This window comes from Mytilus galloprovincialis, chromosome 10, assembly GCF_965363235.1.
Source record: "Mytilus galloprovincialis chromosome 10, xbMytGall1.hap1.1, whole genome shotgun sequence".
Taxonomy (NCBI): Eukaryota; Metazoa; Mollusca; class Bivalvia; order Mytilida; family Mytilidae; genus Mytilus; species Mytilus galloprovincialis.
The window spans coordinates 70,339,762-70,466,110 of record NC_134847.1 but is presented as its reverse complement, the minus strand read 5'-3'; the positions used below and the strand labels follow the sequence as shown (position 1 = coordinate 70,466,110).

The 126,349-nt window shown below is 31.6% G+C and overlaps 3 protein-coding genes across 12 annotated transcripts; 2 read left to right on the top strand and 1 right to left on the bottom strand.

Annotated features, from left to right (window-relative positions):
• The first annotated feature begins 16,365 nt into the window (after positions 1-16,365).
• Positions 16,366-18,503, top strand: LOC143048263 (E3 ubiquitin-protein ligase TRIM45-like). Its single transcript, XM_076221831.1, has one exon. The coding sequence runs from the start codon at positions 16,366-16,368 to the stop codon at positions 18,280-18,282; it is 1,917 nt and encodes a 638-aa protein (XP_076077946.1). The 3' UTR covers positions 18,283-18,503.
• Positions 18,504-27,104: 8,601 nt separating this feature from the next.
• Positions 27,105-123,775, bottom strand: LOC143048264 (protein still life, isoform SIF type 1-like). Of its 10 annotated transcripts, XM_076221840.1 has the most exons (31): positions 117,755-117,855; positions 104,709-104,812; positions 91,378-91,559; positions 88,678-88,799; positions 85,752-85,817; positions 82,533-83,640; positions 63,938-64,071; positions 62,391-62,494; positions 60,144-60,259; positions 59,901-59,954; positions 58,272-58,369; positions 57,928-58,071; positions 57,360-57,542; positions 55,751-55,974; positions 54,889-55,030; positions 54,508-54,528; positions 46,497-46,664; positions 45,224-45,404; positions 43,440-43,688; positions 42,923-43,005; positions 41,825-41,971; positions 41,319-41,513; positions 41,017-41,031; positions 39,295-39,403; positions 38,406-38,588; positions 37,393-37,517; positions 36,232-36,405; positions 35,452-35,645; positions 32,598-33,049; positions 30,800-30,811; positions 27,105-28,671 (listed from the first exon to the last, which is right to left on the bottom strand). In XM_076221840.1, the coding sequence occupies exons 2-30, from the start codon at positions 104,798-104,800 to the stop codon at positions 30,807-30,809; spliced, it is 5,070 nt and encodes a 1,689-aa protein (XP_076077955.1). In that variant the 5' UTR covers positions 104,801-104,812; positions 117,755-117,855; the 3' UTR covers positions 27,105-28,671; positions 30,800-30,806. The 10 variants fall into 10 exon arrangements, 9 of the variants coding, with proteins under 9 accessions (XP_076077955.1, XP_076077949.1, XP_076077948.1 ...); XR_012969773.1 differs by having other exon boundaries at positions 30,800-33,049; XM_076221834.1 differs by lacking the exon at positions 27,105-28,671 and adding an exon at positions 123,759-123,775 and having other exon boundaries at positions 30,667-33,049.
• Positions 112,995-115,446, top strand: LOC143048262 (uncharacterized). Its single transcript, XM_076221830.1, has 3 exons — positions 112,995-113,306; positions 113,933-114,126; positions 114,682-115,446. The coding sequence occupies exons 1-3, from the start codon at positions 113,099-113,101 to the stop codon at positions 115,291-115,293; spliced, it is 1,014 nt and encodes a 337-aa protein (XP_076077945.1). The 5' UTR covers positions 112,995-113,098; the 3' UTR covers positions 115,294-115,446.
• Positions 123,776-126,349: the final 2,574 nt, after the last annotated feature.

The window sequence follows — 126,349 nt, the reverse complement described above, 5'->3', positions numbered from 1 at the left end:
AGAAAAGACATTTTAGCAATTCCCAATGCATAAACACTATTTTTATCTTATTTTCAAGATAATTTGGAAGGATAAGATAAAAATGTTTCTCTTAAAATGATGTTTTTGTATACAACTATCATTTGATAGTAGCTCATTATATTGATCGAAGTTTGATTGTTCTCTGCTTAACGTCAAGTGGCAAATATTTTATTTATATTCAGGACAAAACGAATACAAAAACGATAGTACATAGGATATAAACAAAGACAAACATGGATCGGACAACAACTATGCAATACTTAAAAAAACAAAAAACATGAATAGAATAGAAATTCTCCCTAATTTCTAACATTACTCAAAAGAGAAGGAGGAATTGAAATAACGCTAAAGTTTTAGCAAAAATAACTTCGTTCAGTAATGTCGACATCATAATACAGCTTAACAATAATCAGATTTACATGCAAATGTCTAGGACATTTTTGTTGCATAAAATAGAGGCAAACAAGAGCAAAACAAAATAGAGAACTTAATTGAACAGCCAAAATTGGCAATTATTTTTTGGTCATTTGTTTGGACTTTTTCGCAAGTCTACTGATGAATGGAGTATGGTATTTTTGTCAATACTTTTTTTTATCATTTGATTATTTGACCGCTTGCTTCCAGGTTTTATCGACAATATACCCCGACGTGAAATTGACAAAAACAGAACTAAAGAAATATCTCTCTTCTTTGTAAAGAACTGGGGCCTGTATAATTATGCATTTGACAATATCCTATCAAAATCTTCTGGCTCTTCTTTGGCAAAAGTAATTAAATCCTTGACAGAAGACAATGGCTCACTGATTTCAAGGTTCTCGTCAAATTAAATGCAGGCTAATCCAGACAAATTTCAAGCCATAGAAAATGGTATTGAAACACATAATAAATAATATCTGTGTCTTTAATTTAAAAGGAAGCACCATCAAATTCGACGATGAAATAAAGTTAATTGTAGTGAAAATTGATTTTAACCTTAAATTTAACCAACATATATCAAACATCTGCAAATGAGAGGCTACAATAGGGACAATCAAACTCTCAAGTAGAAAATAAACTGACAACGCTATTGCTAAATAAGAAAAATACAGACAGACAAACAAAACTATACAAAACACAACAAAGGAATTTGATGACTGAGAAACATGAATTCTACCAAAAATGATAGTTACCTTAGGTGCTCCTAAAGGGTACGCAGATTCTACTCCATATGCTGCACCCGTCGTGTTGGTTGTGTTAGTACAAAGCAGGTAATAAGTTTAAATCGGTAGGTCACTTTCTGGAAAAGGTGACTGGATTGTAGTTACGACATTAGGAACATATCCGTTACCATCATTTGAAACGGTCAACCAACTCATGATGACGTCCGTAACACTTACGTAGGGATTATTAGATGGATGAACTTTACTTTCCTCTGGTTAGATGATGTTTTCTCACTAAATTATTTTAAAAACGGTGATATCTTGAACGCATCTATCCAATCGAACTAGAGATAAAGGATACATCATATACAGTAAAGTTTTCCTCATATCTTGACTTGCATCTAAAAATTGACAATGAGGGTCGATTGAAAACAAAACTTTACGACATAAGAGATGATTTCAGCTTCTAATTGTGAGCTGTCCATTTCTATGTAGCATCATTCCAACAGCGGCTGCAGAAGGTAGTTTCACAATAACTTTGAAGCCCGGCTGTAATTGCTGATAAAATTGATGTTAATTATTTAGAAAAAGAGGTTTCTAGGAGCATATGGAAGACCAAACATATAAATTAAAGAACACGTATGTAGAAGAAAAAAGGGACGAAAGATACCAGAGGGAAAGTCAAACCCATAGATTGAAAATAAAGGCAAAAGTAGTATACCGCTGTTCAAAATTCATAAATCGATAGAGAAAAAACAAATCCGGGATACAAACTAAAACTGAGGAAAACGTATCAAATATAAGAGAACTACGACACAACAGAGACCGAAACGTAACACACACAGAAACGAACTATAATGTAACAATGGCCATTTTCCTGACTTGGAACAGGGCATTTTATGAAAAAATGGTGGGTTGAACCTGGTTTTGTGACATGCCAAACCTCCCGCTTTAATGGCAGTGTTAATTATAACATTATTAATAAAATGACAACATTACACGACAGGGTTACAATAAATAAACAGATAAATGGGAGAAAATATAGGACAGAGAAACAAACGAATAATAGCCATCAAAAGGTATCAGGTTAAAAAATATTTTTATACGCCAGTTGCGCGCTACGTCCACACAAAACTATGCTCAGATGAAAAAATTTGAAAGCCATAACAACTACAAAGTTGAAGATCGCCGAGGACCAAAATTTCCAAAATGTTGTGAGGCCAGGGTTATCCGCCTGGGACAAAAAACATCATTATTATCAAGAATAATACATAGTTTTGCAAACAGTAAATTTTATAAAATGACTATATAATAGATATACATGATTAAACTGAAGTGGTGACTAGCTATAGAATAAAAACGAATAAACTGACAACGCCATGGCTAAAATAAAAAGACAAACAGACAAATGATAGTACAAAAAACACAACATTGAAAACTAAAGATGTAGATTAGGTATCTCATACAGTGATTAAAGATCCAGTTCTTAACCTTTGCTGGAAATTCCAAAGAAACATAGAACCGACCTGTGCTTATCCAGGATTTCCTCTTTAGTAAGTGTCGTGGGGGTATATTATATGTAGAGTTTCCTAGTGAATTGTCAATATCTTAATTCATTTATCAAACAGTATATGTAACATGATTTACACACCAATACGATGTTGTTTGGGGATTCACTTGAGGAGACAACACCATATTTTCATGGAGGTAGGACTAGTGTTTGCAACATTTGGGTCATTAAAGGTTTATGTAACATGAGTATGAAATAATGGCAACAGTAATATACCGCTGTTAAAAAGTAATAAATCGATTGAGAGACAACAATCCGGGTTGCAAACTAAAACCGAGGGAAACACATCAGCTATTAGAACAAAGGAACAACAGGAACAACTGAAGTGCAACAAATCCTTTGTTTCCAAAGTCTGATTTGTAACAACGACCACACAGCCGTATTCCATTCAGAAAGAGTATCTACGTTTTCTTTCTCGTGTTTAACTTATTGCCTGACATAATTCTCGACCGAAGCCATCAGTATTTTGAAGTTGTGTTTCAAATTATCAGGATATTTCGAGAGAACTGATTTATTTTGTAGGATATTGCCCAATTTAATGGCATTGAAACCTTTGTTAAAAAGAAAAGTTTAAGAAATGATCTTTTCTCCTTTTTATCTTTTCCAATGCGAACTGTTTTGAAAAGTTTTAGGTGTTTTGTTTATTAATTGGTCTTTTTTACAAGTATTAATTAGTGATTTTTGTCTTTGACATCTATATTAAATTGTGTTTTGAGTTTTCTTGCGATTATTTTTGTATGTTGTTTATCATTGTACTTTCCTTACATGTGAGCTGTGTACTCTGTCTAATGTGCTTCACCATCTCATAAAACAGAGCTTTTTCTATAAAAATGGGAATCGTAGATACAAATTTCTTGTTTTGGGATACAATAATTCATATTTTGTGAAGAATCACACTGAATCTTCCAGAAAATATACTGAAGATGATATTATTAAAATGCTGGACTTTTTGATCGACAATGTATTTGTTGAGTTTGGAGGATTTATATTTCAACAGACAGTCGGTATTCCAATGAGTACTAATTGTGCACCCCTGCTGGCTGATTTGTTTTTGTATTCGTATGAAGCAGAATTTATTCAGAACCTTCTTAAAGACAAAAAGAAAAAGCACCTTGCGAAATTCTTTAATTTTACTTTCCGATATATTGATGATGTTTTATCATTGAACAAACCATACTTCAGCCAATACTTACATCTCATATATCCCAGTGAACTTGAAATTAAGGATACTACTGATACTAGAAGGACTGCTTCATACCTTGATCTTTTCCTCAATATTGACGTAGATGGACGAATTCACACGAAAATCTATGATAAACGGGACGATTTCAACTTCCCAATTATCAATTTCCCATTTCTCAGCAGTAACATACCCTCTGCCCCTTCGTATGGTGTTTACATATCACAATTGATACGTTATTCACGTGCTTGTTCACACTATACGGACTTCATATACAGGAGTGTGCTCCTTACGCAGAAACTGCTCCAACAAAGTTATGAGGAGGACAGATTAAAATTGACACTCCGTAAATTTTATGGACACCATCACGAATTGGTGGATCCATATGATGTCTCTTTAACCAAACTAGCTAAGGACATTTTTACCACATGGTAGATTGTGGTTTGTCATTATGTCGTCTAATCTTTTAATTACCAAACGTGACTTATTCCCGATTGTGACTGTTTTGCTGAATGTGAATTCGCATTACTATAAGACGTGTTTCTGTACTTGTTTATCCCAAATTCATGTATTTAGTTTACATGTTTAATGTTATATTTGTAATTCTCATAGAATTTTGTCAAATGTGTTGAGGTCTTTTTATTATATTTAGGTGTTACGGATAGAAAAATTAATCACCGCCTTTATTAATTATATTAAATTTTGTACGATTATTTACGTTTGAAGTTGGATTCATAACAAACTGGATATATATATATTACAGTTAATTGCTATTAATAAGTATTGCAATATGCATTTTGTTTAAATTAATTATCAGTATTTAGTTCTGATATAATCTTAAATCAATCCTAATTCTATCTCACTTTGATAGTTTTTCATATGTGACGTTATGCTGTTTCTAAATTTCATAAATTCAAATGTGGCATAACGTTTGTACCTTTTCGCCATCGTATGTGACGTCACATTTTTGTAATTACGTTGACGCCTGGACTGATTCTGGTGTGTCTATGTGTTAAACTTTAATAACATTATGTATTCGGGTTTAGTTTTCTGTAATTAGTTAACACTTCAGTTTCTTTATGTATATCTCTTTCATAGTCATTTGATAAAATTTACTGTTTGCAATAGCATGAATTGTTTTATATAATAAGAATGTTCTTATCCCGGGCATAAAAACAATGCCGTATTTGGCGAAACCTTTTCAACTTTTTATCTCCAGTGCTGTACAACTTTGTACTTTTTTCACTTTCGATCTTTTATATCTGGGCGTCACTTGTAAGTCCTGTGTGGACAAGGCGCGTTTTTGGCGTATTGAATTTTAAACCTGATGCTTTTTGTTATCTATTAATCATGTTTTTCTTTGTCTAATATGTTCTCCTATTTATTTGTATTGTAGTCCTGTAATATTATGTTGTCATTTCAATGTTATATTTAACTTTGCCATTAAAGTGCGAGGTTTGGCATGCCACAAAACCAGGTTCAACCCACCACTTTTATTCCCCTTTAAAAGTGTCCTGTACCAAGTCAGGAAGATGGCCATTGTTATATTGTTGTTCGTTTCTGTGTGTGTTGCATTTTAACGTTGAGTCGTTTGTGTTTCCTCTTATTTTTGAGATATTGAGATCAGACGTGGCACGGTACTTGTCTATCCCAAATTCATGTATTTGGTTTTCTTGTTATATTTGTTATTCTCGTGGTATTTTGTCTGATGCTTGGTCCGTTTCTGTGTGTGTTACGTTTCGGTGTTATGTCGTTGTTCTTCTCTTATATTTAATGCGTTTCCCTCGGTTTTAGTTTGTTACCCCGATTTTGTTTTTTGTCCCTGGATTTATGAGTTTTGAACAGCGGTATACTACTGTTGCCTTTATTTACAATAGTGTTTTTTTTTAAATATAAAGTCGGTTTAAGAGCTCACAAAGCGCAAGATTATTCTGTTAATTTGTGATAATCTTGTCCGACTCTCAATAAAGTTTACTAACTTACTATTCCATAAAGGTCAAATCATTATAGTACTAGAAGAGCACGAATCAGTGGAATACTCCTCGGTTATTATAACTAACTATCTGATAAAACAACTGTAACATAATCAAATACGAGAACAATTAAAAAAAATCAAGTAGAAGAACTTTAAATTCATAGAACACCAAGTAACTTCACTTATGTTGATTATTGGACTGTTGCTGAGGCACGTCCAACTTAGATTCACATTATTAACACTCATACAATGATTACTCTGAACCAAACAATTACTACCGATGCAACTATATATGGTTTGTATTTGAATCTACCGAATATATAACTGCACCATGCTTTGATTCTACTTTAATTTCAATAGAATTTGGTTGACAATTCTGACAAAACCGTTCATTTTGTATGTTGCGTCAATGAGTAAACATACACGTAAAGACATCAATCAATGTATTTCCCTGTGGTACTTTTTCACACAGAAGTGAATGATATTCGTCACGTATGACATTGACCTCGACGATAACATATATATCTTGCAGGGCAAGCTTCAGACGCAATCATACGCTCACCCCTATTGTGACCTAAAAATAATAATTCCTATTTCAATATTGTCTTTCCTTCAAAACCCTTTTACTAGGAAAGACTATTTCACAACAATAGCATCATATATTTTTTTTCATCATTGAGTAGATGCGTGAAAGTTTGATATGCCAAATTAAAACTAATGACGTTTTGAGAAAGTGAAGTAGAAAATGAAAGACATTCACGTCTTATTTTAAGTTATCTCTTTCATTCTTCATTTGCTATTTTCGAAAACGAAGGATTTCTATCCATGGAATAGATTACCCTAGCTGTATTTACAAAAACCCTTCGGATTTTGGGTCTTCTGTGCTCTTCACTTTGTACTTTATTTGTTTTTTAACGATTTGATTCGAGCGCAACTGCTCAGAGCGCCACTGGCATCCTTTGTAAACGACATGCACGTCTGGCGTACACAATTTTGATCCTGGTATATATAGTGTGTTAATTTATATAAAAATGGCATATACATTACCTGGAAATCATTTTGTCGTTTCGTTAATAGACAGGAGAGCATTAAAACAAGATGAAAAACAATGTGAAAGTAACTACAAATCGACAAAAGCCGTATCATGGTGTACTGTTTGCGAAGAGGCATATTGTGATGCATGCGAAGTAAGTCATAAGTCATTTAAAGCTACACGCGGACATAAACTTATTAAAATAAAGGACATAAGGGAAGACAATGATTCAACTTTATCGGGATTAGTAGAATGCAATGAACACCCACAGAAAACCATAGAGGTGTATTGCGTAGATCACAGTAAACCATGTTGTACCCTTTGTGCAACAGTTCACCATAGGAAATGTGAACAAGTTGTCACAATAGATAAAGCCTTGCGTGGTATAAAGAAATCTGAAAAAGTCAGAAAATTGGTCAAAAGATTAAGAGAAAGTAATGAAAACTTGGATGAAATACTTCAAAAACGTGAACAGAATATAAAATGTTTCGAAATGGACACCGATATTGTACTTTCAAAAATTGGGACGTTGAAAGAAAATCTTATTAAGCATGTGGATAGACTAGAGGAAAGCTTACGGGATGAAATAAACAATTCGAAGAAACAGGTTACAATTAAGATGAACGATGAAATGACTGAACTGTCTAGTTTGAAAAGTAATTTCATTAACTGGAAAAACATATTTGACGCATGTATCGCTGAAGGATCAGAACTGCATTGCTTAGTACGGATGGAAGAAATATTAGAAAACCTCCCGAATGTAGACAAACAAGTGTCAAAACTTACCACTGAAATAGAGGAAACAACTATATCGTTCGATCCAAATGATTTGATATCTGATATAACGTCCCTCGGTCGCGTTATTTTAAAGGGTTCCACAAGGAAACGTCCAATGGGCATGCGAAAGGTGAATTTCCATTCAGGAAAGGTCAAACTATTATTTACCATAGAATTAGCTGACCATGGACAACAAGTCAGTGGAGTATTCAACCACGATTGTATCTTACTTTCTAATTTCTACAATGGTAAAATTGTCAAATACGATAACAAAGGAGCCCAAATTGGAGTGCTTAAAATATCTAAAAAAACGAGTGACCTAACAAATTTGTATGATTGGACTGTTGCTGTGGCAACAAATTCAACTCAGATTTACTTGATAAACGCTCAAACACTTACTCTGCAAAAGACAATTACCGCCAATGTAACTATATATGGTATACATTTTATTGATAACGAATGTATAACTACCGATCCTGATAATTATAATATATCATGGTTGGATTCCACATTCAAAAGCATCCAAACTGAAAAATCCGAGACAGACGTTTATTTTGCATATTGTTACGGAAAAAATGATTACATATATATGGAAAGTAGTTATTCGGTCAAACATGTATCTCCCACTGACACATTTACGTATCGAACTGATTTAAACCCATATACTTATGGTGTCGACTTTGAAGCTAACATTTATGTCGCAGGGTATTCCTCTAACGCAATTCATCAGCTGACGCCCACATGTAAACTAATAAGAATGATTCCAATTTCAACGTTCGCTGCCAGACCGGGTGCTCAGTTATGGGTATTGCGGTTTGAGGAGAATAGTAACAGATTTTTATTAACTAGTCATAACAGCGGGAAAGTGTTGATATGTCAAATTGATTAGGCTTTTATGAAGCGAAATAACTGTACTACAATGATTATTTCATTGACTTTCATGTATAACAAGATGAATAACAAATTGTCAATAGTCATTCATATATACTATAAAAAAAACTCTTGATTTAGATTATCTTTATTTGATAACTGTTATATATCTGAAACTATTCTATCAGACACTGTGCTTTCATTTGCCTCCATGGAACATCCTATATGATTGTATATATGCATTTTAAAAACATCAGTGTAACTGATTATTGGTTATTTCGTGGATGGAAATAAGTCTGTTTTTCATCAGTCGAATTCTTATCAGAACTAACTTCATTTATTGCATATATCGGACGGTTTTGGACTATATCAACCTTTTTTAGTTTTGGTTTTTAAAAAACTTTTGGTTTAAACAGTTCCTTATTAGAAGTTATTACGGAAATGCATTAAAAATAACGTGTCTTCCTGATCTGTTTGTGATATCTACGGAACGCCACAGCTGTCTTATGTGGTACTCTGATATTATGTCATGTTGTTTTAATATTTATTTACTTGGTGATATTTTGTCTTTAAATAATATGATTTTGAAATAACTTAATGATGTTTTGGTATAACTCAAAATGGAATATTCCTAACTGAATGATATTCGATAGTACATGATATGGTTTCGTTTTGACTTTATATATTTTTGTCATTACTTAAGATGGTTAACTTTGATCATGACTTATCATGGTATGTCTTTATACGTTGCAGTTTCATCATAATTTAACGCGATTGTCTCATTAGGCAATCTAGCCTTAACATTACTTGATATGTATGTGGGTTTACGTAATGTAATGGTTTAAGAACATGATGTGGTTTTAAAATTTTGCCAATTCTCAAAATAGCTTTAACATCGCATCATGATGTTTCAAAAAAAATTAGTCGATTTTGACGAGTTCGATCCAGCTATTGATGTCGTTCTGCCATTCTTTGATGTGGTTGTCACATTACTTGATGAGTAAATACCAGTTGACAATTTTGGAAAAACTAGTTCTATTTAAAACCGATTTCTATGTTTTATGTGCCTCGAATGAGTATGGTCATCCATCGAGTAAGAATTCAAATCAAAGTTCGGGTTACTGTTGGAGTTATAGTTAACGTTATAATAGTTAGATTGAAAGTTTGAGATAGATTTAGCTTCGAGTTTGAGTTACAATTGAAGGAAAATTTCGAGTAATAAATCGACATTGGCTATAAATTCAAATCATCTTTTGCGGTAGAGTTCGAGTAAGAGTTCGAATTTGAGACTCATTTTGATAAAGATTTCGAGTTGAAATTTGAGTTATCATATATTAGTTTGTATTTAAATTTTCTATCGCGGATTAAGTGCTTTTGCTCTGGTAAGAGATCTTAGAGGTATGCGTACAAATGAAAAACAATGTTACAATCATCCACCAGAGTTTAAATTCTGACGATGTAAATCGATATTAGGCAACCGTACGGCTTTCTATACACCCTATAGTCGGATATAAAAGGCAGCCAAGTGACTAACGGTCTCATTTATAGCAAAAACATCTTTGACACATATAAACCAACGACAACCATTGAACTACAGGCTTCTGACTTGGGACAGGCACATTAAGAACGTAGCATAGTTAAACATGTCTGTGAGTGCTCAACCATAACGCTAACATGTGACAGTAGTGTAACAGCGTATCATAAGAAAAAAGGTAAAAATCAATTGCAATTGGAAGGTCTCAATAGATTCGTAAGATATGTTCCAAAGGAAAATATTAAGAAATTTTCTGAAACCAAAATGGAATGGATGGATAATGAAAATTCAAGAAATATTGAGAAAAAGAATAGTACATTCAGTTTTCGAGAAAGATCAGTATATATCAGAAACTTTTCTTTAAAAGAAAAAAAATGGTAAATAGTCAATCTTCAAAATTTAAAAAAATATCCAATATTATCATTTTAAGCAGGAAAATTAAGACATGGTTTCAAGCAGTATATAGAAAAAATATTCCTTTATTTCTTTGGATATTTTGGATGCATATATATTTTTGTCCTAATTAACAAATATTATAGGAGATATAAAAAAAAAATTGGCGAGGGAAGTGCACACATTTTGTGCTCTCCCTTCTGGAATTTCATCTTTACCTAGCATTTTTTTTTTCTCATGTTAGAAGTTATGGTAAATCATCTTTTTTTCTATATTGACATATCTTACAAATCCTGTCTTAAGAATACTCAAAGGATATATGAATTTATTGAATCTTAAGGTTTTTCTATCAGTGATGAAAAGTCTGTCATTTTCCCATTTCAACCAATTCTTTTGTGGGATATATTATAGATTCGGTGAAATTTTAAGTCTTCTTACATGAGGACAAGGAAAAAATGGTACCAGATCTATCTGAGTTCTGTTTAGGAAAAATGTGTTGACTATTAAAGTAATTGCACAAGTTGTTGGTATGTTCATGATGGAGATAAAATTTATCTTGCGACGGATGCCTCAGTTTAGGTTTGGATACGATATATGGAAAGTCTAATACACAAGGTCGCTGGTCTCCTCAGGAATATGTATAACATATCAATATCTTAGAATTGAAAGCAATACATTTTGATCTTAAATCATTCTGTAAAGATTTGCCATGACATTCCCATTACTATTCAGACAGATATTTCTACTAATGTGTCTTGTATCAACATGGGAGCTTCGGTAACAACTCTATTAAAAATTGTAAAAGATTTGTGGTTGTGTTGTTCATACAGAAACATAGTTTTGTTACTGCAGTTCATATACATTGAAAGGATAATATAGGTCCAGACAAATTATGCATACCCTTCCAGAGAACTATGTTGTGTCTTGTGTTCTTTTGCCCTTTCCTTTTTAGACATGGCGTTGTCTGTTTATTTTCGATCTATGAGTGTGAATGTCCCTCTGGTATCTTTCGCCCCTCTTTTAATGATTCATCAGAATGAAAATTGAAACAGACAGTAATTAAGAAGGTTTGTTCTCACTTTTACACACCATTTATGCATATGCCTCCATTGCCTGCTTTGTTATGTCTCTTTGTTTCCCAATCTTGAGGCTTTCGCAACAGATGCTTTTTCCTTTTCCTGGAATTTATTTGAACCACAATTTTTTCCGCCTTTCAATTTAGCGGGAAACTTTTTACAAATGTAGAAGGCGACAAGTTGTGGAAATTTTATTAATAGTACCCTTTTGGCCAACACAGAGTAGGTATCCAAAACTTTTGGTAATCCTGATCGATTTTCCAGTGGTTCTAACACTATGTAGAGATCTATTGTTTCGGCCTAACAGCAAAGAATTTCTTCCTATGAAAAAAAGGAAACTTTTCTTGACCACTTGTCTTGTATCAGGAAAAGACTTGTCTTCAATTATGAATGGTTTTCATATCTTGTTTCCCAGGTATGTCGTTAAGCAACATAAAATTTGTTCAGACGTGACATCGGAATTTATATCACAGAAACTATGTTTCAGCACTATAACATTTATTCCGGATTGTTTCTCCATAAATTTGTTCCAGTATTAAAACTTAAAAAAAAATGAATTAAGTTCCTGTGATATTAGTTTTGAACGAACATATATCATAGAAATCAAAGAAAAAGTTCGGCTCAAACCTATTTTCACAGAAAATAAGTACATTTGCTACATACTGCACAGCGAAACATCTTTTTGTTACACTTAAATAAGAATGCAAGCTGGATGCTGTACTATACTTGCCTGGGGTACATTTGTAATTGAAGGCATGACTGTAACTATAGGATGAAGATAAAAATTGATTATAATGTATCATAGTTTGAGAGGAACAACTCTCAACAATCTAGAACTTATTTCATCAGGTGAGGATCTAATCTCACAAACCAGGACCTTATTTCACTAGGTAAGGAACAAAAACCAAGAAGAACTTATCTCATCAGGTAAAGTGTGGAACTTATTTTACAGAGATGGAACAGTTTATACAGAAATTATCTGTAGACTATGATTTCGTTATGTTCAATTATTAATAAAATTAAAATTATGAAATAATAATTCCTTTTAAGAGTCATTTGGTACAATTTTGTCAAAATAAGCAAAGAATTATCGCTGATGAATTATTCTCCTGCAAGGGAACATTTCGACCTCGTTAAATCAGTATTCATGAGACCTCCAATTAAACCCATTAGCAACCGATTGGTTACGCATGTACAAGTCGTGTTCAGCCATGTAAAGGAAAGAATGTCACCATGGAAAGTGAAACAAAAGTGGACCATTTCGTTGACTGATTCCAACCACGAAAAATCATTCTTAAAGCATTAATTAACCATGTTTTGAAGAAAAAAAAAACCTCCTGAATTTTATAGTTCGTTCTTATGTTGTAGTGTTACACCTAGATTATGGGGGTCGAATCCCGCTAACATGTTTAATCCCACAACTTTCTGTATGAGTATGCTTGACTCAAGTCAGAAGCCTGTAATTCGGTGGTTGTCGTTTGTTACTGTGTTACATATTTATTTTTCATTCATAATTTGTACATACATTAGGATGTTAGTTTTCTTGTATACATTTGTTATATCGGTGCCCTTTAAAATGACTATGCGGTATGGGCTTTGCGTATTGTTGTGGGCCGTACGGCGACCTGAAATTTCGGTGTCATTTGGCCTCTCAAGAAGAGTTGTCTCATTGGAAATCATATCTTTTTTTTACATTAAATAATTATGTCCAAAAAGAATGAAAAAGATTGAGTCGGAAACAATGTTCAGGTTCATAAAATGATAATCTCGAGTTCTTTTAAGAACCTGCCGCATGTTTAGTTGTTTTTTTAACTTTCATTTGCCCTTTTTTATTGATGTTTTATCAAGTCATCAAGGAAATAATTGGTTGACTCATTCTTGCATAACGTTTACTATAAACTAGTTAATGAATGCATATTTATGACGAATCAGTTTGTTCAGAAAGATAAACGTTTTAATTGAAATTTTTAAAAATTCACAAGCTTACCATGAAAATAAAACTGTTATCTATATACAGGTTTTCCATGCATAAATTTTATTGTAAAAGAATGTTCAAGTAAATAAACTCATCATAGATACCAGGACTAAATTTTGCTATATACGTCAGACTTTGAAGAGCATTGAGGACCAATGTACGTCTATTTTTTTAAAGAAGTTTACAGAGTAAATGTGCAATAATTTATACACAAATAAAAGATCATATTAAAGGGACACTAGCGACAAGAAATATATAAAAGTCTAAAATATGATTATTACTAGTAATTAAAGTGAAATAATAATTCGCTTTTAGGAGCAAGTATTGTTCAATTTTGTCAAAATAAGCTAAGAAACATAATTGATGAATTATTCACATGCAAGTGAACAACTTGACCTCGTTGAATCCGTGTACATGTGAACTTCAATTTAACCCATTAACTAGAGATGGAAAACGCATGAACTACATTACTTAGTAAATTTTAGAAAACCTTCCCCTTAGCAGAGAAATGACAGACATATCAATATCGTTTGAACCAAATAACCCAATATTTAAAATTACATTCATCGGTCGTATAACCTTAGAAGTTTCCACCATGAAATGTCCAAAGGGAATGAGAAAGTTCAATTTCCATTCAGGAAAGGTAAAACTATTAATCACAATAGAAGTAGTTGGAGGAAGACGAATCAGTGGAATTTTCTTCAATGGTTATATCTTACTTTCTGATTACACTGGTAAAATTATCAAACACGATGATAAAGGAACTCAAATAAGAGAACATTCCCGGAGCACCAAGTGACATAACATCCATGGAACTAGAATTTTAGTGAGTTTTCCCTCAAAATAGACATTTTTATTAAAAATATTAATGTTACAGATTATTGTTTACTAAATGGGTGGAAACAAATGGATTTTTTTTTGTATCAGTCAAATGCTTTATAGAAATTCCTTCATAAAGATATGAACGGGAAGTGCTTATTACAATGTATTATTGGACTGTTGATTGGGTAAAAAATCAAACTTAGATTCACATTATTTAAAATCATATAAATTTACTCTTAACAAAAATATTTACTGATGCCACAATATGTTGTTTGTATAGTGAATTTACCGAATATATATCTGCTGATCCTGTTTATAAACATACAGCAGGTATGATTCTACTTTTCACAGAATTCGGAAGAAAGTTCTGACAAATCCGTACATTTTATATGTTGCGTCAATGTGTATATACACATGGAAAGAGATCATGCAATATACCCCCCTGTGGTAATTTTTTCACACAGAAGTAAATGATATTTGCTTACGTATGGTATTGACTTCAACGATAACATATATGTTGCAGGGCATGCGTAGGACGCTTACTCCTACTGTGACCTAAAAATAATAGTTCCTAGTTCAACATTGCCTTCGCTTCTAAACCCTGTAGCTGTAGGAAATACGATTTGACAACAATAGCAACCTATTATTTTTAACATTAATTCAATGCGTGAAAGTTTGATAGGCCAGATGTGTAGAAAATGAAAGATGATCACGTCTCATTATATATTATCTCCCATTATTCTTCATTTGCTATTCTTGAAATACTAAGGATGTTATACCCCTTGAATAGATCACCTTAGATTATTTTTTTAAAGCTTTCTAGATTTTGGCTCCTTCATGCTCTTAAATTCGCAATATATTTGGCCTTATTTTTCAAACATGTTTTAAAAAACACTTTTTGCATTCGAACGTCACTGGTGTTCTTTGTAAACGACACACACGTCTAACGTACAAACTATTGGTATCTATGGTGAGTTTATTTACACAAAGCTGGCACATCCATGTTCATATGATTCCCTCAATGCATTGTGTGTTACCTTTGAGTAGTTCAAAAATAAAAAAAAGTTCGACTGGGATTGTTGGAAAAGATATTCATTGGCATAAATGGACTGAAAAATGATGTAAAGAAAATAAGTTGACACCTTAAATGAAAAGTTGACAGAATAAATAAATACAATTGGATGAAGAAGAAAAAAACAGATACCAATGAGTAAAACCTATTACAAACAAAATATTTTCCTTTCTTTTCTCATTATAGATATATACAACTCGTCTAAACATCAACCCAACAATGTAAGATCTGTAAATTTGCTTTTGCAAATTTTTTGTTCTTTTCTCGCCGGGATTCGAACCCATGCTACTGAGATTTCGATCGTGACACCAAATCGCCTGCACTGTATCCGGCGCGCTAGACCACACGACCACCTGGGCTTCATAAAAATGAAGCTTTCGGTGGCCGGGTGTTACCTTTCCTCGTCAGTTTTAATTTAGCGTCGTCATACAGTACATGATATATAAGGCATGAAGATGTTATATATATATATATATATATATATATATATATATATATATATATATGTATGTATGTTTTTGTTCAAATGTCACTTCTCTTATAAAAGCTGTTTTCGTTTGTCTCAACAGTGATCGTAATATACAATTTGGAGTGTAAATGTATTTATAGATTGTCTACTATCTGTTTTGACGACGTCAACACCAATGCATAGATGGGCTATCTAACAGATTAATTGTTGCAATTTTGATGTTTTTTAAAGGTAAATAAAGATTTTATGCATTTCGGCATCGAAAAATAAACAAATAACTGCATCAAAACTGGACGAAACAAAAACTGAGAAAACTCAACCATTTTACTGGTCACAGAAAAATTGCGATATAAATGAAGCCAACCACATATGATAACGTTGTTATGTAAAGACTTTACTAAAGTTAAATATAGATACATATTGATCTATGAACCAGGAAGTTTTATACTGTTATACAAAATGGCGACGTCTGCTGACTTGGAAAACGCGAAGGTAAAGGAAAGTTATGGTGATTTGTTAACGTGTACCATTTGTCTTGAGACATTTAAAGTACCAAAGTATCTACCCTGTCTCCATACGTTCTGTGAAACATGTATACATACGTATGTAGTGTCGTCGGTGAAGGAGGATAAACCTGAAACTTTCAAATGTCCGATTTGTCGTCGACCAGTTCGGATTGAGGAGTGTCAAGGAAAAGCGAACACTTGGGCAAAACAATTACCTGGGAATCATTTTGTCGTTTCGCTGATTGATCAGAGAGAATTAAAACTAGCAGTGAAACAATGCAATGCTTGTGAACGTAAAAATAAATCTATAAAAGCAGTGTCCTGGTGTACCGTTTGTGAAGAGGCATACTGTGATAGTTGCGAAGAAAGTCACAAATACTTTAAAATGAGCATTGAGCATAAAGTAATTCAAATAAAAGATGTGAGCGAAAATAGTTCGTTGTCTCTTTCTGGTTTAGTAGCATGCAACGAACACCCACAGAAAACAATAGAGGTGTATTGTAAAGATCACAGTAAACCGTGTTGTACCCTTTGCGCAACAGTTCACCACAGGAAATGTGAACAAGTTGTTACAATAGACAAAGCCTTGTACAGAATTAAGGAGTCTGAAAAAGTCAAAGACCTGGTCAAAAGGTTACAAGAAAGTAATGAAAACTTGGAAGATGTACTTCAAAAACTTGAACAGAATATAAAAACTTTCGAAACGGACACAGATACTGTTCTTTCGAAAATTGAGACGTTGAGAGACAATCTTATTAGACACGTAAAATCACTTGAGGAAAATTTACGAGACGAACTGATGAATTCGAAGAAACAAGTAACCATTAAGATGAATGATGAAATAACTGAACTGTCTAGTTTGAAAAGTAATTTCATGAATTGGAAGAATATAATTGACGCTTGTATCGCTGACGGATCAGAGCTGCATTGCTTAGTAAAGATGGAAGAGATTTTAGAAAACCTTCCACAATTTGACAAAAGAGTGTCAAAACTGGCAAGAGAAATAAAGGACACATCAATATCGTTTGAACCAAATAACCCAATGTCTGAAATTACGTCCCTCGGTCGAATAACTTTAAAAGGTTCCACCATGAAATGGCCAAAGGGAATGAGGACGGTCAATTTTCATTCAGGCAAGGTCAAACTATTATTCACAATAGACGTAATTGGCGGAAAACAAATCAGTGGGATATTTCTCAATGGTTATGTTTTACTTTCTGATTACAACGGAAAGGTTATCAAATACGATGACAGAGGAACTCAAATAGGAGAACTTAGAATTCCAGGAACATCAAGTGACATAACAAAAGTTGTTGATTGGACTGTTGCAGTGGCAACAAATTCAACTCAGATTCATATAATTAACGCTCAGTCACTTACTCTGCAGAACACATTTAGTGCCGATGTAAATACATATGGTTTGAGCTTTGTTGATAACGAATATATAAGTTCTACTTATAATAACTCTGGCATATCATGGTTGGATTCTTCGTTCAAAAGAATTCGGATTGCAGAATCATCTGAATCGATTTATTTTGTATGTTGCACTAGTAAAAATGATTATATTTACTATGCAAATTCTCATTCAATCAAACGTGTGTCTCCAGAAGGTACCTTTTCGTACAAAACAGACCAACACCCGTTCACTTATGGTACTGACTTTGAAAACAACATTTATGTAGCAGGACATCATTCTAACGCTATTCATCAGTTAACTCCGACATGTGAACTGATTAGAGTAATTCCTATTTCATCATTTGCTTCCAAACCGGGTACGTGTTTGTGGGTTCTTCAATTTGAAGAGAATAGTAACAGATTTTTGTTAACAAGTTATGACACCGGAAAAGTGTTAATATGTCAAATTGATTAGGCTATTATTAAGTGATATAATTGTAGTTCAGGGATTATTTCAATAACTCTTATGTATAACCAGATGACTACAAATTTTTCAACATTTATTGCTATGAAACACTTTCTATAAGTAACGAAAGATACATACTTAATGATAGTTTTCTTTTGTATTTCATAAATGATTCTGACTATTTGATTGGTTGATGTAAATGACTGCCATGTACTTAAAACTATCCGTATCATCAGTGTTTTTTATTCAGTGACGAAACAAATGATTTTGCAGAACTAGAACTAGTCAATTTTTCCTAATTCTAACTAGTTCTTAGTATTTTGAATTTTTGCCCTAGAATTGTGAATTTTTAATCTCGTTCAAATTATTGTTAGAAATTTAAAAATATTTTATATACGTCTCAATAATACGTCACTGTGTTTGCCCTGTGTTGTCGTGAATGTGTTATTCTGCAGTATACACGTTGCAATGTACCATTATATTATTTATTTATGCATTTTCTGTGCTGAGTGGTCTTGCGTTTGTTTGTATTGTACTTCTGTCACGTAGTGTTGTCATTATAGCGATATATTTAACATTGCCAAAAAAAATAGCGGGAGGTTTTGGTAAGCGTTCAAACCAGGTTCAGCCAGTCATTTTTTTTATTTTATTTTTTTTTTATTAAAAATGACCTGTATCAAGTCGGGATTATGGAAGTTGGTATCAAATAGTCCGTTTCCATGTACGTTGTCGTTCGTTGTTTTTTTTTGGTTTGCAGTGCAGTTTTAAATGTTGTTCGTTGTTTTCTTCTTATAGCTGATGTGTCTGTTTCTCTCGATTTAAGTTAGTAATCCGGATTTGTTTCTCTTAATTGATTACTGACTTCTCAACAGCGGTATTAAAAGTAAAAGAAAAATTCAAAACGGAAAGTCCCTGTTACTAATGTTGCCTTTATTTCTAAACATGTATAGTGTTCCGTTATTTGTGAACTTTGAAAAAATGACGGTTCATTAGTCAATATATGGCTTTAAATAAATTAAGGCGAAATAATTCACCTTTCATATAAGTCAAATTATAAATCGTCTTTATTCATATATTGATGACACAAGACAGTTGACATCTACTAAGTGGGGCAATTTAATATTTTATATTGTTGGCTTTCCGACATCTGTATACGAGCGTTCCTGACGGATTGAAAAAAGAGCATCTTATTCTAGAAATATGTGTTGTGCGCATGGCGATCAGTTATCCTATTTCTTTTTTAGGTATACATTTTTAAACTTTGATTTCAGTATCGCTAAAAATCTTCTCTCGTGTATCTATATAATAACGATGTTTGATATATTTTTTGATGTGATGTAATCTTTATTAGAGTGAAGAACTGCATAATTTCTTATCGTCAGGTTGAATACTATGATCCTGCTTTAAGAATATTGATTTATTTGATATACAGTGTATATTTAAATTGTACTTGTGGCGTTTGTTAATTTTTAAACCGATTGTGATTTATATGGTTTTTTGTTGTTTTTTTAATTTTTGTCGAGCCTTTGACTTTAGTCGAAAAAGCGAGATATAGCGATCCTACATTCCGTCGGCGTCGGCGTCGGCGTCGTCCACAAATATTCACTCTGTGGTTAAAGTTTTTGAAATTTTAATAACTTTCTTAAACTATAGTGGATGTGTACCAAACTTTGACAGAAGCTTGTTTAGGATCATAAGATAGTATCCAGAACTAAATTGTGTAAAAATAAAATTCGATTTCTTTTCGTATTATACTATAAATGGACTTAGTTTTTCTGCCGGGAAACATTACATTCACTCTGTGGTTAGAGTTATTAAAATTTTAATAACTTTCTTAAACTATCCGGAGTTTGTACCAACCTTAGACAGAAGCTTGTTTATGATTATAAGAAAGTATCCAGAAGTAAATTTTGTAAAAATAAAATTCCATTTTTTCCGTATTATACTTATAAATAGACTTAGTTTTTCTGCCGGGAAACATTACATTCACTCTGTGGTTAAAAAGTTTTTAATATTTTGATTTCTTTCTTAAACTATCATGAGTTTGTACCAAACTTGGACAGAAGTTTGTTTATGATTATAAGAAAGTATGCAGAAGTAAATTTTGTATTAAAACATAAAACTACATTTTTCCGTATTTCAAAAGCTAGTATCTAGAAGGAAATTTTGTTAAAATTTTGTACCTGTATATCTGTATTTTACTTATAAATGAACTTAGTTTGTCTTCCAGTTAACATTAGATTCATAAGCTATCCTGGATTTTTTAACTTGGGCAGAAGCTTCTTACAATCAAAAGATAGTATCAAGAGGAATAATTCTATTGCATTATTTCCTTATTTTTGATGAGCCTGCAATTAACAGCAAAAGTAGGCGAGTCACTGGGTTCCACGGAACCCTTACTATTTTTTTTAAAGAGTAAAGTGTTTTCCTGTATTATGCTTTTATGTATGCTATTTTATAAATGTAAATATGTTTTGTCAACAGACTGTTTTTGTTATGATTATTTGCTATGATGGTGAAGCAAATCTTATATTGTATCTACTTATAACCTAAATAGAGTCGGAATGTTTAAAGTTTTTGAAAATGTTTTATACGTTAATAACTTTACAATTTTATGGAAACAGTTTTTTATATAGTTTTTACACTTCAGATAGAAATACGTCATCTCAATAATTTGGTAAGTTCCCTTTGTGGGATGGTGATTGGTTAAATAAATTATTCGTTATCGATGCGACTAGTGTCAGAATAAATAAAAATAATTTACTAAACAAATCCGAGTACTTGCATGCGTTTTTCTAGTACTCAATCGAACACTATCAAATAAGAAGATATGTGTATGATAGTACTTTTAGGTCACGATACGAGCTCCAACTATGAGCAACACCAAGACTACATAGTAAGTTATAAAGGCCCTGAAAGGAAAAAAATGAGTTAACAATTTTATTAAAAAAACCAAACTCACTGTATTTCCCAAAATATAAAATAAACGAAACAAAATATGATAGGTAACAACCTACTATAACCACTGAATTACTGGACTGTGGTACAACACCACAATATAGAACCAACGTTTAAAAATCAGTTTGGAAAGGGTTTCACTCCTTTGATGGACAAAAAGCCAACCCCAAACAAATAAATAATTAAGAAATAAACAAAAGACACAAATTGGCGATCTATGATTATTCACAGTAACTGAACAATAGTTAGAAGCCGATAGTTAACAACTACTGAATGAATCAAGTTTTTCCATACTCAATTATCAATCAGTACACATTCAACAGATTTTAAGTGTAAGAATGTCATAAACAGTCTGAGAAAATTATGGCCATATGCAATGCCAAATTATAATAAACGACAGAATGTTAAGGTTTTAATCTGTATACCAATATATATCCAGTTGTGATAAAAAAAAATCAATTACTGGTTTACTAGCTTCTTTGTTAGCAGCAGCCCTCCATCAAGGAAATCATGATAGGAATTGCATGCTCTGGAATATCGTTTCATCTGGTATATATACACTCCATATGTAGGCGTGGTTTGAATGTTGCTACACGGAAACGGAAAAAATGGAAACAATACTTTATAATTTTATGCCTTTTTTTTAATACTGTGTTTCCCTTGGTTGTAGTTTTTTTTCTCTCATCGATTTATGACTTTTGAACAGCGGTATACTACTGTTGCCTTTATTTTAATCGGATTTCGTAGGACAAGTCGGATATTGGTATTGGAATGTACGGTAGATGTGTTGGTGGGCATCCGGGCGGGCGACTGTCAAACAGTGTCCGTTCATTAAAATAGAAACGCTTTGACGAAATCAAAATTAAATATGTTGTTTCCTGTGACATAATGAAGGTCAAGTTTGATGTTTACGATTTTAGCTTTTATCTTTAAAATAAAATTGAGAATGGAAATGGGGAATGTGTAAAAGCGACAAAACCCCCGATCATAGAGCAGACAACAGCCGAAGGACACTAATGGGTCTTCAATGTAGCGAGAAACTCCTTGTTGAGTTGTAGACCTTTAAATAGCGAAAAGTGATACTTAAAGCGTGGTCCGTGTAATAACTTGATAATGATCTGACGACATCTTTTAACATTTGATTTTTTCGAAGAAAAACTCGGTTGTTAATTTTGAGATGTACGACATGATATCAATGATTGCATCTGTTCAATTGGTTTTAGTCAGGAGTTGTCAAAAAGTTCTGTTTTAACTTTTGTTTTCAAATGAAGAGTTATGTGGTATTTTATTTTTGTTGTGTGTGTTACTGTTTAATATTTACTTTATCCTGTTTCGAGTTCCAGATTTGCAAATATATCATTATTTTGAGCAATGACAACATTAGAACAAATTTGTGGATAACACTGTATGATGAGAACAATAATATTAAAGTTGGGTCGGACGAGTGCTAGGAATGATTGTTTATTTATTTGAGTTGTTTTTAATTTGCGTTTTAGAAAACCCAGTGATTTGTTACCTTAGGATATTATGACAGTTAGATGTTTGGTTACATTTGATGTTGTACTGTATTGTGATATCAAGTTACTATGATTATGTTAAAGATTCAAGTGTATTATTAATTTATTATCATTTAAAATGTAGCTGAGTTGTTTATGTTGTTTATTTTTAGTGACAGGTAGCACTGTACATGTATCAGGATGGAAAGCTTTGTATCTAGGTGTTCCATTTACTTGCAACATATGCAAGTTAATGCAATTGGTTTATTATGTATTACTTCTATATGTTTGTCTTCCTTTTCAAAAGCTTGAGCGACTTTTGTCTAATTTTGTGAGTTTGCATAGCGTCAAATGACTATTTTAAATAAGCTGTAATATCAATGTTATTTGTTCGTGTATTTCATTAAGAACTGAACCATTTATGTTGTATGGTCTTGTAGCTTTGTTATGGTTTAAATATTTTTTTTTGTTTTTTTTTTTTTTGGAGCACCCGAGTCTTGGGTTGGGTTCGTGTTGCTTAGTCTTAAATTTTTTAAGTTGTGTCTTCTGTACTATTATTTGTCTGTTTAACAATACAGGAACAAGTGTGCTATTAAAAGGACGTAATATGCCTACAACCCATTGATTAACTTTATTGGCGAAACAAAAAAATATTTTCAAGAGCAAATTTTCAGCTTTAATTATCGCATCACAGGTACAGACATTATATCTAGCTTATTAACCATTTTCTTTGCCAAAAAACTTAAAATGAGATGAATGAAAAACAATTAGCAAAATAAGCTATCAGAGTTTTCAAAGCACACATACGAATTTGCCGTTTAAGGAAGTAAACCAGTGAATATATTAATGTTGGTTATATTTTACTGCAAAAAAAACCGCTTAATTTACCTTTCTTTTAACGGGTTGGTCGATATAGACAATATCACCTGATATTAATTTTAAAGATACTAAGAGAGTAAAAAGTCATTTTCAAGGGAATGTATAAATGGAGGTGAAAGATACCAAAGGTGCATTCAAATTCATAAATCGAAAATAGACTGAAAACGACATGGCTAAAAAAGAAAAAGACAAACAGACAAACAATAGTGCACAAAACAAAATATAAAAAAAAATTAAAGACTGAGTCACGTACGCCACCAAAAACAGGATATGCTTCTGAAGGGTAAGCAGATCACCTGCTCCACATTTGGCATCCATCATGCTCGTGGTAGTACAAATCCGATAAGTATAATTCGAATGGTCACATTCTTGGAAAAGGGGACAGGATTGTAGTTACGACATATATCAGCTATCATCCATGAAATATTCTATTAAAGTTTTTTTCAAAGGCTATCGCCTTCGCTTTGTTAATGACTTAATGGTAAAAAATGCAAAACACTTCATGACAGCGTTAATGAAGGGAAAGAATCCAAACAATTATCCTGCACATAAACTCTTCCTGTTATCTCTACTTTTATTCGAATGTTTGTCTTCATATTTAAACTCGATTCTTTATTCAGGATAAAACAATCTGTTTTCATAGATTCTGATCTGTACCTTTTGGAAATTTGGATCCTCAATGCTCTAACTTTGTACTTTGTTTGGTTTTATAACTATTTTGATATGAGCGTCACTGATGAGTATTATGTAGACGAAACGCGAGTCTGGCATACAAAATTATAATCCTGGTACCTTTGATTACTGTACTGTCTCAATCCAAAGTATAAAATTGAGAATTGAAATGGTGATTGTGTCAAAGAGACAACAACTTGACCTAAGAGACATGAGAGCAAAAAACAGCCGAAAGCCACAAATGGGCACCAAAATGTAAGCACTTTTAAACTAGTTTGCTAAAGCTAGATATTATAAATGTCTTTAAATGAGTAAACCATGTTGTTTCCTTGATACAGACTGAATTTAAATACTAATGGGTCTATAAAAACCAAGGCTACATCCAAGTGTTGCTCAACGTAGACGCATCCATGTGACCATCCTTCTTTTACATTTCCTACTTTTCATGATGTCTCCATTAATGACAGTCTACTGATAATACAGAAGTCATTTGGAATTTTATGCCATACAATTGAGAGCTTTAGCTAGCTATATAACCAGGTTTAATCCACCATTTTCAACATAAGAAAATGCCTGTACCAAGTCGGGAATATTACAGTTGTCCATTCGTTTGATGTGTTTGAACTTTTGCCATTTGGTTAGGGACTTTCTGTTTTGAATTTTCCTAGGAGTATAGTATTTTTGTGATTTTACTTTCTGATATAAAACAGAACTTTCGAAGCTTCATTCTTTGTACAACTTATGTTTGAAGCAAAGTTCCGTTTTAAATCCCCAATTCTTATAAGCTATCGCCTTGGACTTTGCCAGTCACAACTTTACAGATCAGTTGGTATCGGGAAATACGTAACAGTGAAACAGTTCTTTCTCAAGTTTCTATTTGACAAAATAAAAATTGATGACACAGTAAAAGTCAAAGGTTAGTTAAGATGAGTCAACTAGAACACAATTTATTAACTATTTACAGAAAATAATTAACACATATTGATGTGTTATCCACAGAACACCTACCTTCTCAATACACATAAATATTTCAAATGTCGCCTAATTATCATTCAGGTAAGCTGAAAATAAGAGATACAAATGCCAACCAGACAGAAACTCAAATGAGAGCGGAATACAATCATCCAAATTACTATTAAAATACCATTGCCATACCTACAGTGTGAGACTACTATTACAAATGTGTTACAGGAGTCTCGGCTACAATGTAGCTCAAGTATGGAGATGAAAACTTATTGAAGAAATTAGAATGTAAATTCACTCAAAATTAAGTTGATTAGAAATCAACTGGAAGGAGACTGATATCTGATCTATAATACAATACAATCATACACCATAACGTATGTGCCAGTATCAGGTCAACACATGTGAAGTGGAATAAAATTTGTATACTGTTAAAACTGATGCCAAACGCAGTGATTACATGTAGTTAACATTCCACAGAAGGACAAATTATATATCTTTTACGTTTCAACTGTCTATTCTCTTTTCATTGAATTGTTTTATGAATGTATTATTTGATTCTCTTCTGTTGTAGGTACTTTGATATCTTCTGTTTGGCGCATTTGTATACATTGCAGATATCAAATGCAACTCTTGTGATCACTTTAATTCCATTCCTTTATGAGTTCGTTTTTCATCTTTTCTAATTGTAAGGCCAGTGAATGTGAAAACGGGTTTGATTTTTTTTTGTTAGTTTAACAATGTACTATTTGCTCCAAAATTAATCATCAAATAAACTCATCATAGATACCAGGATTAACTTTTGTACTTACGCAAGGCACGCATTGTCTACAAAAGACTCATCAGTGACACTTGAATCCATAAAAGTTAAGAAGGTCAAATAAAGTAAAAAGTTGAAAGCAATAAGGACCAAAATTCCTAAAAGTTTTGTCAAATACAGCTAACGTAATCTATTCCTGAGGTAGAAAAGCCTTAGGATTTCAAAAATTCAAAAGTTTTGTAAACAGTTAATTTATGAATATGACCATATCAATGATAATTCATGTTTCTGTGCTGACTACTGGGCTGGTGATACCATTGTAGAATTAAAACTCCACCAGCAGTGGCATCGACCCAGTGGTTGTAAATAAACTCAGATACTGGCTTGTATTTGTAATGCCAGACGTGTGTTTCATAAACATTAAACTAATACCGGGGCTGGAATCAGGTTCAACATAGTATCCATTATACAGCACTCAAGGTCCATGTTTTGCCAATGGTAAGTGTTCCTCAAGTTGATTTATTTTCTCATATTTATTTTTGCTGGATATTGTTGATTCAACTTGAAGTTATTATTGTCTAATAAAGCAGATAAGACCACAAGTGATACTGATCAATAGAATGAGTATGCATTAGAATGTGTGTGTCTATCAATTCCCGGATTTGTTTTCTCTCAATTGATTTATGACTCTTAAACAGCAGTATACTACTGTTGCCTTTATTTCATATTCATTCAACAGAAATGAGGAAGTTCATGTGTTTCTATGGAAAGTCTGTATTTTGGTCTGAGAAACAAACTAACTAGTCAGTCATGTACAAACATTTAAATCGTCCTAAACATGCATGAAATCATTGCCACTGGATTTTAGCAAACAGCAATCAAATAATCAAACATTAAAATAGCAGGAGCAAAACTTCAAGTCCTGCAAAGAAGAATCTTATGTTGAACTCTATCAACGTGTTTTCTTCAAGACGTGGATTAACAAACTGATATCAGAAGAAAGGCAAAGTAAAGTGTTTCAGTTTATCATTTAGTGTATGCCAGAAGTCATTTCTTTATCTTTGCTGTTATGGAACATAATACATAAATAATTAACACATATGTATAAATAAATTAACCATTTTAATGTTTACAATAATGAAAACAAATGACTGACAAATGATAGATTGCAATAAAAAGATTGTCAACAACATAATATCAAGATCTGCTATTTAAAACAAAAGAAAGAGAATTCTGTCAAATCTGATATGTAAATTTCGGAGATTCCCTGATCTATTTATAGTAACTAACACCTAGAGGGACACTGTACTAAAAATTCTAACAGTTTTAAATGTTGACATAAAAAATGAAAAAAAATGATTGTAAAACATTGATAGAAATATAAAACAAAACAAACAATATATTGCATCTCACAAATTTGTTCAATCATTTTTAAGAACAGCATTTTAGATTTAAAAAAAGTTCAATGTCTTTCCCATAAATTTTCTTCTTGTAAAACTTATTCGATACTTGTCAGAATAAAAAAAGTATTGTTTTTAAATTCTATTTTTGGTTTTTAAAATGCCTTTTTTTTTCATTTGTTGTGTGCACCATGTTCTCCTCTGCTATTTCAAGTTACAGCAAATTGTTAAAAAGAATTGAATTAAAATGAAATTTCTGTATTTTCTATCTCCTATGAAACAAAGAATGGCAAATTTTTTTCTAGCTTTCTTAAAATTCATATAGTCATTCCAAAAACATGTTTTTTCTCTCCATTCCTTTCCTCAAACTTTTTTACTGTATTAATGCAGGCCATTAAGTGTTCTCTTGTCCACACAAAGATGATAACCTACTACATGTAACCTGCCTAATCCAACACCTGAGTACTCCAACATCCTGCTTAAACCGACACATTTTCATGGTCCCAAAATATGCCTACCCTTGCAGAAAAAATCTGAGTGGACCGACACCCTGCTTAATCTGACATTTTTTTCTGGTCCTCCAGTGTGTCGGATAGCACAGGTTACACTGTAAATGTATAAATCTTTAAGAATATACAACAGGCCTTTTTGGAGACAATCTCTATGAAGATCTTAGATGTTCTGCCTACCTTTTAAATAGTATATTGTGTTCAAAGTTTTTTTTTTAGATATTTAATGGAAATAATTCTATTCCAAAAGGTGTGATAAAATGTACTACAGATTTTCAAACAAAACGAAATGAAATTTGTTATTCAAAAACTTGTTGAAAAAGTGCAGTCATATAACAATTTCAATGATGTTGGTCAAGTGTCTTGACTCTTACACTTGACTCTTGGGGAACAAAATTATTTAAAGGTAAGAAGAAATTATGAAAAAACAAAACATGGTAATAAAGATGTTATCTTTTAGAAAGAGAAAGAAAAAACTGCTGTAAAGTTATCAATGTGAAGGGAAAAGATGCACCAAAGCTATAAGACTAGCCTTTCTAAGATCTGGCTGTTAAATTTGTCACATAAATTTACATATTTTTATGTTGCTCCATCCTGAATATATATTCTGAATGAACATAAAATGCACTGTATTTGTATGAACACAACAGAATGATAATATATGCAATTCTTAAATATAAAAAAAACAATAACAAATGTCTTCCAATTATTTTCCAAACAAATACACAATCTGCACCAATTAATGATTCTTTTCTTCTTTCCTGTTACAAAAGTAAATAAACTGCTTGAGTATTGTGTTTCTAGGTTACTAGTTTATGATTCAAACCTGCCATTCCTGATCATTATTAAAGATGTCAATTTTCAAATTTTGTCTCAAAAATTTGAACCATTTTTAAATTGGTCTTTTCCCATGTAAGATGGGACTTTCTTAAACATGTTACATGAGCCAACATCCAACAAAGCATAAAGCTTTTAGCTACTCTACAGTTTTCTTCAGCAGTCTTCTTATTTTTCAACATAACAAAATATAATTTGAAACTGTTGCTGATACTTATTGAACACTATGGACTTCAAAAGTTAAATAAAAGTTTGTATTTGTGATGTTTTCCAAATTCAACAGATCAGGAACGACATGAGAATTTTATCTTCCTACAGCATACATGTTTGAAAGGTCTGTATACATATTTTCTCAACAGCAATGGAAAAATATGTGTATTACACAAATGCCTCACTATTAGAATATAAACAATGATAACATGTGTACTTTACACACATACCCAACTATCAAAATATGTTTTTCAATTCCAATTTAATGTTTTCTTTTAATAGTATCAATACATTTTTCACTGATATAAATTTTCCTTTTATATTCCTGAACTGACTAAATTTATCAATTAATAAATAGTACAATCAGATCTAATTATAAGTGGTATCACAAAGCTTATATAAAATTAACAAAAAGAAAATTACAATAATAAGTTACATGACCGATATGGAAAATTTGAATAATTAAATTCACCATATGGATGAAAATGACAAACATCTATTTTGCCATACAAGAAAAACTCTACTTCTAGGCGAGACAAAATTCCACAACTACAATTTAGTTTGTTTCTATATTACATACTTTATTTTAATGTACATGCTTTAAATATGTAAATAATGTTTAAATGCATATATTAAAATTTCCATAATTACATATATATGAAAATGATTAAGCACTATAAAAAGAGGATATAATAAAAAGACCAACATGCTTGTTAAATTAGTTCCCATTGCACGTTCCCATGGTAACAATATATACAGGTATATATACAGATGATAGATGTTTGTACAATGATTTATAATGCATGATATGGTGCTGACCAGCAACTCCAAAAGCAAAACAGGGCTTAATCAAATAAAACATTACAAAATTCCTGTTCCATGATAGGAGGTTCAAAAACTGTATAAGAACAGACCTGGTACATTTATTTATGAATCGAACACAGCATCATATTCACTTGGATCAACCAATATGCTCCAGGTTATTTAGTAAATAAACCTCACGACGTAATTCCAAATAAATAACAAAGTAATTTTTTTTAGCCTATAACATTTATATTAATAGAGATCTACTGTATTAATATTATATTCCTGTAGTCACTTAGGATATCTTTTTTCCCTATAGAACAAGTAACAATGATAGGTTTTAGCTTTAATGGAAGCACAATTTGAGAGCTAATATATGGAAATATAAAAGTTTATAGAGACTTTTAAAAAATAATATAACCACTGCATGTTGACAACAAAAAGTTGAGAATTAAATGAGAGTTTGGACAGTTACTTTGTATTTACTGGACACTATGATGAGGTTGACACAGTCCATTATGTCGAATTGGTATCTAGTGCAACTACTCCATTTCGGCATGGATAATACAAATTTGTGATCCGTTAAACCCCTGATTCACTTAAAGCTTGGAAACTATACAAGGCTTGCAATAGTAATGTTTAAAATCAATATGCAATTGGTGTGGAGTCTATATATGGCACCATCAACCAAAGTTAAAACATGCAAATACTGATAATTCCAGCACCTTAGGACATTTATGGCCTTTTATAAAATGGAGATCAATTGTACATTTAGCTTGAAAATAATGTCATTGATTAATAAAGTAGTGATTTTGAATGCTGATACTTCAGAAAAGGACTGAATGACTTTTAAATCTTTGAAAATAAAATCATTGTTTTTTCAAATATATTGATTTGTAACAAAATTTTACAGAAATAAAAAAATAGATCAAAAACAATATTTTCAAGCTGATGACGATACTAATAGTTAACCAAAGGCTGGGAATTGGTTGACATTTCCATCACAAATGCATCAAGTAGACTGAGATATATAATTACCTTAATATTAAACTGACTGAAAACATGAAAAAACAAACAAATAAGATTACTGAGGCATTGTAGGTTACATGAAGATAATGGCGTGTGGTGACACCTTATACGTGTTTGTTACGTTATATTTCAATGGACTGATTTCCTGTCTATCTGGATCAATAACCATACAACATACTGTAACAAGATGTCAATAGAAACAGTGGAAATTAGTCCACAATTCTGTCAAAACTTATATTGTTGTGTAAAATCGTAATTAGATTAGTTAATATGTTCCACGCAAAGATTTACATGTTATTTCCATATCTTAATATTCTTTTTAATGCATGATGATTTTATTACCATAAATATCTATTGATTTTTTTTTGTTTCTATAAAAATTCTATGTTCTTTCAAAATTACTTTGAGTAGTTATTTTTCTTGTATGTATGGAAACAACTGATAATAAATTTACAGCTTTTCTATGGCAATGCACTTGATACTAGGTCTTTTCTTGACGTAAAACTGAATTATTTTAGATTTTGTCTAAACTGTCAAACTGAAATATTACAATATTTTTCTGATTTGAATTGCTTTTCTTTCCATCAAAGCCCTTTTACATGACAGATCATAGCTGTTGTTTATGTATTAGAGTGAGTGAACACGGCAGTGAAAAAGGAAAATAATCTTTGTTACTTTTCTTGTATGTACGGAAATAACTGACAATAAAATCTTCAGCTTTTGTAGGGAAATGCACTTGGTATAAGGCATTTCCTTGATGAAGAACTGAATTATTTTAGCATGTCTTGAAAAGTATTTTAGTTTATGTTTTTCAAAGTAAAAGAAAATATTACAATTTACTTCTGATTTGAATAGCTTTTCTTTCCATCAAAGCCCCTTTAACATGACATGCTATGGCTGTTGTTACTTGATTAAAGTGAGCAAACAGGACAGTGAAAAAGTAAACAATCTTTGTGCTGAAACATTAAGGTGTCATTTCCAGACAAAGTTTTTAATACTGAACAAAAGTCAAATTTTAATACTGTTGATTGCCCATACAGTTAACTACTTCTGCAAGCTAGAATTCATGATACGATTTTAAAAAATGTTTCTAAATGAATATTATACACAAAAGTGAAAAGCAATGGTTTCTGATATACATCATATTAGATGTTGATAGAAACATGTATATGGCAACTTTTATATGTAGCTTGATATCCAATTCATGGGTAAAACAAAATATATGATTAACTTAGGTTCTTGAGTATTATATTGTTAATTCCCATATTATCCAACATAAATGCTGTTATTTCATATAAATATTCTATTCAATTATCTGAATAAATACTTCATACTATTTTTATTTCAGCAAAAGCATATGAGTATGTTATCTTAGAAACTTTGGAACAAAACTTTGTTATGAATAAAAATAAAACAAAATTTCTTTTCTTTTTCCTAGATTATATGTTTCTCTATTTCCTAATTTAAACTGTTATGCATCCTTGAAATAATTAAAATTATTCTGTCATTGGAAAAGTAGACTTTGTCTAATATTGAACACTACCAAATATACAATAAAATGAAACTTTATGAATTATAAATTTGACAACGGAAGGTCAACATTCAGTGTCTTTGATATCAGGAAACTTATTTGATAAATTATTATTTAACATGGCACTATTAACTAAACTACTACTTATAGCACTGCTGGGAACACATAAATGTGGCCCTTTGTGAACCATCACATTAGATTCATTTCGTGGTTTCCACACAGGGGAACCCTCTAACTGTGACAGATTACCTGATGAAAATGTTAACGGATTGCCACTTGCCTGTGTTAATTTAGCCGCTGATCCACTTGCTTTACTACTTGAACTAAGACTAGAATTAGATGAACACGAACTTTTTGTATCAATACAAATTTGAGGTTCTGATGAGCCAGGTTTATAAACATTATTGTCCTCATCATTTTCCATATCATTTAAATCCCCAACCGTTCGACTACGAATCCTGAATGCTGAAGAATCTTCACTTTCTAACACATTTATTTTCTCCTCAAATTCTGCTGAATGTCTGTCCACGTCAGTACTTTTTGCACTTCCTTTTCTCAATTTACTTAACGTCCGTATATTTGAAGGAAGTTTTTGTAATCTCTGACCACCAAAAGGGGCATAACTGCCTTTTGCAGGCTGGGAGCCTGGTGGTAAAGTCATTTTGCGAACACTTTCTCTGATTGTCTGTCTTATGATCTTCATAAAATCTGATTTGGCCTCTACAGAACTAAAAAAATAGATATATAGGTTACATTAGAAATCTCAAAAAGTATATAACAACAATGTACTGATTATTATGCTAGGTCAAGATAATAGTACAACATAGGTGTCAGAAAGAATTTTTTTTAAGTTCAGTCTGTATTCATATAAAAAAGATGTGGTATGATTGCCAATAAGACAACTCTCCACAAGAGACCAAAATGACCCAGAAATTAACAACTATAGGTCACTCTACAGCCTTCAACAATGAGCAATGTAAAACAATTCAAACGAGAAAACTAACGGCCTTATACATATATATATAAATCAAAGAGCAGATTGCTCTGAGGGATACGATACGATTTTCATTGTTTTCATTGACACATGTATACAAGTAGCTGGATAATGTCATTTTCAAAACTTATTCAACTGCACATGTAAAATGTAATTTCGTAATCTGAATAGTTACAAAATAGCCAATCCCGGATAAAAGTGTATGAACAATGTACTTAGGCCTATTGTGTTTTATTTTTGTACTATCAATTCCACAGCAGTCAATTAAACATTGACTCAGAGTGAGAAAAGGGATTTCACTTCATATTTTCCTATGTTAATTCTAGGAGGAACCTCATTCCTAATCTCCTTTGGGTCAGTGGTCATGACACCTTTCCGTACACATTCCTCTGTTTAAATTGCGATCGTTTTTAATATAATACGACGTTTATCGACAGAACAAGTTAATTTTTCTTGACGTGTTGTATGGTCAGAATTGACGGAAGTTACTTCCAGAAGGGAGACAACTCGAAACGATAATATGGAAGACTCAATTTTGCCTGAAGGGGTGTTGTAGTTACACCTTTACAATGTGGACTACATTTATTTCAATTTAAATGATGCACATGATTTTAAATTATGCAACAACAATAACCCTTAATAGCAGACATACATAGAAAGTATCCCATGAGTTTTAAATTAATCAATTGAGTTGGGAATCCAGAGCAACCATTCAATCTAATACCCCTTCAGTGAAGTCCAGAAAACTATACGCATGCGCATAATAACCTCAACAAACCCTGGAGCAAGAACGTATATTAATGTTAATTAAACGACCTAGATGGTTCTCTATTTCTTTATATTCTTCCTATGCATATAAGTCAAGGGAAATATCAAACATGAAGATGATGAGAAGAACATTAAAGGAAAGTTGTTTAAGTTCAATCCCTTTGTTTGTTTTTACCTTTTAAAGCAACACAATCATAAGAATCTGAGATGTTCCTTAATGTTTAGAATAAAACTGTTGACGTGAGGGCATGGCTCTGAGCCAATGGTATAAGTCTACAGATTGCTTGAAAGCAATCGTATCCCTAACTAGAGGCATTCAAGGGCCTGTGTCGCTCACCTTGGTCTATGTGCATATTAAACAATGGATACAGATAAATTCATGACAAATTGTGTTTTGGTGAGGGTGATGTGTTTGTAGACCTTACTTACTGAACATTCTTGTTGCTACAATTATCTCTATCTACAATGAACAGTTAATTACAGTGGAAAATATTTTCTAAAAATTTACAAAAATTTATGAAAATGGTTAAAAATTTACATAAAGGGCAATAACTCCTCAAGGATTCATTTGAAAATTTTGGTCATGTTTGACTTAATTGTAAATCTAACTTTGCTGAACATTATTGCTGTTTACAGTTTATCTCCATCCATAATAATATTCAAGATAATAACCAAAAACTGCAAAATTTTCCTTAAAATTACTAATTTGGTGGCAGCAACCCAACAACGGGTTGTCTGATTTGTCTGAAAATTTCAGGGAAGATAGGTCTTGACCTAATAGACAATTTTACCCTTTGACAGATTTGCTCTAAATGCTTTGGTTTCAAAGTTATAAGCCAAAATCTACATTTTACCCCCCTATGTTCTATTTTTAGCCATGGTGGCCATCTTGGTTAGTTGGCCGGGTCACGCCACTTATTTTTAAACTAGATACCCCAAGGGTGATTGTGGCAAAGTTTGGTTAAATTTGGCCCAGTAGTTTCAGAGGAGAAGATTTTTGTAAAAGTTGATGACAATGACGGACGCAAGGTGATGAAAAAAGCTCACTTGGCCTTTTGGGCCAGGTGAGCTAAAAATGAATTCATGCATTTATATCAATTTGAAAAAGCTTGTTTCAACATTAGAGGTAAGCTTGTGGCTCACTATTTGCAACCCTGTATTTATCTAGGTATAATTGCAAATAAATTTCTATAAATGTGCATGAAATTTCCAAAAAGATTTCAGCAAACAGAAAGACAAATGTCATAGGAACAGAAAGCACAAGGTATGATATTACCAGATGAAACTTGATGCCATATAATAAGAATCAATGACTCATATGTTTCCACACGAAATTCATTTCGCGTGAACCATTATGTAACCTTTTACCTGTTACAGAACTGGTACACTCTTTCTGGTCGTCCATCTTTATCTGATCTGCAGTGGATCAGGTCCCACCAGTAATGTCTGTCTATATCACTGACCCGACCTCCCTGCACTTGTACCTCTTGAACAGGGATCAGAGTCCGGAATCTTTCATGGAACTCAAATACTGGATCTGAACCACTAATCTTAGAATTACCCTATAATATTCAATATGTAGAAAAACAGATGAACCTTTTTAATTATACGTTAATAGAATAGAAGGTTCAGGTTTGTAACACTGTTGGCATATATAACAAACACAATTACTGAATTCTTCCCCTCACCCTCCCCCTCCCCATTTTTTATTTTAATATTTGTATTCAGGTTCTATGCATCAATCTGTCATTACTGGAATTTTTGCAAAAACTTCAAAGTTTTACATGATTTCACTTTCATTTAAATAAACTTTATATTAACTGGAAATCAATTATCTCACTGCTAATGTATTATGACTAGTGAAACCTTCTGTGATTGCATGATATTGTCTATTTGTCTTGAAGAAATACCTGAAGTTGATTAATTTACCTGATTGTAATTGAAGATTTAAAATTACATATATCACTAAGGTTAATTTAATGCAAACAATCCACAGTAACCATGGAGATGGCTATTAAGAAGATCAGAATTACAAGTTCCTTTAATTAGAAAATATACTTTAAGAAATTACCAACATAAAACATCCACTGCATCCTTGATTAATCAAAGGAACAAAACTAGTTAGCTTATAAAAATCAATGTACAAACCTTTGATTTTCTTCTCTTTATCCTTTCTCGACAAAGAAAGACAACTCCAGTCTTAAAGACAAACACAATGTTTTCTAGGTCCAAGTTCTTCTTGACTTTGCCAAGACTATCACATATATTGCACCATTCTACTGTACCGTACATCTGTAACTCCCCAACACTCAGATCTACTGGCTGTAATAACAAACAGTATATAGACAGTTATATATTTTTATTTTAAAGTACAACTTGGTACACACGGGTATACAATACAATATATTACCATTTTTAATACATATGCAGTCAATAAACATGTTTATCACATATTTGTTATGAATACCTTAGGTTTTGAATATGCAATAACCTAAAATTGCCCTTGGCAAAAAAGAGTATATTGATATTGTGCCCCGATTCCAAATGATGTGACGTCATTTCGTCCTTCACGACACGTTTGTGAAAATGTTTAAGATTTTACTTTTTTTTGTTTCATTAAATTGTTATAATTGACGACCCATATTGGCCTGGGTATCATCCCTCGACCCATATGAGCCCTCGGCTAAAGCCTCGAGGCCAATATGGGAGTCTCTGGATGATACCAGGGCCAATATGGAAAAGGGCATGTTATAATCTATACATATTTTTACTAACCAGCCTTTAGAGGCTTATGATGCACTGTCATTTATGTACGAAAAGTTATATGAATAAATTTAAAAATCCTATTAATTCTTATTATATCTGAGGCTTAATTCTTATTAGATACAATGTAGTTTTAATATTTCAGTTGTGTTTATATATTATGGAGTATCAAGTCAGATGTAAAACAATGATCTTTATCAGGCAATACCTTTAGATCTGAATAAATACAGCACAATTAAGATATTTCCACTGTTATCAATGTTCTTGTATAGCAATGTAATATAGTTAAACCTGAACATAAAGGTCACCCTCAGAACCAGAAAAATTGGAGATGACTTTTAAAATGAAGTTAAAAATGCCTAGGTATTCATAAAAAGCCCTAAGAACGCCCTTTTTAAAGAAAGCCCTAAGAATACCCTTTTTAAAGAAAGCCCTAAGAATACCCTTTTTATAGAAAGTAGTAAGACTCAAACAAAACCCATTCACTTTAAAACATTTGCTAGTAATTTCTTAATTCATAATCCCATATATTGAATTACTATTTACCTTTTTCTGAGGATGAATTTCTTTAAACATTTTAGATAATTCATCAAACACAGATCCATATTCTTCAAAGATTTTCTGCATTTCATTTATGTGTTCTGCCACTGCTTCCATACCTTTAAGTGCCTCTGAAATTATAATTTAGAAATGGCAATCAAACAATGGTAATGCCAGACATTGTCTAAATTTTATCTAGAGTTATATTCTTTCAGTAAATTTTTGACCCCCATAAAAGAGTTAAATATATTGTGTATAGAACATATGACAAAAAAAAAGAAGGTGAAACTAAATATAAATGAATAAGCCAACTAGTTCACTTTCTTTTCGGTAACAAAAATAAATGTGGAATGTGTCAATGTGACACAGATGATGCCCTTGCTTGCATATAACTTTATAAAGGGACATAACTCAAGAACCGTAAAAGAGACGCTACCCTAATTCATCCTATATCTGAGATTTGTTGTTATAAACATTGTGTACAAGTTTCATAACAATTGGTTTAGGCAATCTTAAGTTAAAGAATGGAAACGAAAAAAATCAGTGATTTTTCATTTTGTAAAGGGACATTACTCTAGAACAGGAAAAGAGATGCTCCACTTTCAAGAGTTTAGTGATTGGATAAACAAAATACCTACCTGACAAATGATAGTGTTCGTCTGTGTCATCGTCAGTCAGATTACACAATTGTTGTAGTAACAGTGGATATTTGAGTATTAGTTGTAGTGGGTTTGATCCCTATAAGCCATACACTATATATACCTACCTGACAAATGATAGTGTTCGTCTGTGTCATTGTCAGTCAGATTACACAATTGTTGTAGTAACAGTGGATTTAGTATTAGTTGTAGTGGGTTTGATACCTATAAGGCATACACTATATATACCTACCTGACAAATGATAGTGTTTGTCTGTGTCATCGTCAGTCAGATTACACAATTGTTGTAGTAACAGTAGATATTTGAGTATTAGTTGTAGTGGGTTTGATCCCTATAAGCCATACGCTATATATACCTACCTGACAAATGATAGTGTTCGTCTGTGTCATCGTCAGTCAGATTACACAGTTGTTGTAGTAACAGTGGATATTTGAGTATTCGTTGTATGGGTTTGATCAGGTATGACTCTAATGTTGCTGAATGTTGTTGTTTAGGATTACGAGCCTGCAGGAATTCCTTTAGTGACTGGTTTATTTCAGATACTGTAAAACAAATATATTTATGCTTATTGCCTATCTAGTCCTATAAGTATACTGTAAAGCTACTAATATTTAAGAGCAGTTTACTTTTTTTTCAAAAATGAATAGCTTGATAGGGCTTAACACTAAAAAAAAATCACCAAAAAATAAATTGGTTTATAGTATAAGGTTATGTTAACTTGTATTTTACAGCTATTGTTTTGCTTTTTCAACTATTTAATTACTACAATGTAATAAAATAAGGCTTGTTTAATTACACCACATCTCTTTGTTATATCCATCATCTGACAAAGAAGTAGTAAGTGTCAATGTTATGCAACTACTGCCTTTACTAGCCAACAGCAGTTTACAGATGTTTAAATATCACAATAGCATTTTGAATAACAATAAGTGAAGAAAAAAACAACTTTGGGACAACATGAACTCAAAAAGAAGCAAAACTGTGTACATAGACAGATTAGTTGCCTCCTGCTGTGAAAGCATTACCTACAATCTGAAATACAGGACCTAAACCAGGAAGTAGATTTCAATGAAACTTGTTTTTTCTTTCACAAAGGAACATTTCATGGTTTGATAGTATATACATGACAGTTATAAAAAGCTATGGATGTTGTTTAATAAATCAGCTTTTATTTCACATCACATTTGTTCCTTTTATATCGTGAATTGACATGGTTACTCTCTGAAAAGTATGTAAATAATTTCTTACCTGGATTAAGAATTTTCTGAGATCGAGTGTGACTAGCACAAAATGAACTGTAAACTTTGAAATGATTGGCGTAAAACAGAAAAGATCCACCAAGGGAAAATAATACTCTCTGCAATGAAATATGAAATCATGTTATAATGAATACATTCCCCATTTCCATTCTCATTTTTACAATATGTTGAAAATTTAGTCAGCAAATAGTGACCAAGCTATCTATCATCAGGTTTTATTAAATGATATTTTATGTCAAAGACGAATGTCAAGTTACAATAAGCTGTTTTAAAAAGTAAAAAAAAAGAAGAGGAGCTTTGAATCAAATTCAGAAACTGATCTCTACAACTCCTAAGTCGTAAAGATCTGAAAACTCTTGCATCATTTTGTTTATGAAAGCATTTCTTGATTCAAATCTTTTTGTTCCAAGTTTTGAAAGATAACAATTTATAGATGTTGCAAGTTTTGTCTCAATTTAAGCCTTTATATTGCTATAACCATATAAAATTCTCCTTTTGAGTGTTCAAATTTAGTTACATAAAATTCAACATTCCAATTGATTATTCATACCGTGTTAAGGCTTATACTGTAATAGTAGTTAAACAAAAATTTACGTTGTTTTAGCAATAAATTACTTGCTTCTGGAATCAAAATTATTTGACCTCTTCCATTTTTAAAAGAAATAATTCAATTATATGGTTTGCACGTGAAATGAATTTAAATTACTGACATAGGATATTCCTTTAGTTTGTGGAATTCAAAATGGCTAGAGTTATAATACTTATGTTATGTATTTTACACATACAAAAAACAGATATACATGTGAACACACATTGTACAGAAAGTATTTTCACATCACCCCTATCTATCCTTCCTAAGCAGAAAAGTCTAAACTCATTACATATTACCAAGTGTAAAAAAAGTCACTTAAGTTCACAGACAACATTGAATAAAGATATATTTTCTGTGTACACTTTATAAGGACTTGCAAGAACATACACCAATTTAAAACAATTCTGGGTTATACCATGATAAAACAGCTGTGTTCAGAGTTAAAATATCCATGACAACCAGAGAAACAATTCTTTTGTAATAGAAAGGCATAAACTGTTAATAGAGATTTGTTAAACATGTATAAGAAAAAAAAATTGAAAGTATGTGCAATCTCTCTAACATTGAGAAAAAAACACATACTATCAGGGGCATGTCTAATCAACAAAATATATTTAAATTTGAGGAATACACAGAAAGAAAATGAAAATCTAATTAGTTTGTCCTGAATTAAAGAAAATAAATTATGAGGTTTACATCTTGAATACAAAATACATTCTATTCTGAATGCATGCAGTGTCACCTCAGTCAAACTATCAAATTGTTTCCAAAAACATAGGTTATTTATTAAGAAACTGCTTTTGTTTTGAAAGTCTCAATTTCCAGTATAATTCTAATTAAAATCGATTGCCGAAAAAATTTATAATAAAATATCAGATTTTTTCTTTCAACATTTTTACAAAATTTATCTTGATCACTTTCTTTGATATCTGAAGCTAAAATAAATGTCTTAAATAAAGAAGTTTCACACTGCACACGTTCAGATGACACTCATAATTTTGCTAAGTACAAACATACATTTCTCATTCAACATAAATCATAAATATTTACAGAAAACAGAATATAATCTAAAAGTTATTATTTCTGATAATTACAACACTATACACAACAAACACATACCCGTAACTCCAAATCCTTCAAATAAACAGGGGAGATAATTTGATTATAAATTGGTGAAAACATGCTGTTATTAAAATAGCTGAAATATTTGGTTATATATAATCCAAAATGAAATTGTAAGTAAATCACTCACTGTTAATAGTGTTAAACCTTTTGCAAAATTATAATTTCAAATCACATAAAATAAATGAAATAAATAATGTATTTTTTTAGTTGCAGGATAGTGCTTTCGTAACTGGCAAAAAGATTTGATGAAGTTGTTTGTTCAAATATTCAATAACTGAAATCAAATGAATATTTACCCTGAATAGTTTGGGGTCCTCAATGGCAAGAAAATCTCCTTCAAGCTGCATAGCCTCCTCAAGACTTTGAAGGAATTGTTTTTGGAACTGAGATATTTCATGTATATTTCCAAACAAATGATCAACATCGTCTGTCGACATAAAAGTTTCTTCTTTTAATGGCTCCAGGTAACGGTCTATCAAAAATTCTAAATCCTAAAATAATCAAAATTTTTATGCTTTATTCGAACTCAAATATTGTTTTATTGTACATTTCCTAAAACAAACAAGTTCCAAATTTGTAATTGTAACTTTTACTCTTTAATTTTATTTTATAATGTCATCTTTTTTTATTTGTTATGAAATGCTAATGTCTTCTGTATTAAAAATTCTTAAACTTGCTTCGTTATTTACATGTTTTCCAATAACAATCATTCATTTTCTTCTCAATTAATAATAATATTGTGACAGAAGTTACTACTGAGCTTATCTAAAATATTCAACTAAACCAGAAACATTTTAAATACCTTAACATATGCTCTTTCAGTATCAATAAGTTCCATGATGACCTTCCGTAACTTTTGGGCTTCTGACAGTGGTTTGGTCCCTTGTAGACTTTCAGCCAGTTTTGGGTCCATGTCTGTCCGACAAATGGCTGTTACCTGATCTGCACTCTGAAAATAAAAAATAAACCATTCATTCTTATTCTCAGTAAAGAAAGATTACAACAGGTTTCTTTATTGAGCAAAATAAAAAATAATATATGTTAAACACTTGTAAGTCCTCACTCAATAAGATTATTACTAGGTCAAATTTTATTTCCATAACATCTAAAAGGCAGATCTTATTTGTCATTTGCAAAGAGCTTTTTCCAGTAAGTTGAAAATCTGAACAGAAATAGAGATACTGTGGGTTAATTAACACTGATTGGATACTAATTGTCAGGAATTTCAAGGGAACAGGGGAAGTTTGGATTTAAATGTTTAATGAATTACAAATTTTCAAAAGGGATGTATATGCAGACTTTTCTTGAACCACACAATTAGATATCCACAAATATGCAAGTTTTCCAATAACCATGAAAATTGGTACCCACAAAATTTAATAAATCCACAGTAACTACTTCACAAACTGTGTGAGAGTCATTTCTCATGGTCATAAGATGAATAGTGATTATCTAATGTTAACTTTAAATACTTTCACAATGGTTTCACATCCAAAACATTTGAACACTGGTGGATTGTAAACTCATTCGCAATCATACCATATCTAACTTGTTTTAATATTCATAGGGTAGCACTCTTAGTGCCCATTTCATTATCTTATATTCAATTTTTTTTTAAATTATAAAAGGTCATATAACACAATCACATTCTTGAATTCCCAGTACAAATAAAAAAACATAGAAGTGAGAACCAAAAAAGAAATTTAATCATCCCAAAATTGACATTGTATGTCCATCAGCATATCATTTAAATTTCTATCTAAAAATCTAATGCAATTTGATTCTAAAGTCTCAAAGCAATAGTAAGTATCACAATATGGAATAAAACACAATCAGTTAGAAATTCACAAAGATGGCTATTGCCATATTTATATAAAAAAAACATAAATAAATAACTTACTGATAGTAAAGCATCTATTTGGTTTGTAGGGACATCAGACTGTGAATTAGAATGTAAGCTTTTCAGGGAGGAACTGCCACTGTCTGAAAATATTAATATAATTCTTTTTGATATACAAGTTACTTTAAAGAAAATCAATAAATCGATACATCCTGTCAGTCTCAAAATTTTCATTTTATTCTTTCTTTCCTTTTTCTTCTTCTGTAATAATTGTTTTCCTTATAATATTCATGTGTAATACAGATCAGTTCTTTAAACTAAATATAAGGCTAGAATACATTATTCCAAAGAAAAAGTCCTATTTTTGTTTTCAAACTTCATCTTATGATAATTCTCTTTTATCAGAACACTTTTCACTCAGTTAGAATTCCATACAGTCAGTATGAGTTAAAGTTTTGAATAGTAAATATTTGATTAAAAGTTTTATTTCAGCACTTCCGTCCCAATGTGTTATTGTTACCTCTCTTTTTCCATGTAAAGAACTTTTATATAAATTCAATTTTAAACTCAACTTTACCTGCTGGAGATGGGACTATAAGGTGGCCAAGGGTATCTTCACTGATGCGTGACTGACTGGGAGGGGGCGGACACATCATGTTGTCTATTTCACCCGACTTCTGTGACGGTGCCGACTTCTGTGTGTGTATGGACCTTATAGTACAACAAAGGGACTGTGACGTGTGGAGTAGATTCTCTATATACACCATATCTAGTTCTGATACAACTTTACTGTTAATGACTAGAATTTCATCTCCTACCATCAAACCTATAATATACAGTAGGTAAAATTCTTAGAATATGGCATAGTAAATATTTTTCATGTTTAACATTTTCAGATTAATGTATCTTCCTGGATAACACATTTCATGGTATGATGACAATCTTATTTTCATTGAAATTTAATTTCCTTGTTTTCCAGTCTGCATATAAGCATATAGATTGATTGTACTTCATTGAAATACAAAAATAAAATTTAAAAACTGGCTCCCAAAGAAAAATGTTAAATCCAGTCAGAAACTGAAAAGGATGAAAGAAAGACTGTTAAACAAAATATAGTACCAGATTCTAATGATCATAATACTGCTATATATTTGAATACTTATTTATAAGCATTATTTCTAAAAAGTATTTTGATACATGTATCATATCTTTCATACTTCTGACAAGAGACTGAAAGTCCTGACAGATTTTACATAATGCACATTATATCTTTAACTCAGTATAAAGTTAGCAGGTACATTAATCTTTAAAAACAAATCATTTAATACAACCAATATCTGTCATTTTGATCAAAACATTGACACACTTCTATACATATTTGTCATGAATTGAGACTAATTAATGTGACCTTGTATCTTCAGCTGTAGGTACAACGTATATTGAACAAGTCAGGAAATGACTATAAATATTGGACCTAGTTAACTACAGACATACCCCAGGCCATGATGATATCACGACGAACAACATCTACATGGTAAACACTTTTGTGTATAGGTGAGGTCATAAAATCACTGACCACAAGATGGACATTTCCTAGTTTTGTGACCATAGGCTAAGTTGTAACATAAACAAGACAGTGTTTGTGGGAAGTATAGCAATTAATTAAAACATTCTCGCTTTGAAACATTTGCCATGATTTTATGGGCAGATATGTAACTCGGAGAATTATCAAAACATAACTAACTCCTAAATATCTGATTATTATTCTGTTTATATTCTACTGCATATTTAAATAACACATTCATATTATAAACATGAATTACAAAGAAATATGTATAGAAAAGTAAAGGATAAATACAAATATTGACTATACATGTATATGAACTGCAGTACTAGAAAATTAAATTTGTTAAAGAATTGATTTTCTGTTTACAAACTTATATGATATAAATGTATGACTGGTGAAATAAAATGCACTTCTTTATATAGATTTTATGGGTTTGTTGAATTATCTAGTACTGCAAACTGCACGTTGAGTCAAATTTCAAATTACTAGTATACAGTCAAACCTGTATATAAAAGTCAATTTCAGTTTTAGTTCAGAACCAAAATAATCTGACTTTATATGAGAGATGACCCATGAACTGAGGTTCATAATGCATAGGTTTCACTATAGAGGGACACCAAGTGGGTAGCTTAACATCTTTTTGTTTTAAAAAAGTGACCATAACAGCTGATTTTACTGTAGTTGACAAAACATTGGATATAAAACTTGTTAATTTGAGTGAATACATGAAAATAAAGACATGTGATATGACTGCAAATGAGACAACTATCTGCCAGAGACCAATCTATACACACCTGCTTGCATAGCCACACTTGATGGCAGAACATTGCTCACATACAGTCGTAATTCATCATCTCTCTCAAAACTCTGTGCTAACTCTGCTTCTACAGCGAAACCAAACTCAGTATCGTTCGGGGACTTTACCAGATCTATTTGGAACACATTCTTTTCACATACCTCTATTGATTCATATTTCTGGAATAAAACAAATTCATTGTTCAGTAGTTTAAAAAGGAGGAAAAAACATGTTGTAACAAATATATCACCAGGCAATAAAGCTATCAAATTACCATAACCCTAAAAATGAATGTTCTTACAACACATAAACCATATCAAGAATTGTTCATTTGTAAACCCATTTGAGTACTTATTTTTGTTGGTGTTTTTTTTGTGTGCAAAAATCTAATTTGCTCTCTTAAAAAGAAAAAGTTTGACAATTTTATTGACAATTCCTAACCGCCAGCACCTAGTGATGCTGATAGACATAATTAGGGAGGGATGTGGTAAGCAATTGTTCAGAATTATTTTTTGATAATGGAAAAATAAGGGATATTGGGTATTTATCAATGACAAAAAAATCAGTTCATGTACAACAACAACAAAAAAAAAACCACACACAAAGCACAGGAATAGGACTTTATTGCTTTTCTTCATCTCAAAGTGAGGCCTAGACACAGAGCAAAAATAAAACTGTGACCTCTCGAAGTCTTTTACGATTCTCTTCAAAAACTGCACCAAAGAAAAGAGGATTGTGTAAAAGAGAAGAATTGTCTTACCATTTTTCTGATGATTTCCTGTGGTTCTGGTATTGTATAAACTCCCTGTGGTGCACTAGGTAATTTTACTTACCATTTTTCTGATGATTTCCTGTGGTTCTGGTATAGTATAAACTCCCTGTGGTGCACTAGGTAATTTTACTTACCATTTTTCTGATGATTTCCTGTGGTTCTGGTATTGTATAAACTCCCTGTGGTGCACTAGGTAATTTTACTTACCATTTTTCTGATGATTTCTTGTGGTTCTGGTATTGTATAAACTCCCTGTGGTGCAATAGGTAATTTTACTTACCATTTTTCTGATGATTTCTTGTGGTTCTGGTATTGTATAAACTCCCTGTGGTGCACTAGGTAATTTTACTTACCATTTTTCTGATGATTTCTTGTGGTTCTGGTATTGTATAAACTCCCTGTGGTGCACTAGGTAATTTTACTTACCATTTTTCTGATGATTTCTTGTGGTTCTGGTATTGTATAAACTCCCTGTGGTGCACTAGGTAATTTTACTTACCATTTTTCTGATGATTTCTTGTGGTTCTGGTATTGTATAAACTCCCTGTGGTGCACTAGGTAATTTTACACGTACATAATGGTCCTCAATATTTAACTGACGCTTGCCACACACAGATTCTAATAGGTCCTGTATTATAGTGTGTTTGTTGACATTCACCAGAATTGTCTGAAACGAGAAAAAAAGAGATTATTAAGTTTATTTCATAATACAATACAGAAAGGAAAGGAAACATCCTTTAATGGACATTATATACAGTCAGATTAGATCCAACAAGGAAAACTTTAGCTTAGAGCAGATGTAAGGTTTTCTATGTAGTGTTTGTGGACTTGATGGTCTTCTGTTTTTTACCAATCCATGTCCTAATATGGGAACATATACTCATGTTTTGCTTTCTTTCTGATTATTGGAACTAACTAAATAATGAACAGATAGCTACTGTTTTTAAACTTCATTTAAAAGTATGAAGTTGTGTGGTGTCAAATAGTAACAATTTTCCAGTCCCATGTAGTATAGACCTACTTGTGATTATGTAATTAATGGTTGTTAAACAGCCAAACTTCCCTGCTATACAACTACACTATCATAAATCTTAAGTTATCTAACTCTTTAATAATTTTATTTAATATCAATTCATTTGATTTAATTTCCTTTTCACTTCCATATTGAAAACCAATACTATTTTATAAAGCATACATATTTTCCAGTACTTCAGAGCCCTTAAACCTACTTAATGTATAATAAATACTTGTTTACATCATATAAAAGCCTTGAAATATTACTTTGTTTAGTACCACCTTTCAGTTATACATTACTCATAATCTGTGAATAAATTATGAGTTGAACCAGGAATAAAAAGATTGCAACCATTGGTCTACATTACTTATAGAATAACAATTATATATTTCCAGGATTATTTAACCCTTAACAAGAATCCACAAAAAAGTGTCAAGCTTAGCATACCCCCACTCATTAATTAAAATATGGGAAAACAGGAAGTTGGCGTCTGACTGATTGGAAAAGCGCATACAAGTTACAACTTTTTCTCAGGAAAGTGTGGACACTAAAAAATAATCATGGTAAATACTAAGTCAATTTTGTTAAGGAGTTTCTCAGAAAGCTGTGATTAAAATATTTGTTGGACTAACAAACAGACAAGGTGAATGAAATATAGCCTCCACTTTTAGAGTGGGGTTATAATCATCATTTTAATTAGAGCATGCAATATCATTTCATACAGTCAACAATCATGAGATGTTATTTTTATGTTAAAATGAAAAAGACAACAAGCAGACCTGGTCTTTACATGGAAAATAAGAATTCCACCGCTAAGTGTATTTAATATCCTCAAATTAAAACTGTAATGTTTCCTCTATAGATCACTTTTAAAATCACACAGCAATTCTAGCAATATTTAAGTGGTGCTCATAAACCAGTCATCATTTTTTGAAGGTAAATAACACAGAATTCTTAAACTAATTTACAAGTGCTCTAGTCCTACAAAAGCAGTGATATTTCTTTTACTTTTTCCTTATCTACTCTTTACCGCACATAAATCAACATTTTTTACAACTTCAAATAAGTACAGCGGTACCTCTATCTTTTATTGAACTCAATAACTAGTTTTCACCACAAATTGCATAAAAAATGTGAAGTTATGGCCGAAGTGTCCATGAGGTCATCTTTTTATACATCCATCAAAATGTCATAATCTTTACAAATCTATAGGTTTTCATGTAAAATGGACAGATTCATACAAATTAAAAGAAGAGTAAACATTGATGAATTCATTCAGAGTTAATATATTGATCAATATAAAAATAAGATGATGTGGTATACTGCCAATGGTACAACTATCAAACAGAGACCAAATGATGTAGATTTAAGCAACTGTAGGTTATAGCAAGGCCTTTGACAATGAGCAAAACTTAAAACTGTAAAGTAAGCTATAAAAGGCCCTAACATGACAAAATGTAAAACTATTCAAACAAGAAAACCAAAGGTTAAGTTTTTTTTTCCCGACAAATTTTACTGAGGCTATTGGAACCTAATTGATGTTATAAATGTATAAACTATGCATGGTTCTACCTTTTTTAAAACTTAAAAGAGACTTTTTAAGTACAATTTGATGCAAAAAATTAAAATCTATCAGAATGACTGGCTTACTCACCTTCCAATAAATGTTCATACAAGCACAACAAAGTTTCAACATCTTGGGTTTTTTAATAACCAAATTTGTAATCAATTTAACACTATATATATCTTATAATTCTTTTTCTTCTCGTAGAAAAATCATTATTCCTAATTCATCACTCTATCTGACTGTAAGAATCCCGAAATTACAACTCTCATCAACACTGCTTCATAAAATATCCCAAATTATCTCGATTGCAATTGTCTTAATTCAGAATTTATTACTTTTCATTACCACAACTTCTACATCTACAGATTAGTTTTTACACTTATATTATTTCTTGTGGTCCTCAAATGAACCATAGCTTCCATCAAAACATATTTCCCACATGAGGTTATTGTGTTTAACAAGATTTTTACTTCATCCTTCCATTATAAGTTCTCGCGTAATAATGACTTTTCTATAAATCCTATTATACAAACTTATAATAATTCCATTCACAACACAAGTTACAAAATGTGACAAGAAAATTTTCTTGGCTATTCAACAAAGCAAAATAGGTTAGAAATCAATTGTTATAACACATGTAACATTCCTCTGCAACTATTTTTATCCTTATTTAAATAAAATTCCTCTGCAAAGATGTAAACACATATAGCATTAGTCCTGTATATGAGGAGCTATGGACTAGGACTGAAATCTCAGCTGAACATGAAGTTAAAATGCCCAAAATCTTTGTATAGACTTAAAAGAAAATGAGTCTGTACAACACTTGCAATAATTCCCTGAAACCAAACCTTGACAATAGACCATCAGTTAATCAACAGATTATGACAAGGACATATGTCATTATTATATCATAGATAATGCCCATAGGTCAGAGTACTTGTAACTTCTGTGTTAAATTGGCCTTTATAGCTTTATAATTGTCACAAATTAACTGCTAATTTGCTGAACAGAAACATTAAAATACACTAGGAGGTAAACAAGTATGTAACGATACTCTAAAAAGTATTCAAGAACTTTGTGAAGAGACTGGTCGAAATGTTTTGAAAAATGAATTTAAAATCTTCCATGCAATTGTTGCAAAAATAGTCCAGTTGACATGTTTACAAATATTAAGTTTTCTACAACAATTTTACCTCAATAAAATCATCTCCTTTTTATTTTATGTTTAAAAATATTGTTTGAAGTGACATCAGTTACATCAAAGTCAAAAGCTTGCCTTAAACTAGAGGAGATAAAAAACTTGCCTTAACTAGAAAGAGGTTAACAGCTTGCCTCATAGCAAGAAAGGAGGGGTCTACAGCTTGCCTTTAAACTAGAAAGGGATTAAAAAAACTTGCCATAACTTGAAAGAGATCAAAAACTAGTATCAAAACTAGAAAGAGGTAAAAGCTTGCCATAAACTCGAAAGAGAACGCAAGTTTGCCTTAAAACTAGAAAGGGGTAAAAACTTACCTCAAAACTAGAAAGGGGTCAAAAAATTGCCTTAAGCTAGGAAATGATCAAAAGCTTCCCTTAAAATCAGAAAGGGGTCAAAACTTGCCTTAAACTAGAAAGAAATCAATAGCTTGCCTTAATACTAGAAAGTGGTCATAAGTTATACCACAAAACTTTTTAAAAGTAAACTTACCTTAAAGCTAGGAAGAAGTAAACATCCTATTTTAGTAATTACATTTCGCCTACTAAATCCATCCCTTTTGAAATTAGAATTGATAAAATTTTCATTCGAATCCATGATTCTCATTTTTCTATGGTTAAAATAAACTGTACATGTACATCTAAAGTTTTTAACTGATAATATCTCTATCATAACTTGTCCTTTATAAACTATGTTTCAGGAAATTGAAACTTAAAAAATTGAAGTGTATTTAGGTAGCTAATTTAATCTGTAAATTATCAATCTAAATACACATATACTATGATATATATGGGTTAAGGGTGCACACCACAAATATGTGAGAGACATATCCTCATATTTATCAGTTATGTAATGTGTAGAAGAAAAATCAAGTACAAGTAAAGAAATTACTATCGTTGTATATACTTAATCTTAAGGACGATTTCAATTATTCTGCTATCTTAGCATACTTGGTTTACTGTATAAGACTGTAGTTATAAAAAAGTACAAGTCAAGAAATTACAAGTGTTGTAGATGCATTAGTTTTTTTGCACTTAATCTTAAGGACTATCTCTTCTTCATGTTACAAGGTATTAATTAGTTGTGTCATATGTGTTGTTAATAATTGAACCTACATTAAAGACCCTTTTTTTATGACAGGAACTTTGTCAACAGCAAAGTTATTTAAAGTATAATAAATATGCTGTCATTTTATTTTACATATCATTTTCAAGGTACAGTAAATTTTAAAATGTTGGCAATGTTTATATTTTTGCGAAAAATTACGGCAAGATAGATGTTGCAAAATTACACTTGCATTTAAAAAAGGTATTTTTTGTGATTTACATAATATTTATGATTTCTGATCCTTCCAATGTATAAATACACTTTAGCAAAACTGAGTCAACAAAATCAAATCTGTGATGTTTACAATCAACAATGTTTTTTTAAGAAACATATAAAAGCCCAAAACCCAAGTGCAACACACCTAAATTACCATCCAAAACAAAATAGTATAGTCAATCTGCAAAGTGCTATATTTACATAAAAGTGTTTAGCCTTGCATGTTTATCCCTTTAAAAATGACTGAATCTGTGTGAATTTTGTAATTTTTATATTATGGTCAATTTGATATTAAGTAGTTAGTGAATAGAGTTTACATCAATGACAACCTTGACTCATAAGAATTTGAATTTTTGACAGTATAACTACCCCAAAACAAATCATCACATAACGGATTACTAATCTTTTCATTTCAAAAACAAAATTTTAAATGTTTATTTTATTTTAACACACTGATCAATCACAGTCTATCGTAGTTTGACAAAAGTAATAATATTTTGTTGCTTGAAGGAAATTGAAAGTTATCAATATATCAAGGATGTTTTTTTATTATTGTTGATGATCTACAGGAAGTGATTTACTACTATTGAAAGTAAGGAAAAAAGGCTCAAAGCTATTTGGGTTCACAAAACATTTACACACTGATCTGATCTTTCTTATTTAATAAAATGTTTGAACTTTATGTAAGGTCATAACAATTTGAATTTTTTATTGGCTGAAATTTATCACATTCATTTTGAGAGTGGAGCAAAGTACAGAGTAATAATTTTCCAGCATGTAATAGCCAAAAAATATATTTCTATTTATTTTATTGACAGAAAAATATCAAATATACTAGCAGACTTTTGCAACTCATTGATTGGTCATGTCAGTCTTACACAAACTTTATTAAGATTTTTTGGTAAAAATTGGAGATATCCAAATGAGAGCAGTCTAACCAACAACAGGGAATTTTTAATTTCCAGATTTTCCTGTATGTAAAATTCTGTAATAATTTATGTTTCAACATTAATCTTTTTTCAAATTATTGAATATATATTAAATTAAATCTTTTTACTTACTGTACCTGAATAACCAGACTTATTCCAACAAAAAAATATCTAGTAAACACAAAAATGCAAAAAGATATACTGAAAGGTCCAATACACAACACACTAATGAGAAGAAATAAAATGACCCTGGCAGCTACAGTTATATGTCTCTGTCATAATTAACAAGTCACAAATAGTAAATCATCAGGACAAAAACAGGAAATATGAAGAAAACATCTAATTAATTACCATTAAATAGTGAGGTAAAAATGCCTATACACGTTTCAAAAGGTAGTCTTTGTTCGCTGGTGGTATTCAAAGAAATAACTTGGTTATGACTGCATATAAACATTTGCTAATATATATATCACTGGTTTTAGCCTAACAATTTTATGACTGCATTCAAATGTTTCCTAACATCTATCACCAGTTTTAGTGTTTCAAAAAGACTTTTAATGTTTATTTACCAGACAAGACAAGACAAGTTTATTAATACACTCAGGCACATTGTGTGCAACAAGAGCAACAAAATGTAGTATACAAAATAATACATTGGTCAATAAATGTTACAAATAAAAACTAGGAAGTTAAAATCTTAGACTGATGTTGACAGAATAGTATTATATTCGTTAATTCTCTGACATTTTCTAAATTTAAATGTTAAGAAATTTTGATAAAAGTCTTTAACTTAGTACAATGTATATATAAAATTTTGGAGATCTGTCTATAGAGCTGGTACAGACTTTAAATTTTAACCTCAAGATAACAAGCATGGAGAGTTGTCTTATTGGCAATCATACCACATCTTCTTTTATCTAATCACTACTTCATAATTTTGCATAAATGGCATATGATGGCTCCATTATAACCCAAGTTTCTATGGTGTGAAAGCAAACAATAGTGAGATTGATAGAATAGCACTAGTATGTAAATCATTATTTTAAAAAACACAAAAACATAGAATTTTAAGCACACATTTTAGTTACTTCACAAGTCATGTCTTGCAAGGATTTTGGTAACATTATTTATTCAGTGAAATGTATAAGTGATAATGCATAAATACATAACATTTACAAGAATCTCAAAAATAAGCACCTGAATATCTAGAGTAAATATTGTGCAAAATTTCATTTCTTGCTGCAAACAAGCTCAACTAATTCTTACTGGTTCAAAACTTTCAAACAATAACCAACCAAATATTAGCAGATGAAATCGATTGAATATATATTTGTTCATTTTCATCTCACTGAAAGCAAAAAAAGTGTGCAGAAAAATTGAAGCTTTTATTAATAAGATACAGCATGTTGATGTATGTATTCACATGCTATGCATAATCTACATCACACTTTAAATCTGTGAACAAATCTAGCATATATACAGACTGTTAGATGGTAGATGACTAACACTTTAAAATAGTTGGTGTATGTGTTGTGTAATGCTATACAGTGTAAAATTTCTGAAAATACATTATATACTACTATTGTGCCTAAAAACTGCCTAGTAGCAGAGAGAATTTAAAAGGTATTATACATTACTTAACTGCAATATATAACCATAAGACAAGGTGCACACCCTATCCCATGTCATTTTACCGTGAATTTGGGGTCAAAATCACAATTTGGTATATAATTTTTAAAGTTAGTATCATAAGAAAATGAGAACAACATTTTAAGTTTATGTCCATTCTTAAATTGCTTAACTGAAAACCTTAACCTGATCTGGGACATACAGACGAACAGACCAGAAAAAATAAAGCCATTTCACTATTGTAGGATGGGGGATAAAAATCAGCCTTCTACTTGGCCAATCTGTTAATTTCTTACAAAATCCATAAACCTATGACTGGTATTACTTTTACCCAATCAAACAATTATCTTGATTAAGCTTAATCATGAAACGTATCCCCTCTTGCTATAAACAAACAAACTTTTCAAGTAATAACAATGCTGTAACTCAAATACACTTTCATAAAATAAAACTAGAGTAAAATTGAAGAAGTATCTTAAAAGCTTATCTTTATTTTGAAAGAACTGTAGAGTTAAATCAAGAAGCAGGATAGATTCAATAAACTTGGAATTGTGTTTTAATCCCAAAGGTCAAACAAAATCCATAACTAGGTAAAGTATTCAGAAACAAGAATCAGGGTAAAATTCCCAAGGTCAAACATGCTACCATGGAGAAAGTTCCGATCAGATATTTTGTATTTCATACAGGGGTTTCAAAATAGAACTACAGACAATATAAGCTAACCTGGCAATCAAAGATGAGAAATAATGAAATGATGTGGGCTATGAAAGGTAAATATCAGACAAGACATGATACAGTTAGAAAGATACAGAGGCTGATACACAAGTCTAACAAACAGCAGACGGCACTCACCTCATCTGTTGGCTTAGCTTCCTGTAAATAGGCTTTCATTTAATTCATTTTCTTTTCACTCATGAAAACATTTTGCTATTGGAAGAGTTTTTCTTGTATAATCAGACAATACTTGAACAAAAAATCTGTTGTTAGATCTTTTATTGAATTTTGAAGGTTTTGTGTTATGAATTTGAAAAAAATAACAGAAAATTCTACTTTCAACAATTACATATTTTGTGACATTCTTTGGTAAACCTCCAGCATCTTGTTCACAACATTATGCAACAGCAGCAGCTACTACTTACTATAACCTCTGGATAAACTTGGATCATAGAGAATATACAGATTAAGATTGGTATTTTTTAAAATCATTTATCACAAAATCATAAAATAAATTACCTGTTGATTTGGTAGGGAGATTCTTGACAATGTTTCTGCTATGGCACTATCTTCTGACATGGAGTTGTCTGAGAGACCATCAGGTACATCTCTGTATATCTCTGCTACCACTCCATCTATATCTGTGGCTTTATATACTGATCTACAAACAACATCACCATATTGTCACCAAGACAGATAAACAAAGTTATTTGGATATAGACCCTCTTAGTCCTCAAGTGGGAGCATAATTTAGACATTGAATCGTAGTTTTCACAAAAAGTTAGCACTATACAGGCAAGTAAAAAACTAAGAATTTAACCCTAGGAATAGCTGTAATGGCTACATGCAGAAAAAACATGATTGAATCTTAATTTTTGAATTGACCTTTATTCATCCTTTGAAGTGACCGTTATTTATTCTTTGAAGCGACCTTTCTTTACTCTTTGAAGTGACCTTTCCCTGAATCTGTGAAATGACATTTCTATGATACATCTAAGTGACCATTCAATGTATCTTTAAGGTGACCTTTTCCAAACTCAATATGTCAATAAGTCAATAACTGTCTTTTAATTACTTAGAATACCATAGTTTTGTTTATCACACTTTCTTCATTTATTAAAGTAGTCTACTTAAATTTGGTAGTGGAAAAAAAAGTCTTTTCTAAGAATATATTTGAACAAATAACTTGCAACTTTTTAAAATATTAGGGTAACCTTTATTACTAATCTTTAGTAACTACTAAGCAGGTAATTATATTTTTCATCATTGCGTTATACAAATCTTACACTACCATTGAATACATACGAAGTGTCAAGGTTAGATGATAACCATTCAATACATATGATGTGTCAAGGTTAGATGATAACCATTAAATACATACGATGTGTCAAGGTTAGATGCAGGAGTGGTGACCTTGGTTGAGTATTTGAATGTCCCATCACCTCTAGGAGACAGCATGCCACCTTTGTGGCTTCCTTTGCCATAAATGTTTGGTACTATCAGTGGACGCCTTGCTGCTACCAATGCATGGAAAGAAGTTACAGTGAAAACACCAAGTTTTCCTAAAGTTGATTTTGTAGTCTTAGATGCATTTGCCAACAAAACCTAAAAGAAATCATATTCATATATTACAGTTCAGAAATTAAAACACTTTTTTATATATATATATATATATATATATTGAATTCAAGCACAACACAATTTATGAGTAAATTTTGTAAATGTCAGAATACAAGACCTTAAAAGAAGTAAGTTTAAAAAGAGATTCTAAATAACACAATGTATACTGGTTTTTTTTATAGAATCTACAATGATTCACACCAACTGCAATATATTTATTACTATAACCTGGAAAAAGTTTGAATTTTAATATACAAGTTATATAAATTAGTATTTCAAGTGGCACAAGTTTGTAGTTATTATTTACTATATTTTTGAAAACTTTCCCGGTCAATGTCCTGCATGGTAACACACCTGTCACAAGCAATGTCTGTATAAAAGGGTGCTAGCATGTTCAAATTGTTAAATTGCTCTATGATAAAAAGTGTCTGTCCCAATACTGAGCTCTTCCTATAAGGTTTCACTGCTTTTAGTCATATTGAATTATTCTCATAATGAAAGCCATGAAGTTGCTTCAAAATGCTCTAGGATTTTTTTAGGATGTATATCTTCTTGATCATTTATGTTTTGTTATGTTAAATAATGTCCTTGTCCACCTTGCTAAGATAATACCCCATACATCAAATTATTGCGTATTCAAATATCTACTACCAAAACATGGCATAAAATTTTATCACTAGTAAATGTTGACAAAGATAATACTGATAGGTGATACATTTTCTTTAAAGAATATTTACTGTTTTCTGTTACATGTAAAACAAACAGAATTTTTGACAAAATAAGAAAGGTTTCTTTAAAATCACCGTCTATTATAAAATATTGCATCACTGATATTAAAATGCATGTAATTCTCTATTAGATCAATGAATTAACAAGAATGTGTCCTCAGTACACGAATGCCCCACTCGCACTATCATTTTCTATGTTCAGTGGACCGTGAAATTGGGGTAAAATCTCTAATTTGGCATTAAAATTAGAAAGATCATATCATAGGGAACATGTGTACCAAGTTTGAAGTTGATTGGACTTCAACTTCATCAAAAACTACCTCGACCAAAAACTTTAACCTGAAGCGGGACAGACGGACGAACGAACGAACGGACGAACGGACGAACAGACGGACGGACGCACGGACGGACGAACGGACGCACAGACCAGAAAACATAATGCCCCTCTACTATCGTAGGTGGGGCATAAAAAAGAAGAAAATAGACACATATGAGTGACATTAATGACTTATTTATGCCAAATTTCTCTTTGTTTTGTGCATATGACCAATGTACGAGCATACTTGACTTATTTGAACAAAACAGTTTGAAAACAAGAGTTATCTATCTTTCCTAGCAATAAGGTTAACAATAGATACATGCCTTAGGATTGGGTAATTCTGATCCTTGTAAAGTTGAGATATAACATCTAAGTCTGTACTGCTCTATATATAACTTCTCTAAATTCTCCTCCCACTGAGCTATCTGTTTTATAATAGCCTGACGTGATCTTGGATCTGTCACTACTGTAAGCTGAAGCTCAGCCATTTTCTTCATTTTAACATCCTGAAATGTAAAACTCATTTTTTATCTGGAAAAAAAATGACAATAAAAATACATTATGTAAGGTATATGCAAAATTCATGAATCCAAGCATCATTTCATTCTCATTTTTTCTGCACTCATCCACTTTTCAAAACACACAATGATTCATTTTGATTGTTTCCTTTAAAATAAGGTCCTTCTTTGTTTGTCATTTAATTATTGCACACTTTTTGGAAACTACATTAGTTTCTCAACGGTACAAAACATTCTTATCCTGCAGTTTTGTTCTTATTTCATTTTTCTCTCACAGAAGCAGAAATAGCTGTACCTGAGGCCTTATTATTACCCCCAAAAATGGTAAGAAGGAGAATTCAACTTTAAAGAAGAAAAAATAATCATGTCTTACCACATCTATGTTATTTTCCAGTTTATGCTGTTCACTTTTGATTAGTTTGAGTGAGTTATCTTTCCCGTGTTGTCGTGCAAGGGAGGAAGCACATGCTGAATGTATGGCACATATCCAATTCTCCACCTCGGTCGATGACAATGCCTGTAAAATAGGATAATAATAAATATCTTTCCTTTGTGTCGTACATATAATCTGTGGAATAAGGGGAAAAATTGTAAACTGTTCAAAATGACAAATTGAAGATTTAGTCTTTTTAGCTTCTTTCAACTTTTTTCTTTAATTCTAGCACACATATTAGGAAGTAAGATAAAGGTTATTATACAAGTTATTGAGAAAGTTACCTGGAATAAGTATGCATCACCAAATGCCGTACTGAGTGAGAATATGTTGTCTCGTTTTGGATGTTCAGGAACAGCCTGGGCAATTCCTCCTTCTATCACTACAAATATACAATCAACATCTTAATAATGTTACTAGAAGCTTACTTCCAAAACCCTAGACAACACCCCCAGTTTATAGTGGGGTTCATGTTGCTCTTTATAATGTTACTTCGTTGTGTTTTGTAAACTGTTGTTTGTCTTATGTTCTTTTATTTTTGGCAATGACGTTGTCAGTTTATTTTCGACTTATGAGTTTGAACATCCCTTTGATATCTTTTGCCTCTCTTTATGTAATAAGTGAGCAATTTTAGAATACTGTTACATCTTATAAAAATAATCTTTTTCATTGAAAATTGGAAGAAAAACTAAGTCCATTTAGAAGTAAAATACAGATACACAGGTACAAAATATTAACAAAATTTCCTTCTAGACACTAGCTTTTGATCATAAACAAGCTTCTGCCCAAGTTTTGTACAAATTAAAAATAGTATAAGAAAGTTATTATTTTTTTTTTAAAATTTAACCACAGAGTGAATGTGTTGTTTCCTGGCAGAAAATCTATAAAATTGAGAAAGGAAATGGGGAATGTGTCAAAGCGACAACAACCCGACCATAGAGTCCATTTAAATGTAAAATATGGAAAAAATGGATTATTTTTTTACAAAATTTACTTCTGTATACTATCTTACTATGGATTCATTATCATTCATTGGCTATCAATTTTCGTGGATTTCGTGGGTAAAGGTGAACCACGAAATCAAATGTTCAACGAAGGACAAATTTTCTATAGGCTTGTATGCAAAAATTGGCATAACCACGAAATTAAATACCCAGGAAAATGTCAGTTTTCCTTAATCCGCGAAAATTGGTACCCACGAAAATAAGTGAATCCACAGTATGATCATAAACAAGCTTCTATCCAAGTTTGGTACAAACCCAGGATAGTTTAAGAAAGTTATTAAAATTTTAAAAACTTTAACCACAGAGTGAATGTAATGTTTCCCTGCAGAAAAACATTTATAAGTAAAATACGGAAAAAAATGGAATTTTATTTTTACAAAATTTACTTCTGGATACTATCTTATGATCATAAACAAGCTTCTGTCCAAGTTTGGTAGAAATCAATTATAGTTTAAGAATGTTATTAAAATTTCAAAAACTTTAACCACAGAGTGATTTTTTCTGGCCACGCAGCCGACGGAATGTAGGATGGCTTAGTCTTGCTTTTTCAACTGAAGTTGAAGGCTAAAAAAAATGTGGCTGACAGTCAAAACACATACACATATAACAAGAAAGAGTTTATAATTGTGTGTTTTTGCTTCTAGTAAGATCCTAGCAGGCACTATTATGTTTTGGCCAAAATACACGGATGGCCTTAGCTTTGAGTTTCAAGATTTGACATAATATTATGGTCATGAGCAACAATTGTTTGATGACTTGCTATCAAACAAACATTACAAACACATGGCCACAAATCCTTTAAATTTGTATCATCTATGACCTTGACTTTTAAGATACAACCCTGTTGCTTTCACTACCATGTCAAATATGACTTGGATCAAGACAGACATGTACTGATTTCCAACCTACCTAAGATATGTCTAGGAACACTTTCTTCTGTGATAGAGTTCTGTTCATTACAGTAAAACCTACCTAAGATATGTCTAGGAACACTTTCTTCTGTGATAGAGTTCTGTTCATTACAGTAAAACCTACCTAAGATATGTCTAGGAACACTTTCTTCTGTGATAGAGTTCTGTTCATTACAGTAAAACCTACCTAAGATATGTCTAGGAACACTTTCTTCTGTGATTGAATTTTGTTCGTTACAGTCATAAAACAGTAGAACTGTTCCCTTCAGACACACCCAATACCTCTTCCATTTTCTCTTAGGAGCATGTTCTAACCGCCTCTTTCTCTGTACTAACCAATTCTTTACAACAAGCCAACTGCAAGAAAACAAAATAATATGAAATGCAAGATTAACTTAATTTAAATAAATGGGGAATGTGTACATGCGACACAGACAATGCCCCCCAGGTTCATATAATGTTATAAAGGGACATTACTCAATAACGGTAAAGATGATCCAATCAAAATTTGAAATTGATCCGAGTTTTGTGGTAGTAATCGTTGTGTATAAGTCTTACTACATTTGGTTGAGGCAAACTAAAGTTAAGAGAACAAAAACTAAAATTCAGCAATTATTCCATTTATAAAGGGGCAATACTCTAGAAAGGGTAAAAGTGACGCCTCCCAATTTCAATCTTCATCTGTGTTTTCTGGTAATAAGCTATGTGTATAAGTTTCATATCATTTGATTAAGGCAAACTAAAGTTAAAGAAAGGAAAGCACTTTTGGGATGTACAAAAAACAAGACAGGGTCATCGAACACACTTTTTTAGCTAGATACCCTAGTGATGATTGTGGCCAAGTTGGTTAAATTTTACCAAGTAGTTTCAGAGGAGAATTTTTATTTGTTAAAGTTAATGGATGACAGACAACAAGTGATGAGAAAAGCTCACTCGGCCCTATGGGCCAGGTGAGCTAAAAATGTAATTGCATCCAGTTTTAGATCCTTAGTAAACCAACTAATTTTTGCAAGTGATTATTTTCAGACATAGATTAACACAGCTACATTGTGTAATCAATGGTTGCTCTTGATTGCTCTCTGTCATATCTTTTCGTTTTGTTGAGCATAAATCAGGTTGTTGTTTTTTTTCTTTTGAATTGTGTCATATTCTATTTGATATGGGTTTTGCTCATTGGTGAAGGCTGTACTGTAAGGTAACCAATAGATGTTTATATACTTGTCCTTTAGTCTTCGGTAGAATAGTTGTATTATTTGCAATCATACCACATCTCCTTATTTTGATTTCTTATAATCTATTCCTTTCTAATGTTGATACTGTTTATATCCATAAATTGTATTGATTTTACTGTACTATTTTCACAGCTCTAATAATTTTTGGTTTCTTACCTTACTTTATCATAATTGTCTGAGCCACGTCTTGCAATTGCAAAATGTTCTAAATCTTCCCTTATCAAATCACAACTTTCTGATCTTGTTCTTTTATTTTTTTCCGACTCTGACATTACAACCAGTCAATATTTGATAGTTTTTACATTTTACCCCAATAATACAAATATCCTGTTAATAATACCTTAATGTAAGTAGGATGTGTGTTAAAACCCAACTAATGATAAGTATCTCTTTAAAGAACATGATAGAAAGATTAAATTAAATTACTTTATCTATCTAATATATTTAAAAAAATAAAATAAAGTAAACATTTAAAAATAATTGTATTTTACTTGATGTATTTGTGTAATTAAATTTAAAAGTAAGTTAATCCCACCCTATACAGGAAATTACATTTATTCTTGCATATTACAAGATAGTTATAATTTTAATCCATAATTCACAAGTTTTGTGCTCAAATTAGTACACATGTACTAAATTCAATTGATCTTGTAGTTCATGGTAATACTATATAGCCATATTTTCCCATATGACCTACAGCTTGACATCCAATATACCCCTGCTTTGTCATATGTAGCAGAAAGTAACAAGTTTTGATCTCAAATACAAGATTAATTAACATCCCATCATCGCAATCAAATACAAGGATAAAGATGATAATCCAAAGTGTCTGAGATTTCCTTACTATTTGATGCTTATACTTTCCATTAGAACCATTGTTGTAAAACATCCAAAATTACTAGAATACAGAATATGCAAACTCTATTTAAGCCAAAGGTAAAGCATGTTTATACTGCAAGTATCAGTGTGGTTTTGCACAGATGCCCCTCAAAACAACATTTTCTATGTTCATTAAACCCTGAAAATGGGGTCAAAACTAATTTGGCATTAATATTAGAAAGACCATATCAAAGAAAACATGTGAACTGAGTTTCAAGTTGATTGGACTTCAATTTTATAAAAAACTAACTTGACCAAAAACTTAAACCTGAAGCGGGACAGACGGACAAACAAAAGAACACACAGAAAAAACATAATGCTCATAAATGGGGCATAAAAATAACATGTTCTTCTCATATACAGCATATAATCCTTACCCTGCTTTACGAATAGCACCAAACTGTTTGTACGAGATTTTAGACTCTGCCTCTGTCATTGTGTGAATACTGTCGTCACTTTCAGCGCCATCATCGTCTGATAGCTGTAATATAAAAGGACATTTTACTTTGTTTCCCCAAGTTTAATCAATTTCAGATCTTATATGCATTACAGGGCATCAAGACCATTAGCAAATATTAAAAAAATAATCAAAATCAAGTAAATCAAAACTTCAATTCAAATAAAGATTTTGAATTACAAGCAAACTTTTGTTATACTACCAGTGTAATCATATATCAAAGTAAAACCATCACATCTAAAACCTTTATAAAGTGATATAGAACAGGAAACAAATAATAATAAATAAATAAAACTCTACAAGGAACTTAAATCGGAAATTTTCATTCAATAGTCTACTTACATTAATGATTGGTATTCAAAATAATTGTCCATTTTTTATCGAATGAAAATTTATATTGTCAACTTTCATATCTCCTTATATGATCAACAAGTTGTCATGGTAAAAAAGTATTTCATCGCCCTTAATATAGCGTGCTATCAGTTTATAACAATTAACACTCTTTAATGACATAAAAGTCAACATTTTTAACACATTTCATCCGTAAATAACAAGCCAAATCTGGAGGGAAAAAATCAGCGCTAAAGGTTTATTCACAATCATATTTTGAGTAGATTGTTGATACAGGTAGATTAAGATAAAAGGGAGACAACTTGTTACTGGTATCATTTCCACATCAATCCTACAACTTAAAATGATATTTGTCTAAAATGTTTTATACCCATCCCAAATACAGAGACAAGTAAAAGCTTTAAAAATAAATCACAGATGGATAAACAATATTCATAATATTTGAATACTTTGTGTAAATTTTTACATAAGTAAGTTGTAAAAGTATGAATAGGAAATCTCTTAAAATTTATGTTAATCAAGTTCAGACTTAAAAGTACAATAATGAATATATTTAGTTCAAACTTAAAAACGAAAAGGATTATTTATCAATAAAATATATTCCCTTTTTTGATTTCTGCACTTTTTTTTGAAGTTATCTATCTTTGAGTAAATTGGATCAATTCAGGTTTTAATGTCAAGTTTGTGATTTAGGTGATAGTGGCCAAGTTTAAACACCAATAAACTCTAAAAACATGTATTTAATCCTTATTTTTCTCAACCAAAACATTTGTTTTTTTCTTCTTCCAATTTCAAATTTCTTGGAGCCCAAAGATTCCATACATGTGAATCAGGCATGAATATCTCACAGTGATATTGGCAAACTGTTGACATAAGAAATGACAGACATGCTTTATCACAGGAAGTGTAAGTGGAGGAACACAATTCTAACAGACCAATCACAATCAAGTATTTGTAGTATAAAGGAAATCATATAAGTGTATGGTTATATTATATGAAGACAGTCTGTTATTAGAAAAGAAGGGAGTAAATTCATTTTTTAACTTTTTTTATCATTGAAACATATTCATTCAACCCCATAACTATTTCCTACCATAAAGCTTCATACATACTAACCTCTGGTGAGAAGTACTGTTTTAGGTCAGATCCGTCACTAAGCTGGTTTACTAGATCACTATGACGACCACTACTACTGCTACCGTGACTACTATTGCCACAGGAACCACTCTTTGATGATCCAATCTCTAATCCTGAAGGGAAAAATTATAATATTTCAATATTCTAGAAATCCTATACAAGTTTGGCTGACAGGTATACTTTAACAATATCTAAGTACCAAGAGGAACATATAATTGTAGATATATCACATCATCATTTGCAGGTTTATTGCCATGAATTCCACCGTGGATAGACAAATCACAAGTTTAAATGTTCAACAATTCATATACACAAATGTATATGCTATAAGGTTGTTGGCAGTATATATATGTCAATCCAAGAAGTCTTAGTATCCACTTATGTACTTTTGATCTCATATTGCAGGAAACATAAATGATTTCAGTATGGTATAAATTCCATTTTTGTTTTATTTCTGGTTATAAAACACAACAATCCACACTTTATCCTTTGAAAAAGTGACGATTTTTTTTTGCAAACCTTTTCAATATGAAACTAATATAAAAATGATATTAAGTCTAGACTGACGACAAAGGTATACACAGTGTTAATACAGGTATATATTGGTTGTAGCATTGTACATGACATGCTATTTGTTGGTAGAACAAAGTAGTATCCCCACTGTCACGACAGACTTCCGTAATTAGTAATGTTTGTCAATACATATATCAGTTTTCCATTGTACTATACAGGTATTGATACATTTACTCTTTTGTTCTTTTTAGTACTTAAATAATAAGCAATTTCAGAAAACTATATCATAATCATTTGTTAAATTTAAATGTCTGCAATTATTTCAACAAATGCCAATTTCTTCTACATGTATAACCAATTACGTCAGGTAAACAAGCATAGGGAATTCCAGTACTTTTGGTTTTCCCTCAACCTATTGTTTTATAAATATCCACTTAACCTACAATACCACACTTAGCTAAGACATTTGATCATAGTTGGAATCCAAAGATTTGCATAAATGCAAATTTTGTTCACTAAATGACATTCTGTAACAACAGAAATCTTACACGTTAACCAGATATAGACCTGTCGCTCATATAACACATTAAAATAAGAAAAGGAAATTGGAGTCTTATTATTGCGATGATGCGAATGCCGATTTCAGAGCTAAAGTCAATTTTCGTGTCACTTACATGCAAGCAGGCTATTATGCAATATGATGCATTAGTTAATGAGAATTTCATTATTGTTAATGGTGTTGTGAAATGAAGCATTTTCCAATTAAAAATCTTTAATCACTTTTGTGATAAGGTGACACCTTATTGAGTGATACAATCCAAATTCATCAAAAAGTACCGTCAATGCTTAAGTGAAGGTTCAATACAAGTACATTGATCAAAAGTTTTCTTGACAAATCAGAAAGAAAGCCATTTGTATTATCCAGAGCTAAAGCATCTATTGTCAGCCATGTTTATCAATCATTGAGACTTGATATGAGATTGACACTATGTTATTATTTCTAGTTACATGGCGTCAATATCATTTCTAAATATAGTAACGTCAAGTCAATATGTCAAAATGTTAAAAAAATACAAAATGTATATTGGAAAATATGTGACCATATAAACCAAAGAAAAAAAAGAAAAAGCCAACCATGTGTAATAAGATACCATCTTTAAGATAGCATATGTGTGCTCAAGTCAAACCAAAGACTAAATTAAAACTCATATCTTTTAAAACATGCAGCATTAACTTGGTTAAGAAGAAAGAGTTAAAATTTGTCTGTTCCATAGCAATGTGTCAGAACAATGTGTCTTTGTAAAAGAGGGGTGAAAAATACCAGAGGGACATTCAAACTCATCGATCGGAAAATAAACTGACAATGCCATGGTTAAAACATAAAGATAAACAGACAAATAATAGTACACATGACAGGCCCGTAGCCAGGAATTTCCAAGGGGGGGTTCGTTCGTTGGACTCATGAACTCGACTTTAACAGTCACAATTTGAACAAGACGTTGACTTTAACAGTGCTTATTTGATTTCAAGGGGGGGGGGGTTCGTCCGAACCCCCCGAACCCCCCTGACTACGGGTATGCATGACACAACATAGAAAACAATTGACTAAGCAACACGAACCCCACCAAAAACTGGGAGTGATCTGAGGTGCTCCGGAAGGTGACATGTCTTTCTGTGGACTGTTATCTTGTGAAACTAGGACATTTAACAATTGGCACAGTGTGACACTCACTGCTGCCTAGTACAAAGCAGGTTTCACATACCTATGATTGTACTCGACTCAGATATGCTTAACCAGATTTTTCAAGAACATAAACTCAATTTGCCACTATATATTAAACAGCCATCCATTATAATCATCATCATAAATAAAGACTACATTTTCATGCTGCATTGAAGACCAATTGGTGGCCTTCGGCTGTTGTCTGCTCTTTTGTCGAAATGTTGTCTCTTTGAAATATTCCCAATTCATTCTCAAATTTATTTACAACAATTTAAGCAGTTGATCACACTTCTAATCATTTCAAAGTTACTTAGACTTTGATAAATAGAAATTTGTATGTCCAGGCACAGCAAAATACTAAAAATATATTAAAAGTTAAATTCCATCAATTCAAATAATTAACCTGAAAAAGATTAATCAACTGCATATTAATACAGTAACATAATAAGGTACAACTATCAAAACATGTGACTGTAAACAGACCAAGAAAAAATATCATTTGAAATTATTTTTTATTTTTTATTTTTGTATACATGTAACGTGACACATTGCTACATGTTCCCAAATTGCACCTATTTTGACAATTTTTTTTTTAACTATGTTTTTTAATGATCAAGACCTAAATTTCCATTTTGTGTTTATTTTGTAGCCGTGTCGTTCTTTATTATATAGGTACACACATTTCATTTTCAATCCATATGGAATCATAGAAAAGTTGGTCTGAACTGACCTCTAAACCATCAATGATTCTGTAATGATGAGTACCCTAATTGAATCTATGTTTATATTTGCATTGTCAAAAGTCCAATAACAGAGCTTTTGCTTAATCTCTTCAAATATTTTGAACAAATGGATATTTGTCCATGCTCAATACTCTGCATTTTTTAAGAAATGGATACTTGTAACATATTGTATTTGTTAATTTTAAAAAGATGACGTTTTGATGACTTTGCATGGCGATGTTTACACACATTTTGCTTTTTCAGTAAACACTTCATCTATTGATAAATACTGAGAACATTTGTAAATATCTAAATATTTTTACCTATGTTGAAGGACGTGCATAGTATTAAATCATTGAAATACAAATTGTTCAGCCTCTAGGAAACCTAATGTAAGATTTCCGCTGCTATTTTTGCTAAATAGGTGCAATCTGGGTACGTTAGATACTTTTAATTTGAAATTTCAAACTTGCCTCATAAATAATCAAAAATTGATGTTTTTAAATTGAATATATCAAATTCTCATTTAAAACAGGAATACGATATATTCCTTACATCATTAAAGTAAAAAAATTCTAGACATTTTAAAACAAGGTTACATGTTTAGAAATACAAAATGTAGCTGTCTTTGTCCAGAGAGGCATTAAATCCATATTTAATTTAAAATCTATCATGCTTTAAGTGTGTGGTTTCATGCAATTGAAAAACAAAACAATCAAGGATAGAATGAAAAGTTGCTAAATCAACTGAAATAGTTACATCAATATATTTTTATATAATGGTTACAGATTACAAAATCTGCATCGTAAAGTTCTCTTCAAAAGTTTAATAACATGTTTCACTTTACAAAACCTTACATAAAACAATTCAATCAAATACAATATTCTACAAGTGGTAATACAAATATCTAATTTAAGTTCTCAATTCAACAGAAGTAAAAAAATATATAAAAATGCAGAAAACATTTAATTTTGATCTGCTAAACAAAGCATTGGAATTAGAGAGCCAAGGTAACTGACAATCACTCAATGTATTTTCATTAGCATACCTGTATCATATACAATCAACTCAATGTATTTTCATTAGCATACCTGTATCATATACAATCAACTAATCTCTGAAAACAATAAATTAAAGTACAAATGAACATACCTTCATTTAATTTAAAATGATGCTCCTTCTTTAGTTTTCACAATTTTCATATCTTTTAAAATCTTGTATGAGGGAAAATCCTGAATTAATTGAATCTATTTCCAATCTTTGAACAGTAGAATCAATATTGTCTGAACCAGTCTCCGATGATTGATTGTTTGTAACGATTTTAGAAGTTTTAGATAACGATGATGCAATAAAATCCCCTTAAATGTCAACTACTTGTCTCAAAGAATATACTAACAATTAATAGGAAGGATTTGGAATCGATTGACCAATCTCTTATCTTCCAAAGACCTATTAGTGTAGGTGAAAATAACTCCAGATTACTAAAAGTCTGGCTGAAGATTTACAATATGTTAAGAATAGGAAAAACTTGCCAGTCGTAGGAAGAAAAGGCTTCGGGACAACTTTGAACTTTTATTCAGAGAAATCTATAATTCAAACTTCCTTTTTTCTACTGAAAATATACTTTTATGTTGATCACTCACAGAAATATACAATTAAAATGCTTTGCTGTGAAATCTTTATCTCTTGCTATTTATTTGGAAATACAGCTGACTTTAAACCATGTAAACTCAAAAACATCAAACTACTATTAGAAACCAATCAGAATTTTCAATCAGATTTTACTGTAGCTGACCAGCTATGACTGAGAACTCATCAAATAAGCTTCTGTTTATGATTCACTGTCAACTCCTATTTGACTGTAATTGACCACTATGAGGATGACCCTAAGTTCAGGTATTTGACTGTAATTGACCACTATGAGGATGACCCTAAGTTCAGGACAGTGGTGAGAACTGATTAAACACTATATTGATTCCCACTAATCTCATCTAATACATTGTATAGAAGATCAGATTATGGAGGGTTTGGTAAACATTTTATCTCTAAATAACCAATATCTTCATTAAACTTACACAAAGTACTAAAAATTACCAAATTAGTCTATAAAAAGATACTGATTTGTAATTTTCTACATTTGAAGCAATTTCAATGATTTGTCTCTTACTTTAAATACATGTTGACACCAAGAAAAGCAATCAAGAAACCGTGAATGATTATACATTGCAATTGTGGATAACCTTCTGTAAAGTTCATGTATTTTCCTGACATCTGACATCTTCAAATTCCTGACTTAATGAACAACTAAGATGAAACATTTTTTAACCAGGAAATTGTCTTGATTTTAGTATTTCGAACAAAATTAAAAGTTACAAATATTGATTTCTATATATCTCCTTTCCAAAAGGTCAGGGTCATAGATGAATGATTGATTAATTGTTGTTTGCTCAACGTCCGGTGGCAAATATTTCATATGCATTTACTAGATGACTTATTACTCATTACAACTGGAAATAGGATCAAAATTAAACCTGTTCACCTATTCCAGGAAATACAAAACATACTACATCAATAACTTAAGAAAACGTAAATGTTGTACAGATAAATATAAGAAGATGTGACTGAGTGAATGCCAATTGGTCAATTTATGTCCAAATGCAAAACTTTAACTAAATAAAATAAAATAAAACTTAAACATACGTACCTGTTAACTAGTATCCATATTTTTTTAAATTATAATTCATGTTAAAATGCCATATTTTGATTGGGTAATAGAAGGGTGTAAATTTACTCTATCCCATGGCTGAGTGGGTGACAATATTTTTTTTAATGTTACCCTCTCGTCCAGACCCATCAAAATTCAATAATTTTAAGGACAATGAATTGAATTTACATGAAGTAAGTAAATACAATGCTTAAGTTCTATGTTTTGACTCCGATTTCATTATTTGACTGTCAAAATAAAACATCTTGCCTCACTTTTGTTGTTTAGAAAATCTTTTAAAATAAAATTAATCTGTAAAGGACAATAATGATAGGACATTCAGTATAATGAATTAAATAACACATAGCTGAGAGGGCGATAGAGCAGATTCATACCCCTCGGAAAAACATTGTCATCCCTAAGCTTCGCCGCGGTTGACAATGTTTCCTCGGAGTTACAATCTGCTCAGGTATGTATTATTTATATATTGTCATATGTTTTTTTAGGTGTGAGACAAAAATAAAATAAAACTAGAGGCTCTAAAGAGCCTGTGTCGCTCACCTTGGTCTATGTGCATATTAAACAAAGGACACAAATGGATTCATGACAAAATTGTATTTTGGTGATGGTGATGTGTTTGAAGTTCTTACTTTACTGAACATTCTTGCTTCTTACAATTATATATATAATGAACTTTGCCCATTAGTAACAGAGAAAAATATTTGGTAAAAATTTACATAAATATACCAAATTAATGAAAATTGTTAAAAATTGACTATAAAGGGCAATAACTCCTTAAGGGGTCAATTGACCATTTAGGTCATGTGGACTTATTTGTAGATCTTACTTTGATGAACATTATTGCTGTTTACAGTTTATCGCTATCTATAATAGTATTCAAGATAATAACCAAAAACAGCAAAATTTCTTTAAAAATTACCAATTGGAGGGCAGCAACCCAACAACCGGTTGTCCAATTCATTTGAATATTTCAGGGCAGATATATATTGACTTGATTAACAATTTAACTCCTTGTCAGATTTCCTCTAAATGATTTGGTTTCAGAGTTATAAGCAAAAAACTACATTTTACCCCTGTTCTATTTTTAACCGTGGTGGCCATCTTGGTTGGATGGCCAGGTCATCGGACACATTTTTCAAACAAGGTACCTCAAAGATGATTGTGGCCAAGTTTGAATTAATTTGGCCCAGTAGTTTCAGAGGAGAAGATTTTTGTAAAAGATAACTAAGATTTACGAAAAATGGTTAAAAATTGACTATAAAGGGCAATAACTCCTAAAGGGGTCAACTGACCATTTCGGTCATGTTGACTTATTTGTAAATCTTACTTTGATGAACATTATTGCTGTTTACAGTTTATCTCTATCTATAATAATATTCAAGATAATAACCAAAAACAGCAAAATTTCCTCAAAATTACCAATTCAGGGGCAGCAACCCAACAACAGGTTGACCGATTCATCTGAAAATTTCAGGGCAGATAGATCTTGACCTGATAAAACATTTTTACTCCATGTCAGATTTCCTCTAAATGTTTTGGTTTTTGAGTTATAAGCCAAAAACTGCATTTTACCCCTATGTTCTATTTTTAGCCATGGCGGCCATCTTGGTTGGTTGACCGGGTCACGCCACACATTTTTTAAACTAGATACCCCAAAGATGATTGTGGCCAACTTTGGATTAATTTGGCCCAGTAGTTTCAGAGGAGAAGATTTTTGTAAAAGATTACTTAGATTTATGAAAAATGGTTAAAAATTGACTATAAAGGGCAATAACTCCTTAAGGGGTTGACTGACCATTTCGGTCATGTTGACTTATTTGTAAATCTAACTTTGCTAAACATTATTGCTGTTTACAGTTTATCTCTATCTATAATAATATTCAAGATAATAACCAAAAACGGCAAAATTTCCTCAAAATTACCAATTCAAGGGCAGCAACCCAACAACAGGTTGACCGATTCATCTGAAAATTTCAGGGCAGATAGATCTTGACCTGATAAACATTTTTACCCCACATCAGATTTCCTCTAAATGCTTTGGTTTTTGAGTTATAAGCCAAAAACTGCATTTTACCCCTATGTTCTATTTTTAGCCGTGGCGGCCATTTTGGTTGGTTGACCGGGTCACGCCACACATTTTTTAAACTAGATACCCCAAAGATGATTGTGGCCAAGTTTGGATTAATTTGGCCCAGTAGTTTCAGAGGAGAAGATTTTTGTAAAAGATTACTTAGATTTATGAAAAATGGTTAAAAATTGACTATAAAAGGCAATAACTCCTAAAGGGGTCAATTGACCATTTCGGTCATGTTGACTTATTTGTAAATCTAACTTTGCCGAACATTATTGCTGTTTACAGTTTATCTCTATCTATAATAATATTCAAGATAATAACCAAAAACAGCAAAATTTCCTCAAAATGACCAATTCAGGGGCAGCAACCCAACAACGGGTTGACCGATTCATCTGAAAATTTCAGGGCAGATAGATCTTGAACTGATAAACAATTTTACCCCCATGTCAGATTTGCTCTAAATGCTTTGGGTTTTGAGTTATAAGCCAAAAACTGCATTTTACCCCATGTTCTATTTTTAGCCATGGCGGCCATCTTGGTTTGATGGCCGGGTCACCGGACACATTTTTCAAACTACTAACCTAAAAGATGATTGTGGCCAAGTTTGGATTAATTTGGCCCAGTAGTTTCAGAGGAGAAGATTTTTGTAAAATATTACTAAGATTTACGAAAAATGGTTAAAAATTGACTATAAAGGGCAATAACTCCTAAAGGGGTCAACTGACCATATCAGTCATGTTGACTTATTTGTAAATCTTACTTTGCTGAACATTATTGCTGTTTACTGTTTATCTCTATCTATAATAATATTCAAGATAATAACCAAAAACAGCAAAATTTCCTTAAAATTACTAATTCAGGGGCAGCAACCCAACAACGGGTTATCCGATTCATCTGAAAATTTCAGGGCAGATAGATCTTCACCTGTTTAACAATTCTACCCCATGTCAGATTTGCTCTAAATGCTTTGGTTTTTGAGTTATAAGCCAAAAACTGCATTTTACCCCTATGTTCTATTTTTAGCCATGGCAGCCATCTTGGATGGTTGGCCGGGTCACCGGACACATTTTTTAAACTAGATACCCCAATGATGATTGTGGCCAAGTTTGGTTTAATTTGGCCCAGTAGTTTCAGAGGAGAAGATTTTTGTAAAAGTTAACGACGACGACGGACGACGGACGACGGACGACGACGGACGCCGGACGACGACGGACGCCGGACGCCAAGTGATGAGAAAAGCTCACTTGGCCTTTTAGGCCAGGTGAGCTAAAAAATATATCTACTATTGTTCTTTTTAGAAATGCGAGCTAACCAACAAAACTGTAAAGCATTTTAGATAACAGATATTGGACAAATTTACTATGTCACCTCTATCAACCAATAACCTTCTTGTTGTCCAGCTATAGTCTACACATTTTAATTCTCTATCCATTGGCGGATCCAGGGGGGTTCTGGGGGTTGGAACCGCCCCTTTTTTTTTTGGATGATAAATGCATTTGAATGGGGACATGTGGTTGGAACCCCCCCTTTTTTTAAATAGCTGGATCCGCCCCTGTTATCAAATGTCACTTTTCTATAAGGTCAGTATTTCTCTGTGTCAGAGGGTGACAGGTTTTACTGTCATTTTGCATAAGGTGCATTGGTATGGATTGAATTAGGTTTTACTGTCATTTCTCATAATATGCATTGGTATGGAGGGAATTTGAACAATTTCACTACCTTAGACATCATACAAAACACTAGTGACCAAGTCAGACTCAATCTATTAAGTAATTACAACTTTCAATTACATATTTTTCCCATGTTAACTGCAGTAATGCATGTTATGCATGACATGCAGAAAATTTGTCCTTGGTGTATTACTAAAGGGCCATTACTAAACATATCATTCTTTAAAAAATAAATTCCTTCCTACTATGAAATTCAACACTCATTAAACATGTATAAGGTCATGGCCCTATGGATCTTCATGATTTACCTGGAAGCTCAACCACAAATCAACAGTGAATGAATTGACATTCTTGTGAGGAAATATTTAGTATTTAAACTTAAAAAGACACATCCCTAATCATTTAATCTTCTTAGACATCAAAAGACAGGTGAAAAGTCATTACAGATAGTTTACACCTGGACATTATCAATCAATTATATGTAAGATCTTTCAAGGTACAAAAATGATTTACTAGGTTTTAAAAGGTATTCATTTCTACAGTTTAATTAGAGGAAAGTCATTATAATTTCACTTTACCAAATTAGGTGAAACTTTATACGAAGACAAAAATATTAAATCATTTTCTGAAACTCAACTATTTACTTCTGTTGAAAATTTCAAATTTAGTTATTACAAAAGAAAGGTAAACCTGTACAAACTGAAAGTAAAAATTGTGACTTTAAGATGAAGAACAGCAATAAATGCACTAATACTTTGATGAACTGTTTTTTTCTTATTATTTCAGGAGAATTCTGTCTCATGTACTTCCACCCTGCATCTTAATCTTCCAAAATCCCTCAACTATGTGTGAAAAAATGCTACAGAAATGAAATGTGTTATGCTGATACTTTTTCTAACTTTCTATCTTGACAATTAAATTGTTCCATTAGAAGTGTCAGCACTCAGCACTGGAATTATATTTTTTTTGTTTCGTCACATTATAAAAATATTCAACAACTGAGGTCATGGGAGGTCTTGTATGTAAAAAAAAATGACCATGTTCTTTTGTAGCAGAAAATTTAAAATAATTGTATTAACTTACCCCCAGATGAAGCAGACCTTCGCACGATCATTCCTATTATATCCATAGCGCTGTATAATTATAAATAAAAACTAATATCCATATATCCTTTTTCTTTGTAAGAAAAAAAGTCAAATTCCTTGCTCTACTTCACACATTTCATTTGAGATGTAAATCCTGATAAGTTACTGACAATATCTAAATGAAACAATAGTCAACCTGTTTCACGGGTATGATTGCAACAATTTAAATGTTATCAGATTTCGTTACATGGTTTTTTTTCTATCCCATTGAAAAGTTGTTACAATTAAGATGTAGAAACACTTTACTGCATGAATTAGATAATTTCCTCCTATTATTTTGCTATAACTAACACTTTTCTTTAATCAGCTCATTGCTCAGTCAAATCCCTTCCCAGTTTCATACTGTGTTTGTGGCGACACTTCAATTATTTCTCTTTCCCTGCTTTATAATTATGGAGGAAAAGTCAAAACTTTTAAAGCCTAGTCTGTATTTAAACTAAAGCTTTACAAAGTTGTTATAATCAATCATAAAATGTTCAATAAGAGTAATTGGATGAAAGATAATAACAGTCTTAGTACCAGTACAGTATCTGTTCCCTTTTATAAGTTACACCAAATTTTTATCACAATGCTCATTAAAGAATAAAAGGATATAAAGTCGATTTTCAAGTGGATATTTAAATGACCAGTGGGCAGAACTTTAAATAAAATTTAATCAGTGTTGATAACAAACTTTTCTACAATCCACAGCAAACTAAAGTTGTCCTTATAAATAGTACAAATATTATTCCTACATAAAGGTTTGATAGAAATACAATTGTATTTTGTTATCAACTTCACCACTTAAAAGTTAGACCTGACGTCTAATCCAATGTAAGGTCAAGCTAATTACATAAACAGGTCCACTGGCTTCTAGGGGAAGAACTATGCCAATTTGTTTGTGAAATTCATTCAACAACTTTGACATGGTAAATCAAAACAAACTTAAAGAATCCAAATCTCTAAACTCATCAGATGAATTGTCTCTGTTTTATATTTACAGCTGAAACACTTAGTAAAACATGGGAAATATTCACACCTGTCCTTTAGAAGGAAATCGTTGACATTTTTCTAAAGTTGTAATCCATTAAAAGTCCAATTGTTTGGTTGTTTGTAAAGTGAATTATGTTTTCCTGTCCACTATTAGGATTGCCATTGTCTTGAAAAGTCTTCCATTAATCTGTTGCTTAAGTTATGGTTTAAGGCTGGATTTATTTCTCAGGATGTCATATGAACACAAATATGAATATAAATATTTTCCATCCAAATGGTTCAAAAGTCATAGTACTGGCATAATGCTTCAAGGAAAGAAAAATCAAAGAAAAATCAGGAATCTTTCGATCAAGCCTTGTCCAGGCAGTTATTTTGTGTGTAATTCCAAACTGTCCAAGATTTCCTTCTTTGTACCAATGATAATTAACTCCAGAAGAGAGGAGGCTGACAGCTCCAAGCAATCAACAAATGGTAATAAAGTGGAAGAAATCCCTGTTAGCAGTGATTCATCAAGTGTGCATACACCATGAGGTGTAACTCAATTTGTCAGATTTAATTAAACTGACCAATGCCTAACCAAGCATCTGTCCCATAAGAGCTAATGTCTTATTAAATATCATAATGATCAGTAACTTCACTGACTTAAGCATTTAAAATTTGACTTCAATTTACACAACAGAGGGCACCTGCTAAACTGACAGAAGATAAACAATGTAAACAAAACCATTCAAGGGTTGTTCACTTTCTGTAAATAAGTTTGAAAGAAAAGTCAATAACTTGATTAAATACTGGTCATTTTTGTTAAGTGGCTAAAATTCTTTCCAATGTTGTTGTATATGCATATTAATTTCATAGATTTCCAATGGTTATGTATATACCAGCTTCTGATATTGGAACTTCTATTTCAGATCATATTTAGAATGGTTGAAAAACACAAATCATATCTCCAATAGTTTTAACAAGTTTTCCAATATTTAATTTTTAGTAAACTTCCTCAGACCAGGTATTTTGGACAGTGCTATTCTCCATTAAAGTAAACTGTTAACAGAATGGCACATAGATCTCTAATGGTCCAGTTAATGATCTTACTGTTCATAACATGGCTAAGTCAAATACCATGGCAGTAAGATTAGTTTATCTACAGACAAAATCTCTAAAAAGTTTGTTTGAACAAGCATTTATCTTTTAATCAGCATCTGGTAGATAAGAGATTACAATTATATCTTCCACCTGGCTGTCTGATAATACAGCTCATCCAGACCTGCTTAAAACATAACATTAAACAAAGCTAGTAATCCCTTAATCTTGCATGTGGACAACCATTTATTTTCTAATCCTTTCAAAGAAATGCTGTCAACAGATTTACAGAATAATGTTATCCCATTAAAAACATGAAAACTAGACAACACAAATCCATCAATGTACATACAACATATCAGTCTTAATTCACCAAAATGAGAAGTGAAATGCAGTCCAAATTTCTCGATAAAAATTAGCAGATATTGTTATATTCCCATTTATTTAATTATATTGACTCTCACCTCTATTTTCCAAAGTACACTGCATTCAAAATAACAATAAACAAAAGGAATTATTATCGAACAAAATCTCCAGCGTATAAAATTCTCTACAATGCCATACAATTTCAATACTTTTTTTGTTATCGTAATCAAATTGAAAGTAAATTAAACAAACTTTTAATAACAATCGGTCTTTATGCACCGATAGCACCATACATATAAAACGGAAAATTAACACTTTCCTGATTATTTCCTATTGTACAATATATATACCTAATCTGTAAAGATCCATTATCTCATTGGTAGGGCCTTTTAAATTCTGTGATTTGATCTACCTATATATATATATATATCTACGTTATGTAATTTTACAGGTATGATCTTACATTAATTACTTGAGCAGGTAGATAAGTCCTAATTACTGGATACCTGTGGATAAGAATAAGCCTACAATTTCATCTCTCATAAATGCTTAACACAATAGCCTTAGTTTTCATTGACTCTTTATAAAGGATATCTTATTTCTTAATAGTTATAGACTGCAGGCTTCATCTTACTTTTTTATTAGAACAATTTTGTTTAGTTGCATTGAGTTCAGTCAACAGCTGAAGCCAAACTTTAAAATTTAAGAAGAATATCTCATGTGAAACTGCAACTTAAAATTGTAAAGAAAAAAGGCAAAATCTTTTACAACTACATAATGATCCTTTGAAGTGTTATATTTCATATGAAATGAAATAAAATGATGAAACACGCAAAACCCAACTTTTCCTTATTAAGACTCTTAAAAAAAGAAGTGAATGGCATAATGCAGGAAACAAACCCATAGATCAACTGAACAACGCCCTTAAATATGTCATTTTTTTCTCTTTTGAACAATAGGCTTTAAATGCATATTTTTAACCTATATTTGTTTACTACAGGTTTCTGATTTCTTAAGGTCACTTTAATTTGAATATTTCCCTATGTCAAATGATATGTTCACCTGCTTGTGTATAACAGATAGAAAGCAGTAATACACTTCAGAATCAACTGTGTATTCAATACCCACTTTTAATTGTGCACCTGTATTTTCACCTGCTGTTAATTACCTGTCCTTCATCCAAATATAGAATCATTTTATTATCCAGATAATATTACTACAGATATTTATTACACCATTTATTGGTTTTTGTAGAACAAATTATTATTTTATTACAAGTTTTTTTAATATGACTTTCCAATGGGAATAAGAATGTCTTTGTTATGTTATAGAAACAAGCACCTGTTATTTTGATAGCTGATTATGCTTAATATTGCAAAAGAATTAATCAAGGTAAAATGCTCTCTGTAGACATTGATTAGTACCATATCAACATGAAAACAGATAAAAGAAGATGTGGTATGATTGCCAATCAGATAACTCTCCACAAGAGACCAAATGACACAAAAATTTAACAACTATAGGTCACTGTACGGCCTTCAACAATGAGCAAAGCCCATACTGCATAGTCAGCTATAAAAGGCCTCGAAATGACAATGTAAAACAATTCAAACGAGAAAACTAAAAGTCTACTTTCTAGTATTTACATGGCACTAACATAACATAAGAAAGCATATTAATGGAGTCTTATTTTGCCACCCTGTAGACATGAGAGCATTATAGCAGAGTATTTTAGATCAGGTTAAGCATGGAAGCCACTGCAAACTTACATATTTCCTTTTAATCATCAGTTGCCATCAAAATAATCAGTAGTTTTTTGTTGTTCAATTTTTACAAAGTTTGTATGCATTTGTAAAGGGTAAAATTAGAGGGTACACAGTAATGCAATATTGTAATTACCTCCCCTTAAACTCTATTCAGGGCTCACACTACTTCAGAATTATAGGGAGAAGTGACTTCTCTTTTTGAAACTGATAGGGAGAAGTGGTGAGATTTGAAAGAGAAGTGCTCATTCGCGCGGTGCGCTGCAATGTTTGGATTTTACAATAGTATAAAGGCCCATATGTAAATAATGTTCTTTTTATGTTGTTCAATTCATATGAGTAAAAAATTATAATTAAAGTAACATTTGAAATTAAAAGTTGTTTAAGTTTTACTTAGGTTCTTGTGAGAAACTAACCAACTAAATATCTAGCACTAAAAAAAAATTTATTTTAAAAAATGTAAAGAAATTATAATATATCAATTACAATTTAATTAAAAATTATCTTGTGTATGAAATTCAGTGTATCTCATAAAAAAATATAAAAGTTATTAAGCTGGGCCATAATATATTGATATTAGTAGAATAGTCTCAGAGTTAAGCAACTTTAATCAATAGTTTGAAACAATCCATAAAAAAATATAGGGAATTATATACACCAATCAATTAGATGTAACCAAAAGTCTTTTAATGTGTGTGGAATGCGTAATTTTCCCCTTTGGGATCAATATTCTTCTGTCAGCTGTTCCATCCGTGCGTCCGTAGTAATTATTGTAAAAGTACGGATTTCGGTCATAGCTGGTCCGGTTCAGATCCGTAGTTTAGAAATCGGTCAATGGCGGACGAATGCAAGAAAATTTACAAAAATAAACGATGTTTGACAAGTTATTTGGAAAGGAACATGACGGTTTTAATGCAATAAATGGATTAAACATTTACTGGAGTCAACTTTTATCACGTTTAAATGAAGTAACAAACTTATTTTGCCGCCGAAATTAAGGTTGATGTATGTTTTCGAGTAACAAGCACCGGGACTTCCGGAAATGCACGAAGTGATAATAAGTTGTATTTTTATCAAATAACCTGCTACACACTGCGGAGACAATGCTTCATCCTCTTTTCTAAAGATAATGAATCGTTTATGTCTGAATTTCTTTAATTATCAGTAAAAAATTGATGTTTCATCAACTTGGTAAAAATTGAAAATGTCCGATGACGGAAGCGACTGAAAGCGACTGTCGTCAAGAGCAGGGCGACTTGTTTTCGCTTTTGGGGGTCGGGGAAAGCGAAGTGAAGGTCGGGAAGGCGACTTCTTCGCCCAAGTCGCCTGGTAGCGTGAGCCCTGTCTATTTAGTACCAAGAATTTTCAAAACAAATTTCAAAGTATTCACAATGTCCTTTTGTAGTAAGAAAAACTAATCAATGGCTTTTGTAAATATTGACAATAAATGGTAATTTGTACAAGAAAAATCAATTTCTTTACACAAATTGATGCAAAAAATAATACTCTAAATAATACACCATGTTCTGATTTTATCAACTAAATGAGGCAGAAATGGATGTGCCACAATGAACTTTTGTGCCATTATTAGAAAAAAAATGTCTGTTCAAATACAAGAAAACCTTAATGTTCCACATTACATATTGCTTATTAGAAATTAATTAAATTTTATAAGTGATAATGTAAACCAAGATGACTCAATTTATATTTAATGACATTTTCTTTGCAATGGTCGTAATTTCATATTCAATGAAAAAATTTTATACAGTTACATAAAAAAAAATCATTAATTGTATTTAGAATTTAAATTAAAGAACCTTAGTGAGCACGCTCACATACCCCACGTCCCCACATTGTCATTGGAGAAATTAAATAAATGTAAGAAAAAAAATTGTATAAGAAAAAAAAATGAATTGTAATTTCCTGTCGATATGCACATCTACGTGAGTATGTCCTTATTATCTACAAAGTTTCATGAAACTCTGTTGTGTGGTCCAGAGGAGTTGAGATGACAAACTGTTGAAGTAGTACCTTAAAGAAAATAAGTTCAAAGTGGTGCAACTCCTAGAAAAAAAATTGAATCATAATTTCCTGTCGATATGCACATCTACATAGTATGTCCTTATTATCTAAAAGGTTTCATGAAATTCTGTTGTGTGGTTTCAAAGGAGTTGCAATGACAAACTGTTGCAGTAGCACATTGAAGCAAATAAGTTCAAAGGGGCATAACTCCTAGAAAAAAATTTGAATCTTAATTTCCTGTCGATATGCACAACTACATAATATGTCCTTTTCATCTAAAAAGGTTTCGTGAAATTCTGTTGTGTGGTTTGAGAGGAGTTGAAATGACAAACTGTTGCAGTAGTACATTGAAGCAAATAAGTTCAAAGGGGCATAACTCCTAGAAAAAAATTTGAATCTTTATTTCCTGTCGATATGCACAACTACATAATATGTCCTTTTCATCTAAAAAGGTTTCGTGAAATTCTGTTGTGTGGTTTGAGAGGAGTTGCAATGACAAACTGTTGCAGTAGTACATTGAAGTAAATAAGTTCAAAGGGGCATAACTCCTAGAAAAAAAATTGAATCATAATTTCCTGTCGATATGCACATCTACATAGTATGTCCTTATTATCTAAAAGGTTTCATGAAATTCTGTTGTGTGGTTTCAAAGGAGTTGTAATGACAAACTGTTGCAGTAGTACATTGAAGTAAATAAGTTCAAAGGGGCATAACTCCTAGAAAAAAATTTGAATCTTAATTTCCTGTCGATATGCACAACTACATAATATGTCCTTTTCATCTAAAAAGGTTTCGTGAAATTCTGTTGTGTGGTTTGAGAGGAGTTGCAATGACAAACTGTTGCAGTAGTACATTGAAGCAAATAAGTTCAAAGGGGCATAACTCCTAGAAAAAAATTTGAATCTTAATTTCCTGTCGATATGCACAACTACATAATATGTCCTTTTCATCTAAAAAGGTTTCGTGAAATTCTGTTGTGTGGTTTGAGAGGAGTTGCGATGACAAACTGTTGCTTTAGTACATTAAAGTAAATAAGTTTAAAGGGGCATAACTCCTAGAAAAAAAATTGAATCGCAATTTCCCGTCGATATGCACAACTACATAGTATGTCCTTATTATCTGAAAAGGTTTCGTGAAATTCTGTTGTGTGGTTTGAGAGCTAGGAGTTGTGATGACAAACTGTTGAAGTAGTACATTAAAGTAAATAAGTTCAAAGGGGAGTAACTCCTAGAAAAAAAATTGAATCGCAATTTCCCGTTGATATTCACAACTACATAGTATGTCCTTATTATCTGAAAAGGTTTCGTGAAATTCTGTTGTGTGGTTTGAGAGGAGTTGCGATGACAAGAAACAGGACTGACGGACGGACGGACGGACTGGTCAAAAACATTATACCCTCCGCAACCCGTTGCGTGGGGTATAATAAATGGGAATATACATTTAATATTGTACTTTTTAATAACTATTATCACAAATTATCCATCAAAGGCAAATGGTGCAGATGCATGTTATAATTGTTTTTTGTTTGCAAATTATTCATGTTCAAACCTGAAAAAGTGACAGAATTGTTAACCTGATGATGGTGGTACATAAAATAGAAATGGCCATCCATCAGATTCCCCCGTCTACATACATTGCAAAGTTCTGCATGACAGAAGCAACAAATACTGTAATATTTGTTCCAGTAGAAATCATATTTTAAGAATATTTATTCTATTTGAAACTTATAATATGTGGAATTTCTATTGTATGCCCCCCTCCCCCTTAGAAAACTCAGAATAAATTGACATATATTTTCTTACCTTGAGGTTGATCTTTAATACTAGCTTCAGATACTGTTGCATTATCACCAGCCATGCCCCCTATACCACTGTCAGGATAACTGTCCCTTGTGTAACTCTGTCGTGCACACTGATCACGTAATCGTAATTCATACTCTACCAACTGGGTCTGTTTTGATTTACTGGTCTCTGGAGCAACAAAAGCAGAACCAGTTCCATTTATTTTGTGAGATTCTGAACTGCTACTGCTACTTCCATTACGATGTCTTCTTTTTTCATTTATTTGATTGTTGCCAGCTCTGCGATTGTCGGATAATTTATTCTGACTATTTGAACGATTAACTCCCTTGACTTCTTCAGGAGACACAGGCAATGACTGTAACATTTTTCTTAAAACATCACTATCGAAATCCACATTAACTTCAGGATTAAGTGGTGTCAATGGTGTAAGGGGCTCTGGAGGAGAGGGCCATTCTGGTGAGGAGGAGGAAGATTTACGTTGTGGTGGACTCAATGCCTTGACAGGTTTTGGTGCTAGCACTCTTACTCTGTCAGTATGTTCTTTAGGTAAATCTTCCACAGATACATCTCCCACAAAAGCAGTTTCCATCTGTATATTTTCTACACTTTGATTTGCTCTCCTCCGATCTGTTTTAGTGTCAGAACTAAATGTCACTGAAGCAGATCTTGCCGAATTTTCTTCTAAATATTTCTGTGTAAAATGTATAGCTGAAGCAGGTCGAGTGTTATTCAATAAACGGTCCTCAACAAAAGACACATGAGAGGAAGCTGGGGCAGGCATGGATTTCCGATTGACAGCAAAACGTGAATCATTAGTAGAAGATTTTCTCAATTGCACAGTACCCGATGTGTTATCATAATTGTCATACACAGAAGAAGTTGATGAAGGTTTGAGAATTCCTGTTGGTTTGAACAACTGTGCGTCCTCCTCTGCCTCCATCTGACTTCGAGGTATGGTTGCTGACTTCTCTTTCTTTTCAGCAATGACATGATTGTCGACTAACGGATTATCTGAGTGAAGTTCGTGTGGAGAAGATATCGTTCTCCTGTGATGGTTGTGAACTGGTGAGTTTGGAGAGGAGATGGATCTATCTTTCCCTCGTATTCTCTGAAAAAAAAAAAAAATTTAACCTGTACTTAAGATAGTAATATGTTTTTGGAAGCAGCATTATTGAAAAATAACATCATTAAAATTTTTACAGCTAATTTAAATAGTTACTATACCGAAATCATTTTTAACAATGCTGGCGGTAGATTTTGACCAGAAGCCCTTCGTACTGTCTCATTCATATGCTTTATGATATTAATTAATTAAACAGAATAATAGGATGAGCAAGTCCAAATCAATTATTATAAAAAATAGGCAAATATGAACAAGAAACTAACATACTAAGGCATTTTGAATAAGATGGTAAGGTAAGACTGCTTCTAGAGATGAAAATCACCCTTACTAGTGTCATGCCTACATTATATATTACTGAGTTAACTTCTATCATATTGACCTGTGTGTTAAGGATCATTGTTTGAGTTAAGTTTTGAGTAAATAATTTTATTCAAACAAAAATATATATTTTAAATATTTTTTTTATTACTGAGTAGTTACATAAAGATCTAAAAGTCAACACTACATCAAACAGTTTTTTTATGTATATTTTAAATATTTTTTATAACTGAAAAGTTGCATGAAGATCTCAGTCAAACACTACAATTAACAGTTTCTTTACACTTTTTTTAATTCTCTTATACATGTTGTATATGCATTGAGCTACATATAGTAACACTAGTTATATGAATGAAGTCTCAACAAACACCAGTGTAATATAGATATTAGAATTGTTATTGACATTGATAAATCATCAATACAAGAGCTCTAGTACCCTTGACATGGTACATAATAGCCTGTATACTACATAGAAATCTTCATAACACATTACTTCCCCCCTCAAGCTATAACTCATTCAAAGAGATCAATGTTATCCAATTCGTTCCAATTATGAAAATTTTGTACCATTGGGACTGACTTCAATAACTTTTTCTGTCTATGTTCTTCGGACAAACACAAGAAAGATCTGACTATCAACATTTTAACCAGTAACAATTTTTCTTTTTATGTCTGACAACACTAACAAGATCTATATTGAATACTCAACCACTGGATAATTTTTATAGATTTTAAATGTTTATATACATCACAGTTATTGATTTAGATTGTGGTGTTTGAGAAATGTACTCTGTCAATATTTGTTCGTTTGGAAAACAGTCTCAGTAATGGAATGATACACATCAGATCAACCAATTATAACTTGCTTTCTTTTATGTAATAAGTTGGTCATAGTTTTATAGTACCCTTAAAAAATCATAAACCTACATTTACTAAATAAGTTATTCACACTTTAATATTCTAAAACAGATGCAAGCACACTTAAAACTACTTGTTTTTAAACAAACTCTTGATTAAACGAGTTTTGACAATTCAAAAATATATCAGCAAAATTTGATTTTAGAATTTTTTGTAATTAGAATCTAATAAATAATGCATAGACTTAAACTAAAAACTGGTCAATGAATGCAGTTACTAAATTGTAATGCATGTAGATTAATAATTTAGATGTTTTTTCATACTCGTTCAAATAAAAAATACTTATACAGATAAATGCATTGTACTGTCAACAATCTTTTTTGTCTAGATAGTATTTCAAAAATAAATTGACCAAGGAAATTAGGTTTCTGTACTTTAAGGCAATGGTTATCTCCCATTACAAATATTTATATCTGGTGTAGTGAAATTAGACATCAAAAGGCAAATGAATATTATTTCTGAAGGATAATTATCATTTTTTATTTTTCTTTCATTTCAAATCTACACATGTTTTTCTACATCTGCCATAGTTTTATAATTATTACTTTGAAGACATATTTACATCTTTTTAACAAATTATAAACAGCAGTGTGTTATCTATTACACAGATATTCTTATTTCACTTCTATCACATTTCATAGAAGTAAATGGGTTTTTAAATGGTTTAAAAGAAATATTATAGGCTATAATCTACTCAGATAATACATTGCACTAAACAGAAGAGAAAGGAACATTTATCATGATAAAACCTTTATCTCTTCTTCAATAATCATTTATATGCAATAAATAAATATTATATAAATATTCATTTTATAACGATTACTGCATTTCACCGTATAATTTTTATTGGATATACAAACCTTTGGTGGACTTAGTCTTAAAGAACTGGCTGAAGTAGCTTTTCTTGAAAATTTCTGTGATAAGTTCTGAAAAAAAAGGATTGCAATTTTATTTTATTCTGTAGAATTAAAAAAAATCTTGAACCTTGAGAACATAAAAGAGGGACGAAAGATACCAAAGGGACAGTCAAACTCATAAATCTAAAACAAACTGACAACGCCATGGCTAAAAATGAAAAAGACAAACAGAAAAACAATAGTACACATGAGAACATAAAAGAGGGACGAAAGATACCAAAGGGACAGTCAAACTCATAAATCTAAAACAAACTGACAACGCCATGGCTAAAAATGAAAAAGACAAACAGAAAAACAATAGTACACATGACACAACATAGAAAACTAAAGAATAAACAACACGAACCCCACCAAAAAGTAGGGGTGATCTCAGGTGCTCCGGAAGGGTAAGCAGATCCTGCTCCACATGTGGCACCCGTCGTGTTGCTTATGTGATTACAAATCCGGTAAATAGTCTAATTCGGTAGGTCACATTCATGAAAGGGAAGGGGATTGTAGTTACAACGTAAGGAACATATCCGATATCATTTGTGAAACGGTTATTCCATAACGGTCAACCAACTCGTGATGGTGTCCGTAAAATTTACGAAGGGATGATTTCAACTTCACCATTTGGAACTCTTGGTTTAGTAGCTTCCTTGTGAGCAGTAACCCTCTATTAAGAAAATCATGATAGGAAATGCAAGCACGGGAATATCGTATCAATTGAGAGATATATACCCCGTATGCAGGTGCTGCTAGAATGTTGCTACTTAGAGATGGAAAGTTCACAATTGGAAAGCTGAAATCATCTCTTTTGTCGTTAAGTTATGTTTTCAACCGACCCTCATTGTCAATTTCTAGATGTAAGTCAAGATATGAATCCGACTTAACAATAACTGTATCTGTAGTATCCTTTATCTCCAATTCGATGGGATAGATGCGTTCCACATACCGGTAGTCACCAAATTTTGAATTGTTTAGTGAAAGAACGTCATCTATATAGCGGAAAGTAGAGTTAAAGGATATTGCTAACTTCTTATCTTTCTTCCTAAGAAGTTCCTGCATGAAGTCAGCCTCATAATAATAATGAAACAAGTCGGCCAGTAGAGGGGCACAGTTTGTTCCCATTGGAATGCCGACAGTCTGTTGAAAAACACGTCCTCAGAACGTTACAAATATGTTGTCAATCAAGAAATCAAGCATCTTGATAATATCGGTTTCAGAGAATTTTTTGCTTGAATCAGAGTGATTCTTTACAAAGTATGATTTATCCCTCCCTAAGACAAGATACTTGTATCTACGTTGGCCATTCTTTTTTATGAAGCAAAGTAATACCAACTCTTTCAATTTGTCTTTTAGTTTAAAATGTGGAATACTTGTGTAAAGAGTAGAAAAGTCAAATGTTTTAATACTGTTGCAAGATGAAAGAGAGTAAGATTGTATGTACTCTAAAAGATCTTTGGAATTTTTAAGTATCCACATCTGATTCACGCCACCTCTAGAATAGGCAGTTTCACAATAACTTTGAAGCCCGTCTTTGATTGCTGATAAAATAGATGTTAATAATTTAGAAAGAGGTTTCGTGGAGCACTTGGAAGACCCAGCAATATACCATTGTTTGTAAGGACACTTATGTAGTTTAGGTATCCAATACAGTGATGGAAGATCCAGTTCTTCATCTTTGGTTGAAATACCAAAGGAACAAAGAACAGACCTATGATTATCCAGGATTTCCTCTTTGGTAAGTGTCGTGAGGGCATATGTTGAGTTTCCAAGTGAATTGTCTATACCTAATTTGTTTATCAAGCAATTAATGTAGTGACTTTTACAGACAAAAACGATACTAATACTATGCACCAATCTTGTATGACTATTTCTTAGCCCAAAACAAGGATTGATTTTTCGATTAGTGTTTATGCCACTTTCCACATTATTGTGTTATTTAGTGGCGATCATTTTTATTTGGGGAGGAAGCCAAGAGTACCCAGAGAAAACCACTGACCTTAGTTATGAAACGGACAATCCTAGTCTGGAATAAGTCAATAAAGATTGGACTCAAGTGCATCTGCCCTGTCAGCGACCCCACAACTTCAGTGTGACTGCAGATAAAGTAGTTTGACAACTTTAACTACTTACCCACCTTGGTCCACCAAAATAAGGAAATATATAGAAATTATGCAACAGAAAAGATCAAAAAGATCTAATACTTTTTGTCTAAAACTAGAGTTCTCTGAGAGAGTTCTACTGTGGCATACTTCAAATCATCGTGTACACACCTGTGATAAAATATAACTATATTGTATGTCAGATGAATGGAATTTCATGATTTGTTTGGGCTGTTCCAGCAATAATCCAAAGTCTGAAGTCAGTATTAATGAGTTACTTGAGTTCATTCAGTGTATATGAAGTCATTAACAATCCACTATAGCTGTGGTGTAAGAACATCATCATTGTACACAAATAGGGTTGATGTTTTTGTTAAAGTGTAAAATGTGCTTATTGCAACCATGTCTTTTGATATATGAACTAAACACCACCAGTCATTTGTTTTTATACATATGTTTAATCTGTAGAGATTATCAAACTTAACATCCTTTTACTATTAGGTATAATGATTTTGTGATGTTTCATTACAAAGAAAATGGATGAAAAGTTACCTCCAAATCTTACTATTTCTTTTTATATCAGTTTTGAAATATAGAAATAAGATGAAGTTTAATTGCAAATGAGACATTACTCTCCACTAGAGACCACATGACATAGAACTTAATACCTATAAGTCACTGTACAGCCTTCAACAAATTTTTCTTGGCATCAGGTTTCAGTGCTTATGTAAATAACATGGTTCTAAGAATGAATACCATTGTTGAACCTTATAACTACTCACACTACAACAATCTCTAAATCTTTTGGCATCAGCTGGAGTAGTAAAATTAAGTCCCCATTCATATTTAGTCAGACCATCTCTCCAATGTACAAAACTTTCTGTTGCTGGACAAATTATCGTCCCTAGAAAATAAATCCTAAAATTTTAATCTGACATAACACAAACTATAAAAAAAAACATTGTTTATTTTTGTAATTATAACGGAATCTTTTCCAGCTGTGTTTTTTTTCCTTTTTAGGAGGAATACACAAGTGTAAAAACTCCTTGATGAATTATCCCTTGGTTTTCATATCTGTTTCCAGATATAACTTTATTTCAAGACAGAGTGATCATTTTTTATTTGTCTAACTGAACATATTTTGAAGGACATTACGACAGACTGAATGATTTTACCTGCAAAATCTAATTAAGTTCATGATGTATTTCTTGTACTCTATATAAGATAAAACTTAAAATTACTGTGGATTCATTTTATTTTTACAGGGTTACATTTTTCGTGGATGTTTAGCAAAAGTCTGCATACAGGCTGATAGGAAGTCTTGCTTCTAAGGTCTCACAAAATAAAGAAATATGTTGAAATTATGTAACAGAAAAGATCACAAAGATCTAATACTTTTTGCCTAAAACTAGAGTTCTGCTGTGGCATACTGACATTTAAATTTGTGGTTTACCTTTCTTTACCCACAAAATGCACGCACATTCTATTCAACAAACAATAATGGATCTAAAAGTTCTTTGATCTAGGTCAATGAAATTATCCGTATAATTCTAAATCCGAAATATGCATTTTAATGTAATTAATAGTTACAATGAAGTCATATATAATTTTAGATTATACCCTTCTGATATGTATTGATCTAAATTAAGATTTATCATACAGTTAAATATAGTTTAGCTCGTCCTGTTTCTGTCCTTAACAATACATCAATAATGCAATGTAAATTAAGTCACAGTTTTATTTTTTCACTTAAAGCTTAAATTCACAAAAGATTTCTAATTTAAAGCAATTATTTGGTAATATATTCCACTAAAAGTCTTCCCTTTCATTGATGTATGGTGACAATTGATGCAAGTTTTATATGTAAAAGGGACATAACTCTAAGTAGAATATCGTGATATCAGTGTAAAGATATTGACACAAGTCAGGACAATCTAAACCCACCTACTATTATGGGATATTGATGTATTGCAATGAAATAGATGTCTGTGTATCAATTAGAGTTGTCCCGCCATTTCTGGCTGAAGATGGATGAAAAATAATCATATGATGTTAAAAACTGGTCCCATGGGGTATTCTTTCAACATATCTGTGGAGAATTTAGGTATAATTTTTTAAACTAGAAATTCAACGAGCTTTTTGTATGGCTCACTTGACATTTTAAAATAAAATGGATGCAATGCAAAATGAATATTACTGATAAAAACTTTTCGTGAAGCAAATACGTGAGATTTGGTCAAAATTGAAAAGATCAAAGAGAAAAAAACAATAGATCAAAGGAAAATGCAACAAAAAAAAGCATGAACATGCTTAAGTCTCACGTGAAATGTGTGAGACTTGGCAGCCCTGTTTTGGTCAAAACCAATTATCTCTTAGATCTTGTCCTACTGATAATTGTTACGCCCTTTGGGGCAGTTAAGTAATAAACTCAGGACACTAATAGAGAAAACTTACAGTACCCACCCATCATTACTTAAAAATAATTGGTCCCCCATTGAACATTTTCTAATTTTCAATCTCATCCAAGGTTTTAAGAGTAGAAATCTTCATTCAAAGAAAAGGATTCAACAAAAAAATGATAAAAAAAAAATAGATGTTTCCTGGTACAACAAAGTGATGACATATGAACAGACTGAGAAACAGAAAAAAAAATCTTTAAAAAACATAAATCTGATTTGGTATACTGAGTCTTGTCCTCTATGATTATGTTTAACTGATGTCTACAAAAGCAGTATAAAAGTATCTAAATGTTTAAAGAATTAGAAGAAAAAAATCCACAGATGTATTATTGTATGAATAACTGTACTTGATATCAAAGGCAATCCTTGCCACATCAAAGAAAGAAATAAACAAACAAATCAATTTCACTTTACTTTGACAAAAGTTTTTATTTGTATTCTAGTGCATATCTAACTGTACTTAATTTAACTGATTAATATCAATAGGCATTTCTTAAATTTTCTGCCCTTCAAGCAATCTTATTTACTTCCCATTCTGTTGTTGGTTGGCTGGAAGTCTGTATGTAGACACAATTAATCTTTTTTACAGCCTAAACATTTTTTTTCATTTTTAAAGGAAACAATTTTGTCACTTTAAAGGAAATACTAAGTAAAATCTACTTATATTACACAATTATTTGAGGGTATCCAGAAATTTCCAAGGAGGAAATACCATAAATAGGACTCCTTCCCTAACATTTGATATCTATCAGTAATTTAACTTATATGTACCAGATAGTAAGCAATAAGTAGTAATATGCATAAACAGGATATTTAGAAACTGTTCTCAAGGCATTGATACTATAGAGAATGTGGAATGTGTTATGCTAGAACAATAAATTAAAGTCACCTGCAATTTTCAATTTGTTTTTTTTTTAGCATGTTATACATCTGTAATACACTAAAACTGATGAAAGTAATCTAAGCTCTATCTGTATCACAACTTCAAGACATGCAAAACAATTGAGCCCTGTTTTTAACTACCTGGCTGTATTATCTTTACATCAAATATTTTCTCTACATGTCTGTTATAAGCTGTGATTTGAAAGACCGTGGTTGGTGTGTCCTCTATACACGAGATATTGATAGGAACTACATCTTCTGAGATCCTCTCCCAACTCATATACTCTCCGTCCCCATGTACTCGAAATATCTCGGCCCATAATCTGAAAAATCAAAAACAGGTTCCAATTATTTGCAATTGTTGTAATAGAATAAATAATATGTATGAAGATACCAAAAGGGAAAAAAAACAGCAAGTCGAAGAACAAGTAACAAGTATCTGCAACAAAAAAAAAACTACAAGCACTACGGCTATGCTTACTAAATGTTTAATCCTTTAGCTCCTTGGTGGAGCAAAGGTCACTGAAGACAAACACTTTACAGAAAGCTAAATATTGAGCAATATAAATCTAACCAAAAACTATAATCCATGTTACTAAATCTAAAACATGGAAACTGCAGTGAAGCAGTTACAATTGAAAGTTGTGTTTGTAGAGAACATATAAACTTACATCTCTACTTAAATACAACTTAATGTCAACAATTAAATTTGTAATGTTTATATCATTTAATATATCATTATAAGTCTTTTTGCATCTTATGTTTACAAACAACATAAGGCTTAAGGTTTATGTAAACTCATCATGAACCTATTAATGTGATGAAGAAATGATATGTTTTTCTGCTTGTAGCCATCTGCACTCAAGTCAACATCCTGGATATTAATAAGTCATATAAAGATACAAATCTCTTTATTGTTACATATTGTTTATATGCACCTTATGCCAAAGGTGCATTAGGATCTACTATTAAACTTCAGGCTATGAAAAAAATCATTCAACTTGAGTAAATCTATATTTTCAATATGTTTTTTTTCAATTATATAATAATAAATATTTATTTCTTAAACATCATAGAATGTAGATTCAAACTAAAGATGTCCGCTCAGCATTAAACTTATTGTCTTGTTAATACATTTTTAAAAAGTTGTTATATATATAATTGTATTGACCTGGAACAGGGTCTGAGTCTTAGGTTCTAAAATTGAAATTTAGAAATTAAAGGTCAAGGTGTCAAGGTCAGTATAATGCTTCTCCATACAAAATTAGATAAGCTTAACACATATTGGATAATTAATATAAGGTTTTACTATCAGAGGGGTCAAATGTCCAAGTTTAGCAACCACATAACATTTTAGCAGACTTTTGCAAACCACTTTATGTTTACAAAATGTAGTTTGTAGGATAGAACTATGAATTACAAAAACAAAATTTCTCCTCTATTATTAATGATGTACATTATATAATAAAGATTACCAGTGAAACCAAAGGAACATTAACCTGCTAACATGAAAAGCAAAACAGTTACGCTACCTACTCAAGTGGTTTATGTCTGTATATTTGATAAAGATTTTCATAAATTGAAATGATGGGGAAAAAAAGAAAAGAAATATAACAGTAACATAAATGTAACAACACTATCAAGACACAAACATTACATAAAATGTCTAAAGATTTCATTTTACGATCAATATTCCAGAGTGAAATGTAGTAAAAAACAAGAGAATATCTTGGAAGCATGCCTACAACCCTTCTGTGGAATTTTAATCATCAAAATCTGTAGGTGATGTCAAATGCTACACAAAATTAAATTGTTCTTCCAGATACAAATGTAAAAAAGGTTTTGTTTCTTTTTACTTAACATTTGTTTACCATGGATACCAGTAATAACAAAGACTACAAAAAAGATCAGCTGAAGATTATGTGCTACAAATTAAGACAAAAACAATATATATATGAACAAAGAAGAAATGGAGAAAACAAGAAAACAGGATGAGAACAAGTTCTTGTTATTTTGATACAAATCCTATGGCATTATTTGAAATGATAATAACATCACAATTAGCAATATGTCAATGAGACAGCAACCCAACCTTACAAATAAGCAAGAGACATAAAAATGTATTCTAGAATTCAGTCTATACATATATTTCTATAACTCAGACAGAATTGTTCCTGTCACTTATCATACCATTTAATTCTATGCACTTCTAAGTGCATTCAGACAGGATTGTTCTACCAATATGCACATTTCTGACCATACACTCAATCGAATCATTATCTTTCAAAAACCATAACAACATTTACTTGTCAAGAAAAAGGCATTCCTCATCAATTTCCATTAAAGCACTGAGATCAATCGGCAATGCACTAGATAAGTATCTTGTTGGTTATGGATTCAAGTGATCAATGTGGAAAATACATTTCAACCAATTACCATATAAGTTAACCTATTTTATTTCCCATAGATGTAAGTAGAGCTAAAATAGTTGTTTAAAACATTGGTGTAGGTCAAGGCAGGATAATTGCACTGAAGATCGCACAAAATAATTAATCTTTGAAAACAACAAGATCCACGTTCAGCAAGCTTATACACTTCTAAACTACACCACATCCATGTAAAATAAGACTTCCCCCTCTATTCCCATCACATCCATGTAAAATAAGACTTCCCCCTCTATTCCCATCACATCCATGTAAAATAAGACTTCCCCCTCTATTCCCATATTTATGCACATATACCTTGTAAGAAAAAATTCTTCACTAAATATGGTTCTGATAATTGAACACACCCTATTTCTGATTAGGGAAGAGTACAATAAAGTTGGTCAATTACAGGAAATAAAACAGCACTTTCCAATCAAAATGATTAATAATATGGTAATTGTACAAGACATCATTCAAACAAATGTTTCCTTAAGTTCCAATTTTTCTGACAACTAAAGTCCATAAAGATGATGTCATGATAAGAGTAAACCTTACAGTTTGTAGGCTGATCTTAAGAAAGATATAATTTGGATGAACCATGCTAAGTATTGGTTTTTTTCTCTATCGCAGTAGTTTCAGGGGTGAATATTTTTTATAAAAGCATCTTGTTTTGTAAAATAAACCTTATTGGTATCCATGAAAGTGACAATTTTTAACATTCTATGTATAGAGCAAATGTAGTATTAACAGCATTGTCAGTTTGATGGCAACAGTAATCTGATCAGATTTTGAAAGGACTACATCTCAACCATATATAATTGGTCCTCAAATATTGCATAACTACACAGAGAAATGCATGTTTGTTTTAAAACTTTCCTTTTGACTTTTTCATGAGATATGATCATGAAATTGAGCACTCTTATGATGGCTTGAACCTTCAGCAAAGTTTGGTTTCAATAAGCCTGGTGGTTTTAGAGAATTTGTCAACAAATCAACAGATAAACATTAGTAACAAAGTATTGGTCTATATCAGACAACATCTACCAGTGATTACTTCACTAAACTTCTTGTCCATATATGGTTGCACCTTATTTTCCAGAAGAACTGATAAGCAGTTTCTCAAAAACTGCAATGATTATTTTCATGGGACAGAATGACAGATGAACAAGAGCAAACCAGCAAAGCCCTCACCATTGAGCCAAAGTATAAAAACAAATCATTTCTTACATATTAATCAAGCTTCTGCCATATCATTTGACCTATCTAGCTTTAACCAGATTCTATATATAGATGCTATAAGAGATCAAGATACAAATTGATGTTTGAATATTCTGGGTCACTAACAGAGTGTAAAGACCTAAATGTCCGTGATACAATAGTACCATACATGTAACGTTTGTCTGTGATACAATTATCTTGGTCAACTAGCCATAATATTCCATGATCATCATATAATTTGTCCTTTTTGTTGGATAAGCACTATTTGGTCTCAATCAAAACCAATAAAATGTCAGTATAAATCATTAAGCAACATTCCCTGTCAAATGAGGTGACTTGTGATTTAAGATTGTAAAATTATACAGACATGGAAAAAACTTACATCCATTGTCTGAAGGGGAGGTAATCAATGTCAATGTAAATAAGCATCACTGTTCCATTCTCTCTCTTGGACTTGTATTTATCAAATTAATAAATCTACCTTTACCAGTTTCTTCCTTTTTCGAATTTTTGATTCCATAGGGAATATTAACACTTTTTGATATCTAAATCTCTTGTTGTCTTAGAGTAATATATTAAGTCTGTATAACTCAAAGTCTTCCTCTGGTATTTATTTCGGAGGCCTTTAATAGTACATCTTCAATGGTTTCAATGAAGAAAATTCAGACTATCCCTAGGTTAGGAAGACACTCTAGATAGAGCTAATATAATAACACTTGCTAGAAATTGAAAAATTAATGATTTTAGTTGGAACTTAATTTTTTTCATGAAGCTTTCAACATATATCCAACTATCCCTCACACTCATTTTTTTAAATAATGTCTATTTTCAAGTTTTTCAAAGAAAAAAATCCTGTCGAGTGTTATATTGGACCAAATCAGAAACCTGAATTCTCAATTTTGTAAATCAAAATGAAGTTTTGTATAAAGAACTTTCCATACATTACTCCTGTCAAGTTTGGATTTAGTTTGAGGAATGTTTTCCTCATGTATCAAAAATGTAATAAGAACTTTATGTAGAGAACATTGAGTGTTACAGTTGGCTTTATTTTGGCCCACAACATTCATACATGATAATGTAAATAAGAAAACTTAATGGACAGGAATGATTTGCACAGACACCAAGGAGTTTGAAACATTTACTCTGACACACTGTGTATCATTCATCACCACTGGATAAAGGTACATTTGGCCTGGTCTTAATCTCTGTTCATTATCTAAGAAAAAACAACATTACTGTACATATACCAATATATATGTAGGACTTTAAAGTGCGATGGGGACGCTAAAGTGTGATGGACTACGCTAAAGTGCGATGCTTCCCTACGCTAAAGTCTGATGGACCGCAAAAATATAGACGTTAGAAACATAGTATGATTATGACGTTTAACAGTTGTTTATACAAACCAAAAATGAAAGTCAGAAAATAGATTAGGAATATTTGATTAACAATTCTTACATCAAATGTCCATGACTTACTAGTAATTGATTTAAACTTAACCGTTTTTTGTCGGCTGAAGCACACTATTTATTTTTTTCGAGTGCTGGAAGAAGGACTTTTATCTTACAGTTGACCATTTTACTATATGAATACAAGATAGTATATGCATACTTATCCTGCTTCTATTTGATGGAAGGGATACATTTGAATCATTGTTTATGTGGCAGTTTACTTTGCGATCCCTGTTAAATTGCTGTCGATTTTAATGAAAAGTAACGTCTGTAGATTAGAGATACATGTTTTCATGCGTGAATTACAAATTGTCTGCTAAAACATTGGTTGTACTGTACTGTATGAAAATAAAACATGTATTTGTACTCGCTACGAAGAAAGGAGAAGATCTGCGAACATTGTCTTTCAGTCACATTTAAATAAAAGCTTGTACAAATAAATGTTGCATATTCTGACAATGAACGCATTTGGATTTGTTATTTACATATAATATGTACATTGTAGGAAAATAAAACATGGATTTGTTTAGCTACGAGAAAGCTTGGCGAACATTGCCTTTCTCTGGCATTTGAATTAAAGCTTAAACTAAATAATCCGACAATGAACAAATTTTTTATTTTAATTTGGCAATGAAAGGAGTATGACTTTGGGCCGATAATCGGCCCTGTGGCACAGAACTCGTTAAAGGGAGGTTGTAACATAAGTGTGAACGGCAATATACACCAATTATCCAAACATTAAATGCGCTCTGAATTGTTAAAAATTCATTTTACATGAAATATAATATTTGAAAAACATAAATTACCTTTATAGCAATTATTACTTGGTCGGACTTTTTAATTCAGAAACAATCACTTCAGCCGACCAGTAAATTATAAAGTCTATCACATATGTTATACATTAGTATACTTTCTTTTGCAAAAAAAATATTTTGAAACCTCAATGTTTTAATCCCTCGAATCTTACCCTTTGGACCATCGCATTTTAGCGTGATTTTAATTGTACTTTAGCATACAAACAACCATTGCACTTTAGCGTGTGACACCAATGTACTTTGGCGTAGACCATCGCACTTTAGCGTGGCCATCGCACTTAAGGAGTACCATCACACTTTAGAGTTCTACAAATATGTACCTAGGACCACTGATATTTGTACAGTAATGTTGTTTTTCATAGACAATGAACAGAGAACCAGGCCAATTTATCAAGCAGTGCATGATGAAACACAGGGATATAGAAAGAGGGTAAAATAAATCCTTTATTTCTCAAACAAATAACCAACCCTGTTATAATGAGGCTTACAATTTAGGTTTTCTCAATACTTCTGGTTGCTCGTGAGTAATACTTTTGATTTCAGAAAATTCTTTCTGTTAAATTCCTATTTAATTAGTTTTATCCTTAGTTTTTGTTATGTAATATTCTAAAAATTCTAACAAAGTTAACGGTTTTTGCAGTTTGAAAACAAATTAACCACAAACAAACATGTTAAAACCACAAAAGAATTGTTCAAATTGGTGAAATTAAAGTAGCTAAAGGGTGTTTAAAGCTTCAACTTGTGCAAATTAACAACAATGTCACAATTAAATCTATCAAAATGTTACTTTTTGCATCACTGAAATCACTGAAATATCAACATCAGCGTAGGCGTTAAAATGTAATTGGCAGATTTCTATACTTAGCAAAACACAAATTGGTTTTCTTAACAATTGAACATTAATCTAATCATATAATGGCTTTAATTTTGAAAGACGGGAATATGTTCGTATGGTAGTAGTTGCCACTCTGTTAAACTCAACTTTCAATCATAAGATTTGTAAATAGCTATGTTAGCTCCACAGCTAATGTCAGGAAAAGTAAGCATATTTCTTGAATATCTTCACTCAGGACACAATTATTACTGGTAGTATCATTCATTTATTGCTATAAAGTGAAAACTATCTAAAATGCTAAATTCTTCAGTATGTTTAGAGTAAAAGATATGTCTCTCAAAAGAGAAGACTGTAGAAGTCTGTTCAAGTGAAGAGGGCTAAATGGTTTTTTCATGTTATTGAATTGCTGCCTTATTAACCTCCCCTACCATTAGATCAATGGTACATACCAAAAAGTGAAAGGTTTGAAAAGTCAAGTCATTCAAATAAAAAAAAAATCGATTACAATGTATCATAATTGATGTTTTGGGAGGTGGCTTTCCTGGTATGGAACTTGCGCCCTTACTATTTTCAAAGCTTTGTTCTTTTGTACCCCTGCATGCAACAAGGAGGTGGAATAGAAGTTTACTATTGTGCATCAGTCTTTCTTTCACTGTCAGTCTGGCAATTCATTCTAATATTGGCTTATATAAAACAAAGACAAACTTGTAGAACGCACATCTTTGGCATTAAAATTAGAAAGATAATATCAAAGGGAACATGTGTACTAAGTTTCAAGTTGACTGGACTTCTACTTCATCAAAAACTTTAACCTGAAGCGGGACAGACAAACCAATGGACGAAGGAATGGACAGAAAAACAAACGTAAACAGACTGAAATCCTAGATGGGGCACCAAAAAAAACACAAATAGTAGTCCTTAAAAGAGTACCAAAGATATTATCATCAGCATAAGATTTTACTCTTTCTTTAATGACTCTTAACTTCTCTTCCATCTTGCTCCTAGAATCTGACAGCTTTTTGTGGGTGTTTCCAATGTTTGAAGATAATGAGTAAACAGCTCATTACATCTAACATGTGTAAGTGAAAGAAGATTTATATCTTCATTATAACTTTTTTATCTTTACTGTCCAGAGTTCTCGGATAAACTTTCAAAACAAATTATCATCATTGAAAAATCTAATAATTTATTCACTGCTGCAATAAAAAGTCAGCTTTGCAACTTAACAATGTATTCATCACTGTTTGACAACTGCCAGACTAATTATGTTCATTATTTACGAATTCTTCACGCTTTTTTCAATTTTTATCAGGGGAAATTACTCAAAGAGCTAGATTTCCATCAAATCCAAAGACTTTACACCCTATAACAGTCATATATTAACAATGTGAGAAGTTTGAAGGACTTCATGAATATTATTGGTTAAACAACAATAAAATATGTTCAATTACATATGTACTTTGTCAATCAAACATACATCTGTATACTGTACTGGGCTACATTCTTAGGAATATTTTAGGAGGTATTTTTATCAATGAAAACTTACTTTATCGTAATGCCCTTATGGATGGCAAGAGTGTTTTTTGTTTGCCTAATGTCCAGTGGCAAATAGTTCAGACATACCTGTATATATAATTTATAATATTTGGATATGAAAATGTCATTCTAAGTTGGATTTAAAAGGGACAAAGCAAATTACATTTGAGAAATTTCCTCCAATTTAATACATTGTATACTAAATTTGTCTTCAACCATTCAATTTGCTAGAAAATTTCAAACATCAAAGACCTACCTAAGATGCTAATCTGGACAATTAAATAATGAAGAATTGCAGTGGCAGTTCAAAGGAGGTTCTGCGGATCCCACTCATCCTTTTTTTTTTGACGATTATTGCTTTTGAATGAGGAAATACAGTTTGACCCCCATTCCCCCTCCCCCACTTTTTATCCTGGGTTAGAACTCCTGTTTTAATAATAACTGGATCCACCCCTGTAACAGATGGAATAAATATGTTCACCCTACTTATAACTTTAAATAATACCTTGTCAACAGTATGTGTATTTACTGAATGTGTTTAATACCATCAATTTATTACTTTCTTGTCTAACTTACTGTAACCCCTCATAATTTGATTTATAAAAATCATTATGAATGAATTATGGAGAGTTTAAAAGCAGTCTATTTTGAAATACTTGTAACATTGTTTTCCTGTATAATAACATTAGTCTGTAGACTGTCACTTAGTATGGTTGTCATTTCAGGACAGAGATACAATTGAAGATCTTATATGAGCCCATTTAAAACCAAACAGATATCAATTTTATTATATTTTTCAACCATATTTTATTCCCCTAAGAGAATATTTCCACATGTGGCTAATATCATGCTTCATATATCCATATTCAAAATACACTTGTTTAATTAGCTGAATAACTGCAGGGCTTTGGAGAAGACAAATTTCATTTGAACAAATTACTGTATAATAATAAATATTATATCTTGTATATACTTGTAAGAAAAGTACATTGTTAAGTTTTTTGGAAGAAATTACTGTATAATAATAAATATTATATCTTGTAAATGTTTGTGAGCAAAATAAAATTGAGAATGGAAATGGGGAATATGTCAAAGAGTCAGCAACCTGACCAAAGAGTAGATAATAGCTGTAGGACACCCAATGGGTCTTCAACACAGAGAGAAAATCACGCACTCTGAAGGTGGTCCTCAGCCGGCCCCTAAATAAATGTGCACTTTAAGTTCAGTGAAAATGGACATCATACTAAACTCCAAAAGTATACTTTTTTTGTTTTTTTCCACCATATCAATGAGGACTACTTGTCACTTGAACTATTCTAGTGATCAAGATTTTGTCTATATATAACAGCTTGATATTGTATTAAACAATATCAGTATAAAGCTGCATTTTATTATATGCTATGAAACATTACATTGACATTTCTTAAACAATGATCATCTTGGGATCACAGGAGAGAATTTCTCAGATATATGAACGTTGCATCAAGAAAAAATTATCTATAATGTATATGTATCTCCACTTACTACAGACATTTCTCAAAACCATATCATAATAATATTTAATCATATTTAAAGAGTAAAAAGTCTTTTTATATGGTAAGGTCTGAATGAAATCTATTTTATAAAGCATAGTCCAGGATTGTCTTATCTGTCTACTGATGTATACAAACACTTTCGTTTGCATGTTTCATGGACTCTGCTCTTGCTTATTTAGTCTGAGTATATATGCAAGACCATTTTTGCCATTTGACAGGCTTTGTATATCAGAAGAACTACCTGTATAAATAAGTGGGTTTGCAAAATTCATTCATTCATAATATCTTTTTCTTTCTGATTAATTTTCCTTTATATGCTATGAAATTTATTATCATTACTCTGTTTTGTGGGTCTATAAGCATGGACAGCTTTCTTCAAAAAGATGGAGTTTTTACTGAAGCTATTTTTGTGTGGATACTTACAATCTATTATCTTTTTTCTGTGCATCCTTTCTCATTTTTCAAGAAAACACTCAATACTAAGTCCACATCCTTCCAATTTGAAGAGAATATTTTCTTGTCAAACTATTAAAGTCACAGACAAAATTCCATAGTCCCTTTCTAAATCTCAAACTTCTAAAGTTGAAGAATAAAATTCATAGTTCCCTTTTTCAAATCACATTATTTTAAATCCAATCTAAAACATTCAGTTGACATAAACACATGTATGTTTATTTCAAACAAAAAATACCATGCTTCAAAACAGATAACACATGTTTAATTAATGTCCACATTTGACTAATATGACAAGGTATTACAATAACGATCAGGACTTCTTCAATGTATCCTAATCTTACACCACATACCACCATCCAACCAAGGAAAGTAAAAAACAAAGAGCCTCTGGCCATAACATGACAAGTCAACTATCACAGGATCGAAAAGGTGTTCACAAATGACCACAATAAAATAAAACACATCGTTACTTTTTAATTAGTGATGAGGTACAGATCAAAGATGTCAAATAAAATATGTATGTATGTACCAGTCTTAGTTATACACTGTCACAATGCCCTCTCAGTTTTATACATACAGGTAATAAGATGTTAGACCAGATCTAGAAGTTCGTCCAGTCATAAAAACGTTAAAAGTCAAATCATATGTATAAGCTGTCAATATAACCTGTATACTGATTTTAAACTGTTCACATAAATAGTTTGAGTGTTGTATTTAAAACAACATTTTTACAAAAAGGATGAAAAACTTTATTTGCTTATTCTAGCATTTACAATTTTAAACTCCTATTGTTGAAAAAAGACTATATAAATATCTCTACCATTTAAAACTTTAGTCAAAATATTTCCTTTTAAATGTTTAAATGTTATCTGTAAAATTATGGTAATCTTTAAAAGTTACCAAAACATCGTCAAGAAGTTAGTTTCCTTCAATTGTTATAGTTGAAATCACTTGTTAAAATAAATATATATTTCTTCTGAAGCTGTTGAAATATTTACATTACATGGCTATATAAAAGATATGTTTTCTGATTATGTAATCTACAAGGTGTGAATACCATTTTTTACCTTACAATTACGGGCTTCCGATATATTTTGTCCGAATTAAGAACCTTTTCCTTTAAGACCAATATTTTGTTCATTCTAACAGCATATTTGATAATATCCACATTTTTACAAAAATTCTGTAAGAATATTTCACTTGAAGTCTCCTACAATTATTAATCATAAAATTGATAAAAGAAGAAATGTATAACATAAGAGTGATTCAGTGGCTGACAGCTGTTGACATTACCGTACATACTTGTTCAGTGTAACATGTTTACAGAATTAAAAATGAATCTAAAGGAAATATCATGGTCATTTTCTATATTTATATTGTATCATTGAAAATAAATTAGCCTTAAACAATAGTCATCACAACCCTCCCCCTCAAAACTGTAAAGCAGCTTGTAGTGTACATACAAGTTACCTCCCCGTGTTATTATTTATGTTTTTTATTTATTTTCATTTTTGGGTTATGGAGATATGGTTACCTGGGCTCTTGATCAAAAAACTTTCCTTTAGTACAAGTAATACATATTGTATGCTTGGAACACAAAATCCAGTACTTTGATCTTTGATTTCTAAGGGGATCTTATTTGGGGGTATGATCCCTTATCCTGCTTATTGTTTTGTCAGAATCCTGTATTCCTAATAGAGCATTGTAATTTCCAGTGTCCCCTCCCCGCTTTTTTTTCCATTTTTACACAAATAATTTGACTATCACATGTCACCATTAAAAGAAATTGGCCAATCTTGTGTCAATTTAGACCCAAACAAGACCAAATTGTGATGCTTCTGAATGCCTGGACTTCATTCGTCTGATAGTAAACCGTTTACCTGAGGTTTCCATTGAACTATGAGGAGTGTAAAGGCAATGATGATCAGCAATGAATGGTTTAAATTGGAACTGTAAATTCAGAAATTATTGAAATGTTTTAATTCATGTAGAAAATTGGACAGTAAAAATATTTATAAGATGACCCCTGTGACAAAATAATTGATTGCTTGACTGACTTTTGGTGTTTTAATGCCACTTTTAGGCTGTTTCGTGGTGGAAGACAGAGTGCTATCGACCTTCAATTGGAAACTGACAATTCTAGTCAATTAAGATTGGACTCTGATGCACCTGCACAGGCGGGATTTAAAACTCACAATCTCAGTGTTGAATGGCTAGTGATTACAGTAGTAGAACTACTTATACAACTGGCACCTGTGACAAAATGAACCCTTACAACAACTCTTTGATGAGTCTATATGTAAAGTAAATTTTCTGCCCCTAATGGAAAGTCCTTTTCTAAAGTCGCAGAATATACTGAATATGCAGTGTATATGAAATATTGACTACTGGACAGGAAGCCAACATAAGTTAACTTGATAAATCCATTTTATATCTGATAATTTTGTTGTCAAGTATTTTGTTCTTTCTTGTAGTATCAAGTATAAAGTATAAACAAACCTAGATATCCATAAAACCCAGCTGTTCCCACTAATTGGTCATAATATAATAAATTACTTAATTTGAATATTTTCTAGATAACCAAAGAACTTAGAACTAAAATATATCAATATCTTACTTAGTCTGATATGTTAATAGATCAATTATAACATCTAAAAGTCAGAATATAAATTTATCAGATCAAAGTCAACGTACAGTATGCTTATTTCACGTCAGTTTTATTTTTTAATCATAGGATTTGATTGAAGTTGGATATGGACTGACCAGGCAAAGCAGTTTTTAACTGTTTCTGGATATTGCTCAAATAAGAATAAGCTGTCAATGATTCTTCAATGAAATAAACTCAATAGTTGCATGTGTAAAGGACCACACAAGTCTATACCTTCTATCTTAGAAATGAACCAAAAGTTGATATAGTGCAGTTTTGAGTTATTGTCCGACATGTTGACTACGGACAGTTGGACTGACAATGGTATTCTATAATACTTCCCCTTAAATGGTCGTATAAAAACAGTCAAGATTAATTTAGGAGCTGTGAATCAATCAGTCTGTAAAAAAAGTCAAAATTACCTGAGGAAGTTTATGTCTTTTAATCTGTTAAAAAAAACAGTAAGAAATACAGGCACAAAGTTTCGAGTGTTTTTACCTGAGGTGTGAATCTTACCTAAGGCTGAGGAGTCACAAGGTTTTGAGTGTTTTACCTGAGGAGGTGTGAATCTTTCCTGATGTGCCATGGATACTCTTCATTTCTGTATGTCTTCTTTAGTAATGGAGCACAAAGCTTGTTTCCCATCACTCATGTTTTCTGAAAATATAAATCATAAGCTTAGTTAAAGAAATAAATATTTGAGCTTGGATGTGGAGAACAGCCCTCATTCTATGTTTTTTCTTTATACCCCACTTAAAAGATTGTTTGTATGTCTGCTTGTCTTTTCCCTTTTTTAGCCATCATGATGGTTCATCAGTTCATGAATTTCATCTAGCAGGGGTGGCGTTGTCAGTTTATTATTTGACTTCTGAGTTCGACTGTTCCTCTAGTATCTTTTGCCCCTGTTTTAAATGAGTAATGGCCATAGTGGAATCACCTTGTCTGTCTGTTCATCTATTTGCAAAAGAAATATTTTAATCCTTTTCTCAGAATTACTGTCAAAGGATAAATACATTCATCAGAAGCTTCAAGTTGATGAATCGTAACCTGTGAACACTTTCAAATTTGTCAGACACTTACTTCCTGGTTGTCAATTGAATTTTTCAATATGTTGAATGAAAGTAAGTATTTTTGTCACACTTTTCTCTACACAACAGACTGTTTTCATAATTGTTCAGCAGGTAGCTTGACAGTGATGAGATGTAACATGTATACCCTTTACAGATCTATTTCATTTGCCAATATATGTGTACTTTGAATTTTTCAAGGTCTTGAATAAAAAAAATCTTCACACTTTTCTCAAAAACTAGTTTAAACTCCTTGACAGAATTCCTTTTATATTTTTATATTAAGCTTGACAATATTAGTGGGTTTTTTTAAAACATATATATGCAAGCTTTCCATAGTTGTCAGACACCAATTTTTTGTTCCAGATGCTTAAAAACATGCTTGAGAATGTTGGGTGTATACTAAGCACAACAACACATGCAATTCCGTGTTGCTTTCTTAAAAACTGTAAATTCTAAAGTAACACTTTCCTGTAATCTATATTTGTTTTCTTCAAACTAATTTTAGTTGTTATACTGAAAAGTTATAAAGTTCTCCAAAGTAATCAAAAAACCCATTCATTTTGATCAAATTACAAAAATCAAGTGCCATGACTTGGGACTGGTAATTGCAGCAAATTTTCAAAATGAATAACTGACTTGCCGTTGCAAGTCCTTAAATGTTGCAAATCTAAGGTTCTTTTCCAAAGTCAGCTTATTTTATAATAAAAACCATTTGTTTTGGGTGAACCAGGAACTATTTGATACACAGAGCAATAATCAAGGGAGCATAAGATGTGAAGTGCAGACCGGTTTTGCAATCTTAAGCTGATCTTCTGTTTAAAGTGATATATTGTTGACAGTGTTTTGCAGTTCATAATCTTATAATGATAAATTTTCACTTTCAGATTGTATCATCAATCTCTTTTCAGACAAAATTCACAAATTACAGCTATAACCTAATGTTTATGAAATGTCTCAGTGAACTCATGAAATGTTACATGTTATATGTTTTTGAAAACCAGATGTTTAGTAGCAGGTAGTTTGTTTAAGCAGACATAAATCTAAGAAAATATAAACTGTCTATTTATAAAGCTATATTGATTAATTCTGTACCATTGTACAGTGAACTTTTTTTTGAACCATCAATTTAGCTTACTTTGCTTATTCCGAAACTCTGTGATTGTTTTAAAAACCAATAGGTTAATAGTTACAGAAATAAGGAGATGATTTCCAATGAGACCACTATACAATACAGTCAAAACAATGCAGTATGTAAGCAATTGTTTAACTTGTCTATAAACAAACGTCAGTATCTCCAACATATCTTGATTTTCAATATCTAGAAAACAAGGAACTATCTTTTAATTTTATTTATATTATTCAAATTTAAAATATTATTCAAATTTAAAATGTAAAATTCAGTGACCAGCCACTGTACTCCACTGGATTGCATTTCTTATTTTTCCATTAAAAATGATAAAGGACATTGATTTCTACTGATTTGAGCTGAGAAAAGCTCCTAAATTAACAAGTTCGATATCTTTTTTCCCTAAGATATAATTATCAAGTATATAACATATATGATCTTTACTGACCATTACATTGATCAAACTGGACATTAGATTATCTTTTATGATTTATTCCCGCCAATATCGGACAGCGACCAGTTTTCTATGTTTCTATGTTTACAAATATTGGATGATTCTATAAGAAATTGGGAGGAAAATGATTTCTCATGTTTACTAATATAAGATGGAGCTATGTAATGAAAATGGTAGAAAACTGACCGGTCAGTTACAGTAATGTAATTGATTTTCTTTCAATTAATACCAAAACAGATATTTGATGTTCAGTAGTTGTTGTTTGTTGATGTGGTTCATAAGTGTTTCATATATAATATCTGGTTTTTTATATAGATAAAAGACCATTGGTTTTCCTGTTTGAATGGGTTTACAGACTAGTCATTTTCGGGGCCCTATAAAGCTTGCTGTTCGGAGTGAGCCGAAGCTCTGTGTTAAAGATCGTAATATGACCTAGAATGGTTTTTCTTTTACAAATGACTTGGATGGAGATTTGTCTCATTGGCACTCATACCACACCATAACTTCTTATATCTATCTATGCCAATAACCTCACAAATTCATTAAATCTTACTTTCTTTTTACAGTGCAAATGTATATTCTCAGACAGGAAAAAAGAAAGAGGTTGTAAAAATTCGTTTAATAGTTTGACCTTTATGAATAAAGAATGAAACACATGAAAAAGAAATTAGACTTTCCATTTTCTAATTTAACAAATTAGAAATATATAAATTTGTCTATTTTAAGTCAGTGATTGACACTATCATTATGTTGAACTGGCTTGCACCTTCATAAAAGTTAAACATCTACTTCTCAGACTATTTTACTTCCTCTTTATAGCAAAAATTACCACCCCCATGTCTTGCATTATGTATACTAAAGTACTGTGAATTCTTTATTATTTCTAGGGTACTAAAGTTTATAAATTTAATGGTTGTTTTATGGAGAATCATGAATTTCAATGTTCACCAAAATTTAATTTTTCTACAAGCAAGTATCTTGTGAATAAAAAAGTAATGGTAACAAATGTCTTTGAACAATCGATATCAACTGAAAAAATAACGTCATTTTTTTATCTTGTAAAAATATTTTTGTTCATTAACCAACAAAATTAATGAATCCATAGTTAGACTCTTGGTTTCGATGTTCCCCTTCCAATTAAAGAATTAATTCATATTTTTTTTAAAACAATTATAGTATAACTAATCGCCGTATTTGAATATCAAAAAATAAGACAACGCGTGACCGAACGACGCATGGATTAAACGAGTGCGCAGCACGAGTTTAATCCATAGCGGCATTTGGTCACAAGTTGTCTAATTATTGATATTCAAATACGGCGATTAGTTATACTTTTTATTGCATTGTCAAATGGCTTTTTTTATGAAATTAATGTAGAAAATGTAAGGGACTATATGTTTTTCCTACGCATTTACAATTTGTTTTGATCCGACGTTATCGACGTCTTGACAACGCCTATTGATGTATGACGTCAGAGAGTGAAATAACCACGTTTATTTCACATGTGAAATTATCGGTTTTAATTGAACTGGGAAATCAATGTAATTTATTGCAACCAATGTAATAACTGATTTTATCGTGTTTCACCAGGTCTGAAACTACATATACTGTACACCAACTTATTTTCACAAATACTTGTACTAGCTGGGTTTAGCCCTTTCTAACCCATTTCTCTGCCGTTTAATTATTTTTTCACCTTGCAAAAGTCACGATAACAAATCGTTTGCCATACAAATTGGTTAGCTTACAGAACGTTCTGAAAATTATATCCCCCTCAGTTCCCCTTTAATTAAGATCTGATAGAATGAAATCTCATTGTACCTTTCCTATGATCTCTAAAGTTACATATAGGCTGTGCAGTTATCTTATTCAGCGATCATAAATATTTCAATCCATGCAGTTCTAAAATGCAAGATCAAATATTCGATTACCTACAGAAAATTAACAAATTATATCTTTATCCATAGCTTTGTTATTCATCATTTCAAGTGAGAGCAAAATATTTATCAGTTTTATGTTATAGATCATAAAACTCAATTCATTAATATCATATTTCCCGTTCTCCCTTGTGGCTGTATGAACACAACACCTAAGCTAGAATTTTTCTCTAAAATAAGCATCAAGCCTTTTAATCTAACATATTCACAAATTTCAAAAGTGAGAGGGTGGATGGTGGGAGGAAGATTAAGTGAGACCACTGACTTTTAACTTTTAAATTCAAATCTTTAATACAAAAGTCATCACATTGAAATACTTCAACAGAACTGAGACCACAATTATTTCGTAGTGCATTTCTTTTAGAACATAAATGAAAATAAAAAAAATCCCACCTGCGCTTTCTCAAAGAAATTTTTAAAGTGTGTTGTACTACTTTTGGGACAAATTATATCAAAATTATAGAAAACTTCATCGGCTCTAACTCAAAATATGGACAATTTTATGTTAAGGGCTGAAATCTTTTGACAGCTTCCGAAGTGCTAATTTTTAACCTTTTTCAGCTGGACCAAATCACTACTTTACTTTAAAATTCTGGACCCATAATTTTTTTACAGTGTAATTTCACCCCCCTACTTGCAATTTGAGGCATTAAACATAGAGAAATAAATTTGGAAGGGGTATCAAAATTAATGGCAAGTAACCCACTGTCAACACTAGGGACTATATTTGTGAACAACGAAAATCAAGGGACGACAATTGTGGTCTCGGACCAACACCTTTATTAGTTTCAGACATGAGAGTATTGAGATTTTAGTTTAGTATTGTATGTTCAGCCATTTACTCCAGAATACATGCATATGTGTTAACCAATTACTATCATGTGGTCAAATCTAAAAAAAAATTATAGATAGATATTGAAAACAAAAATTCTCCAACATAAAAACTTCAACAGGATGACTAATAATATGACTTGATATCAGGCTGCTTTTAAAACATTAGTATTACATCATCATGAACTTAGGGTGAGAAAATGTATACTGTGGATTCAATATTATTCGTGGGATACCAATTTACTGTGGATTCATTATTATTCGTGGGATACCAGTATACTGTGGATTCATTATTATTCGTGGGATACCAATTTTCGAGGATTTCATTGGTATAGGTAAACCACAAAATTAAATGTTCAACTAATGACAAATTTTCTGATAGCTTGTATGAACGTTTCAGCAAAACTATGAAATTAAATGTCCATGAACAAGTTTTCCTCAAACCACGAAAATTAGTACCCATGAAAATAAATGAATCCACAGTATATTACCACAGGAAAAACAAAGTCTCACATGATAAGATATAGATGAATCAAAGTACTTTTCAAATCATTTTTAGTTTTGTTTTTCTTGTGTAGTGACTGACATATACTGTCCAAGGTAAAGACGATGGTTTAGTAATCACAAAAATTAAAAACCTTGCCATATATGGGGTTGTCTGAAGTTCTACCTCCCCCTTTGTTTTGGATAACTGTGTTTTAATGGGGACATGTGGTTGGAACCCCCCCCCCCCCCCTTTTTTTTCCCCTTTCTTCTGAGTTGGGAACACCCCATTTTAAAATGGCTTAATCCACCCCTGAATACAGTCCAAATTTAAAGAACATCATCATGATATCTTTAAATTAAAATCGATAAGGAAACTTTCAAATATCATTAGATGTATACAAATTATAAAATTCACTTAGGGGATTGGTTGGGGGAGTGATAAGACTTATAAGTCAAGATTTTTAAGTTATTGAATAAACTAAAACTCCCTTGTCCAGTTTGTAGTTTTACTTTAGCAGTGGTGCCTAATGAATATTTAATTTGGAAACTGCACTGGATGAATAAGGACAGAGCAAAAGTAAAATAGACAAAAGTATAACCTAGATGAAGTACCAGTGAGACACTTACGGTGTTTGAAACACTTCGGTACTTTTTCAAAACCTTATTATCTTTACTGAGATTTTTGATAATTAAACATTTTATTCCAAGCAGTATTATAAATAGAAGTTGTAGCAATCAAGAAAAACTTGATAAAGACTGTGATCTTTCACGAAACAAACAATTATAGAAATGAATCTTACCTTACACACAGGCTATAGTTAAACAATATCAATCAAAATTAGTTAATAATACCCAGGAAGAAACAATAGATAACTTCTTCACAGGAGTAGTAAGATGATTGAGAAAACAGAGTTAGAGGTGTTATTTATACCAAACCAATCATTTAAGTAGAACATCTTTAACTGAAATGGAGCCAAACGTAAAGGTGCTTCAGTGGAAATTGACTGTTACAATCCAGATCAAATGTTTGGCAAAAATCAGTGTTTTTATTTAAAGTTAGGTGAAGGTAAAGGTTGTTTATAGTGTTTGGTGCTAATGAGGAAGATAGTTTCTTCATTTTCTTATAAAAACATGTGGAAGACATATGTGAATCCTGAATAAACTCAAAGAAATGGAGGTAGACAGGGGAGACAATTCATGATTTTAGGGTGAAAGAATGTTGAAGGTAACAGAATTTGTTAAAGGATACCTGGATGTTTAATGCTAATGAGAGAGAAAGTTTCTTCACTTCACTTCCAAAAACATGTGGAAGACATGTGAATCCTGAATAAACTCAAAGAAGAGGAGGTAGACAGGGGAGACAATTCATGATTTAAGGGTGAAAGATAATTATGGATAATGAAAGACATGAAAAGCCAAATACCAATTAATATTCCCTTTATATATTATATCTATAACTGCTGATATAAACCATATTTTTTTACACGTTTTGTTGTTAAGTTTGTATAATGGACTAAGATTCTGGATTTTAAAACCATTTTTCAAATGATACACTTTAGATTGTGAGAGGTCAAGCAAACATGAAAAAATCATTAGAGTGTATTTCACATTATTTTAAAAAAAGATGAGAATTTGCGATATTCATCAATATGTATAACAATTCACTGATTGGTTCTGTTTCCACACAGATAAATTTTGGGTTAATCTGATTTCTACCTCACAGTTATCCAATTTACAGTCAATCTGTATTAATATATCTGTCACTGAAATTTAATTAATTAGTGAAGATTCCTCCAAGTTTTAACCAATACATCATTATTTATGTAAATACCACCGGTTAATCGTCTGAAAGTTTCACAAAATCGTTTTACAATCACAAAAAAGTACCTTCAATTACAAATTTGGTCCACCAATAAATTTAATTTGCTAAGGAAGAATAGTTCAGTTACATCTCAATTCAGAAGCTGAACTTGAAATATTATTCAAATAGTTATTTCAAAAATAAAATAATTTAAATTTAAATGTAGTAAACCAGCTTTTTTTTTAGACAAAAATAATTTAGTTCATTTCAAACCATCATTCAGGGAACAGTAAAATATTCTTGTTTGGAAATTCCTAACAGGAGGGAAAATACATTTTAAATACACAATAAAAAAACAGTGCATTGTAAGGTAAAAGTACACAAACTTTTGTTGCGGTAGCTGGAGCATTTCCATTGTGTCAGAGTGGACATGAAAACATTTTTTTCCCCCAGTAGACCACTTAAGCTGAATCAAGCAGCGAAAAGTCATAGTCAGTCAAATTGTTTTTTAAGGCAGTTTTAAATAAATATTTGAAAACATTGTGATTTTGACAGATGTGGAATGTTATTTGGCGGCAATAGGTTAACAAATCTATTTCATACTGATCAACCGTCTATTTCAAATATGTAATTTAAAATGTAAAATAGTAATAAAATTACAAAATTCTTTTTCTTAAAATTCAGTTGAAATAATATTGAAACTAAAAACTTTACAATTATAAAAGAATTTTAATCTTTTATTTTTTTTTAATATACAATGATAGACATTCCAATTTTAAAGCCCTTTTTGCTCCCTCAATAACTTTAAAATCTTCCCCTAATTTGTTAACTCTGACTCATAAAATTATCATAAACCTTCCTCTGTAATTATATAAGGATGTTGATTCTCTAATTTACATTATATCTGTGCATGTCTAACAGTCGCATGCATATCATATGAATTATATTTTTTCTACATTCGTTCAAAGCCTTGAGAAGTCAATAAAAGGGTCATTAAATAGATCAATAAGAAACATGTGGCATTAAGTATGTAAACAACATATCAAACTTTAACATGACACAAATGACAAAGCATGTCATTTAAATTGATCCTGGAGCTATCTGTCTGTAACAACCAATCAAATTAATAGGTCAGAGAACCAATAAATCATGTGTGTGTACACAGTTACACAGATAATACATTAAATGTCTGACTAGTCAGATGTGTTTTTTAATATTTTTATTGTACAAGAAACAAAATGTATGCAAGGAAAAGTGGTCGTGATTGTAATGAAGGGTTGTTTTTAACCAGAGCACAGACAGACAGACTTATAGAGCTGTATAAAGGTGATATAGGACTATGGGATATGTCTTCTCCTGTCTATCATAACAAAGACAGAAGAAGGAAAGCATTACTATCTATTCTTGATACACTGAGAGAGGAATATCCAGGCTTTGATGCTACAGGTAAATGATCTGCTAGGATATATATAAACCATATTCTATATATAACTTCTGACATGTAAATTATTAACTAATCTATATATAACGTCTGATATGTACTCATTGTTGGACATGACTGTAACATATGTAAAAGGCTATACTGTAAATCTTACCTGGGTTCTAATCAATTTTTATTTTAATACATTGAAGAACTTATAATCTATTTAAAGGTACAAAGTTAATTTCACATGAGGCTTAGTTTTTCAAACATAAATAATATGCAATGAGTAATTGTATTCTTTCAGAAAATTCTTTAATATATGTAACAAATAAGATTGGCAATCCAGTTATTACACCTGAGCAGTCTTTTTACACTAATACATTCATAGATATAGGAAGATGTGGTATGAGTGCCAATGAGAAAACTCTTTCATCTAAGTCACAATTTATAAAAGTAAACCATTATATGCTCATTATGGATCAAAGAACCGGCATTGTTTTAATGCATATAAAAAAAAAACTGTAAAGAATTAGTTATACCTTCTATGTTAATTTGAAGAGAATAATTCATGAACTCATTTCTATTGCAAAAATACCATCCTCAAATTGTCATATATTTATGTCTGGTTTTTTTCTTCATTCTTTAACAGTTGACCAGCTACAATACAAGTTATCTAACTTGAGAGGATATTATTCAAGGGAGTTAAGTAAGATAAGAAAGTCCCAGAGAATGGGGACAGATGATGTCTACATCAGTTCCTGGAGATTATTTGAACCTCTGGATAGCTTCCTAAGACAACATATAATACCCAGGAAAGCCCCAACATGTGATGTAGTAGACCTGGTAAATAGTCCATTTTTAAAGAGCAGTCCTGTCACATCAAAACTTAAGCAAACAGAAAAATCATGTTTCGTTTACCACAGTTTCTTCAATGTATAGTATATATCAGATTTTCACATATAGGTGGTTGCAAAATGTGTAAAACAGATGAAAACATGTACATAATTACAACAGTGTTTTGGGAATGAACTTTTGTACAAATGCTGTAAATAAGATTCACAAATGAAAAAAAAAAATTATGTTCTTGGCAAAAATACAAATGTCTGTGTCCTGTCTTTCAATCTACTTTAATCACTAACCCCAAGACATTTTATTAATTTTGCATCAAAGTTGTTGTGTTTTGCAACATACAGTAAGTAGACTTCAAAATGGCAAAAGTTCAAGATGATGCACAAGTTATTGGATGTGTTTGGAAAATCCAGTCAGGAAATTTTGACAAAACTTGTTATTTTTGTTTTGATTTTTGTTGCCCTTAATTTATGCCATAGTTTTCAATTTAAAAATAATTCCATACAAAATGATTATCAAATTTAAACCCCAATGTCTTTTAATCAACAGGAAACCAGTTGTAAGACAGAACCAGAAGATTATGATACTGATGAAGAATTGTATCTAGTTTCTGATGAAACTGAAGAGCAATCCTCCAATTCAAGCCTTCCTAACCATGCTTATCATATACAGCAAGCCCAGGAGCATCATCACATGTCGATGCATTCTGAGGATCAATCAAATGACCCTGCAATATATCATGGTACTAATACAATGTCAATGGTACCAGTCATATCAGGGACCAGATCTATAGTACCAGAAATTGAACATAGACCAGAGAGTAGTACCCGAATGAAAAGACCAAGACATTCTGGTCCAGAAACAGTTATATCAGAAACTGATTCCCTGGAATATGATACCAGAATAAAAGCAAAGGGTACCAGATTACTGACATCACAGTCAAGTGACAGAGATTCCATGAACTTAAATACTGAAAATAAACTAGAAGAACAGAAGTTAGCTTGTACAGATGAAGATGACGATGGTCTATTTGCACGATACATTGCTATGGAAATGAGAAAAATAAAAGACCCACGTACAAAAGCATATGTCAAATTTAAAATTCATTCAATCATATATGAATCTCAATTCGGTGCTATCCCATCCAATATCAATATGTAATACAGAAAGAAAAAAATAATACTGAAAACAGATTGCCAATAGTTTCCAGTTTCTGTGAAGTGTATACTTGAAAGTAACTGGAAGAAAGTTGTATAAAGTTCTGTTATTTTTAGATTAACTGTGGACTTAATTCTGATATATCAGATGAAATAATTTGTTACATCTAAAATTAAACATGAGATTTTTTTCATTTACTACAAATGATACTACACTTGTTTTATATAAATAGATGATAGGAGTTAATTATACCATACCTTTGATTATATTACTATTATATAATCTAATTAAATAGCTGCATGTTATATCAACAGACTTACAGTGGCAGTGCCTTTATTTAAATGTTATTATTCATGTATACAGAACAGGAGAGAATGTTCTAAGAAGATGGCACTTTGAGTGTCAGTTGAAAAGACCCCAAATAAAAAGGACAGCTGTCATTTAAAAACCATTCAATATAACTATGTATACTGAGATCAACAGAACTAAAACTACATTTTTGGCTCTTTAATCTTCATGTCGTATTTAGAGTAACAGCTGTCTTGTTGAATAATTATTGATTGACACCACTTTCAACACTTTTGGGCTATTTCATGGGGGTCAATTTCTATTGGTGGAGGAAGCCTGAGTGCCTAGAGAGAACCACAACCCTTGGTAAATTAAAGAACCTTAGTGAGCACGCTCACATACCCCACGTCCCCACATTGTCATTGGAGAAATTAAATAAGTATAAGAAAAAATATTGAATAATAATTTCCTGTCAATATACATAGTATGTCCTTATTATCTACAAAATTTCATGAAATTCTGTTGTGTGGTTTGAGAGGAGTTGCGATGACAAACTGTTGCAGAAGTACATTAAAGCAAATAAGTTCAAAGGGGCATAACTCCTAGAAAAAAAATTGAATCGCAATTTCCCGTCAATATGCACAACTACATAGTATGTCCTTATTATCTGAAAAGGTTTCGTGAAATTCTGTTGTGTGGTTTGAGAGGAGTTGCGATGACAAACTGTTGCAGTAATACATTAAAGTAAATAAGTTCAAAGGGGCGTAACTCCTAGAAAAAAAATTGTATCGCAATTTCCCGTCGATATGCACAACTACATAGTATGTCCTTATTATCTGAAAAGGTTTCGTGAAATTCTGTTGTGTGGTTTGAGAGGAGTTGCGATGACAAACTGTTGCAGTAGTACATTAAAGTAAATAAGTTCAAAGGAGCGTAACTCCTAGAAAAAAAATTGAATCGCAATTTCCCGTCGATATGCACAACTGCATAGTATGTCCTTATTATCTGAAAAGGTTTCGTGAAATTCTGTTGTGTGGTTTGAGAGGAGTTGCGATGACAAGAAACAGGACTGACGGACGGACGGACGGACGGACGGTTGGATGGATGGACGGACGGGTCAAAAACATTATACCCTCCGCAACTTCGTTGCGTGGGGTATAAGCAACTTCGTTGCGTGGGGATAAAAACTGACAATCCTAGTCTTAAGATTGCTCTGTTCAGGATTCAAACTCACAACCTCAGTGTTGATAGGTTAGTGATACAGTAGTTCAACTACTTAGACCACTTGGCCACTGAGGCCCCTTGTTAATTAATCAACATCATTGGATATATCATATGAATCAATATACCTTAGTAATGTATTCTGGCCTATTTTGGTTGAAAGTCTGGAAAGTTCAGCAAAGATAATTGACAAAGTTTACAACATCAGATGAATGCTAAATTTAAGGACACAGGGCGTAATGAGAATAATTCTAATTGACTCTTTGGACCAGGGGAACTAAAAGTTTTATATATGCTGTACTTGCCTTACATATAAAAAATATATCATTTTGTGAAAAGTAAAATATCAAAAATACAGAACACCTGGGAAAATTCTAAATTATTCAATAGCAAAATCAAAAGCTCAAATATATCAAACAAATGGATAATAACTGTCATATTCCTGACTTGTTACAGGCATTTTCTTACTTAGAAAATTGTGCATAAAACATGGTTTTCTAGCTAGCTAAATCTCTCAGTCATGTTTTGCATGTCTAAATGCCCCATTCCTAATGTGCTTGTCCAAAGTAAGGAATCTGTAATTCTGTGATTATCATTGGTTGCTGTCTCTTGTAACTGGTTTTTGTTCATCCTTTTGTCATAATCTGATTGTTGGTTAAATCGTTTGAAACATTTGAAATTTGTAATGTTGGGTCCCTATATTGCTGACTATATGGTATACGTTTTTCTAATTGTTGAAGGCTGTATGGTGACCTATAACTCTGAAGTCCTAGTAATATTGATGCTGTTAGATAAGTCTCATTGGCAATCTCACATTTTTATAACCTTCGGAGCAGGTAAGCTAAAAAAAGTAACTTAAATATCAGTGAAAATATATATGTACCATATAAATACCTATGACTTCTCATAACATTTTTTTTAAATTAACAGGATTCATGGTTGTATGTGTACTCACCTGTTATCTTGTTATGTACTTTAGAGACAAGTTACTTCCCAATCAATATCTACATTACATCAAGCTTCCTAAGTTCAGATGTGATTGACACAAACAGAAAACTGAAAACAATAAAGAGATGTTTTTAGAATAAAGATCTTGTTTATTACTAAGTTGTTGCCTCTTAATTTAGATGCTCTTATATAAATAACATGGAAATGACTTTTGAATGGGTGCTTTGAGGTTTGGTAACATTTTCACTTTAATGAGAAACAAGTTCAGTTTTAATACAGTAGTTGATGATGCCAAACTGTTTTCACATTAAACATTGGCACATAATAATGGTAGTCTTTGTTCTGCTTGCCTTTATACCTATTAATGTGTCTGATTGTCTACTGATTTCTAAGACTGCAGGTCATCAATGAAGAACAAGCTTCTACTTGTCTTTATACCTATAAATGTGTCTGGTTGCCTACTGTCTGTGATTTTCTTAAACTACAGGACTCATTAATGCAAGAACAAACTTTTCCTTGTTTCTACATTTATAACTACAGTTGAACCAGAAGCATAGAAAAATAAAAGAAGAATGTGTCTGAGGACAGGAATGTCCTGCTCAAACTTTGCAACTTTCTAAGTTGAAAAGGTGTATGAACTTTATAAAAATAAGGAGATGTGGTATGATTGCCAATGAAACAACTACCTACCAAAATTCAAATGAAGTGGATATAAGCAATCATAGGCAAGCATATGGCCTTCAACAATGAGAAAACCAATACAGTATAATTAGGCCAGACTTTTTTTATTATCTGTTTAACGAGATCCGCCGACTCCACCTTTCCCGATTTTAGAATAAAAATAAAAGTAGTGCTTCTTACTTTTATTATTATTTTTCCCGCCGACTGTTACGAAATCCCCAGAAAAAAATAAAATGTGTTGTTCACGATACTCGCTTTCAGTCAATTTCGTTATCGGTAATATTTAACTTTTACCAAGTCAATGAAACAGCAATTTTCATTTAAAAGTAAAGAAATTCAAGGCATAAACGATATATTTTCTTCTAAAAGATTTTTAAGCTGGTGGCATGCTTTTCATACTTGTTACACGAGAGCGTACATCAAATCATTTCAGCAAAATCAGTTATTACTTCATCAGAACTTGATGAAATTAGCCTCAAGTAAACTTGTCATCCATGTATTGCATTAGAAACGTCATATTTCTTTCCAAATAGCGTATCAAACATCGTTTATTTTTGTAAATTTTTCTTCGTCCGACATTTAAATTTGTAGAACTACGGATTGGAATCGGGATTTCATCGGAAACGGACCCGCTATGACCGAAATCCGGATTCTTGTGCTAATGACTACAGACGCATGAATGGCACTGCTGACAGACAAAAATTGATCCCAAAAGGGAAAATTACGCATTCCACACACATTAACATACTTTTGGTTAGATCTTCTTGATTAATGTATATATTTCCATGTATAAGCATTGTTTCAATTTATAGGTTAAAGTTGCTCAACTCTGGGACTATTACACCAGAGACATATATACACATGTGTATAAACATATATACACATGTGTATATATATGTCTCTGCATACACTAAGAGGTTCCTGACTGGGTGTCTGGTATATACATATATAGTGTTTATGCAGCCAGGTTGATATATTTGAGTGGTGCCATGGATCTATATTAGTGGAAATACAGAATCAAAACATAGTTTTTATGTTTATATTAATAGAAGGGTTAACCAGAGACATGTATAAACTAAATGTATTTATATTTCTCTGGGTTAATATACTGGTCTGTTCTCATTTCATTGTTCTTGTATTTTGATAAATTCTAAAAAAAAAAAAAAAAAAAAGTCACTTATAATGGTTTTATTTTTATTTTTAGTGTCGACTGGACCAATTTTGCACTTTTATTTTTTTTTTTATTTCGCCCCCTCGACCCTAATTTTTTACAAATTTTCTCGTTAAACAGATAAAATAAAAAGTCTGGCCTTAGCCTAAAATAAAATATTGTTTGTTTTCCCATTCCCAACCGACCCTGCAAAAAAGGTGCTACTCGTAAAATTTTATTGTCAAAACTATTAGTCAAATATTATTTTATTCATTTCTAATTTCCAGGCTTGCAGGATCGTCTGATAATGTTAAAGCTATTTAAAAGAAAAAAAAATTATTTCCCTACCTACCTACCCACACCTGGCTTGGCAGTGTCGGGATTGGGGAAACAAACAATATATTAATTTAGGCCTGACATTGTACATTATTATTGGCATATCTATATGTCAGAGAAGTAATTCAAATAATATTCCATTTTAAGGTATATATCTATTTTGTGTAAGCATTGCATGTAAGATACTATTGACCTTTTGATATATATATAAAATGGAAAGTGGGAATATTTTCAAGGCTCAAAAACAGATTCTTTGTTTCAAGATTAAATATTACAAATTTGCCTGCAGACTCTGTGGAATAAAGCTGGTATTGACATCATGTCATTTTGTAGTTAAAAAGAGTAAACTTAATCTTATACTCTCTGTAAAGAATCATTTACCAATTCATTATTTTGTTGATGTTTTGATAAGAGTATGATTTAAAAAGAATTGTATTTGAGGCCAGTTTCTTGATTATGAATTGAATACATGTGCAAGTACAGAGACTTGAAAGAAACTTATTCTGAAGAAATTAAACAATATAACTAAAGATTATAATAATTAAGAATACACATTAATAGTTATAGCATAAGATGTTTTGACATAAGTTTTGAATTTTTTACAATTTATTATAACAAAAAACTCAAAATAACCAAATATAAGTTTTTATAATATATGATACAGATACCAGAAATTAGTATTGCCAAACATTTGTTCTTGATGGTCTGACATATTTGTATTTGTGTTGGTTACTTAAAAACATAAACCAATTAACACCTACAAAATATTAAGCTTGATGAAAAAATGGCAATTATGACATTTTTCCTCAATTGTTTACAAGAAAATTTTATCTAAAGAAAATTCTTTGAAATTACACCAAAACTTATAACAAACATACCATTCTCTAAAGTTCATTGCCATAAAACCTTATTTAATACTTCCAATTACATAATATGAGAATAATCTACCTAATTTACTGTAAAAAAGACAATGTCGTATGTAGACAAGAGTTTTCTAGTTTGATAAGGTCTCCATGGATTTCTTAAAAACTTTCTTCTCCTTAATATGTCTGCAAGATTCACTGTCTAATATTGAAAATGTCACGGTACCTATTATAAGTTCAGGTGGTACTAAGTTTATTGCGTCTCATTCTCGACATTCATATGTAGAACTCAGTGTTTCAGAACTTAAATGCAGCATAATAAAATAAAGTTTTTTCTTGTATAAAATGGTAAATATAAGGGTAATTTGATTTTTTTTTCAAATATACAAGGGCTTTAAGGACAGAACCTACTATTGGTTTAAAAAGTTATAATATAAAAATGTCTTAGCATGGTCTTAGAGCTTTGAGATATATCACACAACATGCATTTATTTGTAAAATCAGGGTATTATTTTGTTTTCCTTATTATAAAAAGGTTTCACAAACAACATTCATTGAAATAAGGTTGTCATTTTACTATTGTAATATCGATATGAATGTTTGACTTATGTATCATCCTGAACATTAATGAAATATTTGTCCTTGAATGTTTAGAAAACAACAATTGATTGATTGGTGTTAAACACCACTTTCAGTGCTATTGTGCTATTCCAAGGCTTTTATTGGCGGATGAAGCTGGAGTGTCTGTTTAAAAACCACTGACCTTGGGTAAGAAAACTGACAATCCTAAGTCAAATAAGATAGGAGCACAGTGTACCTACCTCAGTGTTGATAGACTTAACTGATACATACAACTACTTTGAACATAAATTTCTTTCACCCTCAATAAGAAGTGCAAAAAAAATGAAATTGCTTTTTATCTAATTGTTAAAATCCATAGTTATTTCAATTAAGGGCATTATAAATTGTTTGTCTGAGAATGAATGTTTTCTAAAGTCTTCTCTGAAGAAAATTCAGACAGCCTCGATAAAAAAATCACCTAACAAAAAACTTAAATACATGTATGTAAGCAGCATGTACTGTGAGAATAATAATGGCTAATCTATCAATACTTGTTGGTAAGACTTAAATCAAATTATATTTTTGATAAAAAAACTAGAGGCTCTCAAGAGCCTGTGTCGCTCACCTGTTAATGTGTTTACTGATGTCGGCCATCTTCGTTGGTAGGCGGGGTCATTAGACACTTTTTTTAAAAATAGATACCCTAGTATTATGATTGTAGCCAAGTTTGGTTAAATTTGGCCAAGTCGTTTTAGAAAAGATTTTTATACAAGTTACAAAAATGACGAAAAGTTGTTCAATATTGACTATAAAGGGCAATAACTCCTTAAGGGGTCCTCTAACAATTTTGATCATGCTGACTTATTTGTAGATCTTACTTTGCTGAACATTATTGCTGTTTACGGTTTATCTCTATCTATAATAGTATTCAAGATAATATCCAAAAACTGCAAAATTTCCTTAAAATCACCAATTTTAGGGCAGCAACCCAACAACAGATTGTCCGATTCAACTCAAAATTTGTGAGGGGATATATCTTAATTTGATGGACATTTAAATCTTGAAAGATATGCCCTGAATGTCTTAGTTTCAAAGATATAAAGCAAAAACTGCATTTTACCACTATGTTCTAATTTTAGCCATGTCGGCCATTTTGTTTGGTAGGCTGGGTCATCGGACACATTTTTTAAACTATAAACCACAATGATAATTGTGGCCAAGTTTGGTTAAATCTGGCAAAGTAGTTTTGGAGAAGAAGATTTTTAGAAAAGTTACAAAAAATGACGAAAAGTTGTTAAAAATTGACTATAAAGGGCAATAACTCCTTAAGGGGTCAACTGACAATTTTGGTCATGTTGACTTATTTGTAGGTCTTACTTTGCTGAACATTATTGCTGTTTACAGTTTATCTCTATCTATAATAGTATTCAAGATAATAACCAAAAACTGCAAAATTTCCTTAAAATAACCATTTCACAGGCAGCAACCCAACAACAGGTTGTCCTATTCGTCTGAAAATTTCAGGGCAGATAGATCTTCACCTGATCAACCATTTTACCCCTGTCAGATTTGCTCTAAATGCTTTGGTTTTTGAGTTATAAGCCAAAAACTGCATTTTACCCCTATGTTCTATTTTTAGCCATGGCGGCCATCTTGGTTGGTTTGACGGGTCACGCCACACATTTTTTAAACTAGATACCCCAAGGATGATTGTGGCTAAGTTTGGTAGAATTTGGCCCAGTAGTTTCAGAGGAGAAGATTTTTGTAAAAGTTTACAGACGACGGACGACGGACGACGGACGACGGACGCCAAGTGATGAGAAAAGCTCACTTGACCTTTCAGGTCAGGTGAGCTAAAAAAGAGAGACTTAAATCAAATTATATTTTTGATAAAAAAAATTATCTATGTATTCCCAATAGAATATGACATCAACAGACATTTTTTTTTTCTCAAGAAAACATTGAGACTGTGAAATGATGGGTTTCTTACTGACATTTCTCTACATCAGAAGTACTGCCACAAATCCAACAAAATAGCGTAAAATTTCAATGATTATTCAAGAGACTCATCTAATTCTATCTATGCTAGCTACAAAATCTCTCTTTTATTCTTTATACAATCTATCAACAAAACAGTTAAATGTTCATGTCAGAAAATATTAACAAACTGATCAATTTGTATTGCAATCTAATAAAACAGGAATCAACATCAGATTGATAGCATTGACGTATTTGGTAAGTTTTATAGACATTTACTGATTCCCATTGTATCCTCATTATACTCATCATAGCTTTGGAAAACTGGCGAACAACATGAGAATTGATAGCTTTAATTTCCCTATACTCAAGGGAAAAAATTAGGAAAGAAAAAAAAACACAATATACCATATTTTTCTTACAAAGGAAACCTGGACACATACTTTTTTAAGAGTACCAAGATGTCATTAATCTACTGGTCAATTCTTTAAATCCCATCCACTTGTCCCTCAGGGAAGATTTCAATCAAATTGGTTGCCCTGAAAATGTTAAACAAACAGTTTCTTAAATCTTCCCACTCCATAGAAACTTTAACCTGGAATGATTCTATGCTTATCATTTTAAAACAAAAATCTATGCTTTCTGAAAGTTAGAACAGTTGCAGAGTTTCATATATTGAGGTTCTCTCATAGAGTTATGGCACAGTAATATTAGTTTGGACTGAACATTTCTGTGTACAAGGAGTGGCATTAAATGAACAATTTATAGTGTATTATATCATACAGCACAGATTGAAAGTTTTGACATAAGTGCTAATTAAGCTCTCAATTGTAAAATCTTTGCTTTATTGATGAAAACATTTGAAAATTCTACTACAAAACTTTGAAAAATGTTTGAACATAATGTTGATTCAATATTGGTGGGGTACTAATTTTTGCGGATTACATGCAAATGATATCGTTTGACAAACGATCTTTATAGCTTTGGTAGTTTGAACTCTGCTAAAAAAAAAAATCTCCATAAACAAGAAAATGTTCCCCCCGCAATAATTATTGAAACTTCTGTAGATAACCAACCTAGGTTTAAATCAAATATTTTTAAATTGAGACTTGATTTTTTCACATTAGAATACAATGTCAACCTAAACCAACTTTATTATTGTTTAAATTCGGAACTAAATTTTATACATTCTAATAGATGAAAATTTCTAATCACATTTCTGAATCCAGCAAAAATTGTATCCTTATGAGATTACCCTGTAAATGTCAAAGCTTTAGATCAGTATTATCTTTTATTTTCTCCATTTTCAACTGATTTTCACAAATTGTGACTTCATTTTGTCTTCAATTATTCTTAACCTCCCAATCCCATATCTGCACGGAAATTTTTTTCCCATTTAATTTTAGATTCTAGTCGATGTATTTGATGTACAACAATTTACTTGCATCATATATACAACCAAGGTTTCAAATATGCATTCACTCAGGATCATCAAAATCCTTTTTCATTAGTGATTTTACTTTGTGTGTCTGTGTTTTAACAGCAAGCTATCCCTAAATCTTCTTTCTATAGGCATTTATTCAATATTTCTGCCAAAATTTGTCATAAAAATGTCAATCGCTTTTATTAATCACATGCTCCTTAAAAATATGGAATCAATATCAGAGAATTGATGAGTAAAACTGACTAGGTCAATGAAGTATACTTTCAGGAGTACTCTCAGCATAGGACAAACATGTTTTACAAGTCATCGGCAAAGACCTGATAACAAAGTTGGCAGCAATTAAATAGTCCAAAAGACTCTTTTATGAAATTTATTTCAATTAATAAGAACTCACATTTTGATATCACCTTCATCTGTATATAGATATTCCTAAAATCGCAGTGAAAAACCTCACATTTTTGTCCATTCTTCAAATTCATAATGCTGATTTTACAGTACTATTAATATTTTACTTTTACTTTTTTATCATTGCATATTTTTTTCATAAACATATGATTTTGAGAGATATATTGTCTTGTCTGTCAAACGAACTCATTAATGTTACTTCTATTTCAATAAACATATCGCAACTTGTTCTACAATCTTACTATAATTATTCCAATTCTAAAGGAGTAGGTCCGGTAAGGACCGATTTTGGCCTCAAATTTCAAGTTCATCTGACGAAAGATTTTGACCACTTTTTAAACACTTAAGTGTCTATTTCATTTGAATCAATTAGTGTATGTGAAAGATTTTAACTGATTTAGTCATTAAACTCGCTCTGATTCAAGCACAAAAATCAAAAATCTACCAAATATGCCGAAAAATGTCACTTTTCTGATGTTTTTTGTCAAAAATGAAAGTGGCCACATCCGTGTTCATCCTTAACCTTTATATATGTTATGTCTTATCATAAAATACAACTTACATTTCAATATTAAGGATGAACACGAATGTGGCCACTTTCGTTTAACCCGAAAACCGTCTAAATTTTAACTAAAATGATGGAATTGTGAAGATTTCAGTAATTTAGCACGACTTAATGGTGCTAGTACCCGATATATGTGCATTGTATTGTCAAAAACAGCCCATATTTATGTAGCAGAAGCATTCTACTGTCTAATAAATAACTAAAAGTTTACATTTTAACAATTTTGTAAAACTGCTATATTTTGGGGCCAAAAAGAGGTCTTACCGGACCTACTTCTTTGATAATTTCAACACTTGGATTTAAATCATAGAAACAGCATATTTGTTGTTTTAACTATATTCTTTGTATACTGGTGGATTATAAGGACCTTCCTGTTGAAGAGAGTCAATTATTCTGGGCCCATCTCATATTACCAACACCATAGTTACATAATAACGTCAAATATGGTTCAAATATTAGTCCAAAATGGGATCAACAACCAACCTCTGCAATAGTATCAACATATGACTTCAATGTCACCTGACCTAAGTGTTAATTAGATGGGGGAGAAAGTCAAAACAGATACATGTGGTCAAATATATCCATTTGGAAAAACATGGCAGATGCAGAAAATGTGTACA

Bases quoted from the DNA above. Each gene is read 5' to 3' on its own strand.
- LOC143048262 (XM_076221830.1), top strand. From the start codon at position 113,099: ATGTATGCAAGGAAAAGTGGTCGTGATTGTAATGAAGGGTTGTTTTTA. The intron at 113,307-113,932 runs GTAAATGATCTG...ATTCTTTAACAG, and splicing joins TCCAGGCTTTGATGCTACAG to TTGACCAGCTACAATACAAG. The intron at 114,127-114,681 runs GTAAATAGTCCA...TTTAATCAACAG, and splicing joins CATGTGATGTAGTAGACCTG to GAAACCAGTTGTAAGACAGA.
- LOC143048264 (XM_076221834.1), bottom strand. From the start codon at position 104,800: ATGGGAAACAAGCTTTGTGCTCCATTACTAAAGAAGACATACAGAAAT. The intron at 88,800-91,377 runs GTAGTTAAAAAC...TTTATTTTCTAG, and splicing joins TGTAAAGATAATACAGCCAG to GGACGATAATTTGTCCAGCA. The intron at 35,646-36,231 runs GTTTGTACATTG...TGAATATTATAG, and splicing joins TAAAGAGAAGAAAATCAAAG to GGTAATTCTAAGATTAGTGG.
- LOC143048263 (XM_076221831.1), top strand. From the start codon at position 16,366: ATGGCGACGTCTGCTGACTTGGAAAACGCGAAGGTAAAGGAAAGTTAT.